The 124,432-nt window shown below is 37.3% G+C and overlaps 1 protein-coding gene across 3 annotated transcripts; it reads right to left on the bottom strand.

Annotated features, from left to right (window-relative positions):
- Positions 1-30,054: 30,054 nt before the first annotated feature.
- On the bottom strand, positions 30,055-95,176 carry LOC149842524 (C-terminal binding protein AN-like). 3 transcript variants are annotated; one of them, XM_089999255.1, is made up of 8 exons: positions 94,355-95,176; positions 77,313-77,481; positions 77,035-77,165; positions 74,489-74,861; positions 74,061-74,254; positions 73,857-73,904; positions 36,724-36,840; positions 30,055-30,444 (listed from the first exon to the last, which is right to left on the bottom strand). In XM_089999255.1, the coding sequence occupies exons 1-8, from the start codon at positions 94,946-94,948 to the stop codon at positions 30,370-30,372; spliced, it is 1,701 nt and encodes a 566-aa protein (XP_089855381.1). In that variant the 5' UTR covers positions 94,949-95,176; the 3' UTR covers positions 30,055-30,369. The 3 variants fall into 3 exon arrangements, with proteins under 3 accessions (XP_089855381.1, XP_089855378.1, XP_089855379.1); XM_089999252.1 differs by having other exon boundaries at positions 74,061-74,861; XM_089999253.1 differs by lacking the exon at positions 36,724-36,840 and having other exon boundaries at positions 74,061-74,861.
- Between the last annotated feature and the right edge of the window lie 29,256 nt (positions 95,177-124,432).

Genomic DNA, 124,432 nt, shown 5'->3' with positions numbered 1-124,432 from the left:
TGGGTATCTTGCAAAATGTAACACTCATTCTCACCCCAAAAAAATAATGCAATTGAGGTAGTTGAGGTATAAATGCAACTAATGATACTTACATGTACGCGTTGATATTCAATTTCAATTGATGATGAAAATAAAGCAGGTATGCAACAACCAAAATACAATGAAGTGCTTTTGTTTTGATATAAAATGTTGTTGGTCACTGAATTGAGTATATCACCTATTGTTTGGTTGTTTGTTTGTTATATTTGTATATGATTTTATTTAAATCTAACATATATGTATTACTTATTTTGATGACACAACACCTAGGTGTGTCAATGGGTCGGGTTTACTCAGACCCGAACCAAACCAAATACTATAAGGTTGTGGTACGTTGATAAATAATAAGACTAGGGTTCAGACCCCAAGGTCCGATTAATATATGGACCCAAGTATAGTTTTTGAAATTTTATACCCAACCCAATTTTTGATTGACTTGCAAAATTTCAATGTAAAAATGATAAAAAAATATGGTTTTACTTGGTGTGGTTTGGGTTTGGTTCATGTAGTTCTTATTGGGTTTGGGTATGATTTTTCTTATAGTGGACTTGATTAGACTTTAGTTCAGAGCTGATACCATACTTGAAAATCCGGTCTAAGTTTGGTTCTACTTAAGTCCAAACTAAACCCGACCCTTTGACACCCCTACAACACCTAAAAAGATTCATAGAGAGACTTCAAAAGTATTACTTGTAGGAAATGCAAGTAAGATGCAGACGGCCAAAGACCATTTATTGTACTTTGTATTTCTTTATGACTCGAAATTGACATTTTTGTTGTTTTTCTATCATCTAATAAAAACTAATAAGTAAACATTGACATTCATAATAAATGCTCTAAATGCCAAAACATTGAGAAATGACTCAAATTTGCTTGAACATCGACTTGTATCCATTCTATGAATATGACAAGGTATTTTAACGTTTATGTTTACATAACATAAAATTTCAACTGCACAATGACCTTAAACTTGATTTATATTGCAGATCTTGATTCTTGTCAACTGGGTCTATTATCATTGGGTTATTTTAGAAATGAATATGAAGGAATTTAGGTTGTACAATTGCACGGGGTCTACATATATTATTAATCAGAACATTGAAGATATGGTACGATAACATTACTTATTCAATAATTGTTGCTTTTTATCAATTAATCGTTAGGTTAAATATTGTATTACATGTGCATTTTTTTGCAAAGTGGTTTGGTTACGATGATTACACCGACTGGATGGCCACTGTTGTGCAAGATATTCCTAAGCAAACGAACTTGTGATTACTTTGCACATATTTGTTAACTTAATTCATATAAATACTTGTTCTTGACTTGAATATCATTATTACATGTGTAATTGTGAATATACATAGGATATTTGGGCTTATACGAAGAATTAAATTTCACGCAAGTATGTTGTATGTTATGTTTATTTTTTTATGTAAGTTATTGTTAGTTGTTTACTAATAACCCTTACAAGAAGTGTTTAATGAAATTATAATGAAGAATATCTGTTTGTAGTGTGCCAAAGAGATGGTTGAAGGGGAGGAAGAGAGGGCTAACTGGAAGAAAAAGAGGGTTGAGGCGTCGGATGTTGACAAAAAGTTAGTTGAGCTCTTGACTATTTTGGAGAGTATACATTGATGGTATGTATATTCTATTTTGACAATAGCAAACGTGAATGTAATTTTAAAAGAATGAACAAAAACTTCGATGTTATTTGGATGTAAAGTTCATTCATGTCTAAATTTAAAAATTTGGTTGTAAGTTTGCATGTTAGGTTGACAAAACTTATAGTTATGTTTGTATATGAATTTTAGTTCTAAATTTCAGTTGTGTTTGTATGTATTATTAAATTGTTAAACCGGTGAATATTTTATGTAATAGTGATTTAAAATAAAAATGTCAAATATTTGATGAAATTTTGCACATAAGTAGGAAATTCACATATATATGCCAATTTGCATAAAAAATTTGCATATTTAGTTAGAAATTCACAAATTTAGAAAAAAATTACATGTTTTCTATACGCGTGATCTGTTATGTATGCGTGAGAATAATCTATCCTATTATGAAATTTTGCACATGAGTAAATTCGCTTAGTGTGAATTTGCGTAATAAATTCACAAATTTAGGATAAATTCCCAAGTTTTGTATACATGCAAAATTTTCAATTTTTTTTTGTAAAATTTTGCACATAAGGACACTTGCTTATTTTAAAGAAAACTTGCATGTATACGTGAGAATTTGCTTAGAAAATTCATATATTTAGAGAAAATTCACATAATTCAATATCCAATTCAAACACATTTTAAAGTAAAATTTCTCTATTATTACACAATTCAATCTTTAATTTAAGCACACTTCAAACTTTATTTCAAACTGAGATTTTTTTTGGTATATACAATACAATGACCCTTTATATATATGATTCAATCTTCATTTCAAACTTCTACATAACACAACCACATGCGATGTATACAATTTAATCTTCAATCTAAACACATTTCAAATTGCAATTCAACAAAGTGTCACCTATTATATACACAATTCAATCTTTAATTCAAACTTCATTTTAATAAAGTATCACTTGTTGTATACAATATTCAAACTTCAATTCAAACACATTTCAAACTTATATATACAAATTTAGTCTTTATTTCAAACTTCAATTCAACAAAGTGCCACATGTTAAACACACAAACATATACAATTTAAACTAGTTAAACAATAATTAAATTGTAACTTCATTTACATTAATATACATAACAAAGTTTGATGTTATTTCTATTTTACAAAATAATCTAAAAATATGCAACCACTGCTCATATTGCTTAATGCGTTATAGTATCTTCTTGTTGACCTTATCCATGTTTTTGATAAGGCCAACTTGACTTTGTAGCATGGCGTCCTTTTCTTTAAGCAACTCTCTTATAATGCCAACTTCTTTCCTTAAAAGTGCCACCTCTACATCTGCTTGAGTGACTCTTTTCCTTGTGTGCTTTGGACTCCTTACTCCAACTTTCTCCTCCATAGATGGGCTGCTGAAGTCTTAGCTCCGTCGTACCAATCTTCAAGTTTGAATTCAAACAACACAGGGTAATCCATCATTCGATCCTTAAATGCGTCATAGACAATTTTGCTTATTACAATAGGGTGACGAGGTGGTTGTTGAACAAAACCAAATTGTCGAACCACTCTTCTAGCTAAATGGTGCTCAAATCTATTTATGTTGTGCAACTAAATATCTCTTCTTGTGAGGCCCTTCATTGCCACAACCATATCATATTTTTTCTCATCCATCGCATCTATATAGGATCACCATGTTACCTACGATAACATTTTATTCATGGTTGGTCTTATATCACATATAACAAAAAATGTAAGAAATTATTTCATGAATACTTACATGTATCGTAGTTATCTTGTGCAATTTTGCAACACAAGCTTCCTTGTTGATATAAGGACCCAACCCTCTTCGATCATTCCTACCCTCATCGTTGTTTGATTGTCTCCATATTGTAATATGAGAAAATTGTTGCACCTTAGGGCCTCTCACATATCCATACCTGCAATGATCAGTACAATAATTAATACACAATATAGTACATCAATAATTTTTACATAATTTGAGTATAAATCAAAAGTTAAGGAAAAAATAAAAGAATACCTCCAACAACACCAACATTCTTGTGATATTTTTTCTGTCATTCCTGCACTCATTCAAACTTGCATATGGATGTGCAAGTGCGACAACTCCCCATGCATATGCATTGACACGATCAAATGAGTACAACTTTTCAAGTATGATCAATAGATCGTCTTTGTAATACATGTGAATTTGATCAGGTTAATTTTTAAATAATTATGAAAATACATTAGTTTATGTTAAAGTAAATTAACTGAGATTGATTTAATATGAAATTCAGTTAATTTTGCATTTAGATTTTATATTAATTTCAGTGGAATTAAAGTGACATTTGGATTTAAATTGAAATTCAAATATCATGAGAATTTGGATTTTGATCCAATTAAAGAAATTTTAACCTGGTATTTGGTTTTGGGTCTCAAAAGACTCCACTAGCTCAGGGGCGAGCGATCGTCACCCTTGCATGCACCAACCGAGTAGACTGGTGCGACAAACGTCCTAACTTTGGGTTTTCTACCTAACTAACGCACTAAGTGGCCAAACCACGCAAACCACAAAGCGAGTAAAAAAAAAAAGCTAAAAGGCGAGAAATAAACAAACACCACGCAGTTGCACACAACAGGGATTATGCAAAAAATGAAATCTATGTGCACGGTACCAATCCTACACAGTCATCTCTAAGGGGATCCTAGTGGGTAGGTTCTGCAGAAAAGTAAGCTCGTCTCTACGATATGCACATATGTGATTCTAAGCCTAAATGTGAAAAGCCAACTAAACAATCCTAATTAAAGAACTGAATTAAACTAACAACTTAAAATACGAGAACAAACACAAGGCAATAAAGTGAATACTTGTATTTCGCCGTTCTCCGGCAACGACGCCAAAAATTTGATGTCCTTTTTTGAAGATCGTTATAGTTTTGAAAAGATTTTTATTTGAAAAGTATGTGAAAACCAGACATCAAATAATAAAAACCGGTTCTCACTAGTGGTAGAGACCGAGTCGAACTCAGGGAACGAGAAATACTTGTATTCAAACACACAAGCTAAACTACTCTTTATTGCCAAAATAAAAAGAGTTAATTAAATAATTAACTAACTAAGGAAGTACGGCCCTACGCAGAGGGCTTAAACAAAATAAATAAATGTTTTATTACAGACCCAATAAAATAAAAGAACTAAAAATCCTAAGCTAAAACGAAAAGAAAAGACTTCAGTGCTTCGAGGCTTTTTGTCCCCTCTTGAGGTAATGCATGTTTTCTTGAACTTTTTCTTTTCTGAGGACTCCCTGAGGACACTTTTGAGGGCTTGAGGGGACCTCAAAGGGTACTTCTAGAGCACAAAAAGGGGCTCACCGCACGTTCCAACGCTTTCCTGCAAAACACAAAAACACAAAACAAGCAGTACACAAACAACTAACACAAATTTATGAACTAATGATAAAAAAAATTAAGCAAAAACAAGATTTGAATTGACTAAACTAAACTAAACTAAACATGAACTAAACTATTTCAAGAAATCAACTTGTAACAACCTACTCAATTGCAACAAACTAACTAATGATTGACACAATGAAAGATGCTATACGGCTTTTTGCACTGAATAAAAAAGACTAGAAATAAAAGTTTAACCTAAGCTATAACAAATGCAATAAGGTGAAGATCGGCTATCCTAGTATTCATGCTACATAAAAATTAACTCTAAAACACATACTGTGAATTCAATACGATTTAGACTAGCTAATGTAATCAAGACTAGGCTAGCTACAGCCACACGATGCCTACTAAAGTGAAACAGCTAAAACTGAAACTAATATGATAATTAACCTAAGTTATTTAGTACTCAAATAAACTAATAGAAGCAAACTATGCACTCAATATAATCTAAACTAACTAAATAACAACTATCTAAGCTACAACTATATGCAATACGTAACAATAAAGTGGACTTCTAACAACCAACAATTAGGAAAAGCTGAAAATCAGCTAATGTTTAACACAATATGAAAATAATCAAACCAAGCAAATGACGCCTAATGCTATCAGACCTAGTGCAACACCCAACACATCTACCTGCTACACAATTCTAATAAAAACTAATGACTAAAAACGATTTCAAACAAGAACCGTGTGATGAGAAAATCCGCTATTAATGATTTAATAAATCTAACGATGCATGAAAGTAATAAAAAATCTGAACTGCTATTAACTCTAACACTCATCTAACATATATTAACCTGATTTGAACTAGCTAATGCAACAAATTAATCTTGAACTAATCTACAGCAACATGCAATCACACGGACAATAAATTATCAAAGAACACGATAATTGATAATATAAGGGAAATCAACTACTAACCATTACAAACTATATTAATTGAATTCAATCAAATTTACCTAACTAATCCTAACTACAGAATTAACCCTACTCTAAGTGCTGGAAAACAACTTTTGATGTAATCTAAAACAGAAAAGATGCCCTATTCAAAATCGACTACACTAATACACGATAATCCAAAGAACAATAAAAAAACGATAATAACAAAATCTGACTATTTCTAATGTAATCTCATGAAACTCCTACTACCCTAGGCTAACTAATAAAGAACGGACGTAACTTATGGGTATGCTAACAAACCATAACAAATTTGGAAATAGAAACTATGTTGTATAAAAGACAACGCTATTCAAGATGCACGAGTTCAGCTACCCTAGCAAGAAAGATACACCCTTTTTTTTATTTTATTTTCAGTATTTTTTTTGGAAGTTTTCAGATAATGAATGAAATATGTTATGCAGATCTACATGCACGATGCAGCGATGAAAAATAAAATAAAATATTTCTAAAATGCAATGCTATGCACTACATGAAGCGAAACAAGACAAGAGGAAAGAAACAAACCGTGGGTTGCTTTCGATGGATGGATTGGGAAGAAGAGGGTGGAGATCCCAGCTATGCACACGCTTTCCCAACGAAGAAGAAGAGTCTGCCGATGAAGAAGGGGTTTGAGGCTTGATGAAACGGAGGGGGAAAAAGAAGAAGGGGAGAAGAAGAGAGGAGGAGAAATCGGCAATAGAGGGAGAGAGAGAAGAGAGAGGCAAGATGGAGGGGGCATGTTCTCCAATGCTGGAAAAACAACCTCCATGGCTGGAAAAGATGTATTTATAAAGATCTAATTAGGTTAAAACAGGTTTTTTCAAAAAGAGTCTGAAGATTTTTGCTAATTTCCAAAACAAGGTCTCTTATGAAAAACATGTTTTTCTAAAAATTGAAATTTACTAAACTAATTAAAATTTAGTTAATATAAGCCTAAACTAATTGAACTACAATTAAGAAAAACTAAATCTAATAAAAACACTAAAACTGCAGGGAAAGCTTTGAAAAACCCATTTTTCTGATAAAATTCAATTCAATGCGGCTTCTCAAAACTAACAATAAAAATGGGTTTTTAGAGTGATTTTAACATGAATCATGCATATATAATGATTAATAAAATGCAAATATTATGCATGATCACCTGTGAAGGTGCATAATTATCATTATGTGAATTACATGCGCCACTGCGCGTTCGATGCAACCACACAACTCTCATCCTACTCACCACAGTACGCAACATACCTGTTCAAAAGTAAAACCACGATGAGAGGGGTAAGGATCTCTCACAGAAAATCCCCCAACACATCTGCTTTACAGAAGTCTACAGTGAACTCATTCAAGTTTCAACTTATCGTGCTCGGATCCTTTAGACAATCGCAAGCATTCTGCCTATTAGGCGAACATCAACATAACAGGATTTAGCTTAAAGTGTCAATACACGCTTTGAGGTTACTATAGATCTCTCATCCTGCTCTTCGTAGTTTAAACATATCGTACGTGACTAAGAGTACAACTACAAAAGGAGCATGGATTCCTTATAAGAAATCCATCAACAATAATCTCGTGAAAGAAGGAAGTGCGCCAACTATCTTGGTTTGACCAGAAAGCCTAGAAATTAGGTCTCACATCAGAGGTGATGTAACGCCAATCTAGTGATGGCACAAGTACCTCGATAGGATTCTCGCTCTACTCGTGCACAGGCTCCTAAATAGGGTTATTCGAGTCGTATCGAATAGGCGAATTGCAGTTGTAACACACCTCTCCCAAATACATCGATTTGGGAGATCCATCCACAATCTCGTAAAAGGCTTTCGAAATCTGCTTTACAAAGCTATACATCTTTGAAAATAGGTTTGCACCTAAGACCATCATTTTTGGAGAACCGAAGTGCATAAGTGTGTGTTGTGGCTTTTAAGACAAGTGAAACGGTATACACTATACACTCGAAACTACACTTAGGGAGTGCATGCAGACAAGGGGCAAACCTGTGCACATGATAGTGTCATGGCAAATCGAGGAGCAAGACTCGATGTGCGAAACTACACCTCAAACGTAAAATGCACAAGCCACACACGAGGTATGGAATCATACCTCGACCATCGAAACACACAAGCAAACAACTATGTAAGCAACTCACGGGGTATGGAATCCTATCCTGACTAAGTAAGTGCAAAAGATGACTCGCGAGGCATGGAGTTGTACCTCGATAGATCGATAAGCGTAAGCAAGTAAATGAGCATACGACAGAGATCGGAATACATGCATGAGCAAAGCATATGCACGAAGTGAGGCAACAAAGTAAGGACGAACAACACATACAAGAAGTAAGTGTAAGAGCAAGCACGACAACAACAGAAAAGTAAGGTACGAAGAGCAAAAGTAAGTAGTAAGGCCATGGTGCATAAAGCGCAGGGCAACAAGTAAATGCAGAAAGTAAAGTGCAAGAACGTAAAGGAGGACCAGGATTGCATCCTGGAGTAAAAAGGCATACATATATAAGTAAATGTCATGGCGCAAAGCGCGGGGCAGCAGGAAAGTAAAGTACGAAAAAGTAAAGAGGACAAGGATCGCGAAACCGCGTTCTTGAGTTAAAAATGACATGAACGGTAAAGACATGAATTAAAAGCCTAGGCACATATAGCATGACGACAACAGAAAAGGAAAGTGCAAGAAAGTAAAAAGGACAAGGATCGCGAAACTGCGTCCTTGAATTAAAAGACATACGTATATATTTTATACGTATACATATATCATCATCCTCTTTTAGTTATCTTTCCTTATTTAGCATTTATCCGTTCATTGTCCTTTTACACAAGAATCATCTACCTTGAGGGGTTGCGAGTCCTCGTACGTCTGCGGTGTATGTAAGCACGAGCTTGAGCCACTAAGGTGAGCTGGATCCACGGTTCAACCTGCGATGCTTAGAACATTAGTAATATGCCATAATATAAACGAGAAGCGGGTCCGGTAAGACCTGCAGTGGTACCAGACCCTAAATACAAGGGTAGGCAGGGAGCTAAGCTCCCTGCAGAAAAACAACAGAGGCAACAAGGCAGGGAGTCCTGGGTTCCCTACTTGCTGGAGCAACAATGGCCCCCTGACAGAGCCTTGCTGACCACCAACAGTAAACAGTGGCAGAGGCAGGGAGCCTTGCTCCCTGCATGCCCGAACAACAGAGAGGGCTAAGAGCTTAGCCCCCAGCCACACAAGCGGGACAGGGAGGCCTGCTCCCAAACTGCCAGAAATGTAGAGGCAGGGGAGGGAGTAGAGGCTCCTTGCCACACCTGCTACAACAAGACAGGGGAGGGGACACCCTCTGTCAGAACACGAATTAAGACAAGGGGAGCAACCCCTTGCGGGAAATGAGACAGGCAGAGGCTCTGCCCTTGTCGGCAGCAAGAACATGGCGAAGGCAAAGCCTCCTGCCAGAAAACAAATGAGATGCAGGGGGGAAATCCCCCTGCTAAAAAATAGGAAGAAGGCAAGGGAGGCTTCGCCCCCTTGTTAGAAACCAAAGGAGGCAGAGGATTTTGCCCTCTGTCGAGAAAAACAAAAGAAATAGGGGGGAAGCGCTCCCCCTGCCAGTGAAACACAAGAGGCAGGGAGGTGCAACCCTCTGTCGGGAAGCAACAGGAGGCAGGGGGTCTCAGCTCCTGTCGGGGAGCAACAGAGGGCAGGGGTAACTTCTCCCCCTACCAGGAAACAACAAGAGAGCAGGGGGGCTCGCCCCCTACCGGGAAACAAATGTCGGGGAAGCTTCACCCCTGACAGGAAAACATAAGAAGGCAGGGGGGCGAAGCCCCCTGCCGAAGGCAAAACAAAGGCAGGGGAGCCTTGCCCCCTACCGGGAAACACAAGAAAGGGGGGGGGGGGGGGGGGACAGGGCTCCATCTGACCCTGCTGACACACCCCGAAATCCCAAGGTGGTGGCAGGGACTCGGTCCCTGTCAACCCACCAGAACACAAGGTGGAAAGAAGGGGAGGTGCTCAACACCTTCCTCCCTGGTAGACACAGAGCCACCACGATGGTGGCTCTGGTCCACTGACTCGAGAACAGGAGGGTCGAGGGCGACGAAGAATGGAGGAGACATCAAGGAGGGGTGCTCGGCACCACCCTCCTTGTGGACCCAGAGCCACCCACGATGGCAGCTCTGGTCCACCACCACCAAACGAGAAAAAGGGGTGGGGAAAAAATGAGGCAGGAGGTCAGCGACCTCCTGCCAATGTCTTCAACGAGAAAAAATGAGAGGGGAGAGAGAGAGTTACCAGAAGGGAGTCGCCAGCGTCGGGGTTCCAACAAGGCGTAGCTAACGTCGAGGTTGCTCTGACGCAGCCAACGATCGAACAGGCGGTCGACAGCGATGTCGCAGGTGCCACCGAGGAAACAAGGTCAGCTGGTTGTCTGCTGAGGCCACCATCATGAGAGAAGAGGCTGTGACAGGGGAGGAGATTGGAGGCTGAGAGAGAAGGGGAATCGAGGATAGGGTTCTGGCAAGGCGTAGCCGGCGTCAAGGCTGCTCCGATGTTGGGTGGTGCTGGCCCAACATGAGAGAAAAAAGGGGAGGACCGACGAGGTTGTTGCCGACGACAGGTTGTCGGAGGTGGCAGTGCTCGCCAACGATGGCGAGTCGGGAAAGGTGAAGAGAAGGAGACTCCGACATCGAGGGCTCTGACACAACCGACGGTCTGACGGGAAGAGGCAGTGGGTTGCCAGAGCTCGAAGGCCACCGACGGCTGCAGAAGAAGGCAGAGAAAGTGGTGGTCGGCAGCTTTGATCGTCGGCGCTCGCTCGGAAGGTGGGAGGCGGTGAGGACAAGGGGATCGCCAACACTCGTAGGTCACCGTCTGCAAGGAAGGGCCAAAGACAGGAGGCAGAGCGAAGGAGAGAGAAGGGGCAAGGGCTTTTGCCCCTCGCCCGAGGCACCTGTGTCTTTTAAAAGACATAGGCTTCTCGATCGTTCAAGAAGTCAGGTCAGGCTCGGGTCCGGGTCCAGCTCGGGTCTGGGTCTAGCTCGGATCTGACACGATGGGCAGACCGCGACACATGCCTAGCACGTGTCCAATTTTTTTTAACAGGCTTTACAACTATAGTGGGTGTTTGCAGATTCTTTTAAGTCCTTGGAGTTAATAAAACACATGGCGTAATGAATACCCCATTAGATTGGTTGAATCAAAGTTGAAGTCCCTGGGAATACCCTTATAGGGCGAGAAAAGAGAAATAATGCATTAGAAAATGAGGTTCTCATGTTCTGTGATGATATGGATATATGTATTATGCAATTGAGTATGATCTTCATTACTGGTGAGTTTGGATGCATGTACCATGCTAAAGAATAAGTTCGGTGTTTGAATGTTTACTTGTTCTTATTTAAAATATAATTGGGATCCATGTTATATATTTTATTAGCTATATCAATTGCATGCTTTGTGTATTTGAGTTTTTTTTTCATGTCTATATGGTAAAGTGTTACCTACAGAGGCTTGGGTTGACCCTTACTTTTAACAATTGTAGGTAATAAATAAGTTGGGTGATCCAATATGCTTAGTGTGGTGCCAGGACAAACATCATAGCTCTCTTCCCGAATATTTGACTCAAGTTTTGGATATTATTTATTTTGAGACATTTTGATTATGTTAAAACTATGAGTTATTAAATGATTGATTGTTTTTCATTTAAGTGAATGGATGAGATTAAATCTCTTATTTGAATTGTGTGTGTGTTTATAGTTTCATTGTAACCCACACAAGTTGAATCAAGTTTTTTCATGGTTTGGCTATTATTTTTGCTATGATTTGAAAAAGGGTTAATGCTTTAAAAAAAAATTGCTAAAAATTTGGCGGTGTTACAACTTTGGTATTAGAGCTAAATTGAGCCCAAGGAAAGATTATGACAATTCTAGCATACCCAATGATCTAACATCACAGTAAGTGTGTCATAGCTTAATTATTATAGTGTAATATGCCTTGTTTAAATTGATTGAGAAAACCTAATGTGCAATCGACAACCTAATCATAAAACATGGGAGAACCTAAAACATGCCTAAGAACTCAGTGTGATTTGTCTTTTTCAATAGATGGTGTGGTAGAACAGGTGTAATAACATCATAGACACATTGAACAACCTCGCAGGCGTTGTTGAATAGCAGGCAGTTGTGATGCATGCCATGGGGCGAACTTACAACAGATGGCCCAAGATAGGCATGTTGTAGGGGCAATATATCTTACAAAAAATTTATGGAGATGTCACCATCGACCTTCACAGGAAATGCAGATTCTGAGGTCGCAGAAAATTGGGTTTGAAAGATTGAACAAATCTTTTAGGTATTGGAGGTTCTAGAAACTTGGAAGGTTGGTTACGAGATGTACCGTCTGAAGGATCAGGCGAAGAAGTGGTGGGAGAACACCCATATTGTGAGGTTCCATAACAGACCGATGACTTGGGTCCAGTTTCTGAAAGTGTTTAATGATGCACACTTTTTGAAGTATGTCCATGATAAGAAGATGCAAGAATTCTTAGACCTACAACAGAAGGGGACCTTGGCGGACAAAATACATCACCTGCTATTATAGCTTGGAGCGATATTGCCCCAAACTTTACACGACGTACTAGGAACGGGCCATGAAGTACACTCATGGTTTGAAGTCGACTTTATGCATGAAGGTTTACACACATGGATTGAGGACCTTGGATGAGGCCATTGAGGTGGCTTCCCTACTGGAGGATGACTGGTCTTAGAGTCAGAGGACTCTGTAGAAGAAGTCAGGACATTAAAGTCTGGCAACCAAAAGAATGGCTATAAGAAGAGACCCAACAAAAAGAAATTCATGACAACATCCAAGAGGCACCAACAACAAAAGGATACTCGGTGCGTGAAGTGCCACCAAGCTCATGAAGGACAGTCATGTCCACGAACATAGGAGCTTGCTTGTAGTGCGATGAGATGAGTTACTTCATTAGGAGTGCCCTCAGAAGAAGAAGAATCGGGAAAAGCATATAACTGGGAAGCAACCTTAACAACAATAGCAACAACAACATCAGCCTCAGGATTAGAGAGAGACTATAAGTCACATCTATGCTACTATCGCAGCTGAGCTTAAGCAGGATGCATATATTAATAAAGGTACTATCCCTATCTCAAGCTATTGTGCTAGAGTGTTGTTTGATACTGGAGTAACACATTCTTTTATTGCTACTTATTTTGCTATCATATTGAACTTGCCTACTATCACATTGGATTATCTATTAGAAATTGTTATACCCTTGAGCGATAGGACCATCGTTCATAGTTATTTGTCAGATGTAGAAGTATTGATATCAGGACAAAATTTGTCAACCAACCTGATTATTTTAGAGATAATCGGGTATAACATAATCTTGGGAATTGATTGACTATAGGAACATTATGCTTGTATGGCATGCCATGAGAGGCAGATTCAATTTGTCTGCCCAAATCAGTTTGTCCTAGAGTATCAGACAAGTAAACCCATAGAGAAAGTTAAATTGATCTCAACTCTGAAGGCTCAGAGAAAGGTTGAGAGTGGTTGTGAGGCCTTTATGACAAATGTCTGTTTGGTTGAGTCTAAAATGACCACATTGGAGGAGTTAGATATGATTAAAGAATTTAGGGATGTATTTCTTAATGAGCAACCTGAACCACTCGTGTGAAAAGTTGATTTTACTATCGAGTTGGTGCCTAGGATAACTCCAATCTTGAAATCTCTATATTGGATGGCACCAGTTGAGCTCCAGAAGCTCAAGAAACAATTGCAAGAATTGACAAACAAGGAATTTATAAGACCGAACATGTTACCATGGAGAACACCAGTTTTGTTTGTCAAAAAGGATAGTTTTATACAACTTTACATTGATTACAAAATGTTAAACCAAGCCACAATCAACAATAAATAACCTTTGTTATGGATCGAGGATTTATTTGATCAACTACAAAAGGCTAAGGTAAATTCTGATTTAAAATTTCTAAATTTGTTCTTTTGAGATATACTTTAAGGAAAAGAAGAATCATTAAGATAGTTGTTGATTGTTTTAAAGCTATTTTTCAAGATTGACCTGAGATAGTTCTATCACCAGCTCAGGATTAGGGATGGGAATATCTGTAAGATGACATACAAAATATGATACGACCATTATGAGTTTGTGGTCATGCCATTCAGACTCACAAATGCTCGAACAACATTCATGTCTCTTATGAACAAGATTTTTAGATTGTATTTGGACCAATTCATGATTGTCTTTATAGATGATATCCTGATTTATTCTAAGAGTGTGGAAGAGCACGAAGAATTCTTGATGATCATTCTAAAGATCCTAAGAGAACATCACTATTATGCGAAGTTCTATAAGTGTGAGTTCTAGCTCAAGAAGATTCAATTATTGGGCCATGTGATCTCGAAGGACGGAGTATTCATAGATCTAAGGTAAGAAATTCTTTTTATAAATTGATAGATGATTGTATGGCATTTTGAGATCCTTAAAAATGAATCTTGGTTTTTCTATTAGGTGGAGGCTATGTTAGATTGGTGTCAGCGCAAAAATGTCAGTGGTATTCATAGTTTTCTTGGATAGGCATTTTATTCAGAATTTTTCATGGATTGCTCTACCAATGACCAAGCTCCTTCGAAAGGGAGTGAAATTCGTATGGGATGTCAAGTGTGAGGAGAGCTTTCAGTTGTTGAAGCGGAATCTCACATCTATGCCAGTATTGACCTTGCCATCAGAGCAAGGTGAGTTTATTGTGTATATAGATGCCTCAGGTATAGGTCAAGGGTGTGTATTGATGCAGAATGAAAGTTATACTTTATGCATCTCATCAGTTGAAGGTGCATAAGAATAACTATCTTATGCATGACTTAGAGTTGGTGGCGGTGTTGTTCACTTTAAAGATTTGGAGGCACTACTTGTATGATGCATAATTTGAAGTGTTCATCGACTACAAGAGCCTCAAGTTTTTGTTTACACACAAGGAGTTGAACATGCATAAGAGGAGATGACTCAAATTTGTAAAGGATTATAAGTTCACTATTGTATACCACCCAGAAAAGGAAAATGCAATGGAAGACGTCTTAAGCAGGTAAGCAAGCAGTATGTTGGCTAGTCTTTGGAGTCTGACTGAGGATCTTATTGAGTGTAATCCTTTTGGATCAGATAAGGGAATGATTAACATATTCAGTATGGGCATGAGGATCAAATTGATGGATCAAATCATTGAGAAATAGAAAGAGGATCCACAATTCACACAGATGTTGGATGTATATAAGCAAGACGAGTCAACCCTGTATTTGGAAGAAGATGAGAGCATATGATTTAGCCGCAGGCTATGGGTGCCTAGTGACCCACAGATTCAAGGGTAGCTTCTGAATAAGTCCCATATGAGTAGATACGTCATCCACCCTGGTAGCACCAAGATGTGAAAGGATCTACAAAGGAGGTAAATATTTTGGACAACTTTAATTAAATTTATACCTCTGTAGTGAAAGCTGAGTCTTTATTTGTAACTGTTTAACTTTTCAGTTATTGTTGGATGAGTATGAAGAGGGAAGTAGCTGAGTAGGTGTCTAGATGTTTGATCTGCCAACAGATCAAGATAGAGCACTAGAGACTTGGCTGGTTAATGTGGTAGATTGAGATCCCTTAATGGAAGTAGAAACGAATCACGATGAACTTTATGGTGGGCTTACCTATGACCCATAGGGATAAGGACACTATTTGGGTGATAGTGGATCGACTCACCAAGTCAACCCGTTTCCTCCCTATCAGTTTCAGTCAGTCCTTAGAGAGCCTGACAGATTTATATATGAAAGAGACAATGCAGCTACATGGTGTGCCACTATCAATCATATCAGACATGGATTTGAGGTTCACATCTATGTTCTAGGGTCAGTTATAAAATGCTTTGGGTATGCAGTTAAAGTTCAACACGACCTTTCACCCTCATACAAATGGACAGTCAGAGCGAACAATCCAGACATTAGAAGATATGCTGAGAACACGTGTCCTGAACTGGAGAGGCGAGTGGGACTGACAAGTTGTTTTGGCGGATTCGCCTACAACAATAGTTACAACTCCAATATAGGGATGACACCTTATGAAGCATTATACAGACGATTGTTGATCACTAGTCTACTGGAATGAGGTCAGTGCAAGAAAAATTAAGGCGCCAATGATGATTGAGCACTACATTGAGCAGGTACGAAAGATTCGAGAAGAATTACTAACACTTTAAAGTAGGTAGAAGAGCTATGCAGGCTGATGGCATCAAAAGCTCATATTCGAGGTAGGAGATTTCATCTTTGTTCAGGTCTCTCCTACCAAGAGTGTATTAAAATTTGGTAAGAAAGGAAAACTCAATCCCAGATATGCTGGATTATTCAAGGTTCTAGAGAGGATAGGTGCAACAACTTATTCAGTAGCATTGCCACCCCAGTATGCATTGATTCATAATATGTTCCATGTGTCTATGCTGAGAAAGTATGTACTTGTCCCATCTCATATGATCCAGTACGAGGATGTTGAGGTACGGTTAGACTTAGACCATGGAGGAACACCCAGTTGAGATCATGGACTGTAAGAAGCATGTGTTGAGGATGAAGACTATTCTCCTAGTCAAGGTGCACTGGCAACACTATGATCAAGGAGTGTACATGGGAGCCAGAGGCAAGCATGAAAGATAAGTATCCATAATCTATTTGTGTAAGTATTTAAATTCACAAACAAAACTTTCTTTAAAGGGGTAGGATGTAATACTTGCAAATTTTATCGGGTTAATTTTTTAATAATTATGAAAACAAATTAGTTTATATTAAAGTAAATTAACCAGGATTGATTTAATATAAAATTTAGTTAAATTTGCATTTAGATTTCATATTAATTTCAATGAAATTAAATTAGCATTTGGATTTAAATTGAAATTCAAATTTCATGAGAATTTAGATTTGGATCCAATTAAATTAATTTGGAACTAGTATTTGGTTTTTGGTCTTAGATGGATTTGAGATCCACTTTGGACGTGGACATGGATTTATTTGGTTTAAATATTCATTTGAGTTAGAATTAAATGTGTATGTTAATTTAAAATTGAATCTCAAGTGAATTTGAATTTTAATTGAAGTTACTTTTAAAGTTTTAATTTAATTTAATTTTAATTTCATGCAAATTAGAATTTAAATTTAATTAAACATGAATTTGAATTTGGATCTAAGTATAGGTGAATTTGGATTCGGCATTTAGATTTGGATCTAAACTTGGTTTGGAAATAATTGGATTTGGATTGGATATGAAATCCCAAACTTAAAAGTGGATGTAAAATCCAAATTAGAAATTTAGGAAAATTAGATAAATCATTTAGTTAATTTAATTAATTAAATTAGAAAGACATCCCAAGAGGGTGGGAGCATCCTACTTGGTTGGACCTCTACTTTTCTTATTTATGAATTACTGTGGATTCCATATAAAAAGTTAACGTCAATGGTTTTCTAATTAGAGCTTAAGCAAAGTAATTAGGTGGTTTAGGATAATTAGGCTAGTTTTAAAAGAAACTTATGTATGTAATGAACTCTCATATGGGAATTAACTCTAAGGGGGTGGGACATCCCCACCCACCTTGCCAATATAAGAAGAAAATAAAAAAAACTAAATAAAGAAAAGAAATATAGAAAAGAAAATGGAATAAGAAGGAAACAAATGTAAGGAAAAATGGAAAAATTAGAAACCATTATAGATATTGTTGAATCATTGTTTCTTTTGGATGCAGATTTCTGCCTCTGTGTTGGTTGGCAGAAAAACCGGTTTTGGTCTAGAATTTTTTGTGGAAAAAATATAATAGATTTTTCAGATTTGTCACTTGAACATGGTAGGGGACACATGGAGGTGTCACCTGAATTTTTTGGCGGTCCTAGGGAGCTATGTGTGAAACATGACAGAGCCTAGGACAACATCATAATTTATGCTATAGGCTATTTTAAGAAATGCAATGTGATCCTATGTGATTTCACAATAATCATGCTTATATGTGTATTGTGAATTGATGAATCAGTGTGCAACATGAGAATTGTGTGCATATGTTGTATCTAGGCATAATTATTGACCATGAATGTTGATATAAGGAATGTCAAGCTTAAATTTTGTATTGTAACATTATTGGATGAATCATATGAGATGGTTAGTTTGCTATTAAGGTTTTATGCTATGGGTAATGGCATTATGCATTGTATTGAGTGGTATATGTGTAGCATGTTGGATGTGTTGTAGGTCATGAGAGGTTCTTCGTGCACATGGCACAAGAGTGAGCTTGAGTGTCATGGAACTACTACGGTATCGATATGCACCACATGAATGAATAATTGTAACACATGCTCAAACACACTTAAACCTTAGGGGAGGTGTGGCTCAAGGGTACTCTTGAGAGAAGTATGTTGCCATGAGTTGGGAGCTCAAGGGTATCTCAGAGCGGCGATATGTTCCCGAGAACTTAGTTTTGAATAGGTTGAGGTCTATCTTATATTATTGTAAGCATACTGAGAGAAAGTTCAGCTTGAGGAGCCACTGGTAATGAGGCACTTGAGTTAACTTGTGCGTCTAATTAATCAACACTAAGTAACCCATTCAAATTGTTGTCTACCTTAAAAAGGGTAGGCAATATACACGATCGATGATAGAGATGAGTGTTTTGGAGAGCGAGGCATCTCTCTGATTCTCCATCCTCAATGTAGGGAACCTGAACTACCATATGAGGCCTAGGTAGGTTGCTCCACAACTCTATAAAATATGAATCAATTTTCTAGACTATTGTGAGTGTCTCTTGGTTATAGACAATTACAGTGGGTGTTTGCAGATTCTTCTAAGTCTTTGGGGATAATAAAACACATGGCATAATGAACACCCCATTAGATTGGTTGAATCAAAGTTGAAGTCCCTGGGAGTATACCTTATAAGAAAAGAAAAAATAAATAATGCATTAGAAAATGAGGTTCACATGTTTCATGATGAAATGAATATATGTATTATGCAATTGGATATGATCTTGATTACTGGTGAGTTTGAATGTAGGTACCATGCTAAAGAGTATGTTTGGTGTTTGAATGTTTACCTAAATGTGTGTTATTATTTAAATATAATTGGGATCCATGTTATATATTTTGTTTGCTATATCAATTGCGTGCTTTATGTATTTGAGAATTCTTTCCATGTTTGTATGGTAGAGAGTTACCTACGGAGGCTTGGGTTGACCTCTTACTTTTAACAATTGTAGGTAATGAGTAAGCTAGGTGATGCAGTATGCTTGGGGTGGTGTCAGACGGACGTTATAACTCTCTTCTCGAATATTTGGCTCAATTTTGAATATTATTTATTTTGAGACATTTTGACTATGTTAAAACTCTGAGTTATTAAATGATTGACTATTTTTTATTTAAGTGAATGGATGAGATTAAATCTCTTATTGTGTGTGTGTGTGTGTTTATGGTTTGATTGTAACTCACCCAAGTTGAATCGGGTTTGTTTATGGCTTGGCTATTACTTTCATTGTGATTTAGAAAAGGGTTAAGACTTTAAAAAAATCCTTGAAATTTTTTGATAAAAATTTAGAGGCGTTATAGCCTTTCCACTAGTATCGATGAATAAACATATGTTAAAAAAGTAGAGCAAGAATGTTGTCACCTCCATGTGCAGACTATAAATGCTCTTCACACTCAAACTCTATGAGACGGTAGGGTCATAGTGGCTCCTCGACCATCCTAACTTGGGTCTATCACCTTCGAACATATCCTCCCCAGTTTCTAAGAGCACTTGTCCCAAGTGCTTTAAATCTTTCTACCAACGTTCAGTCATTGTATCCCAATAACACTTAAATCTGGTGATTTGTGCCATGCCCTCTAATGTAATTGTTATCTCAATGCTTTCGAACTGAAATATGTTGGTTAATGAATTTCATAACTAGACAACAGACTCTAGGAGACTGTGATTTGTGTTCCATGGTGTGATCTCCAAGCATTTTTGAAAATGCATTTGATCCATCCCATCCTCCGCCAATGCACGTGGGATGTTGGACCCTTTGAATCTTCAACATGTGGATCTTGCATACACAAACCAATATAACATTTTAAATATTGAAATGAAAGATTCGATATACTTGTCTGTAACAGAAAAGCATGCACACGCAAATGGTGAAAAGTACCTCTAGACGAGCATCAAACCTTGTTGGCTGCTGCGACCTCTTCCTCAGAGCATGCACTATATCTGATCCCTGGGAAGGAGGACCCTCCCGTGCACTCTCCAACCCAACCTCACTCTCCTCCACTTCCTGCAGACCCTCCATAATTGCCTTAACTTTTGAGCTCTCACTCTCTTCCACTTCTGGGCGTCTTACTCTCCAACCCACCCTTGTATCCTCCCCTTGCTAAGGTTGTTCCTCTACTTTTGTACATGATGTTTTTTCTCTATTCTCTATCCTCTATCTTTCCTCTGCTACTATAGGTAGCCACGTCTCCAGCTTGATATAGTTGAGGATTAAGGTTAGAAATAACCTCAAGGTATCCAATGACTCAAAATTCTTTATCAATGGGTCCCCCTTCCCCTCCTTTAATGCTTTTGGGATGAAAGACAATATTTTGGCCGCAATCTTGTCAGCCTTCTTTTATAGCTTTAGTCTTATCTTTGGGTCATTCTAAAATTGTTAGTTGTTTTGTTGAAAGTGCTAGCAATTACTGGGTTTCGTAAAGATTTCTACAGTGCAGCTTGACAAGGGTGTCTTTTTTATACATGCAAAGAAAACTTGGAACCATGTAAAGTAATTTACTCATGCCAATGTTTCATCATCTTTTTATATGCTCTTTCTCTCTCTCACACACACACATCTCATACACAAATACAATTCTAGTGATTGTAAATGAAACACTAAGTGGCACAATAATTCTTTAATAAAAAATTGAACAATCATAAAAAAAAATTAGCCATTATTTAACCAATATGTGGAAAACATGCTCACCAAAAAAACTCAAAGGATTGGCTAAAATAATTGTCGATGAAATGCCATCGATATGTGTTTCACCAAAAATAGTCACCAAAGATTTTGTCAGGGAAGAAGAGATTTGGAGACCACAAGAACCCTTGGTTATGCGAAAATAGCCTTGAGTTGCACATAAAAGGCTTTAAGAAACAAAATATTGCTTTTAATACTTATGAAATTCTCACACTGAAAATTTTGTTTACATCACCTCATGTGAAACTTCACGATTTCTACAAATATTTTAGGAGTTTTGCAACCACCAACATGAAACTCTTGATGAAATCCACACTCTAAATGCTTATATATAAAGGTAAATTCACACAATAAAACATATTCTCGCATTGCTTAAAGTCAACAACATGCAAAAGTCTGTGAATACTGCAAATTTTTTATGAATTCTGCATTGAAAGTAGATTTTTATAACAATCAACATGAAACTCTTGATGAAATTCACACTCTAATTATATATATATATATATTCGCATACAAAAATGAAATTTCACATCTCTATAAGTCGACAACATGCAAAAGTTCATGAATTTTGCAAACTTTTTATTAATTCTACATCGAAAGACAGACTTTCGCAACCACCAACATAAAACTCTTGATGAAATTCGCAAGCAGTGTCATGATATTCATACTATTTGTGTGAAATTAATGATTTTTGTAGAAACATCATGCAAATTTTATTTTTTAGTGAGATTTAGCGAGATTGGGAGAGCATTGCGATGTAGCACAAAAATTGGGAGATTCACTCATTTTTTGTGTCACTAAAAAGTCAAAAACTTGCAAAATTGAATATCGGGCGAATTTCAAAATTTATGGGGCATTTGAGAAAACATGTCAAATTTGTCGTATAGTACGATCATTTTTTGTTCTATATATTGATCTTATTTATCACTGTGATTTCCGCTCTGAGTTTTTGTGTCGCCCATTTAGATTTGTATACTATGTAGTCAAAAGCACTAGGTGGTGTCTAGTCTCAAGACCCCTAAAAAGACTAGTCGAAGACTAAGTAAGACTGGTGAGACTAGTTGGTACTCTACAACAACAACTACGCCTTCATCTCAAAACAATTGGGGTCGACGATATGAACCAAAAAAGAAAATCATTCTGAGTCTTCCACATGAATCCTTCTCCTCCAATCATTTCTATCCAATGCCATGTCCTCGGTGATGTTCAAAGCATTCATATCCTTTCCTATCATCTTCATCCAAGTCTTCTTAAGCCTACCCCGACCTCTTTTAACTAATATATTTTCCCATTTCTCCATCCTTCTAACTGGAGCATCATTAGGCCTTCGCCGAATATGTCCAAACCACTGTAAACGATTCTCTCTCATCTTATTTTCAATGGATGCAACGCCTACCTTCTTACGTATCTCCCCGTTTTGAATCTTATCTTTTATTGTATTTCCACACATCCATCTAAGCATACGCATCTCAGCTACACTCATTTCTTGAATATGATGTCTCTTGGCAGCCCAACATTCTGTGCCATATAGTAAAGCGGGCCTAATTGTCATCCTATAAAACTTTCCCTTCAACCGCAATGGCATTCTACGATCGCACAACACTCCAGTTGCACTATTCCATTTCATCCACCCAACCTTTATCCTATGATTTATATCTCCATCAATTTCTCCATACTTTTGAATGATAGATCCCAAATATTTGAAACAGTCATCCACCAGTATTTTTTGCTCACCAAGCTTCACTACACTCCTATCACTACTTCGTTGCTTACTAAACCGACATTCCATATATTTTGTCTTACTCTTACTCAACTTAAAACCTCTTGCTTCCAATGTTTGTCTTCATAATTCTAACTTAGCATTAACCCCAGCTCTAGACTCATCAATCAAAACAATATCATCAGCAAACAACATACACTACGGCACATTTTCTTGAATTGATCTCGTAAGCTCATCCATCACTATAGCAAATAGGAAAGGGCTTAATGCAGATCTTTGATGTAACCCAACCGTTATAGGAAAATTGGTTGTCACCCCTCCACAAGTGCGGACATTGGTTACTACTCCTTCGTACATATCTTTAATTATACTAATGTACTTGAGAGAAACACCTTTCTTCATCATTGTCCACCAGAGAACATCCCTAGGTACTCTATCGTATGCCTTCTCCAAATCAATAAAAACCATATGCAAATCTTTGTTCCTCTCTCTATATCTCTCAATAAGTTGTCTAAGAAGATGTATAGCTTTCATAGTTGATCTTCCAGGCATAAATTGATTCTCCGATATCATGACAACCTTCATCAACCTATACTCAATCACCCTCTCCCAAAGTTTCATAGTATGACTCGTGAGTTTTATACCACGATAGTTTGTGCAATCTTGTATATCACCCTTATTCTTATATAGAGGCACCAAAGTACTCTTTCTCCACTCATTAGGCATCTTATTTGTCCGCCAAGTCTTGTTAAAAAGATTTGTCAATCATTCCAAACCTTTCTCACCCAAGCTTTTCCAAGCCTCGATAGGTATACCATATGGGCCAACTGCCCTTCTTGATTTCATTTTCTTCAAAGCTTCTGCAATTTCTTTATTTTGAATCTTGCGCATGAAGTCACAATTCATTTCATGAAAAGGAATGAAGAAGTCTCCAAGATCCTAAGCATGACTTCTATTAAATAGCTTATCAAAATAATCTTTCCATCCCTCTTTAATCTCCTCATCTTTGACTAAAACCCTTTGTGTTTCATCTTTGATACATCTAACCATACCCAGATCCCTCAATTTCCTATCTCTCATCTTTGCAAGCCTATAAATATCCTTCTCACCCTCTTCGGTATCCAACTTGTCATAAACCTTCTTATATACCTTATCCCTCGCGTTTCAAACTACTTTTTTAGCTTCCTTCTTTACTATCATATACTTCTCTAAATTCTCATTATCACGACTCTTAGATTTCTATAACACTCTCTTTTAACCTTAATAGCTAATTTGACATTCTCGTTCCACTATGATGTATCCTTACCTAGCGATGCACTGCCTTTAGACTCACCCAATACCTCCTTAGCCACATTTCTCATGCCACCCGCTATCTTATTCCACATTGATTCTGAATCCTCCTCGAGACACCAATCAACTTCCTTAACTACCTGCTCTACAAACATTTCTTGTTTAGCTCCTTTCAGTGCCCACCACTTAATTCTAGGATCTATCCTATGTCTATCCCTTTTACGACATTTTCTAATTCTAAGATCTAAAATTAAGACTCTATGTTGTGTAGCTACACTTTCTCCCGGTATAACCTTACAATCGATGCAACAACCCCTATCTCTCTTTCTAAGTAGGAAAAAAATCTATCTGACTCGTATTAACCCCACTTTTAAATGTTACTAGGTGAGACTCCATCTTCCTAAACCAAGTGTTTGCTAAGATCATATCATAGGACAAACCAAAATCTAAAATCCTTTCTCCTATATCATAGCCTTCATGGATACTCTCAAATCTATCCCTATTAATGCCTACATGTCCATTAAGGTCACCGCCGATGAAAAGCTTTTCTCCATAAGATATCCCTTGTACTACTTCATCTAAATCTTCCCAAAATTGATGCTTAATGGAATCATCTAAACCTACTTGAGGTGCATAAACACTAATAATATTAATAATATATGTACCTAATACTAATTTAATAAGTAAAATCCTATCACCCTTCCTACGGACCTCAACTACATTATCTATAAACTCACGACTAATAACAATCCCTACTCCATTCCTATTTATTCCTGTATACCAAATCTTATATCCCCAAGGTTCTATCATTTTTGCTTTCTCACCTACCCAATTGGTCTCTTGTAGATAAAATATTCATCTTTCTCCTACACATAACATCTACTAACTCTACCAACTTACCAGTTAAAGACCCTGTGTTCCAAGTGGCTAACCTAATTTTATGGTCTTAAAGTATCTTCTTTACCCCCCACCCGTCCAACAAAGTGAGGGAACCCTTACTTATTTGACACCACACCCGAGCGTCGGTGTGACGCGTCACTTCTGGACGACGACCTAGCAACCCTTGCTCATTTATCCCTGCCTCCGGGCCTATAGAGTACAACACGTCGCTTAGTAGGGAACGCCCCAACGAAATTCTCATATGGGTTCATATTCATAGGGTGTGACTAAGTTTTTATGTTGGCTGTCACTAACCTACCGCAACCTTCCTCCTTTATTCGGGCTTGGGACCGACAGTGTATAACTAAACAATTATAAACAGGCGGAGTTACTAGTTGGTACTCTAATTAAAAAATATAAAATTATACAAAATATACATAAAAATATGTTTGATTATTTTTGTAATAAGATATTTTCATCTCGTAAATACAAAATTGCACATGCTTTCATGAATTTCTACATAAGCAGAATATATATATATAACATATTTAGTATAATCAAGAAAATATGCTTTCAGCCTTTCATAGAAAATTTGTTTGTAACATGCATGCACATATATATATATATATATATATATATATATATATATATATATATATATATATATATATATATATATATATATATATATATATATATATATATATATATATAACATAATCAATTAAAATTAATTGTGCATGGTTTCAATGTTTTACAAAAAAATCCCAAAAGCAAAGTAACACAAACACACATATATATAAAACATAATCAATATATATATAATTAACTAAGCATGTTTTTATCATTTTACAGAAAAAATACACACACACATATATAAACAGAATGCTTGTAATAATAATAAAAAGTATCTAAATTGCTCTTGCGCCTGGCCGAGGGCAGCTTAGTTGTTGACTAGGCTCCCTACTCGGCAAAAATAGTACCTTATAAGGTACCCACCTAGGAATTGCAAATCCTAAGCGTTTTTTACTTATGCCTAGGCGGGCTAGTCAGTGCCCAGCGCTTTTGACTATATAGTTCGTATAAGCTGCAAAAGTCCTGCTTTTAGAGTTGTGAAAGCCAAAAATGCAAGCATTTAGCCTGCTGCTTTGTTTCTGGCATTGTAATCAAGTTCACCATTTTAATAACATCTGAAACTTGGTTGTTCCACCTCCGTAATCCATAAACTGAATTGTAGGCGCCTGGAGCAAGTTGGTTTTCTTGACCAATTTAGAAGATGCATGAATTCTGTTAGTATGTTGGTATGATGATTTTCCAAGTATTTACTAGACAGATTTGGAATAACATGGTTTTTCCTTGTATTTGAGCGAACAATTAATGCTTATAAACGAGGGTACTATGTCTGGCCATCCTATTATAATGGCATTTATATTTACCTAGATTATTGGCAGAAAATTGTCCTAGTTATTGATGCCAATGTTATTCACATAAAGGAGCTTGCTGCTGTTCCCGTGGGCAGATATTTGATAAGGGGGTAACGCTTTGAGGATGGTGCTGTTCCCAACAATTTTTGTCATCAGCATACCATTCAACATATAGGCATTTCTTATACACTCAAGTGCATTTAATGACTTCCCTGCATGGAAAATTATATATGCTTAAGCCGGTGTTTGGATGCAACCAAACGGGAGAAGGTGGCATCTTCTATGATAGATGATAATGCGATTTCCCAGCTTATCCCGTTTATCTGGATAATGGGTTGCACTTGCACCCAAGGGTATGACATCATGAAATACTTTAGTTTCTTCGTGTACCATCCCGCATCGCATAGGTTGGAAACCAGCAGGGAGGCACTGGCTGTGGTACGAGCCGCCCGGTCAGTTGTTTGCCATTTCTTTTTTGAATGAATAAGCTTTCTGCCAATCCAATTTTCATAATGATGTTGGTCAAAAGAATATATATATATATATATATATATATATATATATATATATATATATATATATATATATATATATATATATATATATATATATATATATATATATATATATATATATATATATATATATATATATATATTGGAATATAAACTGAGATTTTTGTGGGTTTTTTTGTTTTTTTCTTAAACCTCGCTCTACATACAGTGATCTACATGCTTAGTTTTATGGGGACCAGCTCTTAGATCAGTTGATTACAATGCATAAGCAGGATCTTTTAAGGCTTGAAAATTGACAACTCAAAATTCTTGTAGATATTCAAGCGTTCAAAAATTATATTTTTTCATCAAAATTAAAGGATCTAACGATTATTTTTTAGCAAACAGACCATGTCAAATGCATCAGCAGTATTAGATTTACAAAAGAAGTGTCAGAAATACTTGGTTTACATTTTGATAAACATAGTTCCAGCAAACATATTCTAAGAAAGGGGGACTGTCCAACCAAAGGAAGGTCTAAAATCTATAATCGATAATAATCGACCATGTTCCTTCTCTAATGAACACGGATTGAACTTTACATATTGAATTTTTATCATTCATTTAGTAAGTAATATATTTTAGATTATGATTTGTTTATTTAGATGCATTTTTGAAAGTGCTAAAATAACAGCCCACAATACTTTGTATTGAAAATCTCTAAATGCATGTGAGCTATAGATTTTTCATGTTTTAAAAAACATATCTAAATGTCGTAAAGTCTTTGTGTAAAGCATATTTTTTAATAAATTATAAACAAATATATAAGGTCCTATCGATGCAATGCTCAAGCATTAGAGAAGGGGAGTTGTACGATCATCATCAGTTGTAGATTTTATGTCTTCCTTGGGTTGGATGCTCTCTCTCTCTCTCTCTCTCTCTCTCTATATATATATATATATATATATATATATAGGTGCTAAATGATATGTGCTAAATAAGTTTTTCAAGGTTTTTTCGTTTTATTTTTAAATTCTGTCCGTATGGATGTAATCCATGTACTTGATTTTATAGGGATCAACTCTTAAAGTGTTCAGTTTTGACACATGGGTGGATTTTTATAAGGTTTAAAAAAATCAACGATCCAAAGTCTTTGTAAAATTTTGAGGCTCCAAATATCATTTTTTTCATCAAAAACACATGAACCAGGTATGGATTCCTCGTAAATTGACCATGTCCAACACAGTTATGGGGTCTAAACTGCCAAAAAAAATACTGAAGGGCAGAAAAACCCATTTAGCACTATTAATTTTGTACCCCTACCCTATATATATATATATATATATATATATATATATATATATATCAACCAGCTAATACCAAAGTGCATTATCGTAAATAGCATGCAACTGCCAATTTTCAACCGAGTCAAGATCAGACATTGATGAAAGGCGACCCTTTAAGTATATCGTGCAGAATGCAGAAAGCTTGCTGCTTCCTTCAAGAATTCCCAAATCCTATTTTTACAAGTGCAGTTGTGTGATGGATAAGTTTGATGAAGTTTATTGTGCAACCCCATTGCTTATGAAAATGCGAAGATACTTATATTTTCCTCGAATCTCCTTAACAAAAATGGAAAAAGAAAATTGGTTAAAGGTTCTTTTATATTTTTTCATAATCTTGAAGAAAAAAATAAAAAATTACACCTTTTTCAAAATGCCCTATAATTTTTTAAATTTGCCTCGTGTCCAACTTTTTTAGAACTATTTTGCCTTTCGCACGGACGAACATCCTGAAGTTCAAACCATATACCATTACACTTCCAGTATCACAAAGTCTCACTTCACACTTTTTTTTAACCTCACAAAATTTGCATAATTATATCCGCAAACTTTCTGTAATTGAAACATATCGTACTAAATTCGCATATATAGTACGAAGTTCACAAATCTGCGAACTTACACATGAAATATTTCAAAACTTTGCAAATATTACACTAAATTTGTATATATAGTACAAAGTTCACATAACTATATTTGCAAAATTTTTGTAACTGATTAGAGTTATAGCTCTGTAAATATTCCACTGACTCAGGTAGAACTTTGTGCCATTAGCATCAAGAGGTTTCATTTGAAACATGTTACGCACATAAAAACAAAAAGATATTTCTTATCTAAAAAATTAAATGGCTTCATATGAAAATTCCCCATTAACAGATGGGTAAACAATCTTATCATAAAAATTATCATAAGCCCCAAGCAGGGTTGGCATTAGGGGAGGGGGGCGCTCTTGGTTATCATATAGGTGGTCAAGGTTCAATTCATGTGAGCATCATCTTCCAGAATAAGCCAACGCCCAGCACAGGCCCTGGGGGTGAGAGTGGGGGGATCTATGATCTACCTGCTACCAGCCTTTGTGTTTCTCAGTATAACTAAATATATAAAAAAATAAGTAAAAAGTGTTATCCTTTGAACCGCTTGCCACCTGTGATCTTTGCCTCATTTCACATGCCAAATTTCATGGGAAAAACGTTCCCATGGGTTGTAAAGGCCACATTTTCCAATGGTTGAATACGTGCCATGAATGGTGTGATTTTGCTGATAACCAACCAAAAAGGGACAGTAAAAATTTAAGGAAAAACTTGCAAGCTTAAACACAAGTCGGACAATTTTATAGGAAAACTAGATGAAGATTTACTGCAAAGAAAGCAGTACATGATCTGGACGAATGCCACAATATTGATACACAAAAACCAAACGTTCCCATGGGTTGTAAATGCCACATTTTCCAATGGTTGAATACGTGCCATGAATGGTGTGATTTTGCTGATAACCAACCAAAAAGGGACAGTAAAAATTTAAGGAAAAACTTGCAAGCTTAAACACAAGTCGAACAATTTTATAGGAAAACTAGATGAAGATTAACTGCAAAGAAAGCAGTACATGATCTGGACGAATGCCACAATATTGATACACAAAAACCAAACTTGTACACATGGCTGTAAAAAGCACATACTAACCGTGATGAATAAATTAATGTGAAGATCCAGTAAATACCATAAATCCAAATAGTGAAGATTTGTCTCAACCAAAAGCCCCAAAAACAGCCATTATGAAGGGCTCAATCATGCTTGGGTGATTATCCATCTGTTTCATGGGGAACATGCCTAAGAAACGCAGAGACCCCACATGCTAATTCCAGATAAAAAAGGTCTGCTATGCAATGTCTGTAGGTCCAGATGCATGTTCATGTTCGCGCATTGGAAAGAAAATTAAGAAAACCATAAGCCTACAAGGATGAGCTCAACGCTGTGAGCCACATTGGACATCAGAAATTACAAATAGCTGAGGCGTGGTGCATAACCGTATACAATTCATACCACTCCCAACAACTACCAAAGAAATACATAAGACCACAATCTAAACATAGCAAAATCGAATTCTGTACAAAATGGATGAGAGAGTAGACGAAGAATAAGTTGTATGCAAGCCTCAATGCTACACCTATCACTTAATTGAGCCAGCGAGCAACACCATCTTCTTCATCAACAGCAGCGAGAATCTCAACACATACATCCAACACAGCCTGTTTCCATAACCAAATCAAAATTACAACCAGTGTTTGTGAAAAGCGTTGAGGCGTAGCGAAGGGCTCCACCAAAATCTGAGGCGAGGCGTAAGCCCCGAGGCGTAAAGCGTAAGCGTCAATTTTTTCTTTTTTTGAAAACTTAAAAAAAACTCTAAAAAATATCTAAAATTATAAATAAATAAATAATGCTTTATTGATGAAGCAACAACCAACAAGAAATAAAAAATCTCAAATAAATATTGACAGAATATGAGATTAACATGTAAAAGTAACATTAATGCAACAAGTTGATTTCCGTAAGTATCTAAGAAATAAAATATGAGCATTCATTCAATAAAAAATTAACAACAAAATGCATATTAGCATTAACATCATGTCATAATTAGAAAATGCATGTTAGCATTAACAACCAAACGTTAATATATTTGTCCAAAACTCTTCAAAATGAGAGTAAAGCACAGATATATGCTAACATATAAGAATATTCAATAAAAAAACTTAATATCAAACAATTAAAAAATTGGGTAACTTTATTATTCAAATGTAGTGTGTTAACTTTTTGCCACTAGCATTCACTAAAAGTAGCTTGTCAACATAAGGGCCAGAATTCATCTATTAATATGAAATAATAGATAAAGGTTGATTCAAGCTGCAAAGAGCTTCTTGTTCACTTTTTTCTAATGAAATCTCGCTGAATATATAAACTGTCACATAGGTGCAGCTATGGGTATAGATGCAGATGTGGGCACATAAGGTACAACATCAGAATTTACAAAAGTATGGGGTATAGGGGTACGACACAGCTATGTGTGTATGTGCGCATGTGTGTATTTTTTTTGTTTGAGAAAAAATAGGTATACATGCATGTGTGTTTGTGTGTATCAAGCACCATACAATAATGAATAAAAACAACCCTTTATGCACCTTAAAATGGATCAAAATAGGTAATGGATTGGGTTTGATTGGTCAAATCCAAAACTGGTCAAACCCATACCCATTGAAGTACCAGTCCCAGGTATACCTGTGTTGACACAGGTAGGCATTTTCATGAAGTAGCCATATTACATAGCTCATGACAAGCCAAACTAAGCCGAGTCAAAAATTTACCTTCTTCTTTTTAGGTTGACAGAAGAGAGAGGTGGGAGAGACCGAGACAAGCAAGTGCGTGAGAGACGAGCGACTGAGTCAGTAAGAGATGAGTAGAGATGTGGGAGACGAGCGAGAGGTGGGAGAGAGTGAGTGAGAGATGAGACTGACAGAATGAGGGGCCCCGACCCTAATTAGGGTCCGGGGGCCCTAATATTTAACCCTAATTTTTGGTCAAATGGGGGCTTTGACCCCCATTTGACTAAAAATTTGAGTGTACACCTCACCTTGAGGCGCGCTTCGCCTTGAGGCGCGCTTCGCCTCGAGGCGTATGCCTCAGCGTATGAGGCGTACGCCTCAGGGCATTTGCGCTTTTATGTTGCGCCTGAAGGCACAAAGGTCCTCACCTTGAGGCGAGGCACGCTTTTTGCGCCTTGAGGCGCGTTTTTAATAACACTGATTACAACCCAAGTACAAAAGCCAGGAATAAATGCTCAGGATTACTAGGATAAAGGGTAGGGATGCACAAGTTGCGAGGTTGGTTCTACTTTGAAGAATACAATGCATATATGATAGCCAATCACTTTCAAGATTTTGAAGAATACAATGCATATGACAGCCCAACACTTTTAAGATACATAGACAAGGCACTACAGTTTATGTCACAAAGACAGGTGGACACAAGGATGCATGCCACCGGTTCAACTCACAAGTTCGAATTTTTTTCGGAAAATAAGACAAGGACATTTTTTTAATTTTTTAATCAATAAAAACTAATTTGTTGATATTTTAATGTGAAAATACATTTTTATTAAAATAATACCTAAAACATTAAAAATATTAAAATAATATCAAAATATTATTCGTACATGTCGTGTATGTGTCCACATATCTGAACATGTCTGTTCGTGTTACCAGGGACAGGCCACACAACAATCATCATCAAGATAACCTGCTTAGTGTTCAGCAAGCACGAGCTGACACCACTTAGTCCAACAACGTAAAAAGATGGTTTCAGTTACCAGAAGGTAGATTTCATGTCAGTCATAATGCTTATGACATGGGCCAAGTTATGTGGGAATCAGGTTGCCAAATGGGCTCCATCGTCCATCAGTGGTACTTTTCTCATATTGAAATGTACAAAAGTTGGCAAGCCAACCGGCCATGGGAGGTCTAACACTGAAGCAGGAGCAGACTTAAAAGTTTCATATTGCTGTGTTAGTCCCATCAGGTATACTATATTTAGGCACTCTCCTAAGTGCAAAAATTGAGCCTTCTATTCACACATCTTCTGAATAATGATCTATCAACAAGGATGACCATTACACAATGCCTTGCAAGTAGTTATATATTTCAAGTACAAGAAAAGCAGCACTTGCCAAAAAAATTGAGCAGAAAAGTAAGCTATGATATTAAAGCTTTTTACAAGATTGTGGAGGTTTAAAAAATGCCTTCAGCTTGATTAATTCAAGAACCATACTGTATTTGACCCATTAATTCATCTCAGGATCCAATTTTTGGGTCCTTTTGCTTAAAGTGCTTCTCTAGTATTGAAGATTACAGTTGATTGTATATCTAGGAAGAATTGGAATCCATCAACCGATCCTCAAATCTATGAATGAACCTTGAATCCCCGATTGGACCACTGTGGGGAACAGTCTAGTCATTGCACACGTCATTGATGTGTGTGTTTCTAAATATAATTCACCTGAAAGAATACCCAGAAGTTGCAAACATTTATCCACATGTAACTCTCAAGGACCTCTGGATAAATTTGCTAACTGCATTGCTACATGATTGATGTAGTGAAGGTGTGATTACTAGTTTGGCGGTGTGTTTGGGTAGCAGTGCCAACTCATCTAGCCTAAAAAGTGTCATAGATTTAACCACAGGGTCAACCTTGTTTAGTAGAGTGAAGCCTACACCTCTTCATATGTTCCCTCATACTATCCCAAGAGAAGTGAATCTTCCATTAGAAAAGGTAGCAACCTTAAGCATATGCATATTGAAGCTGAAATTACAAACACAGTAAAACTCATCAAACGTACAGCAATGAAATATAACATAATCATATCAAGAGAATAAAAATCCTCAAGAAGTCTGATGAGTGATGAACCAATCCAATTTCAATCTTTCTCCTCCCATGTCTCTTTCACAAGCAGCCTAGTGAAGTACCAAGTCAGGGATTATCAGCCTTCCCAGATTTTGCACCTTTTCTTCCCCTTTGATCTGACCCAGGTTGCCAATAAAAGTTGTCCCAACAAATCGACTATGTTGGTTTCCCATTCCTTCCATGCCATCCAAAATATACTCCTAAAGAATGGGTACTTTCAAAACAATGGAAACTCAGAATCTTCAGCATTAAGAGAGAGAGACAGAGAGAGGATATATCTACCAAAGAAAATTGCCTCTTTTTGTATTGGATTGTGTTGAATACTCCCTCCCTCAACTGCTATTAACCAAGAGGATCTGCCAACATGTGATTTGGACTGCTGCACCATAAAGCATTCTTCGGGAATGGGGCAGTAAGCACAAGTAGAAGTGAACTCGAGAACAAGATTTAACCAAGAAGTTCCCTGATGAAGTGCACAAGCACCAAATCATATTATCAGATTGTGAAATTTGCACATGCCCGAATTTTAAACCAATGGTTATTGATGGTTTAAACAGTTTAGTAACCAAAATAGCTAGAGTTGTTAATAAGCCATTGATTTGGATTCCTTCACTCCTTACCAATGAATCCGGGGCAATATATCAACTAGCAACAGTATCTGGAAACTCTTTAATGAACTAGGCCCAAACTAACATCCTCCTGTAGTACGAGCCATCAGTACCCTTAAGATCCAAGATTAAAATGAATTTTCAGTAAAATATAAACCAATTACTTTCAAGAATATTTATAGACAAATTTAACTTTAATGAGCAGTCATGATTTTTTACTTTTTTTTTTTGACAGGCAAGCTGAAGGATAACCACCCCTTGGGATTCAAAACCCAAAACCCCTCGGACCTAACCATCCAGCTATCTAATTCGTCCCAGCAGCGGTGATCTTCAACTACTATGAAGATAAACGAATCTATCAGTCAAAAGCAGCAGCAGTCACAAGATAATATGTACCAAGAATATACATATACTCCAATTATTTGACCTCAAAAATTTGACATGCATTGCAGGTTCCTGATAATCAATTGTTGAATAACTTTATATTTTGTGTATGACCAATAATTGCAACAATATGGTTCAGACATGCTTTGCACGCAAGTTATTCATATTCAACAGCTTGTTCTCATCCAGCAGAAAAAATACAGTAAAATCACTTTCAGCTAGGGGTTGGGTGAGAAACTCGCCTTTTAGAAGTAAAAGGATCACAATGTTATAAACAAGAACAACTGAAAACTATTTAAGCATAACAACTTCTTGCAAGTACAATAAGATGCCAAGATATGAAGTGGCAAGATTTTCCTTTCAATTGACAAATTTTGGTGGCTCTAACATGTGGTAGCAAGACAAAAAGGAAAAGACCTATGGTGATTCAAGTTCTCTAACTCTAGGATCAAGAAAACCAAGTTGGTTTCTAACTTCGAATTAATGAAATAGAAACAAGTGAGTGACGATGCACAGATAGATCCTGATCTCAACAACTTTGCATGGAACTACATCACAGAATACAACTGATTTACTGAACAACTTGAAAATGAAATCATATTCTGCATAAAACAGATTCCATGAGGAACAACAACACTAAATCTAGCAAAAGAGAAGCACAATTAGCTATTCATCCAAGAATACAAAATGACAAATCAACTATGAGTATGACCAACCATCACAGACAAAAGACTGTGAAGAGAAACACAACCACAACAGCTCCAAATTCAACAACCTCCAATAAAAAAACATTCGATGTTTGGGTTTTGAACATCATTATAATCTAAACAGGAATAAAAGTTGAATAGGTCATAGTTGGCAAACCTGGCGATCTGACTCGAGAATCGTCCGAGTCAGATCAGACCGCCCAGTAACTGGGCCACCGATCCAGCCCAAACCTCTTTTAGCCATGTTCGGCCATGAATCGGCTAGGAATTCGCCGAATCGACATGGACTCAGCAACTCACCGAATCAGTCTTGAATCAGACGATTCAGGACTGTTACATGACCAACCAGTTCTGACCCGATTCACCGAGTCGAACTGTCGTACCCGGTCATTCAGAGACAAACCGGTTTTCATTTATAAAAGAGGGTCGACTGAGTCGACTCTTCCCCTCCTTTCCTATTTTCCGGAGACACCCTTCTTCCCCTCCCCTCCATTTTCCTGCGACCACCAACAACCAAGCTCTCTCTCTCTCTCTCTCTCTCTCTCTCTCTCTCTCTCTCGTACCGACAACGAAGAAAAAGGAGGCCACCCGAGGTAACACCCAGCCCCGCCCCCCCCCCTCTCTCTCTCCCCTTCTTCCAACCCCTCTTCTTCTTCTTCTCCCCTGTCTCGTCTTCATGCTCTTTTCTTTCTTTGTCTCTCGCCTTATTCTTCCTCTTCTTTTCCAGTTTTTCTCTGTCTCCCCTCTTCTTCTTCTTCTTCTTCTTCTTCTTCTTCTTCTTCTTCTTCTTCTTCTTCTTCTTCATCTGCCGCTTACTCTGTCTCCCTTCTTAGAAAGGTAGTGATTATTAGTCTACTTGTTCATTTTTTAGTTGTTTTATTTCTACCTGTGTAGCTTAATTATTAATATTCATTTCACAATTTTCATTATTGTTCTTATGTATGTGGCTATGTGCAGTTATGAAGCTTATTTATTTTTTATGTAGATATTTTGTAGTTTTTGTTATTTGATGCTTTGATTTAGTGAATTTGCTACTTGGAGTTTGATTATTTGCATTCACATTGTAGAAAACATAGTGTTATATTCAATATTTAAAGTATTATTTAAAAAAATATAGGTCGTAACCGGTCTGAGTTACCGAGTTGACCTGCTGACCTGCGAGTCAAGGGTTGGGTGATCCGAGCCCAAGTCACGTGTTTGCCAACTATGGAACGGTTATAAGACAGCAAAGAAGATAATTTGACAAAATGAAAAGCTAGTAAGTGAAGGTTTCGTGTCAATGCCCCCCTTTTACATATATAAATAGGACTTGCAAATATATTTCACAATCCCATAAGATCAAAACCAGCCAACAGTGTAAAATTAGAGATTCACTTACTGATGGATTTCTGCAGTTGATAAGCCGACATTCGTCCAGCGATGATCCTTCCAGTGTCCAACTTTCCCAAACATCAAAGCTATAACTTGCAAATACAAATTCCACTTTCCTGTTTATCTGAAATATCAAGCAATTCCACTAATAAAATTTAAATCGATTTTCACCAAGGATAAAAAGAATATAGTAGAAACAACTAGCTTTGAAATATTCCCTCAACACTAAATATATGTGTTAACAATGAGGGTCTGAAGAGCCTGAAAGTCATAATTGTCAATTTTATAAGCATAAGATGATTTCCTATAATAAGTAATACCCGCCTCCTTCCACTTATAGCACTTTCATCTTCACTCCTAACTAGTATTTTCATCTTTTTTCTTCTCCTCTTCTCTTCTTTGCTTATGTTACCTAATCCTAGCACTACTGAATCAACACAATGTCACGGAAAATATTCACCTTCTACTCATAAATTTAAAAGACTAAACTCTCCTTCCTTTTTCTACCACCAAGAACCCTCTACTGAAGGACAAATTGCCTTTGGAAAAATAATAGCAAAGCCCTAGGATTGATAAACATGATTCTCAACTACTTCAATAGAAAAAAAATATCTAATTCAGAGATGACCTTTAGAAATCAACTGAAATCAGTGGTGATGATTACATCACTACCAACAGACACGCAGTAACACAGACATATGAAGACTAAATTACATATAGATATATAAAAACATCAAATCCAATACAACAAAAGTACACAGCTGAATCTAGACTTGAATATTAGCTTAAAAAGCATGCTATCAGAACTTAGAGCAATCAGCCAGCTAAGATCAGATTTGAATATGGAAGCAGAGACACAGTGACTCTCTCTCTCTCTCTCTCTCTCTCTCTCTCTCTCTCTCTCTCTCTCTCTCTCAACAACAACTACGCCTTCATCCCAAAACAATTGGGGTCGGCGATATGAACCAAAAAAGAAAATCATTCCGGGTCTTCCACATGAATCCTTCTCCTCCAATCATTTCTATCCAATGACATGTCCTCGGTGAGGTTCAAAGCATTCATATCCTTTCCTATCATCTCCATCCAAGTCTTCTTAGGCCTACCCCGACCTCTTTTAACTAATATATTTTCTCATTTCTCCATCCTTCTAACTGGAGCATCATTAGGCCTTCGCCGAATATGTCCAAACCATCGTAAACGATTCTCTCTCATCTTATTTTCAATGGATGCAACACCTATTTTCTTACGTATCTCCTCGTTTCGAATCTTATCTTTTATTGTATTTCCACACATCCATCTAAGCATACGCATCTCAGCTACACTCATTTCTTGAATATGATGTCTCTTGGCAGCCCAACATTCTGTACCATATAGTAAAGCGGGCCTAATTGTCATCCTATAAAACTTTCCCTTCAACCGCAATGGCATTCTACGATCGCACAACACTCCAGTTGCACTATTCCATTTCATCCACCCAACCTTTATCCTATGATTTATATCTCTATCAATTTCTCCATACTTTTGAATGATAGATCCCAAATATTTGAAACAGTCATCCACCAGTATTTTTTGCTCACCAAGCTTCACTACACTCTCATCACTACTTCGTTGCTTACTAAACCGACATTCCATATATTTTGTCTTACTCTTACTCAACTTAAAACCTCTTGCTTCCAATGTTTGTCTTCATAATTCTAACTTAGCATTAACCTCAGCTCTAGACTCATCAATCAAAACAATATCATCAGCAAACAACATACACTACGGCACATTTTCTTGAATTGATCTCGTAAGCTCATCCATCACTATAGCAAATAGGAAAGGGCTTAATGCAGATCTTTGATGTAACCCAACCGTTATAGGAAAATTGGTTGTCACCCCTCCACAAGTGTGGACATTGGTTATTGCTCCTTCGTACATATCTTTAATTATACTAATGTACTTGAGAGAAACACCTTTCTACATTATTGTCCACCAAAGAACATCCCTAGGCACTCTATCGTATGCCTTCTCCAAATCAATAAAAAACATATGTAAATCTTTGTTTCTCTCTCTATATCTCTCAACAAGTTGTCTAAAAAGATGTATAGCTTTCATAGTTGATCTTCCAGGCATAAAACCAAATTGATTCTCCAATATCATGACAACCTTCCTCAACCTATACTCAATCATCTCTCTCTCTCTCTCTCTCTCTCTCTCTCTCTCTCTCTCTCTCTCTCTCTCTCTCTCTATATATATATATATATATATATATATATATATATATATATATATGTATGTATATATATGTATGTAGATGGTACTAATGAAGGTATGGAACTATTGAGTAGAAATCACACTTTTATATATTTTTTCCTTTTTCTTGTAGATCAGACCCAACAGATGTGTGATCATTTAGTAGGAAACAGGTTTTGAATCATGTGATTTGGACATGTAAACAGGTTTTTCAAGAGCTAACTTCATGACTCAAAAAAATGTGTTTTATGTCAGGAAAGCATGATCCAAGTTCTGATTTTAGCAAAAAAATGCTGGACACATCTATGTAGTCAGATCAAGTCAATACAATCATTCTGTACCTTCCACCAAATATTTACCAGGGAGAGAGAGAGAGGAGTTGGTAGGTCCTATCAATTTTATCCTCCTAACCATCCTAACCTTTTTCCAAAGAACACACCAACAGACAAGTGTGCACAGGCGGACACACATGACAGCCAAGTTCTAGGGATCAATAAACCTTGAAAGCAGACTAGGCAATACATGGTAGTACTGAATTTTGGTCATATTTCCCCATTCCCCACTTGTCCCTACAATGGAAAAGAACAAATACTCGTTTCCCAAAAAGGGCCTTAAAAATACAAAACAAAACAAAACAGGAGAACATGACTATCCCATCAGCCTACTTCAAGATGCCAGCCTACTGATGTCGATGCTGGTGATGGGTGCTTATGGATTTTCACATATACGAATACTATATGTGTAATAACCTCAAATTTTGTAATTTATTTATTTAAATTTATTTGAAAATAACGAGTACTTTTCTAATTTTGGGCCTCGGATCCATTACCGGATCCATAAAAAGAACATGTAAATAACCCACAATGGGGTATTAAAAATATACTTATAATAGTTATAAATAATTAATAGTATAAAAGAAAAGAAACGAAAAGAAAAACCGAGTATTTAAAGTTGGATCCGTGTTTGGATCCAAATGGATCCAACATAGGGATCTAAGATTCATAAAAAAATGGTCTTTATATCCATATTCATAATAAAACTAATAATATAATATATGAATAAAATTTAAATTTTTTTATTATCCGAGGATCCGCAGTTGGATCCATTCGGATCCAACTGATGGATCCACATGGTTGGGGGTCGGGTTACGGGCCTCGGGTCCGGACCCGAGCCGCACCCCCTGTGTAACCCTTTTTAAAGAAAGGGGCAACCCGATAAGGGTTGCCCGTTAGGTCTTCAGCAAAACAGGAAAGGGGGGAAGGGGGGGTTACGCAGGGCGTAACCGACCTCCCCCCATCTCGGCGTGAAGGGGGGAGGGGTCTTGCCCGATAAGAGGGAGTGGAAAGGGGACTCTCTTCACTCGCCTCTCTCTCTTTCCCTCATCTCCCTCGTGTCTCTCTCCCTCTACTCTGTCCCCATCTCTCTCCCTCGGTCTGTGTGGGTGCGCCGGAGGCAGGGAGGTCGCCGGCGAGTTTCTTTTGGCCACCAGCCACCCCAGGCCACGGCAAGCAACCTCGGTCACGGCAGCCGCGTGGAGCGACACCAGCAACTCGATCTTCGCGTTTCCAGCCTCCGATCGCCGGAAAAGCTCCAAACAGGTACGGTTCTCCTCTGGATCTGGGTGAGGAATCGAACGTGGGTTCGATTCCGTACTTTGATTTGAGATGGGTTCTTGGGAACCCCTTCTTAGGGTTTCTTTTCTCAAGAATCATGGGGGTGAACCGTGTATCACTCCCCTTAGTTTGATTTTCCCGTTTTTTTTAAAGATGAAAAAAAAAAATTGGGTATGCCAACGAATCCCACTGATTCTTCTTGGTTTAAATCTTGGTTTCTATTTAGAAATTTAATCTGCTGTCTTAATTTGTGTTGGGAATTATGTTCTTGGATTTGATCTACACTCAGTTACTGAAAGGGGGGGTTTTCGGTTGCTATGGACAAGAAAAAAAAAATGAAATGAAACCTATGCTATTTTTGGTCACAGACAGACCTGGTATGTGAGTGAATATACATATTATTTAGGACTTAGTCTCTTGCGCAAGTTACTTCAGTAAAGATAGTCATCCAACTGAATATTTACATTGGTTAGTCATCACACCGGTTGTGTGATAAATCCAGGCACATTGAAGTGGGATAAGAGGTTAATGTGTGTTGAATTCAGGCATACAGGGGCTTGTGAAAACTTGCATGCTTTTACCTTCCTAGAGCATGAAATTTCTGAGATAGTTAAATGAGATAGCCAAACATTGAAGGGTACCATTATATTGGTTAAAACTCAAAAACCACTTGATTTTCTAAGCATAAGATAGATCATTCATAATGATGTACATTGTTTGGTTGATTTTTTTTGTTGTCCTAACCGGATATGAAACCATACATACTATACATTGAAGATGTTCAGAATTTTTAAGTATTTAGTTTGGCCGAATATAAAGCTTTATTATTCAATTGTAACCTGTTTCAACTGCAACCGTTTACTGTCGATATTTCTAAACATGTTACATAAAGTGTATTTCCAATGTAACCTATATCTATGGTAGGTTGTACTGTATTCTTTTGATTATTCTGATATTCCTGTACTTGGTTGCTGAACATGTGAAGACTTATCTCATGCACGTGGGGTTCGAGATTAGCAGGCTCTAGTAGGGCTGTAGAGTTCGTTTTCTGTAATACGTCACTAACCGTTTGGGTGGATATGTTCACTGCTCAATCATGTTAACTGAATCCTGCATATTATACTGAAACAGAACCCAGAATGGGGTGAATGAACTGGGCATCAGTGTTGTGTTGTAGAATTAGTAACATGTGAAATATTTGATGTCTATACTAGGATGTTGCTTGTATTTGGGGCCACATTCAGTTACATGTAGTAGCAAGGAGCAACACATATTTGGAAGAGTCAACATTTGGACCGAGAATAGGCCTATGGCCTTTGTAATTACAGTGATGTCCTGTTAAGTATATAACAGAAAATGAAATTCTGTTTTGAATAGTCTGGGTTTATTTATCAAAGGAAACTGTTTAGCTAAGTCTTGGTGAAGGTAGTTGCTTTGGATTCCTGTAATTTGAAATAAATTCCTATATTACCTTTGTTTCAGATTTAATATGTGAGGCTTACTTGTTCCCGTGTATGAATTAGCAACAAAATTGATTTCAGTGTTAAGTTCTGTGTTAGTTTTAATTAGTTGTATTGACAGCAACTTATTGGTGTCAAGTTCAAGCACATTTGTTGAGTTTAAGTTACTTATGACTTTAGCAAAATAAATTCTTATTCGAGCTTGCGGTTCAGGAGAACCATGGTGGTGCCATATGAATACGAGTTGTATTCTTATTAGAGAAAATGTGTTGTAATAGAGCAATATATATATATAAATATATATATATATATATATATATATATATAAGTACATTTCCTTTCCATTTGTACAAGATATGTACATATGCGTTTTAAAATTTTTGTCACAGGTTCTCTTAACTTATATACGTAACACTTCCTTTTGGGTAGGCAAGTATTAGCACTCATAATGGTTGGTTCTTTGTTAATCATACTCATCATGATAGGTTGATAGAAATGCTCATGCATGAAAATTTTTGCATGATATTGAAATTGGGTGGTACCCTGCCCAGCCCAGCCGAATGGTGCTGGACTATATTTTTACAAAGGAAAGGATGATAAATGTCATTTCCTTAACTGTCCATGCTTGTGGACAAATGACAGGTCGAGGGAATCCTTGTTCATGTATAGTATAGCTCATATGGAAGCTTAGCTTAGCACTTTAGTTTTTGGACCTGGCTATTTGCATACAGGTGAATGGAAATGCTAATATGCTTAGACTTGATTTGTTGTGCTTGATTTTGGATATCATTGTCTAGTTGTTTTCATGGGCATGAGCAATCATGAAACAAATGCTTTATTACTTGAATTTACATGCATGGGTGTTCACATGATATAATAAAATTTATCAAGGAATGACAACGTACATTTGGTTTAAATATGTGAATCCTTGCGCATGAATCTTTGAAATCGTGCTTGTGAATGTTGTTGTTTTATGTCCATGGTTATATTGGCATATATGGATGTGCATTTGGAAACACTTGTCGTGGAGATTTATGCTTTCACTTGACTATTATGACTATGGTACGCGTGAGTGTGAGCATGATTCAATTATTAGTAAGTCTTGTTGAGCATGTACACTTGATTTATATGTGAAATGGTACATGTACACTCACACACTTAAAGAAACCATGGATTGGTTAAGACCCATATGTGATGTGGGTAACACACACATATTGAAAATGCATATGAATGAATTATGACATGCATATGTTTGGGTTTATATTTGCATGAATATATATGTTGTTTGGCATTTTAGCCTAGTGTTATGAATGAAACACTACTTGGTTTTATTATGTGATGCACCGATGGCCTAATTGGACCATCACCGGCCTGGAGAGCCGTGGGTTTGGTTTTATTTTACATATGTTTTTAAAAGCATCACTTAAACCACATAAGATGGTTTGGCACATTACAACACTGTTCTAATGGTTTATACAGGTTGGAGTCCCGAATGGGTCCTGCAAGGGAGGATGCGGGGTTTTCACTTTACTTTTGCATATTGTGTTGCAAACTTAAAGAATGGAATTAAATAAAAATATAATGAATAAGAACAGTGTAATATACATTCTGGGATATCTCATCTGGAGTATGAGAATCTTGGATATCCGGTCTTGGGGAGACTGTGAGGATACAAAAACTCTGTGTGCGTTGTTGCCCCTGAACCCGATATTGAGATTCTTCTCCTGGCCACGGTTTTAGAGAGAGCCCACCACTTTACCCGGGAGTGGTGTGTTAGTCACAGCTGTGAGTTTATGGTACCAAGGAAGTGGCACTTGTGGGCGTGGGGTGTCCCTTGTGTCCCCGACATTAGATGTGGAGGTCTAATGTTCCGATGGATAGTGTTGTTTCCTGATATCGGTCGAGGGCTAAGTTGGAACCCAGTAATAAAATATAAATTGTGTGTTAAGCTACCCTGGGAACCTACTTGACCTCGGGGTTTGAACCCGTTTGGTGTATCCGCGGGCCACGGTAATTAAAAAGAGGAACTTAAAGATGTGTGCATCTAATAGGGCATGCATATGGAAAGATGGAACTTAAATGAAAGATAACAGAAGAAATCATGCATTGCACATAATCATGCATTTTTCTGTTATGCATTAGATCATGCATGTTTGAATCATTCTTGATATCATGACATCATTTGGTGGTTGCATACGTTTTACTTTGTGAGATCATGCTGAAAGGTTGGTTATTTAGTTATTGATATGAGACATTGCTGTACTGTTCCTGACTGGTGAGGAAATGCAATTATTGGTAGTTATAGATATTTAAATGTTGCAAATTTTATATCTGCATTCACTCAAATCACTGCATGAAATCTTATTCATGTTCTTTCTCTCACCTGTTTCTTTAGAAGTAGCTGTGCTCAGAATTTCGGTTCTGACACCCTACTTTGTTGGTTTTTCACAGGTAAGGGTGAACAGTGAAGTTGGACATGCATTTGGGGATGGATGAGTTACACTTGGGCTTATCAGCTTCAGTAGAGGATAGATTGGCTCTTTCTTTTGTCTTTCAGTTCTTTTAAATTCTGCAATTGTTATTTTACTTTCAGTTGAAGAAAACTTTGTCTTTGAAATTTTATTACTCATTAATAAAAGAGTTTTAGTTGGTTGATATGGATGATAATTGCAACTTCGTTTGTGGTGTGTGGTTATCCAACTGAAATTGGAACTGTAGGGACCCCAGGTCTCTGGGAAGTTTTCCGCAACTCTTAGAAAAAAAAATATATTCCGCATCTTTTAAAAGGGTATGGATTGGGGTCGTTACAATATGCCGTATATTCTTTTATATTTTTTATCCATTTTCAATGAGCTCTCTCTCTCTCTCTCTCTCTCTCTCTATCTATCTATATATATATATATATATAAAGAGAGAGAGAGAGAGAAGGGTGTAAAAAGAAATGAGAGCCCTCAAACACAAACAAGAATATCCACCAATAGATACAAAATGAACAATCACAAAAGAGAGCCACAAAAGTACACTCACAAAACCCAAAAAGGGAACACACAAAGAAGGCTCTCACAATATAAAAAATAATATTTTGTTAATGCCCAAGTATGCAATAAGCATACTTTACAAAGAGGGGTTTAACCCTTTTACATAGAAGAGAAGGGAACCCAATACAGCCATTGGAGCTAGTCCAACTGCTAGATTTCTAACTGTTGGACTAGCTCCATCGGGTAGTCAACATTTGTGTTGACCAAAAAAATAAATAAAATACAAAATAAAAAAGAACAAAAAGTACAAAAAAATAAAATATACAATACAAATATATATATATATAAATTTTAACACTCCCCCAAAAGTTATGGTATAATGACCAAAAGTTTACCTAAAAATAAGTGAAACCTAGGAATAAAGAGAGGTTTGGTGAAGAAGTCTGTCAATTGGTACTCTGATGTAACATAGGACATATCAATATTGTTAGATACTCCTCTCGTATATAGTGACAATCCATCTCGATATGTTTGACACACTCATGAAACATACGGTTTTTGTCAATGTAAATCACACCAACACATTTTTGAAGCTCCTGCTACTTGAATTCTCATATCTGTCGGCAATCTCTATAGCCAAACCACCTCCATCGTGGTAGTAGTCATTGCCTATTATTCAGTTTCCGTGTACGACAGAGAAACCTTTTGTTACTTCTTGCACTTCCATAAAATTAGGGATTCACCAAAAAATACACAAAAAGCTATGGTTGAGTGTTTGTTATTGGGATCATCTCCCCAGCTAGCATCAGTATAAGCAATTAAATCTAAAATAGATGAAGGCAAAAAAAAAACCTACAGAAATAGAAGTTTTAATATATCTAATAATTTGTAGAACGGCTCCCATGTGAATAGAAGTAGGAGCATGTTGAAACTGACTAGCTGTGTGTACAACGTGATATATCAAGTCTACTAATGGAAAGGTAAGAGAGTACTTTGATAAGCTGCCTACAAGAAGTTAGATCTTCAATAGGTTCTCCATCATTGATTTTTATCTTGATATTGACAACCTCGAAAGTATCTACTATCTTATCATCTGTAATTCTAGACCTAAAAATAATATCATAAGCAAATTTAGACTGAGACAATAAATACCTTCAAGAAAAATAAGCAACTTCAATGCCTAGAAAGTATATTAAGAAACCCCAAATCAGTCATTTTAAAATTGTTTTTGAGCAATTTTTTAATATTTTCAACTCCTTGTTTGTCTCCTCGGGTGATAATCATATTGTCCACATATAAGAGGAGAACAACAATACCTGCATCAGTTTTATTAACAAATAAAGTTGTGTTAGTCAAACAAGATTTAAAACCAATAGCAAGCATGACCTTACTAAACCTATCATACCATGTTTTTAGTACTTGTTTTAGACCATACAATGCTTTGTTCAAACGAAAAGTTTTTCTCTTAGGAATGTTCACACCAGGAGGTGAGTCCACGTAAACTTTCTCAACTAAATTCCCATTAAGGAAGGCATTCTTGACATCCATTTGGTATATAGGCTAATTTCTAATAGAGACTACAACTACTAAGATCTCAGCAACGAGGGCAAAAGTTTTCTCAATTTCTGTACCATGTTCCTAAAAATATATCTTGGCAACTAATCCGGCTTTGACCTCTCTAGGGTTCCATCACTCTTGGTTTTTACCTTGTATGCCCACCTACAACCTATAGTTTTTTTGTCCTGTGGAATGTCTTGAAGTGTCCAAGTGTTGGCTTTCTCTAAGGCTTCTAACTCTACCCCATGGCTTCTACCCACTCGGAATGTCCCTCGACTTGGGCATAGGTTCAAGATTGTACATATGAATGAATTAAAACAATATAGGCCTTGTACTTGGATGAAAAAGATTCATAATGTAGAAGAAGATGCGATGCACAACCACCTGTGTGTGTGTAGAGAGAGAGAGAGAGAGACGGCTGCACAATAGAAAACACGTTAATCCTTAGATTAGGGCTTTTCTCTATATTAAATAGAGAGAGGCTAAAAAGAGAAATTACATCTAAGTCCTTATGAGAACAAAATTTCAAAAGACCTCTAATATAAAAGAACTTAAACTAAAAACCACCTATTCTCAACACTCTCACTCAAGCTGGAGCATAGATATCAATCATGCTCAGCTTGTCACAACATTTTGAGAAATTTGGCCTAGCAAGAGGCTTTGTAAACATATCTGCAACTTGGTCTTCCGACTTTAGGTATTTGGTAGTGATATGACCAGCTTGAATCATATCTCTTACATAGTGGCAATCAACCTCAATGTACTTTGTTCTCTCATGAAAGACAGGATTGTTTGCTATATATGTTGTCGCTTTGTTATCGCACATCATGGTCATTGGAGAGGAAACCTTCACCTGGAGATCATGAAGAACAGTGCGAACCCACATCAATTCAGCAGCTGTTTGGGTCATAGCCCGATATTCTGATTCTGCACTCGACCTGGAAACCACATTTTGTTTCTTACTTCTCCATGAAATCAATTTGTCTCCCAAAAACACACAGAATCCTGTGGTAGATTTTCTATCTACTACAGATCCAGCATAGTCAGCATCAGAATAGGCTACTATCTCCAGAGTTCCACCTTTCCTGAACACTAACCCTTTTCCAGGAGAGGATTTTAGATATTTGAGAATCATTATGGCTGCATTCCAGTGTACCTCAGTTGGTTTGTCCATAAACTGGCTAACTTTGCTTACTGCTAAAGCAATATCCGGCCTGGTCACAGTTACATATAATAACTTCCCTACTAGGGAGCGATAGCTTTTGCTATCAACTGGTTTTGACCCTTCTTCAAACAACTGAACTTTATGGTCCATGGGAATATTTGCTGGTTTAGCTCCCAACATGCCCGTTTCCTTTAATAAGTCAAGAACATACTTCCGTTGAGACAAAACCATTCATTCACGGCTCCTAGCAACTTCTATACCCAGAAAATACCTGAGTGAACCAAGGTCTTTTGTAACAAAGTGTTTTTGAAGATGAGCCTTTGTGGCTTCAATAGCTTTCACATCATCTCCTGTAAGAATGATGTCATCCACATATACCACCATAACAACTATGCCAGACCTAGTTTTCTTTATAAAAAGTGTATGATCTGCTGCTGATCTATTAAAGCCAAAGCTTGACATCACTTCAAACAACTTTTGAAACCATGCACGAGGACTTTGTTTCAAGCCATAAATCACCTTTCTCAATCTACACACCTTCTGACACTCCCCCTCAACCTCGAATCCTGGAGGTTGTTGCATGTAAACGGTCTCAGATAAATCCCCATATAGAAATGCATTTTTCACATCTAATTGGCACAAGCTCCAACCATGATGAACAGCTACTGAGAGAACAAGACGGATGGTACCCATCCGTGCAACAAGAGAAAAAGTTTCAAAGAAGTCAATACCATATGTCTGAGTATACCCTTTCGCTACTAATTTGGCCTTGTACCTTTCAATAGAACCATCAGATTTGTACTTTATTGTATATACCCATTTACATCCAACAATGTCAGCATCTGTTGGGGAATCAACTAGATCCCAGGTATGCTCAGATACTAAAGCATTCATTTCTTCTTGCATAGCCAGCTTCCAGCGATTATCAAGTTCTGCCTGGTGATAGTTCACAGGAATAGTTTCAGCAGATAAGGCTGAAATAAAAGACTTCATCTGATGTCCAATTCTAGCATGGGAGACAAAATGAGATATGAGATATAAGGTACATTGTCGTGACCCCTTTCGTAGAGCAATAGGCCTGTTATCATCATCCTGAAGATCACTATTGTCAGTAGAACTTACCTCAAGAGAAGAAGATGAAGGCTCTTGCGGAAGTGGAGCTCTACGCACATATACCAATGGAGCAATAGGCCTGTTATCATCATCCTGAAGATCACTATTGTCAGTAGAACTTACCTCAAGAGAAGAAGAAGATGAAGGCTCTTGCGGAAGTGGAGCTCTACGCACATATACCAATGGAGGATTATTAAATCTGAAAGAGGATGAAGTTTGGTTCGGTAATGAGGGCACAGATTCCAAAGGAAAATGAGGTATAGGTAATGGAAAAGACTCGGTTGGATCAACCTGCAGCGGGGAACCGGAAATAGAGTAATATGGAGAGGATTCCAAGAAAGATACATCCGCACTGACATACTCTCGGCGAGAAATAGGATCATAACATCGATAGCCCTTTTGATTTTTTGGATAACCGATAAATATGCATTTTGTAGCTTGAGCGGCTAATTTATCACGGTCAGGGCCAAGTTTGTGTACAAAACAAACACATCCAAATATTTTTGGTGAGAAAGAAAAAAAGTGGGGCATTAGGTTTTAGGATATGTAATGGAATTTGATCACCCACAGAAGACGAATGCATGCGGTTGATCAGATAGCAAGCAGTGGTAATCGCATCACCCCAGTATAACGCAGGAACATTGGATTGAATCATAATGGTCCCGGCAACATCAAGGAGGTGCCGATGTTTTCGCTCAGCCACCCCATTTTGTTGAGATGAATAGGCACAGGAAGTTTGGGGTTGGATGCCATGATCTTGATAAAATTGTAACAGACCTTTTGATTTAAACTCGAGAGCATTATCAGTGCAAACAATCTTGACAATAGATTCAAACTGAGTTTTTATTTCAAGAATTAGGGATTTGATAATACTTGGAACTTCATATCGTTCTTTTATTAAAAATACCCATGACAACTTAAAGAAATCATCAACAATAACAAGATAATAACGACATTGAGTCCTAGTAGGAATCTTACTAGGACCCCATACATCTGCATGAAGAAGTTCAAAAACTTTATTACTAGACTGACTCTGACTCGAAGGGAATGAACTTCGATGATGCTTGCCCAACTGACATGCTTCACACTGAAATGATGTGGTGGAAGGAATCTGAGGAAAGACCGACCGAAGCTTTGACAATGAAGGATGACCAAGACGACGATGCCACTGAACAGGACTGAATGAATGTTCCACTGCAGCATGAACAGTACCCATTGGATGATGTAGGTAGTAAATTCCATTTTCTTCATAGCCTCCACCAATCTTCCCCGTCAGCAAATCTTGAAAATGACAACCCATTGGATCAAATATTACTCTACAGTTTTGTTCTTTTATAAAGCAACTAACAGAGAGTAAACTTTGAGGAAAGTTTGGAGCATGAAGAGCATTTTTCAACTGTAATGAGGAGGATATAGAAATATTTCTCTGACCAACAACCGGGGAGGAGCTCCCATCGGCTAATGAGACTCCAAGCTGAGCCTTAATATCCTTTAGATCTGAAAAAACACATGAATTTCCACACAAATGTCTGGATGCACCAAATGTGAGAAATCAGATGTGGAAGTCACCTTACTATCGTAGCAAGAGATAGAGAGAGAGGTAAGAGGGAAGAGAGAAAAAAAATGTTGGGCGGCAATGATATCTTCTCCCCTTTCCATTGATATTTATATGTTGTACGAGTGGTACAATACAATACAATAGTACAATACAGTACAGTATGTTGTACAATACAGTACAATACAGTACAGTATGCTGTACAATACAGTACAGTAGTACAATACAGTACAGTATGCTGTACAAGTGGTACAATACAGTACAGAAATATATTCATTTACATATACATATTTAACAGCCTCCCTCAAGTTGAGGATGATCTTCAATCATGCTCAACTTGCCCTTAAGTAACCAAAATTGATGACTAACCAATCCTTTGGTGAAGATGTCTGCTACTTGGTCTTCTGATCTGATGATCTGACATACGAAGCCTCAATTTCTTCTGTTTCAATCTTTTGTCTAACAAAATGCTGATCAATCTCAATGTGCTTCGTGCGACAATGATGAATAGGGTTAAAAGAAATATTAATGGCACTTTGATTATCACATAAAAGCAGAGAGGAAGAGATAGGTCCATTCAACTCTTGAAGAAGATGCCGTACCCAAGTGACATCAGCTGTCCCTGCTGCCATTGCCCTATACTCTGCCTCAGTGCTGGATTTAGCAATGGCCTTTTGTTTCTTACTACTCCAAGTGACAATATTTGGGCCAATAAAAACACAATATCCTGAAACCGACCTACGCTCATCAGGGTCCCCACCCCAATCTGCATCACAATATGTAAGTAAACGGTGTCCTGTAGTGAAGCTTTCATCTTTGTGATAGAGCAATCCATCTCCAATAGTCCCTTTCAGATATCTGAGAATACGCTTAATACATTCCATATGACAATCAGTGGGAGCATGCATAAACTGAGATGCTTGATTTACAGCATAAGCAATGTCAGGTCTTGTAAATGTAAGATATTGCAACATACCAACAATGCGGCGATATAAAGTGGAATCATGATATAATTGGCCTTCTTTTGCACTAAACTTATGATTTAAGACAGATGGGGTGCTGAGAGGTTTACAATTAATCATACCAGTGGTGTGAAGAATGTCAAGAGTATACTTGTGTTGACTTAGAGTGAGTCGATCATCTTGTCTATCGACTTCAACTCCCAAGAAGTATCGCAATGGGCCTAAGTCCTTCATCTTGAATTTGGCCATGAGTAAAGACTTGACCAAGGCAATATGTGCATCATCACTCCCAGTGATAATGATGTCATCAACATATATAAGAACCCAAGTAGTAACATGATCATTCTTATACATAAATAAAGAATGATCAAGTATACTCTTAGAAAAGCCATGCTGCTGAATTTCCATGGAGAAACTCTCAAACCAAGACCGAGATGCCTGTTTTAAACCATAAAGAGACCTTCTCAATTTACAAACCCATGTAGCCACATCATGTTCACTATATCCAGGAGGTTGCTCCATATACACCTCTTCCTTCAAGTCCCCATGTAGGAACGCATTCTTGACATCCAACTGGCTAAGAGACCAACCATGCTGAAGTGCCAAAGTGAGGATCACACGAATGGTGCCAATTTTGACAACAGGGCTAAAAGTTTCCTCATAATCTTGCCCATATTGTTGTGTGAATCCGCGTGCAACAAGGCGAGCTTTATATCTTTCAATGCTACCATCTGGTTTACGCTTGATCTTGTAAACCCATTTGGAACCAACAACATTTCTATCAACAGGTCGAGGAACAATATCCCATGTATGACATTCATGAAGTGCTGCCATTTCTTCGTTCATAGCTTCAACCCAAGCTCGAGAATGGGCTGCCTGATGGAAATTAGACGGCTCTTTCTCTTTGGCCACATTGGTTAGAAACAACTGAAAGTCAAGAGAAAAATTGTTGTAACTAACCCAACGATGGATAGGATGCCTTTCACGTGTGGATCGTCGAAGAGGGGGAGCCTCGTGAGATGGAGTTGGAGGGGCTCCTCGACGGGCATAAACCAAACCTGAAAACCGTGAAGGTGCATCCTGGATGATGGAGTTGTCTGCTTCAAACTGAATTGGTTCATCAACAACAGGATCTCTGATAGAGTCATATAGCAAAGTATCACAAAGCCATGGATCATAAGTAGTTTGCTCATATACCTGAGAAGTATCACAAGTGCTGAAATGGTCATCATCAAAAACAACATTTCTAGACACCTTAATCTTACCCAAAATAGGATCATAACATCTATATCCTTTATACCCATCGGCATATCCCAGAAATCTGCACTGAACTGCTCTGTCCTGAAACTTGTTACGTAAAGAATGATCCACATGGACATAACAAATGCATCCGAAAGCATGCAAATCATCATAAGAAGGGTGAGAACCGTGAAGCAAATAATAAGGAGACTGATCTCCTAATAATTCCATAGGCAACCTGTTAATGATATGCACTGCAGTGTGAAAGGCCTCAGTCCAAAGAGAGAAAGAAATATCAATATTGTGCATCATACTTAACGCGGTTTCAACAATATGCCGATGCTTACGTTCTGCTACTCCATTCTGTTGTGGAGTGTAAGGACAAGAGGAGTTACGTGTGATGCCATGGTCCTTTAAATACTCACTAAAATCATGAGATATGTATTCTCCACCACCATCACACTGGAAATAAGTGATATTTGAATTGAAAAGGTTCTGAACAAGAGCATGGAATTGTTTGAAAAGTTTGAACACTTCAGATTTAGATTTCATAAAGTAAATCCAAGTGTAACGAGTGAAAGAGTCAAGAAATAACACATAATAACGAGAGCCAGAGATGAAACAGGAGCTGGGCCCCAAACATCAGAGTGAATAATTTCAAATGGCTTGGAAGCTCTTTTATTGATACTTTGAAAGGGAAGTACATGACTCTTGCAGACATTACAACTAGGACACTTATGATCTAATTTGACTTTGGGAATAAAACCCTGAGAAGACAATTTGTCAAGGAACCCTTGACTACAATGACCTAACCGACGATGCCAAGAAACTGGCTTATTACATTGCATAACAGAAGAAGACTGACTCAAATAAGCAGGAAAAGATGGAGACACGGTAGATGACGTCTTCAAAGTCCCGGGGGCTGCTTCGAAGACGTACATGTTTCCGCGTCGTTCACCCTTAGCGAGCATCTTCTTGGTTCGAAGGTCCTTAAGACAAACAGAAGACGGAGTAAATTCCATGGATGAATTTGTTTCATCAACCAATTTAGAAACAGATAAAATGTTTTTCTCAATGGCAGGAGTGAGTAAGACATTTTTCAATGGTAGTGTAGATTGTGACAAAGAGAGAGATGCATTTCCAGTATGAGAAATAGGGTGGTGGGAACCATCTCCCGTGACAATAGTCCCAGTGCCAATATAAGGAACCATGTTGGAAAGTTTACCTGCATCAGAAGTAACATGTGCGGCTGCTCCAGAATCAATATACCAAACTCCATCATCATTCTGACGCAAATTCATGTTGTTAAATGCAGTCATCAGAATTTGTTGCACATCATGTGGCAACCCTGCACTCTGTCCCTGATCAGTACCCTGATGTGCTCGAAAATTTCCCTGCGGCTGCCCCTGAAACTGTCTAACATTCATCTGTCCAGCTCTTGGTCCTGGCCTCCCTGCCTTGTTGCGATTCTGTGGGTTGTGCCAACAATCTGCTTTCACATGGCCACGCTTGTTGCAATGGAAGCAAGTAGGGACACGGGTACCTCTAGTGGCAGGTGGAGCAGTAGGAGTAGGAAGGAGTCCTCCACGGCCCATATGAGCAGCAGGTGGACGAAATGAGGTAGACCCAGATGTAAACATGACAGGGTGAGGATCATCAATAAGATGATCTTGAGTCAAACTAACTTCATACTGTAGGAGTTTGGCCTGTAAATCCTCAAAGCATGGAAGTGTAGAGGCAACCTGTAATGCAGTGCAAAACATACGATATTGGGGCCCAAGGCTTCCCAATACCTGCTGAACAACATCTCTGTCAGAAACAGGATATCCAATAGCGGCCAACTGATCAATGATAATTTTGATATCCCCTAGAAATTCAGTAATGGTCTTAGTTCCCTTTCGCATAGATTGGAACTGCCATTTCAGTTGAAGTGCACGTGATTCAGAAACCTGTGAATAAGAGTGAGCAAGATGTCTCCATAGTTCTGCAGCAGTAAAATGGTCAGAGATAGTTTGTAATATACGATCAGATAACGTGGCAGTCAAATAGGCAACCACAGATTGGTCCTTCTGAAACCAAACATCATACGCAGGATTTGGAATAACAATGCAACTCACCTTCCCATCATTACCAGTTACCTCTTGCGTAATAGTCATAGGTGGGGCGGGTGATCCCCCATCCAGATGCCCGGAAAGACCATGACTTCGGATAAACGGCAGAATTTGGCGTTTCCAAAGTAAGTAGTTATCATGAGTTAATTTGTGAGAAACAAGTTGAGAAAGAAATCCGGGGCTGATTTTAGAATCCATAAGGAAGAAGATCAAGGATGAATCAAACAGCACGACAGAAATTCGTAGGTTGTACGGACAGAACCGTACGGACAGAAATTTTTGAGTTTTGGAAATCACGATTTTTCAGTTAATCGTGCAGAATGTACGATTTATCAACTATATTGCAAGAAATAGATAAGAAATCACAAGAAGTTTGAGAAAAGAGGCACTTTTGAGAAATGAGGGTTCCCAAATTTGGGGAAAACAGAAATTAGGGTTGATAAAATTGGGGATAACAGAATATGTAAGAAGGAAAAGATGCACGATATGAGGAAATGAAGAAACGACGTCGAAATAAAAAAAAAAAAAAAAACACTTTCCTTGAAAACGCCCAAAAACGCACGTCAAGGTCCTTAGGGGCCTTCCAGATGATCGTGATTACCACGCCCTTTGCTCTGATACCATGTGAGAAATCAGATGTGGGAGTCACCTTACTATCGTAGCAAGAGATAGAGAGAGAGGTAAGAGGGAAGAGAGAAAAAAAATGTTGGGCGGCAATGATATCTTCTCCCCTTTCCATTGATATTTATATGTTGTACGAGTGGTACAATACAGTACAATAGTACAATACAGTACAGTATGCTGTACAATACAGTACAATACAGTACAATAGTACAATACAGTATGTTGTACAATACAGTACAATACAGTATAGTAGTACAATACAGTACAGTATGTTGTACAAGTGGTACAATACAGTACAGAAATATATTCATTTACATATACATATTTAACACCAAAGTCAATAACCCACTTACTATCAGTCGGATGAAGATTTCCGGTTGAATAGGCAACACCAGCTACAGGAGGGGTGGAACTCAAAGGTCGAAGAGCTATCAGCTCATCATATTCTGCACGACTAAGGGTGATACTATATTCATTTGCAGAGATATTCTCTTGTACATTTGTTGCCTCGATAGTAGTAACATTTGTTTTAGGAGTATATGACTTTGATGAAGAAGAGGTTGGCCGACCATGCTTATCCCAGCAACGATCTTCTAAATGTCCAGATTTTCCACAGAATGTACATTGAAGCTTTCCTCTGCCTCCCATACCACGTCCTCGTCCTCTGATATTCTGAATATTTCCACGTCCATAACCAAATGAGACAACAAGAGCAGATGACTGAGTCACAGACTGAGATTGTGGCAGAGAGATCGCAAGTCTACTCAGACGATTGTAAGCATCAGCAAGAGTGGGAACATCTGATCCAGTCAACATTTGAACTTTTGCAACAGAAAAATCTGAAGAAAGACCTGTAAGAAAACGAGCAACCATGGTTCGTTCTTGATGATCCTTTTGCTTCGAGCAACAAAGAGGCCTGTGAGCATTAAGTCTTTCAAACATAGCTTTGACAAAGGCATAGTACTGGGCCAAGGTCTGATCTCCCTGTTGCAAATTATATATTTCTTGTATGTATCACGAAGATTGTCCCACATCAGTTTGGTTGTATTATAGTAGATCAATCCATCTGCAATATGGGGTTCGACACTATTCATGATCCATGACATAACTATGTCATTATCTTCATCCCAAGTAACATATTTTCCCAATTTCTCAGTGGGTTCGCCTTCCAACAAAATATGTTTTCGATGATGTCCAGATACCGACATCATAAAAGTTCTGGACCACCTGGCATAGTTGGTTTCATTCAACCTTACGGAATAGCCATACGAGAAGGGGTTGGCAAAAGCCTTATACTCCCCAACATGTTCCATTTTGGAATCACATTTCGAAGTTTCAGCCATACTGAAGATGTGATTCAAATAAAAAAAATCAGATTACCTCACTTGAACAGCAAGTGTTCAAGAGGAATTTTCAACTCAGCAGGAAATCACACCTGCTGTTTCCACAAAAAACAGCAGCCCACAAACAATAAAAATTCAACACAACAGGAAATCACACATGTTGTTTTCCATGACAGAAGGATAACTTAAACTACCATGCTTCTTTCCAAAAAAAAACTCGACACAGCAGGGAATCACGACTGTTGAAATCCACATTCTGAAATAAACCAACTAAAGTTCAAGAATCACGAACATTGTTGCGCCCAAACACATCACGACCAATGATAGTATGTAGTCGCAAAACAAATATTCACTACACCTGTTGTTCTCCAAACATATAAGGCACGACATCCAATAAGTCTTCAGGGCACAGTTAGACAGATCAATTATATTTCGATCACAAGCACTCAGCACAGAAAAGAAATCTGTAATCACGGCAGAATTCTGATCACACGCAATCAGCACAAAAAAGAACTCAGCAAAATTCTGATCACACGCAATCAGCACAGGAAAGAACTCAGCAATCACGGCAACACAGGAAATGAAGATTTTTGTTGCTCCCAAACAGCAGGAACACAACTCGACAACTCACGAATACAGGAAAGATCTCACGTCATGGCAGGAACAGGACTCGGCAACAAAAGGTCACGGCAGGAGATCCAGATGAGGAGCTCAAGGGTTACGGCTCCACATCTTCTCCTTAGATCTGACGACAGATCTGGGTAACATCCCAGATCTGTTATCAGATCTTCCACAATCAAACAACACCAAACCTGATTTTAAGAAGTCGTAGGGTTATTGTTCTTCGTTGATGAAGATCAGTCCCTGTTGATCACGCTCCCGAGATCGAGGGCTCTGATACCATGTAGAAGAAGATGCGATGCACAACCACCTGTGTGTGTAGAGAGAGGGAGAGAGAGAGAGAGAGTTGCACAATAGAAAACACGTTAACCCTTAGATTAGGGCTTCTCTCTATATTAAATAGAGAGAGGCTAAAAAGAGAAATTACATCTAAGTCCTTATGAGAACAAAATTTCAAAAGACCTCTAATATAAAAGAACTTAAACTAAAAACCACATATTCTCAACACATAAGACGCAAACTTTTCAGGTGGCTTAGAGGTTTTAGATGACCTTCTTGATTTCACTTCATGTTGATTTTCAATATTATAATATTTTTCTAGTGCACATGGAGGTTTAGGAACACTACTACGCCTAGAATATTGCAAGTAATTTTTTTCACTATGGGATTGGTCTTCACAACCTCAACATTTTTTTAATTCATTATCAATATCAAGGTCAAATTCACAATCACAAGCATTAGTATCATGCTTTGAAACAAAATCTAACAAAAAAGAATACCCATTTACTTCCTTAGACTGTTAATTTCGCGATATTTTTTTATTTGCTGATATTTTGAAAATAGCACGATATATTCCCGAAATTATCGACAAGCTTGAAATTGCCGAAATATTCAAAATATTGGTGATATCGGTGACAATGCCTGAAACATATATTTTTTTATTTTTAAAATCAAAATATCTATATAACCTTTTTTATTATCTGCATAACCAAAAAAGGCACAAGGAATGACATGGGGAGAAAGTTTGCCAATTTTTTTAGTAAAAACCAAGCATTTGCATCAAAAAACTTAGTCTGAAATAATCAGGGACTAGTTTGAAGAGTTTTTTAATGAGTGACACATTTTGTAAGGAAAAAGATGACATTTTGTTGATGAGGTACAAAGCAGTCAAAGAAGCTTCAACCCAAAAAAAAATTGGTACTTGGTTTGTTATAACTAAGGTTTTTGTGGTTTTCATAAAGTGTTTGTGTTTTCTTTCAGCCAAACAATTTTGTTGTGGTGTGTGTGGGCAAGATCTTTGGTGTGTAATGTCATGCAAATCAAGGTATTTTGTAAATTCTTTCATACAAACTCTCCCCCCTAAATCAATACAAAAGATAAAAATATCATTTTGAAACTTATTTTTTACCAAGCCGCGAAAGATTTGAAAATGTAAGAAAACCTTAGATTTATGTCTAAGAAAATAAATCCAAGAATACCTAAAAAAATCATTCACAAAGATTACATAATATATATATACACCTTTTGATATAACTGGTATTGAACCCTAAACATCCGAATATACTAACTCAAGCGGTCTAATAGAAACAAAAGTTCTTTCTTGAAATGGTAAATTCTTCATTTTACCAAGAATGCAATCTTTACAAGTAAAATTTGCAATATTACAAAATTTCTTCAAATTTGGAAAGTATTGAATTTTGAATACATTAGGATGACCAAGTCTTTTGTGCCACAAGTCCAAATTCAATTTTTGAACATTGCAACAAAATGTATTCTTGGGTATTTCTAAAAAATCCATGTCGTAAAGGCCTCCTTCACTATGGCCTTACCTAATCAGCTTCCCTAAGTGGTGATTCTGCACCCAACAACTATTAGATGAGAATGAGATATTACATCCATAGTCTGATATTTGAGAAATAAACAAAGGGTTTAAATTTAATTTAGCGATATATCTAATTTTAAAATTAATTTTTTTTTAGAGTTTTGAAGATTACTTTCAAAATTCCCTATTCCTTTCATCTCAAGTTGTCATAGGAATTTGGTCAACCAAGTGTCGCACTTGTGTCGACGCGACGCAACACGACGCGGGTATGTATGCGGGTGCGGCACCCAATGCGGTCAACCTGGCCCTGGGTGCGGTCAATGCACTCAAGGTCATAAATGTCCAAATTTTGGACTTAAAAAAAATCCTGATGAAATGGGCAGAGAGGAGGATTAGAGCAAAAAAATAAATTTGGCCCTAATCCTCCCGACCCCAATGTTGCGACCCATCTCCCGACCTCGAGCTACCACCGAAGTCTGGTACTCTCTCTCTCTCTCTCTCTCTCTCTCTCTCTCTCTCTCTCTCTCTCTCTCTCTCACTCACTCACTCACTCACTCACTTACTTCTTGTAATACACTGGTTCTGCCCACTTTCTTGTTCTCAGCTCAAAATCACAGTTTTTTGGTGTTTTTTCTTACATTCAACACCATAGATGTGATATATAAGTTTTGTTTAGTGGGAACCGGCTTTTGGATCACCGGAATCTGACATGTATTCAGGTTTTTCCGGTGATTCAAGAATCAAAATCAATGGCTATGAAGTATGAAGGTATCAGTTTTTCTTTCTAATAAAAATATATTTTTTCATCAAAAAATCATGATCCAAGAGTCGATTCTCACTAAATCGAGCATGCTAAACACATCTAATGGTTCAGATCTACCATAAGACACTTCAAAACTATGGGGCAAAATGAGAAATGAGGCCTAATATGTTCAATTCTCATATATATATATATATATATATATATATATATATATATATATATATATATATATATATATATATATATATATATATATATATATATATATATATATATATATATATTGGATTCCTTTAAAACTCTTATTTAGATGTGTTTAATGCTTAATCCAAACTTGTAGATATGTTTATAATTGCTCACTCATTAAGCAAGATGCTTTGGACTGAATTAATTTAACAAAAAATAGATAATATTTTAAAAATAATAAATAGTATTTTTTGTTATAATATTGTCATTTGAAAATATCACTAATTTATCACAATATTTTCAAAATGTGGGTGATATTTGTGACACACACACACACCAATTAAAAAAGAAAACATAGTTGTTGGTGTTTTTCCTAAATCCGAACATGAATGTATTGTAGATGCATTTATCATGGCTTGTTACTAGAAAATATGCTTTGATATCGAATTAATTCAACCAAAACATTTGATTTTTTATCACAAAGTTTTGTTGCAGTATAGACTGTTGATTTTAATTGGATCTCTTTAGAAACCCATTTAAACATAAAAGATGCCTAATTTAATGCATGTTTTCCACTAAATAGACTATGAAGAATATATTTGCAGTTCAAGTTAAGTGAAAAAATATGCCTACAGAGTGCTCTGCACTTATATATATTTTTTATAATCCCATGCTTAGGAGTGTATATATTTTTCTCGTACCTTTTGGTATTTATTTATATGTACTACTACTATATTTTTTAAAACTTATTGTATATGTTATGGACCTTGCACTCAATATTATCAATCTTGATTGTGTGCATAATTGATTTTAATATAAATTTTTTTTTGTTTTCAAGACAAAATGACAGATAAAGGGAAAGGACTTGCGTCATCCTCATCCCCACATGTGAGTTCTGCTGCTAGTGTTGCTGGTAGTTGTAGTAGAAGTGTTGATTCAAGTTCTTTAGCAACATGTGATGATGGGGGGCCACTATGAGCATATGTAGATAAGCTTGCAAAAACTGAAAGAGGTGGTGGAAACAAGAGATTTCGTTGCAAGCTCTGTGAAAAATATTTTGTTAGGTCTTACACAGGAGTTAAGGCTCATTTGTTGAAGATAATAGGACATGGCATTTAGTTGATGAGGCAATGCGAAGACAATACAATATGAATATGAGAAGAGAAAGACAATGAGTGATTCTTGTTAAATTATGTAAATCCAATTTGTATTTTCGTATATATATTTTATATATATAAGGTAATACATATACATATATTATATATATGTATATGTATCTACCTATTATATATATAATATATATATTCCTATCTTCAGTCTTAGGGGTAGTTTAGACATTTTACATATATTTTTTTTCGTGAATATGTTTATATTTTTATTTTCCTTTTCTTAATTTCTTTTTTTCTTTTAATAAAGTGTTGTACTTGCCTTGGGAGGGGCCCAACCCACTAGTCGTTGGACCCCTCCAACGGTCACATTTGTGACCGTTGGAGGGGCTCCAACGACTATGTAGAGCCCCTTCCAAGGCCTCCCAATGCCCTATAAATATGAGCACTATTTCTTGTATTCTTTTAAGGGTTTTGGGACTATTGCTCAGCCTTTTGTTGTTTATGAATCTTATGAGTGCATTTGCACATTTGTGAGTTTGTGTTTTGTGCACAAGTGTTTCAAGTGTTCTTGTTGTGCATATGTGCACGTATTTATTTTCAAGAATATTGTTCTATTGGTTGTAGTATCTTGTTAAAGATACTTTCACATGGTATCAAAGCCTCGTTGAAGAAGAAGAATTGCAAGACTCCTCCGTTTGAGTGCCTTGAAAAACGTGCCTTCAAATTTTTGAAATTTGAAGTGGATCACCTTCTTCAAACAATATTTTAGAAGTCTCTTTTATCAAGAAAGACGTGAAAAATATTTGAGGTACGTATTATTTTTTGCCTTCTTTCCTCTCTAATAGGCGAAAAAGACTCCCACTTCTCTCTTGGGTATAAACTTAATGGCTCAAACTATCATGTTTGGGTCGGTAATATGAAAGCCTATATTAAAGGAAATGGGCTTTGGGGTTACGTTCATAGCTCAATACCGAAACCGGAACCCAAAATCACCATCATTGAAAAAGGGGATATTAAGATCCTTGAAGGGAAAGACAAAGGGCTCTTGAAGAATATTCTAAAAAGCATGATGAATGGGAAATGAAGAACTTCAAGATCTTATCTTGGATTTTTTCATCTGTTGAGACCAAGATAAACGCCAATATCATCAAGTTTAAAAAAGCTTCTGAAGCTTGGTTGTATCTTGAGAAAATGTACACTTCAAGAGACTTATCTCACAAGTACTATCTCCAAAAGAGGGCTTTAACCCTCCAACAAAATGAGATGTTCATTTGGGAGTACTTTGCCGAATTATCCTCTATTTGGGACGAGCTTGCCATCCTTGAACCAAAATAGAGTGGAGAAGCTATCGAATTAAGGCACAAACAACTTGAGGAAGACCGGTTCTTCAACTTTCTAAATGGTCTTAGACCCGAATTTGAACAAGTTTGGTCTTCTCTTCTCTCCGCCTTCACATCTCCCTCACTTGAAGATGTAATTACTAAGTTAAGTGGTGAAGAAACCCGTATGGAGATTAGCAAGAATAATCCTAGCATTCTTGTTACCTCTTCTACTCAAGAAGATTGTGAAGTGGTTAATGTCGTGTCAAGACCGGGGGAATAATGTGAAGACCTATAGACCTCCTCATTTCAAGAATCAAGGTCAAGGAGGAAATGATCGGTACGGCAAAAGAGACTATAGCAAATTGAATTGTCATTTTTGTAAACAACAAGGGCATATCAAACCCATGTGCCCTAAATAGAAGAAATTAATTGCAACGGCTATGGCATCCCAATTGGAAAAACGACCTTCATCATCAAGTGGGTCTCTTTCTCTTCAACAAATCGTAGAAGCATTACAACCTCTTCTCAAGGGAGGCATTTCCGGAGCCGCTATGTCATCTCCCCCCCCCCATCTTGGCTTTTAGATTTCGTGGCATCTTTTCACATGACCCCAAGTACTTGCTCTCTTTCAAATTTTTCTAAAAAAAAAAATTCATCCTTTGTCTCAACCGCGGATGGAACACCTCTTGAAATCAAAGGAATAGGCAATTTTGAAAAACAAGATTTCTTTGTTCCAAAAATTTGTCTTATCCCAAAACTAAATTTAAATCTTCTTTTCGTCTCCCAACTCTCAGACCATGGTTGCGATATAAAATTCTCTTCTAATAAATGTTGGATAGAGGATCGCCAGTCCGGGAGATTGATTGGAGAAGGCTCTAGTAGAGGAGACCTCTACTACGTTGATTTTCTTCAAGTTCCCAAGAGTCAATTTTGTAATGTTGTTCAAAACAAAGACATTCATGTATGGCATAAGAGATTGTTTCATCCCAATATTGTTAAAATCTCCTATTTGCCTTTTATTAAAAATCTTTGTAAAAGTGATTTTTTATGTAATGAATGTATTCTTGGGAAGATGAAGTGTTTGCCTTTTCCTCAAAGATCCATGTTTACGACAAAACCTTTTGAACTTGTCCATTCTGATGTATGGGGTTCGGCTCCTGTGATATCTAAGGGAGGATTTTTCATGCTATGTGATTTTTGTGGATGACTACACTAGGTTTTGTTGGATTTATTTCCTTAAACATAAACATGAAGTTTTTTCAACTTTTAAAAATTTTCATATGATGATTTTGAATTAATTCAATGGAAGCCTAAAAATCCTTAGGGCTGACTCTGAAGAAGAATACCTCTCAAATGAATTCAAGAGTTATCTTGAAAGTTTTGGTATTCTTCACCAAAAATCTTGTCCGAAAACCCCTCAACAAAATGAGTTAGCCGAACGAAAGCATAGGCATATCATTGAAACAACTAGGACTTTGCTCATTTCACAAAGCATTCCAAAGAATCTCTGGGCTGAGGCAGTCTTCACCTCTGTCTATCTCATAAACAGACTTCCATCAAAAAATTTAAGCAAAATTTCCCCCTTTGAAAAATTATACGAAAAGGAACCTGATTATAGCAGGTTAAGGGTCTTTCGGTGTAAATGTTTTGTTCTTACTGATAAAAATGACAAACTTTCCCCAAAGGCCATTCCTTGTGCTTTTTTTGGCTATTCTAAAACCCAAAAGGGTTTTCGTTGTTATGATGTCAAAAGTGATAAACTGTATGTTTCCAGAAATGTGAGTTTTTTGGAAAATCTTAGTGGCTTCGAAAATTGTGAATCTCATGAAGAGAATATAGATTATTTTTTTCTATTTGATCTACTAGATAAAAACGATGATACTAGTGATAATGAGTCAGATCAAAATGACTTGAGTGATGTTGAAACAGAGGAAAACATTCTCTTGCTCTCTTCATCTCATCAACCTATTGATGAAAGATTATCTAGAGATCCTATCACCTATAGTCATAGAGACTGAAACACCTTTAGAAGTGCTCTTGAAAGATATGATAATGCTAGTCCAGGGGCTCCTCCGAGTGAAGTGATCCCCCTTAGAACTGAAAGAAGTAAAAAAGCTCCTTCTAGGTTCATTTCCTATGACTCTTTTTCACCTAAATATAGAGTCTTTCTTAGTGCCATTCATTCTTATATAGAACTTAGAAACTTTGAAGAAGCACGAAAGTGCCCTGAATGGATTACTGCAATGGATAATAAACTTGAAGCTCTAAGAAAAACCAAAACTTGGGAGTTTCAAAATCTTCCTAAAGGTAAGAAAACAATAGGGTGTAGATGGGTTTTTAAAGTAAAGACTAAAAGTGATGGATCTCTTGAGAGATATAAAGCTCGATTGGTTGCAAAAGGATATAGTCAAGAGTATGGTATTGACTATGAGGAAACTTTAGCTCTTGTAGCTCGTATGGTCACTGTCCGATGTCTTATAATTGTTGCCTCTATTAACAAGTGGAACATCTATCAAATGGATGTTAAAAATGTCTTTTTAAATGACGATTTAAATGAAGAAGTTTATATGAATGCTCCACCTAGAATGGAGTTTCCCAAGAGAAAATGCTTTGTCTTCAAAAAGCACTTTATGGTCTAAAACAAGCCCCCAAGGCTTGGTATGATAGGTTTAATTCTGTAATGATTGAAAATGGTTTTTCTTCTTGTTTTACTGACACCGCTCTATTTGTTAGAAAATCCAATGCAGGAATTGTGATCTTATTATTATATGTGGATGACATGCTCATCACTGGAAGTGATTCTAACGGGATTAAGAGTGTAAAATCTATTTTGAAAGATAAATTTGAAATGTTGATTTGGGTTTTCTAACTTATTTTTTGGGGATTGAAGTAGCATACTCTCTTAGAGGGTATTTTTTATCTCAAACTAAGCTTGCTTCTGAGATCATTGACAGATCAGGTATTACAGATGAGAAGGTTTATGAAACTCCTGTTGTGGTAGGGGAAAAGATGAAAATTGATGATGGTGTTTCCCTTTCGGATCCTATACCCTACAGACAGCTTGTAGGATCATTGATGTATTTGAGTATTACCAGACTTGATATATCTCATACAGTCCATACTGCAAGCCAGTTTCAGCATACGCCTACATCAGTTTACATGAGTGTCATTTTGCGAGTCGTAAGATACATAAAGGGTACTCTAAATAAGGGAGTTTTTCTGTCTCCTTCTGATTTAAAATTAATTGCTTATACTGACTCTGATTGGGGAGGTGACCCAAATAACCGTCACTCCACCGCTGGTTTTTGTGTATTCTTAGGAGACTCACTAATCTCGTGGAGATGCAAGAAGCAACAAAAGGTGTCGCTCTCCTCAATTGAAGTTAAATATTGTGCTATGACGACTACTACCATGGAGATTGTATGAATTCATCAGTTGCTAGAAGACATGGGGATCACAATAGAAGGGCCCACCAAGCTATGTTGCGACAACAAAAGTGCAATCTACATTGCGAAAAATCACACTTTTCATGAACGAACTAAACACATCAAGATGGATTGTCACTATGTTCGTGAGGCGTATCTCAAAGGAGTCATTGACCTTCCTTATGTCACGTCGGAATATCAGTTGGCAGATTTCTTTACTCAAGCTATGTGTGCTCTGCGGTTCAACTTCCTCCTTGGCAAACTCTCGGTCATCTTACCCTAAGTTTGAGGGGGGGGTGTTAAATTATGTAAATCCAATTTGTATTTTCATATATATATTTTATATATATAAGGTAGTACATATACATATATATGTATATGCATCTACCTATTATATATAAAATATATATATATATATATATTCCTATCTTTAGTCTTAGGGGTAGTTTAGGCATTTTACACATTCTTTTTCGTGAATATGTTTGTATTTTTATTTTCCTTTTCTTAATTTCTTTTTTTCTTTTAATAAAGTGTTGTACTTGCCTTGGGAGGGTGGGGCCCAACCCATTAGTCGTTGGACCCCTCCAACAGTCACATTTGTGACCGTTGGAGGGGCTCCAATGACTATGTGGAGCCCCTTCCAAGGCCTCCCAATGCCCTATAAATATGGGCACTATTTCTTGTATTCTTTTAAGGGTTTTGGGACTATTGCCCAGCCTTTTGTTGTTTATAAGTCTTATGAGTGCATTTGCACATTTGTGAGTTCGTGTTTTGTGCTTTTTGTGCACAAGTGTTTCAAGTGTTCTTGTTGTGCGTACGTGCACGTATTTATTTTCAAGAATATTGTTCTATTGGTTGTAGTATCTTGTTAAAGATACTTTCACAATTCTTGTGCAATTAGTGTATTATTTTTAAGCCACCAAGAGGTAGAGGAAGACGAACGATACAAGCATCATTCAATACATATAGGAGGGAGGCGATGAATAGAAAAGTAGAAATATATTTTTATTCTAGTTCACTATCATTTAATGCAACTAAAAATCCTTATTAAAAGGATTTAGTTACTTCTTTGGCAAATTGTAATTTGAGTTGATATATACCTCCAAGCTTAGAAAACTACGAACCACACTTCTTGTAAAAGAGAGAGGACAAATGTTGAGAGATTGCTAGAGATTAAAAAATATTCATAGAAACAAAATGGAGTTTCTATTGTTTCTGATGGGTGGACAGATATTTAAAAGCATCCACTAATTAATTTCATTGTTTCTTCACTTAGTGGCCTAGTATTCTTGAAAGCAGTTGATGCATCTAGGGAATATAAAAATGTTGAGTATTTGAAAGGGTTGTTTATAAAAGTAATAAAAAAAATGGATGATTAGAAAGCAGTACAAATCATCACAGGCAATGCTCCAGTTTGTAAAAGTGAAGCATTGAGTTTGAAGAGTAAATATCCTCATATTTTTTGGACTCTCTATGTAACACACAACTTGAATCTAGCCCTCAAGAGCATCTGCAACCCCAAAAAAAAAGAAAATTCACTAGCATATGCTTTATGTTCATGAATTAAGGAATTAGAAAAAATGTCAAAAGCAATAGAAATTTTGTTGTCAACCACCATCATGTTAATGTTATATTTAATAGGCATTCTGACCTGAAATTGTTGAAGGTCGCTAAAACATATTTTGCGTCCATCATTGTGATGGTGAAGAGGATTAAGTGAAAAATGTTTTGGTTAACATGGTGACTGATGAGAATTGAACATTTTATTGTGTTGATGATGTTGTCAAGTCTTAAGAAATTAAGAAATTCATTGTTGATGATGAGTTGTGGGACAGAGTCGTATACTTCCTTCAATTTACGCAACCTATTTAGGAAACATTGAGAGAAGTTGATAAGGATGAGCCTATGCTTCACAAAGTTTATGAAATGTGAGATAATATGATTGAAAAAATACAAGTTATAATTTTCAAGTATGAAGAAAAAAATCCTGCATTGGATGATTTAGAATTTTTTAACCATATTTATTCAATTTTAGTCAGAAGATGGCATAAGATCAACATTTTTTTGCATTGCATGACACATTCTCTTAATCCAAAATATTATGCAAAAAAGTTGTAGGAATGTGGTATTGGTCGTGTACCTCCAAATTTAGACCCAGAGCTATCAAGGCATAGAAATATGTGTATGACAAGACTTTATCTAGAATCACATATTATAAATCAAGTCACACAAGAGTTTGAAAAATTTGCATCTTCGAGATTATATGAACAGACATTACTAGCGACAGAGGAGGAGAATATAGATCCTATCACATGGTGGCCAACATTTGGATCAGAAATGCCTCTTCTCCAATATCTTGCATTGAGATTGTTATCTCAGCCTTCTAGTACAACCTATTATGAAAGAAATTGAATCACATATTCTCAAATCTACAACATGAGAAACAAACTCACCAGCAAGCGTGCAGAGGATTTAGTATATGTTCATTCTAATTTTCGACTACTTTCGCGAACCAATAATGAATACAGGTACTAATAGCTCTCTTAGTTATTTGATTATTTCTTGATTTTTTTATTTAAATATACTTGTATTTAACATTTTCAAATTGGATTTGTAATGTAGACAAGGATCATCCAAATTTTGAGATATAAACCCAAAAAAAGTGTGACTTAGAGGGACAACATGATTTCAACATTACAAACATAAATTTATGTAAGCCTAGTTGATTTGATGATATTATGATAATTGTTTTTTATTTCATTAGCGTTACTGTTGTTAACTGTTAAAACTTAAAAATTATATATATTTTTGCCCTCCCGCACCCCCCACACCCAAGTTTTTTTAAAGTGTTGCATCGCCGCACCCGCATCTATGTGACATAGATCTCAAGAAATGTATTATCGACAGTAAAAACACTTAACATATTTGAGTTACATTCGAAAAAAATATCAACATTGAGGGTCATATGAAATGATGTGCCGGAATAAAAAAGCTAGGAAAACTTATCGGGATCAAAGAAGGATGAGACTGCAGCTCCAGTTGAGGATGATGTTCCTTTGAGAAGAAGTTGAAGTGTCTTAACCAATTGAGACAAGGACATGCTTCCAATAGATGTATCTTGTGGGTTGCTTATGTCAGTCTCTTGAGGTGGTCCAACCAACGCCACCTTTTTCTCTTCCTTTTTAATTTGGGACGTAAATGCTTGATATGTTTCGGCTCATGGTAATAGTGACAAGTGATTTTTCTCTTGTTGTCATACTCGTTGCCTTGTTTCCCGAAGTGAAGCGGCTTGTATGTGTGGGTGTAATTTTCTGGCCTAAAAATGACTAGGATTGAATCATCTTCATTCTTAAAAGTACATCTTTTCAACCTATTCTCCTCAATACTTAGTTCCTCAATAGTATCAATAATAGAGGGATTTTTTTCTCTATGAAGAAGAGCTGATTTGGTGGTCTCAAATTCGGGTCACAAACCATTTATGAATTAATAGAAATGCTTCACATCAACTTGTTTTTATCAAAGCTCAATGTCTTGGGGGCATTGTGGTATTCTCTTATGCTCATATCCCCTTGTATTATAATTCTTACTTTATCTTGAAGGTTGCACACGTGCAATATCTTTTAGAGAATATATATTTTTGAGATATTCTCATGCATCATTGGCATGCTCAAATTTTGCTACACTAGAGCACTTCTTTATGTTCACGTTATTAATGAGTCATGAGATAATATTTGCATGACCCATTCTTCATTCCTTCCATTTTCTCCCGTACTTGGTGATAGCTTTAGATCTGTCATCATCTTGTAGAGCTATGTCCTCATTCTCTACTTTGGTGAGAAGAAGCTTAGGTTTCAAATCGGTCCCATCCACTAATCCCCATAAACTAATGCCCCATATGTAGTGCTTCATATTAAAAGACAACATTATATAATTAGTATCATTTAGCTTAATGGGGACAACAGTAATACTCTCCTTGTCTTCTATTTTTTACAAAAGAAAAGAGGAAAAGAGAAAAAAGAGAGAAGAGGGTAAAAGGGAGAGAGGTAGGTGCAGATGAACATGCCCACTTGAGTCACCACAAATACACAACCACTTGGGAAGCTTTTAAGAACATGCATACGTGATGAATCAGTGTTATTAAAAATGTGCCTCAAGGCACAAAAAGCGTGCCTCGCCTCAAGGTGAGGGCCTTTGTGCCTTGAGGCACAGCATAAAAGCGCAAATGCCCTAAGGCGTACGCCTCAAGGTGAGGCGTACACGCCTCAAATTTTTAGTCAAATGGGAGACAAAGTCCCCATTTGACCAAAAATTATGGTTAAGTATTAGGGCCTCATTCTGTCAACCTCGCCTCTCACTCACTCTCTCCCACCTCTCGCTAGTCTTGGTCTCTCACTCACTCTCTCCAACTTCTCGCTCGTCTCCCACATCTCTACAAAGCCCCCATTTATTGCTCTTTCTCGACAAATACAAGAGAGAAAGAAAAGAAATAATTTATACAAGGCAAGGGCGACAACCCTAAACCTAAACAAATTGGGTCTGATCCATAAGAAACCAAGTCTCAAACATAAGCCCAAAAAAATTCTTCTAGGGGGGGAGGAGCCCCCAGACCCCCCTTACTGCAAGGAAAAAAACTCTGAATCAGGCTCCATAACTCATTAGGTACTGGTACTTCAATGGGCATGGGTCAGACCAGTTTTGGATTTGACCAATCAAACCCAATCCATTACTTATTTTGATCCATTTTAAGGTGCATAAAGGGTTGTTTTTATTCATTATTGTATGGTGCTTGATACACACAAACACACATGCATGTATACCTATTTTTTCTCCAACAAAAAAAAAACACACATGTGCACATATACACACACGTAGCTGTGTCGTACCCCTATACCCCATACTTTTGTAAATTCTGATGTTGTACCCTATGTGCCCACACCTACATCCATACCCATAGTTGTACTTATGTGACAGTTTATAGATTCAACGAGATTTCATTAGAAAAAAGTGAACAAGAAGCTCTTTGCAGCTTGAATCAACCTTTATCTATTATTTCATATTAATAGATGAATTCTGGCCCTTATGTTGACAAGCTACTTTTAGTGAATGCTAGTGGCAAAAAGTTAACATACTACATTTGAATAATAAAGTTACCCAATTTTTTAATTGTTTGATATTAAGTTTTTTTATTGAATATTCTTATATGTTAGCGTATATCTGTGCTTTACTCTCATTTTGAAGAGTTTTGGACAAATATATTAACGTTTGGTTGTTAATGCTAACATGCATTTTCTAATTATGACATGATGTTGTTAATGCTAATATACATTTCATTGTTAATTTTTTATTGAATGAATGCTCATATTTTATTTCTTAGATACTTACTTAGATCAACTTGTTGCATTAATGTTACTTTTACATGTTAATCTCATATTTTGTCGATATTTATTTGAGATTTTTTATTTCTTGTTGGTTGTTGCTTCATCAATAAAGCATTATTTATTTATTTATAATTTTAGATATTTTTTAGAGTTTTTTTTAAGTTTTCAAAAAAAAATTGAGGCTTACGATTTACGCCTCACCTCAGATTTTGGTGGAGCGCCTCGCTACGCCTCAACGCTTTTCACAACACTAATGATGATAGATCTCCAAAGGCCAAAAACATTGTGGCTTTGATACCATGTAAGGAAATGAGGACCCTCAAACACAAACAAGAATGTGCACCAATAGATGAAGTGTATGGAAAGCATAGGAGAACCGTGGAAGAATCGAGATTCCCAGCAAGTTTCAGAAGTGAGGAGTATCGCGCTTCCTAAGCGAGTTTCTGGGAAGCGGGCTTCCCACCTATCTAAGAAGCTTTCGATAACTCTGGGTTTAACATAAGGTTGTCAAACTAGGAAGCAGAAGCGGGAAAACGATACATGAAGCGAGAAGCGAGACATTTTAAAATTTATAGGAAGCGAGAAGTGAAGTATCAATTTAAAAGTGAAATATGAATAAAAAATGAAGCAATATGGTGAGTAGGAATCGAACAAGAAACAAATAAAAACTAAAATAAATTTGATTGTTCTTATATTTCATGATTTTTCAGTAAAAGAGTTGAATTTTTGTTAAAATCTAACAATGATGGATACCAATTTAAAGAAAGTACATCGGAAGTGAGTGAAAGCGCAAGAGAAAATACATAAAAAATATGAAAAGCAACGTGAGAAAAGCATATAGGAAGCTTAGACCATGTATGTGGGAAGCATAAAAAAAGCGTGGGAGAATCAAGATTCCCATGAAGTTTCGGAAGCGAGTAGTATCGCGCTTCCAAAGAGAGTTTCTGGGAAGTGAGCTTTCCACCTACCTACGAAGCTTCCAGCAACTCTGGTTTAACCCCCTTACATACAAGAGAAGGGAACCCAATATAGCTGTTGGAGCTAGTCCAATGGCTAGATTTCTAGCCGTTGGAGCTGTCGTTGGACTAGCTCCAACGACTAATCAACATTTGTGTTGACCAAAAAAATAAAAAGAACAAAAATTACAACAAAAAATAAAATATACAAACAACATATATATATACACATTTTAATATGGGGATGGTCCATCCACCTGCCCTCCCTACGAAATTTATACGTAGCTATGCTTTTTGGCAAATCTGATCTTGCAGGTGCAATCTCTATGGTTGAAAACCTATAAATAGACTCTTAGATTAAATGTTTTGGATGTGTAGGTAGGATTTTATAACATAGAAATTTTCAAAACCATTGTTTTTTAGATCCTTGCCCTACCTACACAAAAAAAGTTTGATCCAAGATACTATTTGTAGGTTTTTGACCATGGAGATCACATCTGTATGGTCAGATTTGCCAAAAATCATATCTACATGCAGATTTTGAAAATCTCGCGATATTATCACGATATAATCACAAGCCATGATTATTCAGATTATTTTGCAAGATTTTCACGATCCCACTTATCCTGAACACCACATGCATTTTTCGCGAAAATTATCGCAACCACAAAACAGCCAATCAAGGCGAAGGCATTCGTAATGCCCAGTTTTCAAAGATTTCATTAACGGCAAGGGCGGTTATAATGCCTAGTTTCCAAAAATAAATTAACAAACTGCTGCTTCACGTGACTAGCTCCACGTCAGCAGATATTTGAAAATTGAGTGGTTTCCAAAAGGAAAAGGTTGTCTTAAATGGAGGTGAGAGAGGCGTATTTCGTTGTCGAGAAATTGCAGAGAACGATATATTTGCGACTATGATATATATATATATATGGGGTTAGATTTGGTACCCTTGTGGGTAAGGAACCCCCTAGTTAGAACTCATAGTGAGAAGATATTTTGACCAAATCTAACCCCATATATGTGTTCAGCATGGTCAAAATAGTAGAAATCGACTCTTGGAGCATACTTTTTCGACGAAAAAATACAATTTTATAAAAAAATTGGTACATTGTAGACCATTGATTTTTCAACCCCTGCAAATCTTACATACATGTTGGAATAACATGACCCAAGCACTGATTTCTACTAACCCAAACAGGTGCAAAAGACATTAAAATTTAGGATACACACACAGACAGTCGATTGTAGGTTCTCATGATGCATGTTGTTTTGACTCAATCTAACCTCATAGATGTGTTTAGCTACCACCATGCCATGAATTATGCACAAAGACAAGTCATCTACAACAAAGACCAGTAGCCATATTGACTGGTTCGCCTACTAATTCACAGCATCTTAAAAAGACAGATTAACTGCTTCCAATGAATTGTCACATTATTTTAGTATATACCATTATGATACAAATGAGCATTTAAATGCATAGCCCAGGGCTAACATCATTAAAAGCAGGTTCCATAATTTTGAGAGCCAATAAAAGGTTAGTAATGAGAAAACCTGAAATCGAGAATTAGTGCATAAAATTTCATGGATGGAAACAAACCTGCAGCAGTTTTCCGCCAGCAGCAAAGGATCGTAATCCAATTGTATCCTGCATATGAAGCACAAAGAATATCAGCCACATTTTCAAAGAAAAGGAATAAAGAAACAAGCAGAGAAGGAAAAGGAAGGAGGGGACTTGCACAGCATTTGCCAGAAAGCAAAACATAACAAACAAAGCAGCCAGAGCAAAGACTAAAATTAATACCTTCCCCCTCAACACCACTAAAAACTGGGCAGCAGGGTCCCTTTTTGTCACATTGGACATGGTATCCAGAAACCACCCACCACCTGATACTCTCTGCCGAGATACATGAAGCCCAGTTCGATCTCTTGTGTGCAATGCAATAACATAATCATCCTTCAGCAGCTCAGTAGATTGCCTAACATCCATGGGAATAACTGTATGCTTGTCAGGAGTTGCATCCATGGTTGATTCAACAGGACCAGCATGCTTACTCCTAGACTCATCAGGAGAAGCAAAACGGGAACTAGAATTGAGAACTTGCTCCCTCCCACTTATAACGGTATCATCCTCCCTCTGTGATGTACAATTATAATCCCTCTCTATCGCAGAAGGCTCACCCTGCTTTTGCTGGGATTTCCGGCGAGCAGGCCTTTTCTTACCTTTCTTACCTGATCTTCCATGTGTTCCATCAGATCGGGTAATGGCAACCTGAGATGAGGCAGAATCTAGGCATTCAACATGAGAATCCTCCATTGTATATTCCAGTCTCTGAATATTTTCTGGATTTGCTTTGCTTTCTCTAGTCAAAAGCTCACTGCCACAATTCAATACAGCAGTTTCTTTCGTTAGATTCTCAGAGTGATCATCTGCAACCACAAATTTTGCATCTTCATCCTCATCAGACACAGCATCCTTTGGAACAACTCCATCAAGAAAGAATGATTGCAATATTGATATAGCTTTTTCCCTTATTTCGATCCATACTTCTTCACTATAATCTGCACTTCGGGGGAGTATCAACACATTTGGCACTTCCCTTACCTGGGTGAAGACAGAAAGTAAGGCAAACCTCCAAAATACCGGAAAGAACATATCAGTAAACATAACACAAAAAATATAGAAAAACACATGGTCATTATAAGTATCCCAATATATTAATGTCCAGAAATGCTGATTATACAACCCAAACAGCAGGTTACCTTGCCATGCAACCATTCAATCAGTGAATGGTTATAAAAAAGATCCATTTCTATTAAAAGATTAACTTTCAAATGCAAGGGCCCATGGTTAGTCTCAAGAAACCTGTCTTTTGTGTGGGGTTGAAGAATGTCACATGGGCACTCCATTATCACTTTATTGCCTGTCCCTTCATCCACTAATCTATTCCTCTTCCTCTGCCACTCAATATGGCAAAATCCCTCTTATCCTCATGCTTAAACCATGTGTTTCATTATTTGAAAGCTGTAGTTCCTCTTCTTTAACATGGTGGCATGAGAGCACCTTTAGGCATTCCTAAACGCTCAGTGTCCAATCACTATCAGCAGTCCGGCGATAATCCACTAGCAACTTCTGTGGTGTGGCATCTAATCACAAAGTACAACAGTAATTTAAAATAGCACTCTACTCTTCTGATTTACAGTCACTACAGAAAATGGATTACTGCCACAAAAACTGATGATGTGTTCAAGTTCACTAGACAGAGTGATTTAAGGTCACAACCAGCTTCTTCAATTCTACAGTCCATAGTGATTAGACTTAAATTCAAGCTGTGATATAATGAAGTGAAAATCCCTGCTGGAAAACTGGAAAACGTATATATTGTTCTAGGTCAGAGGCCGAAGCAGAGTAAGTCTAGTCTGGTTCACAGTAATGTCACCTATACTGCCGATATTTTGAAAATATCAAGTCAGTCGATATTTGTCGGCAATTTATCACGATATTTTCAAAATATCGCAATATTTTTGGGAAAACTCATTTTTTAATTTTTAAAGCATACAATTTAATTTTTTGTTTCTTTTATATTTTAAAACCTTAGAAAACTTATTTCTTTATATTTTTGCAAGAAAAATCATGCAATACTATTATTTTCTTATTATTTATATTTTTTCAATATTTTTAAACTCCCGAGATTTTCCAACTTTTGAAAATCTCTCCAAGAAATACCCTTGCCGAGAAAATACCTTGAAGGATATAGGTGACTATGGTTCAGAGTTATTTGTGATAAAGAAGTTTTGTGGTATCCATCTTGCGTTGGAGAAAACAGCTACATGATATTTCAGTTACCTAAATACCAGTGTGAAGAATGGGGAAGTAGCAACTATGATGCTCCCAGTGTGTGCAAATGGCTCAATATCTGTGTTGCAAGTTAAACAGGTGACTGAATGCATGGAAGCAACCAGTGCATCACAGACTTGACGTTCTTACCCAAGAATATAGAACACTATAAAGGAAGCAGAAGAGGAATTTAAGGAGCTGTCCAACTAGGTGATAGACCATCTCAAAGGTATATCTCTTCCTGCCAGTGATCCTTTTGGTAATTAGATAAATAAGCAAATTGAAAATCATTTGAGCAAGGGGATTTAATCTCAGCATACAGCTTTTCCTTGAATAAGCATGTATTTTTTTTAGGGGAAATTAAGAGGAAAAATTATGAATAAGCATGTCTGAAGATAAGATAACCAATTGGAGTTCAAATGCCAGACTAGGAAGCGGAAGCGGGAAACGATACGGGAGGCGGAAGCAAGAAGCGATGCATTTTAAAATGTATAGGAAGCGGAAAGCGAGGAATAAAAAAAGCAATATAAGAATTGAATGGGAATCAAAATGGAATGCAAATAAAAATTAAAATAAATGTGACTAAAATTTTATGATTTTTTTAGTGTAAGAATTAAATTTTTAACAAAATCTAAAAATGGTGATTGCCAATTTAGAGAAAGCACATGGAAGTGAGTGAGAGGCGTGAGAGAAAACACATAAAAAACATGAAAAGTACAGTGAGAAAACATATAAGAATAATAGATGAAGCATGTGGAAAGCATAGGAGAAGCGCGGGAGAATCAAGATTCCTATCAAATTTTGGAAGCGAATATCATGCTTCCGAAGCGAGTTTCGGGGAAGCGAGCTTCCCACCTATCTAAGAAGCTTCCGGTAGCTCTGGTTCAAACTCTTATGAAACTACCAAGAAAGCAATGCATACCCTAAAATTAACTCATACCCATGCTTCCATCCATTGTGGCCCCTCAGCACCATCTAATGCACAGCCAGCAATTGTTCCATCAATTAAAAGTTGCTTCAGCGCGCAATCATCAATTAATTGACTGCTTCCTGTATTAACAATGTATGCCCCTGAAAGGAAGAAGGCTTATCAACCAATCTAAACTGCAGAAACAACCTTTATATTTTTTAAATGAATCACTAAACAAACAAAGGAGCTTGCACATATAAGCACAAAGGACAACCAAAAAGAATAAAGGAAATTTAGCCCCAAAATACCAGGTTTCACATGCTGCAAGCATTCTGCACTGATGATCTGGACAGTTTCATTAGACAGTGCACAGTGAAGGGAGATAAGGTCACTAGCCGCCAATAAATCATTAAGAGTATCCATTCTTCGAGCAGCAGAAGGAAAGCATAAAGAAGAGCGGAATGATTTCCCTTTGTCCTAGACAATAGCCAGCATGCAGGAAAAATAGGGTTAATACATTCAAACAAGTTATTCTTCAAAATGAAACAAACTGCTAAATGATATTCCAATATAAATACAAATTTGAATCGAATAACATCACATGATCTCTTTTGCATGTATTAGTTGAGACTTTTTACAATTTACTCTCTTTATAATATGATGAAGAATGGACTAATAAAGGGAATATATGCAGGGCCATCACAAAATGACATGCTATCCAAACAGACCAAACCAATGACCATTGAAGAGGAAAACCAATTAGTGAAATTGATCAAATTTTTTCATGGTTCTCAAAGCAAACAATCCACTCCCACATAAGTACATATTAGCAGTTAGCACCATACTTTTCCATCCACTTGGATTTTTTGCAAGTGGATAGTGAGGATATACAAATTAGTTGTCATGAACTTCCTTTTGTGCACTCAAATAAACGGTCTTCTTTTCCTCTTGAGTCTATTCATTTTGATGTTTGGGGCCCTGCCCCAGTTATGTCCTTATCCAAGTCCAAGTATTATGCCACTTTTTTTACAATTTCAATGGTTCCACTTGGATATTTTTCTTGAAGAGCAAAGGTCAAGTTTTCCACATCTTCGAGAGATTCAAGTCTTATGTTGAAACTCAGTTTGGTGGTAAGATACTAACTTTTTGTAGCGATGGTGGGGAGTACCTATCAAGTGACTTTACCAAATATTTGCATGATAATGGTATACTTCGTGAGCTATGTCACATAGGTGTGGTGTGGGTGTGGATACAGGTGCGAGTGCGCGATGCGGCACTTTAAAAAAACTTGGGTGCAGGAGTGCGGGGAGGGTATATATAAGGTTTAATCTGATGCTACTAACCTAGTTGCAGTTTGGATTCAATCAGCTGCCCAGATTTGAATTCTCAATTCTATTAGGTATGCAGCCATAGATCTGGACCATATCTGATTTAGTCTAATCAGACCTATGTCCAGAGACTCCAGACCCAGGTTTGATTTAATCAAATCAGCCCAGATATGGACCCATGTGTGATTTAATCTAATCAGACCATTGCCCAGACCCAGGTCTGATTTAATAAAATCAGAGCAGATATGGGCCCATGTCCGATTTAGTCTAATCAGACCTGTGCCCACACCTAAGTCTGATTTAATCGAATCATACTTAGGCTTAAACCCAGATATGCTAAGATTCTGGACCCAAGACTGATATACTCTGAATCAGACATGGGTCGGTCCAAACCTATGTCACCTGGGTACGGGTATGAGTACGTGTATGGAGGGCACGACACAGTAATTTAAAAAAATGAGGGTACGGGGACATGGATATATATATATAGAGAGAGAGAGAGAGAGAGATTGGGTCTGAATCATGAGAACATGGGATCTGAGTTGGGTCTAGTTTTGAAAAAAGGTTGATTTTTAGCTTTGTTGAACAGGTTTGGACTTGCCCAAACCTGGTCAATGAAACCAAGTTATAAAAGGGGAAGGGCATAGCTTTTCTCTCTCTCTCTCTCTCTCTCTCTCTCTCTCTCTCTCTCTCTCTCTCTCTCTCTCTCTCTCTCTCTCTCTCTCTCTCTGTTTGTTGCAGCTAGACCAAGAAGAAGAAGAGAGGAGGTACTCTCTCTCCCTCTCCCCTTGCTTCTTCTGCCGAGGAGGAGGATGAGGGTTTCAGGAGAGCACATAGAGAGAGGGAGGGCGTCTCTCTCTCTCTCTCTCTCTCTCTCTCTCTCTCTCTCTCTCTCTCTCTCTCTCTCTCTCTCTCTCTCTTGCCGAGGAGGATGAGGGTTTCAGGAGAGCAAAGAAAAAAGAGGGGCAGCGGGACCAAAATGGCCACACCCTGATGACCTTATGTAAAAAAACTCGGGTCTGAGTTGGACCCAACCGATGCAGTGCGGGATTTGACCCGTGACGTACCCGCACTGCGTCCAGTACCTAGCCCCATGTTGACGCATGTCGACACAGGTACGCCGACCATTTTGGCATGTCCCGGTTACATAGGTCCAGACCCATGTTTTATTTAATCAAATGAGACTTGGGTGTGGACCCAAGTCTTGATTGAGATTCAATGAGACATGGGTCCAAACAATTTTTAATTAGTTTAATCAGACCTGGGTCAATGCCCAGGTCTGATTCAAGTCAAACAAACCCAAGAGTTGAGATAACTCATAAAATGAGAGAGAGAGAGAGCACCAACATCACAGCGGAAAGAGAAGCACCAACATGAAGAGGCAATGGGGCAAGAGGGATGAGCGGCACAGGGCAAGGAGAGAGAGAGAGGACTTACTTAGAGGCGGGGCAGCACGATGGCATCGGTGGTGGAGCGGCGAGGCCTGAGTGGTAGTGAGAAGGGGAGGGGGGGGGGGGGGTTGGTCTTTCTTTTTTTATTTTTTAACCCAAAAATTAGGACAAACATGGACTCATTCAGTGTTGATCGAGTCTATTTTCGAACCAACTTAAGCTCGAGTGTGGTTGACCGTGCCCGAGATAACATTGGTCACACCCGCACCCACATTGCGTCACTGAATGGACATAGTTCATGAGTTATCTTGCCCACAAACTTTAGCTTAGAATGGAGACTGACATGTTGAGACAACCATGACCTTATTGACTGACTCCAATATGAGAAAAGCATCTATGGATTGAAGCTATGTCCCAGGGATTCGCCCAACAGGATGTCACACCTGTGTCAACGCGATACAACACGACGCAACTCGATTTGAGGTCGATTCATGTGCAAGGGCGATGGCTCTTGCAATTTTCTCAAGTAAGAGTGCATTTCTACCCATTTTTTACCAAAGGCAATGGGTTAAGGTAAAAAATTCTTATTTTTTGCTTGTTATTGAGTGTCTTTGGGGAAAGATGGCATCGAAAGATTTGGCATGACAATGCTGCACTCAAATAATGAGTGGAAACTGATTGAGAATCAAATGCAACTATTGCAAAAATAGTTTTTCAGGTGGCATCTCTCAGTTGAAGCATCATTTAGTCAGGACACATCATAATGTGCAAGCATGCACGTCAAGCAAATTGTTGGATGTCATAAAATGGCAATGTCAATAATTACTTGATAATTTGAGAGAGAAAAGACAAGAAAGAGAGATGAATGAGGCAGAAATGGAGTATGGGGAGCCTTGGGAGGATGTGTATTACGAAGATGAGCTCTCTACTGATCCTACAACCCATAGCATAGGATCAGAACTAGAAAGTTCGGAAGCGAAGGGGAAAGGTGTTATTGGTTCCAATAGTAGCGTTGTGGTTACCACCGTAGGCACAAAAAGAAGAGGAGCAAGAGGGAATTCTTCGAGAAGAGGAGCAGCAGGGAGTTATTCAAGAGGAGGACCAGGAAGTAGAGCTAGAGGCTCTATTAAGAGCTTTTCTCCCACTAGGACTGTCCCTAGGGCGCAGCCCAACATTTGTACTGTTATGACGCCTCAGCATTTAGTCGAGCAAGCAGATGTCAAGGTCAGAAGATAGTTCTATGATGCATGTGTTCCATTCAATGCAGCAAATTTCTTTCATTTTCAGGCCAATACAGATGCCATAACCAGTATCGGGCTTGCATACAAGATGCCTTCGTATCATTCTTTAATAGGAAAGATTTTATATGCTAATATGAAAGAAGTAAAGGCATATTGTGATGAGATGAGGCAGTCATGGAGAGAGACCGGTGTAGCATCATGGCAGATGGGTGGACATATAAAAAGTCTAGGACATTAATAAATTTTCTTGTTTATTGCCCCCAAAAGAACCATGTTTTTTAAATCAATTGATGTCTGATACACCCAAGAAGAAACATATTGGAATACAAAAGGCTCAATGACCACATTTACGTTCACAACAACTTACGATCGAAGCAGATGTATATAAAATTTGAAAGTTTATTTATCATTTTCGTTCAAAACTCAATTAATTTTAATTTTTTCATGTCAACTTTTTAGGCAAATCGAAAAGTTATCAACAATGAAGCATAAAGAGCAATTTGATCCCATTAATTTTGAACATTTTGATGAATTGGATGCATGGGTTGAAGAAGAAGCATAGGCTCTTTTGAATGAAGAAGACATTGAATGGATTAACATGGAAGGAGCACAAGAGGTAGATGATGAAGACCTCACGTATCTTGGGAATGATGTGGATGTCGAAGAAGGAGAAGAAGATAATGAAAATGATTATGATTATTGATGTATCATGTATTCAGCTTTTATTAAAAAACTTGTTCTTGTGAGATGATTTTGTTTATGTAATATGAAAGTATGACGCTTGTGGTATGTAATAGAGGCATACATGCTTTATAATATGATTTTATGTATGTAGTTTGTGCAATTCATCATTATTTTATGTCATGATTTTCTTATAATTTTTTTGATTTTTTTGGATTTTTTTTGGATTTTTTTTGGATTTTTTTGAATTTTTATTAAAAAAATATGATACATTTGTGATACGATACGATATGATGTTACTATTGGGTCGACCGATATGAGTAATGATACATTACAACCTTGGCTTGACTTATTTATTCATTTGTATATCATTCAACCCTTATATTGAGAAAAATATTGAGTTCCATTTTCTTTTTCCTCTCTTGTTATGTAAAATTCTAAAAATCATCACTTCATTTTTAATATTTGGATCAGATGATACATTGTTACAACGCTTTATGTACCAAAAAAAACATACATTAGTGCCTTTTAGCATAACCTCCATGCCAGTAAAAAGTATTAACGATGACGATGGGAAAGTTCTAGTTAAGGATAATCAAATCAAAGAAAGATGGGAAAAGTATTTTTACCATCTATTAAATGAAAAATGGAAGAATGAGGTAGAGCAAGACAGGAGGTTTTAACCAAGGAAATGGGTTTATATCAAATAATATACCGTTACAATGCTTTTTGTACCTGAAAATACATACATTAGTGCCTTTAGCATAACCTCCATGCCAGTAAAAAGTATTAATGATGACGATGGGAAAGTTCTAGTTAAAGATAATCAAATCAAAGAACAATGGGAAAAGTATTTTTGTCATCTATTAAATGAAGAATGGAAGAATAGGGTAGAGCAAGATGGGAGGTTTTAAACAGGGATCGGTATATAGAATTGATGAGGAGGAAGTAATAATGGCTATAAAGAAGACAAAGAAGAACAAAGCACTTGGGTCAGACCATATACCTATTGAATTTTGGATGTCAATGGGTAATATTGGAATAATATGGTTAACTAAATTGTTTAATAATATTTTGTCTACAGGAAAAATGTCGGAAGAGTTCCTATATATAAGAATAAAGGTAATATTCAAAATTGCTTTCACTATAGGGATATTAAACTTATGAGACACCGTGAAACCGTAGAAGAAGACAATAGAACAATATTTGAGAAGAGAATCAAGTGTATCAGAGAGTTAATTAAGCTTTATGTCAGGTAGATCAACAACATAAGCTATAACCTTATTAAGACAATAGAAAGATTTAGAGAAAAAGGAAGAAATTTGCATATGGTTTTCATAGATTTGGAGAAAGCTTACGATAAAATCCTTAGGAATTTAATTTAGTCAATGTTAAGGAAGAAACAAAACTCTTATAGATATATTAAAATAATTCAAGATATGTATGCGAACCACGTGACGAGAGAAGGTTGTTTTCAATTAGGGTTGGATTACATCAAGGGTATGCTTTAAACCCATACCATTTTGCTCTACTTATGGATGAAATAGCATCTTGTATCCCGGTAGAAGTCCCTTGGTGTATGCTCTTTGCAGATGGTATAGAACCGGTTAGTCAACATAGAGATGATATACAAATGTAATATCATGCATTTTTATACTTAGTCAAATTTAGAGGTTTCTGAAAATTTGTCTAAGTGTTGAAGAAAAGCCTATATATGCTCGATATTAGGTGACGTTAATTGAGTCTAGGCTTGGCACATGTCTCATCGACAAGGTCTAAACGAGCCAACTGAAATGTGATAAAAAGTTTTATTTTTAACCTTTAAATTCAAGTGAAATTCAAGCAAAATTCGGGTTAAATTCATGTGACTTTCAAAAGCGAAATTTGAAGTACATATCGTTGGATGCGTCTTAAAATTTTGAGCTCAACGGCATTTTACTTTTCTGAATTCGGGATACAGTTGACCAGAAAATCACAATTTTTCAAAAAAGGCCTACCTCGACGGGCCGAGTCCGGATTTGGATTGGAATAGATCCAATCCATATGATCCAAATTAATATGGATCTGGACTCAGTACAAGACCCATATTAATTAGAAATTGATCCAGCTTAGGATCCAAATTGATTTTGGACATGGATTTGGATCTTGAATCTAGATCCAGATCCAAAATTCTGATCCAACGAAAATACAACTTTAAATTTAAAATTTCAGGTCTAATTTAAAGAAATTTAATGTTAAAAAAACTCCCAGAGGGATAAGGTACCCTCTGAAAATTTTTGGGTAATTATTAATTAATTATTTTTTTATAAAAAATAATAAATTCCAAAAATTATTAAGATAAGGGTAGCTAGGGTTTCTAGAGGAATCCATAGCTACTATGAGATAAAAAGAAAGAAAGCAGTGTAAACAAAAAGTAAGGAAATAAAAAAGAAGTAAGAAAAAGGAAAGTCAACAAAGGAGAGTTTTAAAAAAAAAATGGAAAGAAGGGTGGAGAAGGACTCCCTATGGGAAGTCTTCTCCCCAGCCTTCTTTAGAAGATGTTGGAAAAAGAGGGGGGTGTCACCCCCTATACTCATTATTTAAACCTCAAAAAAAAAAAAAGAGGAAAAGAGAGAAGGAGAGAAACCGAGAAAGGAAGAAGGAGGAGAAGGAAAAGAGAAGGAGAAGAAGAAGGGGGATTCATCCTCTTTTCCGGTCTTCCGAAGCTTTTTTCGGTCTTTTTCGAACTTTAAAACAAGGTACGGGTTCGTTCTTTTGATTCAAATAGGGAAAAAGAGCCTAAATTTGGTTCGGGCGATATTTTTGAACGAAACCATGAATCTGGTTCGTTTTTTCATGCTCCAATCAGGGAAAAACAATATATGCTCATGGTATGGATGTATATTTTCAGATTTAGGATTTTGTTTCGTAATGAATGCATGCTTTACTAAGGATTCATACCTATTTGTTTGGGTTGTACCTCAGGTCAGATCTGGACAGATCTGCCCATGAGATGTACGGTCAGATCTGGTGCTGGGCAGATCTGTCCCAACACCTTTGAGTGGACAGATCTGATGAGACAGCAAACGCAGAAAAAAAATGATTATAAGTATAGTCCTTCTCAATAAGCCAATATATATAAAGCGTTGTAACTAAGCATTGTTGTTTAGCCTAGATCCCCTGAAAAAAATTCTGTTTTGAATCTATGCTCTATTCACTATCCGAGCATGTTTTGAAAATTTAGTTTGCATTGAATAAAGAAAAATATATATATATGTTGGGCCCAGCCGACTGTTGGCTGGGCAGGCATCGTGTCAAAAGCCCAGCCGACCGTTGGCTGAGCAGTTCTCTAAAACTGTCAAAAAAAATAAGATCTTTTTTATTTCTGATTTTCTGAGATCGAACAGGGCACTGTTCAGTCCCAGCTGACCCAGTTAGCTGGGCAAACAGTGTACTGTTCAGTCCCAGCCGACTGGTTCAGCTGGGGCTGAACCTCGGTTAAAAAAAACAAAAAAATACATAATGAATAAAATATTTTTTTGGGACAGGACAGTGTTGTTTGGTCCCAGCTGACACAGTCAACTGGGACAGAACAGCATGTTGTCCAGTCCCAGCCGACTGGTTGAGCTGGGGCTAGGTCCCTGTCAAAAAAAAAAAACAGCCACTGTTGGCTGGATCGTAGCATTCAGAAAAAAAAAATCAACTAGCTAGGTGGCTGACTCAGCATAGGCATATAGTTCAGAACACCACCTAAAAATACCTAGGAATCACACAGTGATGTGGTTCTAAATTATTTGTATCCACATTCTGTAAACACAGTACCTAGGCAGGTCTCATCACAGCACATAAATGTGCGTGGAAACAGCACCCTTACGTGGTGCCACACTGCATATGACAGCTCATAAAACAGTACCTGAAGTGCTTCAAAATAGCACATAAATGAATTGTGAACAACACATTTATGTGGCTTCAATTCAACATATATAGAGTTATGTACATAAATATATAAGTAGACAAACTGGGCAGATTTCTGGACTGTCAGCTGGGCAGCACCAAGCATAAATCTGAATAGGTTTGGAGATCAGAAAATCTCTGAGCAGTCACTCGGATGGACAGATTAAAATATATATTATGTATAATGAATGTGTCGTATATATTCAGGTCCGCATGTAATACCTGTCCAGATTTACATGAAATGGATGTTCAAAATTTTATGAATGTGCCAACTCTACCTGTTACATATGCCGATTCTTACATGCTTGGTATATGATCAGAATTAAATGTACACTTGGAGTTATACGTGTGACCAGATTTACAGGTGTTGTTAAAAGATCATGACTGGGCTTAGAATTAATGTGTCAAATGCTCCTGTCATGTACAGATTCTACATGTGCAAAATGCTTATGTTACTCCCAGGTTTACATGTGTTAAAGATTTATTTTTTACGCATGTGAATGTATAGACATGTGCATATACTGAAAACATGAATCATGCAATCTTTATTGTTGTTGTACTCGCATGATTACATGCATGTTTGCATATTGTGCATGAGAGGAATCGTGAAAAGAATGATGTATTCGCAAGCATGTGATATTATGCATATGACAATTAGTTATACATGTGCATTCTCATTTTGGTTGCATGTATGTGCATGGGTGAGCATGATGAATGATTTCGTGTGGGCATGCTCATTGTAGTTTTCGCATTAGATGCATCAGTAGTCAAAAGTGGACCACTCTAGGTAGTGTGGGCCTTGAGCAGGTGTTGCTCCATGTTTAGTTTTCATGCATCGCAAAAATCAATTTGATATTCTTTGAATTAAATTGCATTATTTTATGATGTTTCGCATGTTGATTTGTGAAACGAATGTTGTTGTATTTTGCATGTTGATTTGCAAAATGAATATTGTGAAATAAATCATATTCTTTTATAAAAAGATAAAAAGAGAAAACAGTGTAATTAATGTTTTTTCTGAATAGCCCTTCTTTAGTGTGGGTCCTGGACTGTGGTTTTAGAAAAACATAAGGATACTAAAACTCCACGTGCATTTGTGCCCCTTAACCCAACTAGGTGGTTCACCTCCCGGCCACGGTTTTAAAGAGATTCCGTCACTTTGCCTGGAGGTGGTGTGTAGACACATCTGTTGTTATTGGTATACCAAGAAAATAGCATTAGTAGATGTTGTTTTTCCTAATGTTTCGACATTAGATATTGATTTCTAATGTTTCGATGGATGATGTTGATTCATGATATCGGTCGAGGGCCAAGTGTAGAACTCAGTAATAAAATACAAATTGTGTGTTAAGCTACATCTGGTAACCTAACTTGAACTCGAAAATTTGTTGTTCCCGTTTTGAGTATATGTGGGTTTTAATGACTACCAAAGCATCTCAAAATTGATTTATGCATCTTTTACAAAATTTCAGTAAACATGCAACACACTTTGTTCAGAACATGTTCAAAATGCACATTCAAACACATAACATGAATGCACATAAAGCCAATTGCATACGCATGCGAACAGATACTTGCAATACGCATTATCATGATCAATTTCATGCATAAACACCCAAATATGCACATGATCATATTTATGCAAACATCAAAATAAATTTCAGAATGCCATACATATGAGATACACCTTTGCAACATGGCATTCGGATGCATAAGCATACATAACCAATCAAAATATATAATCAGATACATAATCCTGCAGTCAACACTAATGCGGGTCTGAATATAGCAAAATTGTTCAGATCAACATCTAACATACTGCCAACCTGATTATATTGCAAACACCCAAACATGTCGGCAGTCTGATCAGATTGTACATGGCCCTTCCATCGGCAGTCTGATCAGATTGCTCATGCTCAAACCATGGCCAATCTAATCAGATTGTGTATGCCCAAATAGTGGCAAACCTGATCAGTTTGCACATGCACAGAAGCTACCAAAACTGAACAAATTGCACCAATACAAGACCCTAGAAAATCTGATCAGGATGCAAAAACACACACTGTCAAATCTTATCAGATTGCACACAGTGCACCACTCGACAGTCTGATCAGATTACACATGTGCAAACATTGTCAAATCTGATCAGATTGCATGGCACAAACAGTGTCAAATCTGATCAAATTACACACAGCACACTACTCGGCAGTCTGATCAAATTGTATATGTATACACATCAACAGTCTGATCAGATTGCCCATGTGCAAATCGTGGCAAAAAACTGATCAGATTGCACATGCGTAAACGTTGGTCAATCAGATAACAATCAACAAAACAACATACAAATTAGATTTGATATCAGTCATCAAAATACATATCTTCAAATCCGATAATAATCAACAAAGCATCACATAATCAGATTGGATAATAGCCATCAAACTAACATGGAATCAGATTTGATAACAGTCATCAAGAACAAAACATAGTCAAATCTGATGACAGTTATCAAATACGGCATAATCAGATATGATGACAGTCATCAAGAATGACATAGCTGAATCTGATGACAGCCATCAAATACAACAAACTCAGATCTAATGTCAGAGTGATCATCCTTGGACTTTATGCCATTACCATCAGAAGATGTTGCATTAACTCCACCTTTTTTTTTCTTGAGAATTGAACAAAATTTTTTCATATGACTAAAATTTTTACAATAGTGACATTGAATAGAGCTCATGTCACCTCTCCCTTCAAAACTCAAATCACCTCTTCTCCCCGGTCTTCCAACACCTCTGACACCAAATCTACCATCCAGTTGCCAAGAAACTACCATGACATTGTCACCGGATGAATAGGTTCCAAGAAACTTCATCTTAGACTATTCTGCAATCAACTCTGCTAAGACCCTGATGAGATAGGGTAAGTGAGAACGATACAGAATGACACTCCTTGTTCCATCAAACTCTAGTTTGAGCACCATAAGAAACTCAAACTTGCATTATTCACAACCCATTTGTCTATTGCTTTGTCAAAATCAGCACCAATGAGCTTGGGTTTCACCTTTGAGCATCCAAGTACCCTCCAAACCCTTTCCCTACTATTATAGTTATCATAAAATCAGCCCAATACGCATAATTTGTCTCATCAAGCCTTATTGGGACAATCTGAATTGATTCACCTTTCTCTGTTCTCAACACTATAATATCGTGTATTTTTCCATGATTTTTAAATTCGAAAATTTTGATTTTTAAACTAAGTGTTTGATGAAAATGATAAAATCATGGGAAAATATCTTTAAATATACGTGACGTCAGTTGGGTCTGGGTGTGGCCAGAGCCCACTGACAAGACCAAAATGAGCCAATTAAAGTTTGAGAAATTTTTTGCTTTTTAACTTTTAATTCGAGTGAAATTCAAAGGCAAAAATAATGTATGTATACCGTTAGATGTGTCTCATAATCCTAAGCATGTTGGTGCCCTGTTTTGCTGAAATCGAGTTATGGTTGACCCGAAAATCGCATTTTTCAAAAATGACTCGCCTCTATTTTTGTCGTTTTCTGGTTTGGATCGGACTGGATCCGATCTGTTTGATCAAGTTAATATGGATCTGGACCTAGTTCAGAACCCATATTAACTGAGATCTAGTCCAAGTAGGGTCTATATGGATTTTGGATATGGATTTGGATATTGAATCCGGATATGGATCCAAAATCCATATATGACCAATTTAAAACTTTAAAATCAATTTAAAAGTTAAATTGGGTAGGTACTCCAGGGAGACTTCTAGAGGGGGGCGACACCCTCTGGAACATTCTATAAAATATTATATTTAATAATATAATAAAATAAAATAGTTAATAAAAAAGAGGATTATCTAAAAGAGGTAGAGTTCCACCTTTGGTAGAACTCTACTCTCTAATAAAGTTCTCTAGAGGGGACGTCACCCTCTAGAGAGACCTTCTAAATAAGAATCAAACTAAAAAAAAGGGATAATAAGAAGATAACAAAATTCTAGAAAGTATATTAAAAAAGGGGTAGTCTCCCCCTATTTCTAGAATCGTGATTCTAGAGAGAGAGGGAGAGAGTTAGAGAGAGAGTTGAGAGCCCAAACTCGTTGGGGAGAGAGAGAAGGAAAAAGGGAAAAGAAAGAAAAGAAGAAAAAGAGGAAGGAGAGAAAAAAAAAATGTGTTCTCACCATACATCCGTTATTTTTCGATCTTTTCTACATTTCGATTTAAGGTACGGGTTTCTCTCTAGGTTCTTACGGGAAGAAATAGTTTTAAATCTTGTTCATGTGTAATTTTAAGTGAGAAAGGGAAATTTGATTCAAAAATATGTATAAGAATATGTATTAAGTCACGATTTCATATATTTTTTATTTGATGTGAGCATGCCATCGATTTTTCCCTGTATAAGCATGTGTTAACCTATGTTTAAGCTGTCGATTTTCTTCTTTTAGCCTAGCATGTTGAGTATATATATATATATATATATGGGGGGGGGGGGGGGACCTTGATATTTGATTAATCTTGTTCATGTTAAAAAAAATCTGATTTACGTGTTTTCAAGTTTGAAATAGCATATTAGAACTGCGTGATATGTTTAAACATCAAATTACGATTTGTTCAGTTTATTGGTCTATCAGCTGCAAGAACTTCAAAAATGTCAGGCGATGGTCAACTTCAGTTGTTAGAAAAGGTGCAGCAACAAATGCAACAGCAGAATTAGCAATTGCAGCTTCTTGCCCAATCAGTTGTAGCCCCTCTCTCTACTACTCGTGTTTCTTCCTCTGGTATTGTTTTCTCAAGTATCTTAGGTTATTCCTCTGGTTGGTTAATAGACTCAGGGGCTTCATATCATATGACATCCTATGAGCCTATTCTAACCAACTTTCAGCTTTGCAATGGCATTTTTCGCACTGCAGATGGTTTTTCTATGTTTGTCTCAAAAGTAGGTTTCATTACTTTTGATTCTTATCTCGATAATAAAATTAATCTTTCTCAAGTTTATCATGTTTTATCCCTTGCTATGAATCTTATTTCTGTTGGTCAAATTACCAAGCTTAATTGTAATGTTACATTCTCTCCTTTTGGTTGTGTGATGCAGAATCCGTTGTCAAGAAAGAAAATTGGGATTGACCATAGAAGAGGAGACTTATACTACCTGGACTGGATTGATATCAGTGAGTATAAGAAGCCTAAGAACAGATTAGGAGCTTCTATCATAAATGAGTCTGTTTTGCAACACTAAAAATTGGGTCATATTTTCAGCTCTAGGTTACAAAAGTTTGTGTCTTCATGAAGTTTTGGTGAGCCTAAATTAGTTGTGTCAAATTATGTTAAAAACTATGAGAGTTGTAGGTTGGCTAAGGGTCATGCCTTGCCATTTGGGTCTAGTGATAGGGAATCAGAAAGTCCTTTTGATCTTGTGCATTCTGATATATGGGGTCCTTCGTCTATTTTGTCAAAAAGAGGATCATCATATTTTGTTACCTTTATAGATAATTATACAAGATTTACTTGGTTATATTTTATGAAAAATAGAAGTGAACTTTTTGAAATCTTTAAGAGATTTTGTGTTATGAATAAGAATCAATTTGCAGCTAAGATTAAGACACTTTGAACTGACTCTGGTGGTGATTATGTCAGTTGTGTATTTCAAAAGTTCCTAAATAAAAAAGGTGTAGTTTATCAAAGATTTTGTCACTACACTCCTGAGCAAAATGGAGTGGCTAAAAGAAAGAATAAACAAATCATGAAAACAGCAAGAGCTCTTCTTTTTTAGGGTGAAGTGCCCAAAGTGTTTTGGGCAGATGCAGTTCAATTGAGTATCTATCAGATAAATCGTATGCCCTCAAGTGTGCTTAAGGGTATATATGCCTTTCAAAAATTATATAGACAAACTCCAAATTATGATGTGATGAGAGTATTTGGATGTATATATTTTGTTTTGTTACCTAATAGATATAGAGATAAGTTGTCTTCCAAAACTGTTAAGTATTGCTTTTTTGGTTTTGCTAATGGTCAAAAGGGCTACAAGTGTTATGATCCTGTTGGAAAAAGGGTGTAGGTATCCCGATATTTTGTCTTTCGTGAGAATATGTTATATTTCAGCTAGTATGGAGAAAAGACAATAAATGGGTCTGACTTTTTTTTTCATTTTGGTGAAAAGTAAGGTGTGCACGAAAGGATGGAGATTCAAGCGGAGCAGGCTCAACCTAGAGATAGCCAGTTTGGGCAAACCTACTCAAGAAGACATGAAAATGTAGTCGAAATCCCCTTCTTAGATCAAGTGGAGGTAGAGCCAAAGAGAAGAGGTCAATTCTGATCATATTCCTTCGTCAGCTAAATTTGGCCACCAAAATTTAGAGTCCTTATATGAGTTATCATCTTCCTTCCCTAATCCTCCTCAGGTATGTAGAAGCTCTAGAACTTTGATTCTTCCTTCTCGTTTTGGAAATCAGGCCGTAACAAAAGCCAAGATTTTTTACTGCGGTACTAAATTTCTCAAACCACGACCAAGGATTGTACTATGACAATCAAAGTGTTATTCACATAGCTAAGAATCCTAAATTTCATGAGCGGACAAAGCATATTGAGATTGATTGTCACTTCACTAAAAGAGCATATTTGAATGGCATTATTTCCTTGTCCTATGTTGGTTTGGCACAACATATAGCAAATTTCTTCACCAAGAACTTGCCTACTTCTCTCTTTCTAACTTTTCTCACCAAACTTGGGATGATTGTTTTCACATCTTCCCAAGTTTGAGGAGGATTCTTGAAGTTAATATGTACTTATAGTGTTGTATTAGTAGAGTCAAAGTAGTCTATGTTTTGATGGCCAAATTAGTCCAGATTTTCATGATTATGTTCAAGGTGTAATTTTTTTTGCTGATAAGGGTATTTCTATCATGTAGAGTTGTAATAAGGGTGGTCGACTCTTATTTGTTGTACTCTCTCTCTCTCTATCGAGTTAATAAAAAAAAGTTCTTTTCCATACCCATCATGTGTATTCTCTCTTTGTGCTTCCATTTCATGCCTTGATATAATATAAGTGTTTTATTATTTTTTTCTTAGTTAGAAGTAGCTAGCAACCTTGCCTAGTGTACTGTCTCTTGGTGATAGATCTCTTGTGATGTGTCGTATTGTGTATGTGCAGAAAATAGTCCCATATCAATGGAAAGGGTGGAAGGCCCATCTAACATGTATTATAAATAGGCATTTCACTCACCCAAATCCACATGTCCTACTCGTGGTAAGGGTAAATGTAGCATTAAAGGCTATACCTTCAATTTACTTTTTTGCCCATTTAAAAGCAAATGTTTCTCTGTTTTCTTATTTGAGTGTTTTTCTTTTGTTTTTTATTGAATTTAGCTTATGACCTGACTAACTCAGTTGAGTCAATGGTAAAGCTCATTGACTCGGCTGAGTCAATGGAAAGACTTAATTGATTTTGGTCTAAACCGAGTTAACCTAGTTTCTTAACTCTGTTTGGTGCCGATATGAGTCAACTAGGCCGAGTCACGAGTCGACTTGTCGAGTTTTTCAACTATGATTTATGGTCATATTACAACAGAATGGGGGACAGATATCAATACTGGTAAGGTTAAGTGGAGATAGGTTAGTGGTGTGTTATGTGATAAAAGAGTACCTCTACAACTGAAATAACATTTTTATAAGACTGCTATAAGACCAGAACTATTATATGGAGTTGAATGTTGGATGATTAAAAACGACAAGATAGAGTGCATGTTGCATAGATGCTTAAGTAAAGATGGATGTTTGGGGTTACAAGAAAGGATAAAAATAGAAATGAATATATTAGAATGCACCTAGGAGTCGAACCAATAAAGGATAAAATAAGTGAATGTTGTTTAAGATGGTTTTGACATGTTACACAAAGACCTCTCACAGCGTTCACAGCAACGCCTGTGAGAAAGATTGTCATGGTACAAGTAGAAGGAGCTAGGAAAAGAGGAAAACCGATGAAGACTTGGAAGGAGGCAGTTAGAAACTTAGAATTGACATGAATGATTGTAAAGTGACCTAAGTTTTAGCTCTAGATAGATAGGAATGGAGAAACAGGGCTCATAAAGCCAACCCTATGTAGTTGGGATAAGGCTTGATGATTATGTGATTGTTCAAACAACCAATTTCTGAGACCAGATTTCTTTGTATAGGAGCAGAAGGTAGTGAGTGGTATGGAGACAACATCCTTTCAACTTCTACAACTAAAAAATACTATTAAAAAACAGAGAAATAAATGAAGAACTTTACCACTTATCGTAACCACAAGTTTAAACACCAAGAAAGTGCCAGAACAAGAAAACCTACGTAGTATATCATTTAAAAGTTGAAAACCATTTGTCATAAAAGAAAAGGCGGATCTTTTCTTCTTAAGTTTTTCCCCGACATTTTGCTCTATGTTCTCCTATAATCTATTGTGGTACATCTGATTTGTGTTTGTAAATCATATTTCCATCTGATAACATACAGAACCACGTAGTAGGTGTGGTCTATTTGAATGCAATATACCTGCTCTTTTACGTGCTGATACAGAAAGCAAAAGAACAAATCTTGCAATTTTTCAACAACCACGAGTTCACACGCTCACCCTAAACGAGCACAAGCAATCAATGCAGAAATCGAAGAAAAACTCCAGAACTCAATCAGTTCAAGACCAGCTGCATTTTGTTGTGCATAAAAACACACGCATTTCTCTGGATCAATGGAAAACCCGAAAGATCTTCAAAAGAACAAGGTCAAAATGTACCTCTTTCAGGTCAAAATAGAGGACGCTGATCTTGAAAGCCAAGCTCCTGGTAGCCAGGCAGCACGCAGACGCCGTCCGCCCGACGATCCCGAGCACAAGGCCTCGGCACCGCCGCATTCCCCGGCACAGCGGCTGGATCGAGCCGAGCCAGCCGGACGACGAGAACCCGTGCTTGACCAGGACGTGTGTCCGACGGAGGAGGCCTAGGAAGAGGGCCATGATGGTGTCGGCGACTTCCTCGGCGCGGCTGGTATCGACGTGGACGAGGTGGAGACCGAGATCGGCGGCGAGGGCAGAGTCGACGGAGCGATCGGAGGAGCCGAGGCAGAGGATGAGCTGCCAGGGCTGGAGGCGGCGCTGGGCGGCGCGGGGGAGGAAGGCGAGGGAGTGAAGGAGGACGGCGGCGGCGGACTCGATGCGGCCGTCGCCGAGGCGGTTGAGGCCGACGTGCTCGACGAGGGCGATGCCGGACAGCCCGTCCTGCTCCAGCTCCACGTCCTCCGGGCAGTTGAGGGCGACCACCAGCGGCGGCTCCCGCCCGTTGCTGGCGTTGCTGCTGCCAGCGCCGCCCTCTGCACCGCGCTGCGCTTGCATCGCCCCCCCAAACAAACAAACAAACACGCGGAGAGAGAAGAAAGAGAAGGGTGGTGCGAGGTCGCTCACCTCGCTCTGGGCAGCCGTAGCTGAGCAAGGAGCTGCTACAGTGGTCTTCTTCTCCTCTTGAAATGAGGTATATAATAATAATAATAATATGCCGATGTGAGCGTCACAACTCTTCTTTCCCTCGCTCGCTCGCTAGGTGAGGGTGCACGTGCTGGGACTGCTGTCTCTGACGCGACCAGGAGGTTGCTGCCCCTGTCTAAGGGCGAGGTAGAAGGTGCCCTGCGAACGGAACTCCCTTCTAGTTCTAGCTTCTTCACCATGTGTTTATTTTTAGGATAATTTCCCGATAAACTCTTTTAAGAATGATGAATTTATGCTTGTTCGATTTTAAGTTTCAAAATTTTACGATAAAACACTTCACTTTTTAAGAAATAATTCAGGCGACCTCTTGAGTTGTCTTATTCACCCAACCGAACCTAACATTTCTTTCTTTTGAGCAGGTGGTATTTTTGTGGGTTTTATGATAATTTGGCGTCTGGTTGTGTACGGGATAACCATATTCCCCTACCCATCTCTCCAGATCATATACAAAGAGAAAGTAAGGAAAGAGCGTCAAATTTATAGACAATTATGTAATTTCAAAAGATGGGATAATATTTGTGCTCTTTTATTTATTTTTTTGTTTTTTTATATCTGACCCTCCACATGTGATCTGAGTATTATTAAGTTTAATAGAAAGTGGCCTTTGAATCATGTTTTCCCAACATGTATATCAGATTTTACAAGAGTTTGGAAACTCAAACGCCTACAATTAATGCACCCAATTTTCAAACCTCCACAAGAGTATTGAAAAAATATCTTCCAGTTATTTTGATCATTCTGAATACATCCATTAAGTCAGATTTGGTTAAAACAACCTCCTTCTATGAGTTCCAAGCCGGCGTTTGGTTCCTTACCCACGAGGGTAGCAAATGCTCTCTACTCAAAAGACGCAAGTAACCCATGGGATTGAACAAGAGGAATTTTTTAAAGATAAAATGTTTTTCTTTTAATTGAAAACTTAAGATGGCTATAAACATAAATTTGCCTTTTAGTAGTAGATGTTTATGTGTAAACTACCCTTACTTTCATGTGGGTTGGTGTGGTTACCTCTTTTGTTTCTTGTTTTCTATGGCCATGATTTTGGTGGCCTTTTGCTTCATCGTGATGTGTATTCTTCATGCGGGTGGTGACCATCATAATTGCTACTTGATAGTTTGTGTAGTAGCACACATGGTTTGGATTTGCTTGGAAAGGCTAGACCAACTATTTTGCATCAAGAATGATGCTTTGCAGTAGCCAAAGATGACATGAAACAGGCACAATCGTCCTGGACGAGAGTGGCCAAGACAAGGTCTGACGTTTTTGTCCTTCCAAAATGGGACATAGGTGTAATGCACCCTGAATCCCATTTTACCGGGTTAGTTGTGTCCTGTGTTTGATGGCCACTGTGGAACCCACATAACTGTCGTGTCCCACCAATCAAACGCCCCCCTCTAGGTACAGTTGGAATGTACTTCTTTGGTTATGAGAGTTTGAAGTATTGCAGTCCACCGTTCTTGGGGAGGCCAGATCAGGTGCAATCACATTGCACAAAAAAGATATATGCTGCTGCACTTGAGCACCCTCTATCTGCTATTGCGCCCACATCTCATAGGCTGTATCAAAAAGATGAAGGACGCTCAGGTGCAGTGGCACAAAGATTTTGTACTATGTGATTGCACCTGATCGGGCCTCGATCTTCAGAACTTGCATGGGAAGCAAGGTGAATTCCCAATATGAGTACCTTTTTCTCCATCCTTTGCCTTAAGGGCAAGTTTGGAAGCAAGAAAAGGTGCAGAAAAAGTTATGCAAAATGAAAAATCAGTAGGGATTTTTCAATCCTTCCAAGTGAGAGACTTTTTCGCAGAGAAAACATTCCTCTATGGGGGTGGAGGAATGCTTCCTACCAAGCAAAAAAATATTTTTATACTCCATCTCACCACCACCCATTACCATCACCAGCACCCTCCTCCTCCTCTCTTTCTCTCTCTCATTTTTTCACATTTTTCCACTCTGTTTTTCTCATGCTACACAAGCAAGCAAGTGACTTTCTTTTGAAAAACTTTTCATATAAAAACCTCTCATAGGCAAAACTTTCTTTTCGTATGAAAGTTTTTCTCTCTTGCTCTAAGTAAACAAACCTCAATAATAATGCAGTGTACTTTCTTAATATAATCAAAACAGAAATATATCGCTATATCAACTCCTAAAATAAGATTCAAAAGATTAGAGTGGATACACATATATACATCCAAAAATTCGGACAAACTGCACTAACTCTAACCAGGGGAGAAACTGGGTCAGCTCGGGCCAAGTTTTCTCGACCTAATCCTGAGACGGTTTTAAACTTTAGGCTCGGACCCAATTCAATCTGAACTTGATTTGGGTTTGCGACTGAAAATGATTAAATTTGCAGACTTGGTTATAAAACCAGTCAGGTTTTACTCAGACTGGTTTGTTTCTGGACATGAACTAGATTGGGTCTTTATATGCTCGAGCGCAAAGCAGGTCGGGTCCATAATGGATCGGGCATAAATTGGTTTTGGATCATAAAGATCTTGTAAAGATCGAGCTTAATTAAGGGTATGAAATGCATTAGGTTCAAACTTGGCACCATATATTAAAAAACTAAAATCAAGAAATGGTGAATTAAAAAAATTGCCATTTCACAAGTTTTCATATTTAAATACCCATCCAATAGTACATATCAAAGCATATATCAGTTTGAAACAGGCCAAATTCAAATTATACTCAATCCAAAACAGATCCATGTTTTCATCAAAATGCTGTATTTGTTTTGTTTTTTTATAGGCAAGCTGGGATTGTTACAAGAAGCATGCATATATTCATAAGGAAACCAATCTGGCGGTTTATCCACTACCCAGTACCCCTATTTTTTGACAGGCACATAGATACATTCTTTAGGGGACCAAATACATTGAACTTCAACAAACTTCATGAAGAAATTAACTATTTCTTGATGGCAGTCACCACATCACAATCACGTCTCAAACTTTCCACTATGACATCTTTCACATCGACATCAGATAGAATTTCCTTCAACCACACCCCACCTCTCGGGGGCGTTTGCATGTCACCGAATGGGATGCCGCGGCACCCCTTTCCGTGGATTCATCTGCCGCAGAAATGGAATCTGACCCCCCCCCCCCCCCCCCCCCCCGCACAGAAACTGTTTTCGCGAAAAATCCATGTTCAGCACGTAAAATGGCACGTCTCTCGAGGGTTTTCCGCGGAAACAACACTTTCCACCGTTTGTGTTGTCACTGTGGGCCCCACAAAAAATACAAGCGTTGGCCTGCACCGGACGTACCAACCATCCCATCTTTCACCGAGTACCCAACACTCCAATCCTGAGATCAAACCTACTGAAGACCGGTATCTTCACCCATCCCCTTGGATCTGTTAAGCAAACAACCAGTTTAAGAATATAGGATGATTCGAGTACCTCACAATGTAAAGAATGTTTTAGAATGAGGATCTCAACTGAGAAAACAAATCCAAGTAGGCTTGGATCCTGACACCACTCCCAGCCATCGACAGCCATAAATCAGTTTTGGGTTTAGGTCGGTTCGGGCTTATATTTTAAATAACCAACTGACTCCAACCAAAAATGGTTTTGGGTAGAAGAAAGTTTTGGTTTGAGTCAGTTCAGGTACATATTGCACAGAACAAATTGGCTGTGGTATAAAAATGGGTAAGTTACAAAACAAGTTTGGCTCCACAATATCCAAGAATCAATCCAATTATTCAATATTTAATGGACCCAAATTTTAGAGCTGGCCTGGACCACGGATCTATCAAAATCAGGTCAGGTCAGTAAGGCCAGGCCTAAACAGTTTGCGACATTGCTTCAGATCAGGTGTACCAGACCCACCTAATTCTAACATAGACTATTGGTTGCACACTTGCACTTCATAACAAGTGTACTACGATTCAAGAAGACACATTTCTTTATAATCATTTTATTAAGTGCATGATTTAAGTACAAAAAATGACTGTACTATACGACTAATTTGACACGTTTTCAAAATGTCTTATAATTTTTTATATTTTTTTCATGTCCAAAATCATAAATATCTGAATTTCAAAAGACTTTTTTTTTACCTATCGCACGTGCAATTTCCTAAATATATGTGGATTTTCTCACAAATATGTGATTGTTTTTTACAAAATAGTTTCTATTCTCAGATCTGTATTTCTCTAATCCAACGTTTAAAAACTTACGTTTTTATAATCGTTGGAAAGCTAAGATGTAACTTGCATGTTTTGAGTTAGAGCTAAAAACTCCTCTAGAGTTTCTGTTTCTGCATTCCAAAACTGGAATACAAACATGCTTTGCATACTAGAATAAGCATGGTTACACCTTTTATGTCGGTTCTATACTATTTTTCAGCTACATGAACTAAAAATAAAGAAAAATAGAAAAAATAACAGAGATAGTTCGGAACGTTAGCTTTTCAACGTCACTAAGATCATTTTGATCTAATGAGCGATTGGAGAGAAATGTCATTTGTAAGATAGACTATTCGGTTGTTTTAGTCTGCAGAGCATGCTTTTATTTCAGTATTTGAGCTAAAAACGGGAACCCTAGAGAGATTTTCAGCTCTAACTCAAAACATAAAAGTTGTAGCCCTATATCTTAGCTTTCCAACGACTATAAAAATGTATGTTTTCGACATCAGAGAAGAGAGAGATAAAGACCTAAAAAAAAACTAGTCTGCAAAAAATATATATGCAATTTTCGCATATATTTTCTGCGATTGTCCTCCTATATGTGTGATTTCATCATATATATGTGATTTTTCTCCTAAACATGTGTTTTTTCTTAACTATATGTGATTTTTAATTTTCTTCTAAATATATGCAATTTTCCTCCTATATATGTAATTTTTCTCCTAAACATGCAATTTTCACATATATTTTTTGTGATTTTCTGTTAAATATATACAGAGTTTCTCCTATATATATGATTTTTGTTCAAGAAAATTATATATATATATTTAGGAGAAAAATCACACATTTGAGAGAAAATTGCATATATTTAAGAGTAAAAATTGCATATATAGGAGAGAAATCATATATATTTAGAAGAAAATTGCATGCTTAGGAGAAAAATGCATATATAGAAAGAAATCACATATATTTAGAAGAAATTGCATAAATAGGAGGAATATCACAGAAAATATATGTGAAAATCACATATATATTTTTTGTACAACAGTCTCTGTTCTCAGGTCTATATCTCTCTGCTACGACATCAAAAACCCACATTTTTATAATCGTTGGAAAGCTCAGATATAGACTTACAACTTTTTTGTTTTAAGTCAGAACCAAAAACTCTTCTTGGGTTCTTGTTTTTTAGCTCAAAGACCGGAATAGAAACATGCTCTGTGGATTGAAATAACCGAACAATCTATCTTTCAGATGATGTTTCTCTCCAACTGCTCATCAGATCAAGGCGATCTTGGTGGCATTGAAAAGATATCATCTTAATCTATCTTTGTACTTTTTACTATTTTCTCGATTTCAATGCATGTGGCTGAAAAATAGCATAGAATAGACAAAAAAGATACAGTTGCACCAGTTTGAGTTTACAACATGTTTCTATTCTGGTTTTGAAATGCATAAATGAGAACCCTAGAAGGGTTTTTGATTCTTACTCAAAACATGAAAGTTATAGGCTTATATCCTAGCTTTCTAACGATTATAAAAACATAAGTTTTTGAAGTCGGATTAAAGAGATACAAATCTAAGAATAAAGATTGTTTTGCAGAAAACAACACATTTGAGAGAAATTTCTCATACATCTAGGAAATCATATGTGCAAAGGGTAAAAAGGTCTTTTTAAAACTAAATACTTGTGATTTTAGACATACAAAGAATTGCAAAAATTATGGAGCATTTCGGGAAATGCATCATATTTGTTGTATAGTACAATCATTTTTCGATTATGTAAATTAAAATATAACGCAAATACCATATGTATAAAAGTGTTTGTTAAGTACCTTAGCATGAATCATCAAATGTAGGAAATGCAGCAAAGACTAAAGGCACATTTGCAAGCACTCTACACTACACATGAGAGAATGATTCAAAAATCTCAATGTGTGCTCATAAAGGCTTTGCACACCTGGCAAGGTGGGTTGGCTTAAGGATTTCAAGTTGAAAATGGTCTAGAGTTTGATATTTTGGGTGTGTCCACTGCATGGGCTATGTGTTGGAAATTTTATATAGCCTTGCATAACTTTTGATGAAATCCATGGATATTCAAATATAGACGTGATTATGTTCATGAATTATTGTTTTGGTATTGCATGCAACTATACTATGCTTATGCAATATTTTATCATAGTTTTACCAGTTTTGGTTATAGAATGAGCTCATCTAGAAACTTATATAAGTCGTGTTAATTTGGACATGAAAAAAAAACAGTGACATGACTTTGAATAGACTATGTTTAGTGTCTCACAAATCAGGTTAGAAGTATAAGCCTGAGTGAGTATGGGTGATGCAGTGTATCTTATTCTTTTTCTACAGTAGAGTCTCTTAAAGATGATGCCTTCAAGAAGTAGACCTACTCACAATGCTAGTATGGGAAAATCACCCAAGGACCCGGTGGAGACTGTGGAGCATGTGGCACACATGCTTGTAGTAGACCCGATATTGTCACTTTGTCATTTAGGCGATTTGATATGTGGATGGGTAGGTAGCCCTATTGAGAGGCAATGGTTAATAACCACACGTGTTAGTAGCATTCGAGATAGGATTGGCTACATGAATGTTGCTCTTAGATAATCAATGTTTCTTATATTGGTATTGTATGTCTATGTACTGGGTGAGCAAAGCTTTTTTTATGCTCCTAATGGTAATTAGCATGAGTGCATTATATTAAGGTCATACCTATAATACATCTTTTAATGTGGTACGAGTTAATATACTAGTAAATATGCATATAATGAGTCAAAGTCATGATTTATGAAACAATTTTTTTTGGTAAATCTTGTTTTGGGGACATACTTATAATTATTGTGTTTGTCAAATTTAGGTTTGGTATCCTTAAAATATCTACAACTTTTAGAATCTTATTTTGATTAGAAATATTACCTAACAAGGGATGCCTTATCAATTAAAAAAGTATGGTTGGAGGTTGGCATCAACTAAGACTTATTGTTTTAATGAAAGATTGGAGTCTCCATACTCTATAAATAGAGAGTCTCACCCTAGAGATGAGCAATGGAGAAATCTTTCTGGGTAGTTTTATGTCATATAGCCAAGAAGCATGCTTAGGTCTGCCCCATTTAGTGCACTCCTAAACCTATTTTCATGGTGGTCAAGTTAAAATAAGTTGATCTAGTTTTGTACTTTTTTTTTAATCAACATGGATTTGAGAGCTTTGGCTGGTAAAATGTACGCATTTTCTTTCTCTTTATTGATGTCATTATTGATTTATGTATATTATTTATTTAAATTCGTGTTTGGATCCTATACATATAATTGAGTCAGATCATAACCCGAAATCGGACAGCACTAGACATAGTCAAGTTGAGAAAGTCACAACTTTGCAACCGTATATCAGAATTAAGTGATTTTTGATGTGTTGGAAAGTTTATTCAATTACATAAATTCTATTTTTTTAAGAAAAAAGTAAATTTCTATTATTTTATATCAAAAATTACCTAAAAATCAAATGGTTTCTGTTTTGGCAGATTTTGTTGCTTATTAATAAGCTTGATCTTAGCTAAAATCTTATTTATTATAATTACATGTTTGTTTATAATTGCAAGTGTTTATTATTTAAAATTTGATTCATCTAGATAATCTTAGATATTTTAATTGATTATTTATTATTATATATACTAATTAAGAATATTGATTTAGTCATGGAGATCTCATTTGCATATTTAAATGGATATGTCATATGAATCATGTATAGAACTATACTGTTAATCTTATTACTATGATTATTTCAAATATAAAAAGATAAAAAGGAGATGTGATTGTTCCTCACAAAATAAAGTAATAAAATTCTATACTTAATTGCAATCATATTGCATATGACGTACTTGATAGATAATATTCCTTAAAGTATTTAAATTTTATATATTTATAGGTTATTTTTTAAATGCTACCCAAATAAGTTTTTCAACATATGACTATGAGAAACTATTCTTGGTCAACACAGGGAAGTACTCGTGGGGTTTCACACTATGGGCACTGACTCAAGTCCATGGTCATCATGACACTTTTCACACGTAATCGGACGTCACAAAAAAATGCCTCAATAACCAAGTACCACAAAATTCCTTCTTCTTTTTCTAATAATGATTTTCTGGGTCCTGACTCTTGAGCATCATTCTCTTCCATTTGTACAAGACTGATTCTCACAAGGGACCAAGCAAACGTTCCCTTGATGCTTCTAGTAATCATGCTTCCCAATCACGACATCCAAGTACCATAATTCTTTTTTTTTAATTAAGCAATAATGGCATATCCTTACTTTCATATTAAATGAATGAAACAAACTAATACAAGAAATTACATCAAGACCCAACATTTATTACTCTGGAGATCAACTTTGTAACCTGGCAAAAAAAAGAGGATTCTCGAAGTTGATCACATGCACAATTGCCAGCACGAGCGAGCAAGGGTATACAAACCGTAGCATAGACACAAGGGATGGCCAACACCAATTTCTGAACTTAATTTTCTAGGGGAGGGTCTCCCACGACACGTTTAATGACCCAAACGTAGGTCGTCTAGACAATCACGTATGGGGGTGTCCAACTCTAGTATCCTTGAGGGCTTGTTTGAGATTAGACAAAACGAATAAACAAAATAGACAAAACATAGGTTCTGTCTGTTACGTAATAATGTAGTCCGTCAAACATTTGTTTTGGTCATACACAGAAGTTGTGTTCCTTATGTCTATTGTTTGATTTATGTTGTGCGGACTACTTGGATACACATGGATAATGGGTTGGATAACTTTGTTATGAATCATACGGCCTTATACGCCCCACCATTATCCATGTTTTGACATATTGATTATGAATTTTAGCCTTGGGTATGGATCTCAAATTGGATCCAAATACAAAAAAAGTATAAAACTTATGTAAAACAAATACACAAACCATATTTTCGAAATACAAATATTATAATTGATATCATATTGAATCCAATTATGAACGTATGTCAAAAATCATAGATTTTTGCCTCAAATACGGATATCAAATTGGATCCAAATACCAAAATAATATAAAACTTATGTAAAACAAATATGCAATCATATTTTTGATATACAAATGTTATAATTGGTATCATATTAGATCCAATTATGAACGTATGTAAAAAATCATGAATTTTTTCCCAAATATGGATCTCGAATTGGATCCATATACATATTAAAAAATGAACCTGCTTATACATATATTCATTTCATTCATTACAAAATGAGCATCTCTTATAATCATTCATTTCATTTCATTTAAAAATGAGCATGCTCGTACAATCATTAATTTCATTTATTAAAAAATGAACTTACACACACAACCATTCATTTTAATCATTAAAAAATGAACTTACTTGTACATACATTCATTAAAAAATATACCTGCTCATACAAAAATTTATTTTGTTCATTAAAAAATAAACTTGCTCATACAATCATTCATTTCATCTATTAAAAAATAAACTTGTCATTCATTCCATTCATTAAAAAATGAACCTTCTTATACATATATTCATTTCATTCATTATAAAATGAACATGCTCATACATAAATTCATTTCATCCATTGAAAAATAAACTTGCTCATTCAATCATTCATTTCATTCATTAAAAAATGAACCTTCTTACACAATCATTAATTTCATTCATTCAAAAATATATATTCTTCTACATAAATTCATTTCATTCATTAAAAAATGAATTTGTTTATACATAAATTTATTTCATTCATTAAAAAATGAACCTACTCATACAAGCATTCATTCCATCCATTAAAAAAAGAACTTGCTCACATAATCATTCATTAAAAAATAAACATGCTTATTGATGTATTCTAGGTAGTAGGTAGGCTTAGGTTAGGTTTGAAGGCTTAGGTGAGCTTGGTTAGGTCTAAGGGTAAGTGAAAGTAAAAATCAGGTAAAGAGGGTTAGAGAAATTAACACGTTTCGGTAGAAAAATTGGTACGCCAAAACTGCGTAGAGGAAAATCTCAAATTTGGATGGATGATTCCAGACACCTTCAGGAAGGCACAAACCAATTTTCAGGGTCAAGCAATATCGAGACATGTCAATACGGTTTTAAGAATGTGATGGACAAACAAGACAAGGTCAGACTGGGTTTGGAGATAAACACACCTAGTTTGTAAAATCTATATCTCAGAACTGAGATATGATAAATTCAGGATTTTCAGGGGGTTCAAACTAGATATCCTATGGAAGCTTGGGTCCAAATTTCAAAGCCAAGGGGTTTTAATGACTTACAAGACTTAGTCCAGGTATGCTAAGGCTTGTTCAAGGTATGAGTAGTCCGAGGTTGGCCAGGGTTCACAGAATTGGCTGGGCATGATTGAATCCTCCAAGTAGTGGATGTAGTTTGCACGTATTGAATGGAGTTTGTTGCTTGTTCCTTGTTCTTAGTTCAATTCAGACCCAATGAGGATCTAAACACCTTTGGTTGGCAAGGGAGAGCCCCTAGAAAGAGTGAGTCGAGTCAGGGGGCAGAGACTCGCAAGAGAGAGAGAGAGAGACATGAACTAGAGAAAAGGAAGAGAGAGATGATTTTGTGAAAGAGAGACTTCTATTTCAGTTTTCATTTCTTGATTCATCACACTATAAAATGAGCCCTTTATATAGGTTGAGGAGACTACACAATATATAAAGCATTTTAATTTAGAAAAAGCCTAAATATAGATAAAACTTATTCACCCTAGATTGAACCTTTACTAGTCCAAGGATAGAACCTACTTGGACTCATTATTGGGGGAGTCTTCTTTCATAATTAGGTTCAATCCCTTGGTCTCCTTTGTCCACGTTAAGAGAGCCCCTTTAAGAGGGTCACATGACTCTCATAGAGCCTTAAAAGGCTAGTGGGGTGCCAAGGAGGTGGGGCCCACAAGAGTCCTTGGATGCTTCTAGAGAGTAAGTCCCTAGGTAGGTCCCACTTCCAATAAATGTGAGCCGAGGTGGCACCCTTGGGACGGGTTCCACTAGTCCTATTTGGCTGCTCAGATGATGTGGTGCCCCATGGGTCCCATGAATTGTAGAAGCATGGAGCTTAGACCCTGATCAACATCAATTGGATCAACTTCAAGTATTGGTGCAACGAGTTTGGATTTGCGCTTACAATACTCAGATCCATTTTGAGATCTTGGAAAAATGGATGCGGATCAGGGTTTTCCACATTTGAGTTTGCATCATCCCCTCTCCTTTAAAAATTGCCTAGTCCACTAGGCAAGGTTCCACTTGAAGATCACAGTCGAACATGAAGGTTGTCGCACCCCTTCGTATTCTTTGGCAGATTGTCTTTCAACCGTGAATACCATGTGGCACCTATGTGTCCTTCCAACATATGAGTTGTCTGCGCATGTGAGCCTCGAGAGGAGAGAGTTCACTTCATCGATGGTGAACCCATTTGTGGTTTTCACTAAAATAAAAAATAATTAATGGGTTTACTCCAAACACCATGATCTTCCTAGACTCATCATGGTTCCACAGCGCAACTCTGATCCCAACAACCACCTTGCTAGAGTACCCAACCATGGTAAGGGTAGCCTTGGATGGGTAGCAGCTGGCCACACTATGCAACTCCCTCGTGGCATCAACAACAACTCCAGCCAACTGGACAAGGTCTGCATACGAGGGAATTTATTGTCTCGCTGGTTCAAAAAGCATCACAGCAAAGATGAGCCCACCGTCAGCCTCATGGGCAGGTCCAGTGCAAATCTTGATGGTCCCAAACAAACCACTAGGCATAGGCTTAGTGCAGTCTAAGAGCCAAGCCAAACAAAGGATAATTATAACGCCCCAAAATCTAAAACCCAAAAATTTAGCAAAAATTTGAAAATTTTCTTTTAAACTTTAATTAGCAAAAAATGATATTTCTCATGCTAGGGTTTAAATGATTTTGGAGCGGGTTACAAGTGTGAATCAACATAAGATTAAAGTATCCATTTAGAAAACTCAAAACTATTCATATTACTTACAAAATTCTTTTAATAAAATAACAGATGTAAAGTTTAACAAATGCTTAGGATCAAAATATACAAAATCCTAAGTCTGATCCTAGATCCTCAGAAGTGTTGGTCCCCAATGTTGTCATTATATCTCGCCATTCATTGTTCACCGTTTTAGTTACGTGAAATCCCTTTAGAGGGTCATACTCATGAAAGCCTGATAGGTATATATCATTTTACGAGAATAGTAATATTAAAACTATCGTGATAGCATACAGTTATTTGAAAATAGTAAAACATGTTATACAACTCATGCAACATATAGATATTCAGAAGTAATATTTAAATCATGCTCATTAATTATGTTGAATTAACAAGGCATATCTTTATTACCAAAATTGTGAGTGTAAAAAGGTCTTTTTTTTTACTTATTACCACTCACCCTGGGCACGTGGGGGACAATCTTCATAAACAATCGCAACATCTCGGGAGTATATTTTTCTCATGAGTTGTATATTAATCGAGTGTCTGACTGAAGCGGACCCCAAAGTGAGCAGTTGATGACTGAGAGATAAACCCAACTAAGGCATACAATAAAATATATGATGTATCGAGGACTAGCTACAGTAATTGGGGATCTATTACCTAGAAAATATTTGATAGCCCTGGTCTCCTAACCTATAAGTGACTCCACCAATGAGACGTCATTGCCTTCAAAAAAATTACAATAGGTGGTCACTCGAAGTTGTACCCCTTACCCTCTCAAAGGTAAGTAAAACACTGAATGGGTTATCGAGTTTTGTTAAATTAAGGTTCGTTCATTCATATATCGATGCTTGGCATACCTAGGTACCCTAGGGCTCATTAGCCCAAGTACCTCTCTAAGTGTTTAAACCGAATGAGCATCATGCCTATGAAGGCGATCTTAGTATTAATTGCATGTGTGTATATTTTCATTCCATAAATGAGAGTGCATTGCATCTCCAACTGGGTTCATAGCAACCCCTTGTTCCTTAGGAGCGATGCTTGTACATGCATGCCAGTGCAAAAACACATACATCTCAATAAATAATTCATAGCTGGTTCCTTGAGCTATAGGCTCCAACACGAGCCATAGATATTTCATGCATGTAAATTCCACAAGTAAACACATGTTTATAATAATGTTGGTACATTTCTTAAGTAAATTTTCTTGAACTATTATGCATGTGAACCATCTCACGTAAAACTTTATCAAAAAGTGTACATGTGAGATATCACTACAAAATTTTGTACTATTAACTATGTTTGTTGGTCATAGTTAATGCTAAAAAAGTCATAGTAAATAAGCTTTAACTATGGCCAACAGTCGTAGTGGATAGTACCGTACCTAACAACATTAACTACAACTCAACCATAGTAATTGGTGACTATTAATTACGGTCAGTGGTCATATTATCCACAAATAAACACACATTTACGATTATGTTGTTACATTTCTCAAGTAAAGTTCCTTGAACTAATAAGCATGTAGATCATCTCACATAAAGCTTTATCGAGAATCATATATGCGAGTTATATATCATACATAAATTATCCTTGAAAAGCATGCATGTGATCTTTTATACGTAAAACGACATTGAAAAGTATGCATGCAGACTATTTTACGTAAAGACATTATAGAAAAAAATGCATGCAAACTATTTTACATAAAAACCTCATGGCCAAGCATGCATGCGAACTATTTACGTAAAAATATCTTTAAAAAGGACGTATGTGAACTATTTTATGTAAGATCATCATGGACAAGCATGAATGTGAATTATTTAGGTAAAATCATCATGGACAAGCATGCATGTGAACAATCATACGTAAAATTTTATGAAGAAGCATGCATGCAAACTATTCTACGTAAAATTTCATGAAAAAGTATGTGTGTGAACTTTTATCTCATGTACTTCGATAAATATATATACTTTTAACATGGTAAATACTTAAAAATAGATATATATATATATATATATATGTATTTTGAACATAAAAAATATACATAAATATTTTAATATTAAAATCCTTCATAGAAAAGTGTAAAAATTCCCTACCTCATAATTCATGAAATTCTATGAGAAGCAAAAAATCTCCAAAAATGCCCCTAAATTTTTTCCTACCAAAATGCACGATGTGATCACGCTCATTGTCACTGATCTAAAAGTAGGCGAGGCCTAGCAAGTGCCTCATGTTCCATGTCGAGGAGGGGTACTTGGCTTGGTCCGAGCGTAGTTCAACAAGGCAAAAAAGAGAAAGAAAATGGTGTTCGAACGACAGCCATTCTTGTCGATGGTGGTGAAACCAAGAGAGCCTGGCGAGTGCTGGCATCACCGGTAGGCAGCATGGCGCAGGAGCTACGTCAACCAAAACTGAAGAAGAGAGAGGTGGCGGTAGTGACACTACCATGTCGCTAGAAAATCAGCAACCGAAGAGGAGGAGCTGACTCAGTCCTCGGGTCGCCAGCTAAAAGGGGGATACAGGTGGGGCGACAACAGAGAGGCCAACAGCTGAGCTGCTGCCGTGTCACTGGCTACCTAAAAAATGGAAAACGCAAAGGAAGGAGGTCTCAGGGGTGGTTGCCGAGAAAAAGCAGAGGCAAGAGGCAGCTCTACCTCCCGTTCGGTCAACACACAGAGGGAGGTGTCAGATTGCCGGGAAAACCGAAGAGGGTGGCGGTGAAGGAGCTTATGGGGTTGCTAGAAAAGGCAAAGCAGACGGTGGAGTCTGTTGCTTCAGGCGGTGGTTGTGGCCGGTTGGGGCCGTTGTCATAGAAAAAGAAAGAAGGGTGACGATGTCTGGGATTGCCGAAAAAGCAGAGCAACAAAGGGGGATGTCAGTAGTGTCTCTCTCGTCCGTCTGGCCAACAATTCGAGAGGCAAGGGATGGTGATAGGTGCGGTTGGGCTGCTGGTGGTGGCACTGATTGTGGCTGGCGGTGCTGCCACCAGTGGTCCACCTACTGAGAGGGAGTGAAGCCGGGTGGTGGAGTGTTGAATGGTCACGGGGTGGCCTCCGCGAACCACCCAGAAGAGAGAGGGAGAGAGATATGGTAAGGGGGTGACTTCGTGAATGAGAGAAGCAAGGGGGGGGGGGTATTTATAATGTTTCTCTTTTGGGGAATAAAAGGGAAAAGAGAGGGAATTCATGGGGAGGGGGGATTTTTTTTGGAATTTTGTGTGTGTGTGTGGTGGTGGTGGGGGGGGGGGCGGGCAGAAATTCAAGTTTTGAATTTCATGAAATTGAGAATTGAGTTTTGGATTTGGTGAGACCCATTTGGGTCTTATTAAATCCAATCCAATATATATATATAATAATTCTAATATATATATTTAATATAACTTATTTGGATCTCGAATAGACCCAAATCCTTTTTATTTTAGTGAGATCCATTTGGGTTTCAAATTGATCCAAATCCTTATATTAGTTTTAGTGAGATCCATTTGGGTCTCAAATAGATCCAAATCCCCATTTAACTTTAGTGAGATCTATTTGGGTCTCAAATGGATCCAAATCTCTATTTAGCTTTAGTGAGATCCATTTGGCTCTCAAATGGATCTAAATCCCTAATTTAGTTTTAGTGAGATCTATTTCAGTCTTAAATGGATCTAGAATCTTATTTACCTTAGAAAGATCTGTTTGGGTCTCTAGTGAATCCAAATCCTTAATGAGACCCATTTGGGTCTCAAATAGATCCAGAACTCTTATATATCCGGTTTAAACCTTAATATAGGTCTAAACCCGATGGAATATACCCGAAGCGTATTTGCTGGGTCATAAATAAGAGTATTGTACTTCATGTTGGCGCCTGCACAAAAGATGAGACAGAATATACCTGAAGCAGCCATGTTAGTTTGATAATGGCCAATGAGTGAATCTGATCTATCATCTCTGAGACGTTCGACTCCTCAGTCGATCATAGCCCTTGATCAGTGCAGGCCCTCCAACGATCCGAATCCCAGAACAATCAACTGTGTTGATTAGCTTCTGCACAGGGGTCTCCAATCAATAGCCCTTTTATAGCATTAACCTTCATTAGGAAACAATTAAGATAATTGTTCCCCCCAGATGGTAAGGTTTATCCGATAGGGACACATCTAGGAGAGTCCTTATACGTGGGTGACTCCAACATTCTCCCACTTATCCCAGCGATAAACCCTTAACCGAATACCTTATGGGAATGACTTGATGAATAGATTAGCCTTTAAAATCTATTCTACGAATCCTTAGTTGAATATCTAATCCTTATGAGATTAACAAAAAAATGACCATAATGAAAATAAAAAACTGTATGTGATCACTTTATTCATATGCATATGTCAAAAAGAGTTTAACAAGCCCATCCTGAATACATGTTCAGAATACAATCCTCGTGCTAGCCCTTTAGTAAGAGGATCAACAATCATCTCTTTGGTACCAATATGCACTAGATGATTCTCTATCCTTTCTTTAACAATAAAGTACTTTAATTTCATATGCTTACATGATATAGTACTTTTATTGTTATTCAAAAAAGACATCGAAACTTTATTATCACAGTAGACCATCAGCAACCACCTTTAACTGTGATATGAAGTTCTTCAACCATATGACCTGCGAAGTAGTCTCGTACAATGCTATAAACTCTGCCTCCATGGTGTGAGTAAGAGTGGTCGTCTGCTTCTCACTCCTCTAAGAGATCGCGCCTCTAGCAAGTAGGAAGACATACCCACTAGTAGACTTTCTACTATCAAGGCACCTTCTTAAGTCTGCATCTGAGTAGCGAATGACCTCTAGTGATCAACCTTATGATACGTCAACATATAATCTTTTGTCTCTTACAAATATCGCATGACTTTCTAAGCAGCCTTCTAATGGGATATGACTGGGTTAGACTGAAATCTACCGAGCATCCCTACTGCAAAAGAAATATCTAGACGTGAATAAGTTTGCGCGTATTGCAAGCTGCCAACAACTGATGCATATGGATAAGCACTCATATGTGCTTTGTCAATATCGTTCTGTGGACAATCCTTTAGGCTCAGTTTATCACCTTTTGATATGGGTGATGCACCAGGAGAACAATTTTCCATCCCATATCGCTTTAATATCTTATTTATGTAGGATCTTTGAGAGAGACCTAGAAAACCTTTTTCTCTGTTTCGGTAGATATCTATGTCAAGTACATAAGCAGCCTCACCCATATCTTTTATATCAAAATGTGATATAAGAAATTGTTTTGTCTCTGCAAGTAATTTTATATCGTTGGTTACAAGTAGTATATCATCTACATACAACATCAATATAATGAACTTACTCCCACTTTTCTTAAGGTATATACATTGATCAATGATGTTTTTTGTAAACCTAAAAGTCACGATGACATGGAAAAATTTAATATATCACTATCGGGAGGCTTGTTTAAGTTCATATATTAATTTGTTAACCTTGCAAACAAAAACGATCATCTTCAGAGAAACCAAGAGGTTGATCCATGTATACCTCTTCATTCATATCCCCATTGAGGAACGTTGTTTTCACATCCATCTGATGTAGCTCTAAGTCATAATGAGCTACGAGGGCCAAAATTATTCTCATTAACTCCTTAGTTGAGACAGAAGAGAATGTCTCATTATAGTCAATGCCCTCCATCTGGGTGAATCCTTTAGCAACCAATCTTACCTTATGTCTCTCTATGTCACCTTTGGAGTCCCTTTTGGTCTTAAAGATACATTTACACCCTATGGGTTTTACTCATTTAGGTAACTCGACAAGATCTCACACTTGATTCTTAGCCATAGAGTTTAATTATTCTTTCATGGCTTTTATCCAGTGTGAAGATTGTTTGCTTTCAACAGCTTTCATAAAAGTCAACGAGTCATCATCTATATCTATGAAATCATCAGGCTCTTGAAGGTACACCACATAATCAGGATATATGGCAGATTTCCTAACCCTTGTGGATCTCCAAACAGGTCATTCTACATGTTCAGATTGAATCTGTTCATCATGTATGTGCTCTTCTGCATTATCCATAATGAGTTCATTTTGGATTTGTGCATTAACAACAGGGTGATCAAACACATCATTATTAGGAATAATAATATGGTATCTCTCAGTGTTTTTCTCAATAGGTAGTGAAATTGGATCATGTATTTCCTCAAAACCAAGGTTTTGAAGTGCACTTAATCCGACAGAACCATATTCAAAAAAATTTGCCTTATTCGTTTCAACAATCTGTGGAGAATGAGATGGACAATAAAACATGTATCCTTTTGATCCTTCTGGATAACTAATGAAATATATGTTGGTTGTTCTTAGATCAAAGGTTTTAATGTAGGGGTTATACAACTTAGCCTCTGCAGGCATCCCCATATGTGCATATATGATAGTGAAGGTTTCCTACCTGTCCACAACTCGTAGAAAATTTTAAGCACATATTTCGTAGGAACCTTATTCAAAATATGCACAGCAGTCCTTAAGGCTTCACCCCACAACTTGATGCGAAATGTTGAATAATTCAACATGACCCTGACCATTTCTTTAAGCGTACGATTTCTTCTCTGAGCTACACAATTTTGGTAGGCACTACCAAGCATGGTATACTGAGGCACAATGCCTTCTTCTTTGAGAAATCACGCTAATGGTCATTCCCTTTGCCCCATCTCAATAAACCTACCATAATATTTGCCACCTCTATCAGACATGACTATCTTAATAACTTTATTGGTTTGTTTCTCTACTTCTTTCTTAAATTTTTTAAACATTTGAAAAATATCAAATTTTTCATAAATCAATTAGAGATACATATACCCAAAATAGTCATCAATAAATGTGATAAAATATCTTTCGTTTGTGTAACAGGGGGTAAATGTTCCACATACATCCATATTGACTATTTTCAATATCTCACTACTATGTTTGACACCCTCTTTATATGTGTTTGTTTGCTTACCTTTTATGCAATCAACACACGGGTCATTGTCAGTAAAATCTAGAAATTTCAAAATTTCTTCATTTATGAGTCTCTTTATTCTCTTTTCAGAGATATGACCCAACCTTCGATGCCAAAATATGTAAGACTTATCATTAATTATGCTATATTTATTTCCAACCAATGCGTATTCAGAAGTCAAAGACTTCTGAGTTTGGATCTTCATGTTTAATTTGTACAAACCATCATGAACAAAAGCAGAACCAATTTCAATTGAATTTATGTATATGAATAACTTGGAGTTTTTAAATTTAAAACAATATCCAAATTTATCCAACTTTGAAATTGAAATCAAATTTTTACTATATGATGGAACATAAAAAACATTATGAAGATCCAAATCTACGCAGGTATCTAAAGTGATCCTGCAAGTCCCAACACCCTTCACATGCGAACGCATTTTGTTCTCCGAATAGATACTCTTCTCATGTATTGTTGATTTTCTTCTGTTCAGGAAAGACTTGAAACAGTTGGCAATATGAACAGTACCACCAGAATCAATCTACCAACTATTTTCAGAAATATGTAATAAATTACATTCATGAGAAACAAATGACAAATTACCTTTCTTTTCTAACTATTTCTTGTACTTTATGCAATTTGTCTTCCTGTTTCCCTTCTTCTTGCAAAAGAAGCACTTCATGGGAGCAGAATCGGGTTGCTTGCTCTGAGATGACTTTTCTCCTGCTGACTTCTTCCTAGCATTTTTCTTAAATGTATTTTTCTTTGGTCCTACCTTGGATTTATAAAAAGTCATATGTGCACTTTGCACCTTCTCTTCTTTCAATCTCTCTTCTTCTTCAACACACTTGGACATAAGTTCATTGAACGTCCATTCATCATTATGTGTGTTGTAAGAGATCTTAAAATGATCATATTTCATAGGTAGGGATGCCAAAATTAAATGCACTAGGAATGAGTCAGAAATAGTCAACTTCATGTCATTCAGCTGGGATGCTATGTTCCTCATTTTCAAAATGTGTTGGTGAATATTATCTCCTCAAGAATACTTCATAGATATGAGTTTTGACATTAGGGTATTGGCCATGGCCTTATTCGAACTGACAAATTGTGCTTCAATGGCACTAAAAAAAAAATTCACTTCTTGTATTGTGGGATAGCACTGCAAATATTTTTAACCACCTTAGATTGGAAAAACAACAGGCTAAGTCTATTCGAGTGCTCCCACTTTTCAAAAGCATTTTTTTGTTCAACAGTGTTTTGATCTGTCAGGGCAGCAAGCTCATCCTTTCTTACGGCCAAATCTAAATTCATATACCCTAAAGTGAAAAGGATAATTTATTTTCAATCACTAAAATTAGATCCATCAAGAAAATGAATAGTACTCGAGCCATCTAAAATCACAGAACCAGAAACAGCATGGAAAAAGACATGTAAAAGAAGCATATACAAGACAAACTTAATGAAAAAAGCAATAAATAAAAGGCCCTTGATATGCTTATTTTTTAGCGAGTGTAGGGGGTCATCGAAGTTCTACTTTAGTAAGAATTTTGACACGCGTAATCACTACGCCTACCGACCATAGTTGGTAAAACTTAAGGCTCATGAAAAGCTAGACCATCAATCTCAACACACTTGCCTTATTTTACCCTACATAAATTCCAAACACGATGAAACACCCTTTGGGTCGCTTCATCGTTTCATGAATTTAAGTACAACATTAATATTTGATAAAACTGTATGATACAATAAAAATTGACAAAATATATGCATCCAGTTACTTTGGTAACATGAATTTACTAAGTTATCTAACTATCCATGATTCCAATATCAGTCATACATAATGCATGCATAATCATAAATAAAATGCATGAAAAATGACAAAAACAATCTCAAATGGGTAAAACCTGGGGTCCTCAAGCAGAAACTGGTCTAAAAACACCCCAAACCGGTCTGAAACAATTTTGAACTGGTCATCTAAGGGTTCGAACTTGTTCTGAATCTTATGAACTGGTGTCAAGTATGAACAAAAGTTCATAAACCCTATAACTGTATGCCAAAATCCCTGTATCCTCATATATTTATGAAAACAGGGTCTTAGCTTCTCGAAACCGGTGAAAAACTAAAAAGAACCCATCAAAAATGGCTTTAAACCGGTCCCGAAAAGGGCGGTATCAGTTCATGATCCGGTTCAGACCAAATAGTGTATGGACCCTGCCGAAGCATGGGTTCGACCCAATTCAAACAGGATCCGGGTCTGACCCAGTCCAAAATGTACTCGGGTCAGATTTGATCCGAACTGAACCCGAGTCTGACCCGGTCTGAAATGGACCCGGGTTTGACACGGTCTGAACTGGATCTGGGTCTGACCCGGTCCTATCTTTACCCAGGTCTAACTCGATCCAAAATGGACCCGGATCTTTTCGAATTAGACCCAAATCTAAAATCATTATAAGTCCAGGTCTGATCCAAGGGAAACGGCAGACCCGATCTACCCAAAATGGGTTTGGAAAGAACCTGTCACCGGGTCATAAAGCCAGACCCGATCCAGCTATTCGGTTAAAACAGAAACACGAGGGTTTTTGTTTACAATTTTTGAGAGACCGAAACAGTTTCTCTCTGTCTTCGTCGCCCCACAGTGACCCACGTCGCCTGCTGACGACCCATGTCGCCTGCCGACGATAGACGCTGACGGCAGGCCAAAAAGCTACCAGCAACAGCAGCCCCCAACGGACTCCATCGACTATTCCCACCCCACCTGACGGTAGAGGGGAACAAGAAGGGGGCTCGCGTGACGCCGGACAGATCATGACACCGGTGAAACAGCCGCCAAAGACCACCTCTTTGCAGCGACACACCCACAGTATCCGTTAGTCGACGGCGATGATCGATCCATCGACAGACCTTGGCACTAGCAAACCCCTGCAATCCGACTGTCACGGGACAGAGAAAGGTTTTTTTTTAATGCCGCATGTCGTCGGACGACGACATCCCACGGCAACCCCGGCGCCAGCAGACCATCCTGCAATTCGACGGTGCAGGTAAAATCGACCCTCTATTTTTTTTTTAAACAAAGGGTCGTCGGGACAGTCGTCGCCACTAGCGGTCAGCCGGCGATGCCCCCCCCCCCGCGCGGTTTCTGAAGGCGAAGACATCAACACGACAGTTGCAGGCACCTTCTAGACAGAAAAACCACCGGCAATGGTGACCTACATCCGCGCTCCCGGATCACCGACGACAACCCATGTTGTCGAGGGACTTCACCAGTGAGGATGTCGGTGAAGCGGTGACCCAATGGTTGCCTTCTTCCTGGCGAAACACAACGGCGATGCCTTCCCTCGATGGCCACTGCTACAACCCCGACAAACAGAGGGAAAAAAGATTTTTTTTTGTCGCCCCACGGCAACAGTTTGCCAGGAATTCAGCATCGCCATCATCTGTCGCTATTTGTGATAGACTGCCAGAATGACCGATGACCCATGTCACCCGACGGTGACTTGCGGTCAGCGGTACCGATGCATGGCCTGAATCCAAAAAATGTCGAAAGCGCCAACTCGCACCCACGTGCAGCGAAAGCGTGGCATGGGCCCATAACCCAATGTTGACGCATGCACAAAAGATAAGATAGAAAATACCTGAAGCGGCCATGTTCGTTTGATAATGGCCGATGAGTGAACCTGATCTACCGTCTCTGAGACGTTCGACTCCTCAGACGATCGCAGCCCTTGATGAGCGCAGGCCCTCCAGCAACGGTGAGCAGGATCTGAATCCCAGAACAATCAACTATGTTGATTAGCTTCTGGACAGGGGTCTCTCATCAATACCCCCTTTATAGCATTAACCTTCATTAGGAAACAATTAAGATAATTGTTCCTTCCAAATGGTAAGGTTAGGACACCTCTAGGAGAGTCCTTATACGTGGGTAACTCCAACACTTCATCCTTAAGGGTTACCGCAAGAGTGTGTTGTTGCTGGAGAAGTCAATTTTGGGGGTGAAGGTATTAGGTGAGCTATTGAGGTTGATTGTGACAAGAGAAGGGAAATGTGAAGCCACTTTATTATGATCCTTTAAGACTGAAAATTCATCGGTCTTAATGGTCTTCTCCCACAACTTGACAAGCATTTCAACAGACCTTAAGGATGGTGCCATCGTGCTCATTAGGGAGCCCCCCCAGTTGTAGAGATTGATCCGAGCTTTCTTGGTGACATTGGGAAGGTTGGTCGATCCAATGGCGGAGTTGACGACTTGGCCACTTGTGCAACTTGATTTTGCTGCAAAGTGCATATCAATAGCCTTGGACGTGCAGCAGTTGGTTAGGTCGGAAGAGAATGACCACAATGATGTTTGGTTCATGTCCAACTTGGGGTCACTGGAGGAGAGTGGGGCGGCCATTATTGGTAGCCTCAACAGCCCGACTCATATGTTAAGCTTCTTCCTCGTGATGCTCAATGGAAGAGCTCTCCCTTGCATATGAGAGAGTTGGTGCTCCTGCCTCCTATATTCCGATCATCGCACGGGCCACCATCCACTATAAGCATGAGCTTCAGGTCCAGCACATAACGAGCAAGGGAAAGCTCGCTCTAGGGGCCATGCGCATAGTCCTATATAGACGGGGACTTCAGTTTTCCCGTAATACACAAGGGCATGCTCTTGAGCATGGCAGAGTTGTTGCCATTGGGGTTGCAACAATATGCCATGTGCTGGTTGAGATGTCGACCAGACCGGATGTGTTCACATCCTGATGTGTCATGTTGTAGCATCGATAACAATGGCGGCATAGGTGGTGGTATTGGAGTCACCTTGTTGCACAACTCAGCCTCATTCTCAAGTGCGAGCAGTAGTGATGTCGAGGAAGGAATCACCTTCAGTGGCGAAGGTGCTGGCTGGATTTTTGCCTCATGTGAGCCACCGAGAAAGGTTTGGAGCCTCCAAAGGCCACTATCGTAGGTGGCTTGCAGGTTCGCCATGTGTGTATGGGACTCACAAATGCTACGAAATTGCACTTGAGACACTTCTAAGCTCTTTTTGCCAGTTTTCTCTTCACATTATGACATTGGAGTTGAATCACATGTCAAATTTTTTACATGCTTCTCAAGGACAACTCTTTCATGGGCAATAGGGCATAGTCACTATCGTGAGACTTGGAGTTCCGCTTGCATTTGCTGTTGCATGTTTGACATCTATTGAAAGCTCACCGCAAGTCCGGACAAGCAGTTTCCCATACAAACCAGATTGGGGTTGCTCATCTTCTTGACAGATTTAATGAATGTGAAATTCATATGGAAAAAAATTAAGGAACGCATGATCCTTCACTCTGATACCACTTAATGTGTTTTAGTTGGGCCTATGTTAGTTTTGGTGGCTTAAGTGGGCTTTGTTAGGTCTAAGGGTATGTCAAAATCAAAATTGGGTAAACAGGGATCGAAAAACTGACAGGTTTCAGTAAAAAAATTGATACGCTCAAATGGTATGGTGAAATTTTTTCAAATTTGGAAGGATAACTTCAGACATCTTTAAGGAAGACAAACCATTTTTCAGGGTCAGGCAATACTGAGACAAGTACGGTTTTAGGAATGGGATGGGTAGACATGACAAAACATGGTTAAAGTAGGTTTGGGGACAGACACACCCGGTTTGTAAAATTGATATCTCAGAAATGAGATATGAAAAATTGGTATGCCCAAACAGAATTTTTGAAAGGACAGACACACCTGACTTGGGTCCAAATTTCAGACCCATTGGGTTTTAATGACTTACAAGACTTGGTCCAAGTATGCTAAGGCTTGTTGTCGTCTGAGGTTGGCCAGGGTTCCGTGGAATTGGCTAGGCACAATTGAATCCTCCAAGTAGTTGATACAGTGCACATATACCGAATGAAGTTGGTAGCTTGTTCTAGGTCCTTAGGCAATTTAGAGCCAATGGGAATCTAAACACCTTTGGTTGGCAAGAGAGAGCCCTTAGAAAATGTGAGGATCTAAACACTTATACATACATTCATTTCATTTGTTTAAAAATGAACCTGCTCATAAATAAATTTATTTCATTCATTAAAAAATAAATTTGCTCATACAATCACTCATCTCGTTCATTAAAAAAAGTGCTCATAGAATTATTCATTTTGTTCATTCATCCAAAATAAATATGCTCATACATTCATTTATTCCAAAATAAACTACTCATACATATATTCATATCATTATATGTAATGTCAAAATATTATTAATGAAGCAATATAACAATAGTATGTGAGAGAGTATCTATGTCAACAGTCTATATCACTCCAGCATAAAAATAGATCAAAATATTAAAAAAAACAGACAACCACGAAGAGTAATACAGTAAAAAAAATGCAACATCCCCTCGAATATCGTGTAGTTGCTCCTTGGTGCACCTCTCACTACACCTATTGCACCCACCTTCTCTTTGCCATGTACTCCTACAATCATAAAACACTTTTGCTATAAATCTTTACAGCATATAATGTTATAAATCTAATAAATCTTCACATTATGTTCATAATATCTCTATTTTTTGGGCTTTTGATCATTCTTTCAAGTTAATTTTTTTATCACACGTTCAATCCATATTTCAGTATCGACCATATGCATCTTCATTTGTAAGTCCCATCAAAACCTAGAAATGTCAATATTTGGTTTATTATTGTTAAGTTGGGCTTCATATGCTTCACTTTGTTCTTGATTTTTTTTGCAATATGAATTCAACCTCAAACTTCTTCATTTGCTTTTCCACCACCCTCATTGCCTTGTTTTTCAAACTATTGAAACATTTTATTGCAACTATTCTAGATTTCTCTAACATGCAGTCAAATAAATAGTTCACCTGAAGTGTACTCCATTGTATTTTATGAGCCTGACTAGTATGCACTTCTTCTACTTTACTCATTGTGAAATGTACTCCATTGTATTTTATCAGCCTGGCTAGCATGGGCTTCTTCTATTTCACTCATTACATGATATCTTATACTGAACAACTTGCATTTACAAGTATAATTCTGTCATACCACTAATAAAGACAACATGTGCAAAATGAAGTGATTGAATATACAAAACAAGGAATGGTGGTGTTGATTGCTTCACTTGGAGCTTCTAACCTACCATTACTATGTGAAAGAATTGCAGTCATGCTTCAAGAAATTAGCAGTATATGGTACATAAACGCGTAATGAGTTTCAAATCTGATTACAGTGTATGACCCATGAACAAAATGTGTATGGCACATAAACACGTAAGCAACTATCCTCTATCTTATGGCAAGAAGATTATACATAATAAAAGGGCAACAGTAATAATCAGTTTGCTACTCACTACAGCTCCAGTTCTAACTCTTCCAATCTAACCTCTATCTAGACGGCTCAATTCAAACTTACCCACTACACAAAATCTACTAAAGACTTGCCTGCAATAACAATAAAAAAGACCATAGATCCCATCGCCAATGAGGCAACTTTTGTTGCCATTTTATTCAATTACACAATGCCTTCAAACTCAGCAAAAATGAAGCTGCCCTTAATGTCAAATCATCATAAACAATAAACCTTAGGCCCTTCTTGATTCTTTACTTGGGAAGGTGATTAACCTTAGGTCCTTCATTCAAGCGCGGCCATATCATGCACATACCCATACTTGATTAATAGAACAAAACTATTAGCCAAACAAAAAAAGAAAGAGAAAAAAATAGCACATACTTTATTATTTTAATAATAAAGAGTAAATTAATCATCACCCATCCTTTTCACAACAGGTCCCAGATTCTCTAAAAAAAAAATCATATAAATACATGCAATGGAATTTAATATAACCCTAAGAAGAGACAGTATATTGGAATATACGGGTCCATCGAGCATCATGAAGGAAACTTAACATATTTAAACAACCATCAGATACCTGGCATTACCATTCTCACTGAAAACATTAATCATCAAGAAGGGCTTGATGTCCCACTCCTCCTTGTCCGACTCTGCCTGAGAGAGATAGAGAGAGGTCAACCCTTCTCTGAACAAAAAAGGCCTCTCTTAGGCATTTTTCGGCCTGAGCCACAGAGAGAGAAAGGTTGGCCCTTCTCTGGCTCTGAGGCCTTTTTCGGGCTGAGCCACAAAGACATAGAGAGAAGGGCCAGCTTCCGGCTTGAGAGAGAGACATCCATTTTCGACAGAGGGACGCTCACAGAGGTGCCTGAGAGGGACGCTCGGAGAGGACGCCAGAGGGACCCTCACATAGACACCAGAGAGAGGCTCGCTTGTCAAGGGGCTGAGAGGGGAGGAAAGGGGTTAAGGCAAGGAATGGAGGGCGCGGGGAATTACCCCCAGCCTGATTTTTTTCTTTGAACGTTCCACCTATCATATACTACTCAACGTAACAGGCAGGCTGAAATGCTTGGATCAACAAAATACAGATGCGACGTCCGCCACATCCATCATTTGATCCATCCCTTGTTCCCAACGGCGCGCCGTCGAAAAACATGAGTGTGACGTGGGATCAAACACCGCCTGATTTCTCAGACAAAATAGCTTTAGCTGGGCCAGTTTTTTCCCAGGGGCAGGGTGTTGCAAACATGAGCCAACCCACCTGCAGGGACAGCGATGTCCCAATGTGGGTTTTGTCCGGCATTTAACATGCCCTCGCAAGGAGCATCCTGAACAGTGCAAGAAACTCTTTGCTAGAGCTTTCAACTATTAAGGCAGAAGGGTACATCAAACCCTGCTGCAAATAGACTCCGGTAGTAAATTTGGAGTCAAGGTACCGCCGACCATAATTAAGTACCATTTAACATTAAGCACATATGGGCGTGCGTGCGTAGAGATGACATAAACTGGCCCTTATTGTTGCACAGTCGGGAACCAGCTTATAGTGGCATGCTAGTTGTGGTCTTGGCCATGAAGTTAGATAAGCACCTAAGCAAATCCAAAACTACCAATTGCTCTAGACTCATGGAGAAGCATTAGGGATGGCAGTGGACCGGGGCAGGGTGGGGGACAAAGTCTCCACCCCCGCCCCATCTCAAAAAGTTAACCTCTATCCCCGGGGGGGAGGACTTTGGACTTCCACCCCCGCCCCCGTCTCAAACTAATTATCCTCATCCCCGCCCCGCCCCGCCCCGCCCCTCTCGTGGCGCTGCCCAGTGATTTTTTTTGTACAATTTTAGCGCTGCCAGTGATTTTTTTGTACAATTTTAGTGCATCCTGGACCATTAAGTTTTTGTACAATTTTAGTGCATTTTTAGAAAAAAAAACATTTATTTACAACATGAAGAAACTGAAATCTAATTAAATGAAAAATAAAATCAAAGACTTGCATTTGCTGGACCTTGAAGATGGGACCAAAAAAAATGAATAAAAACTTAGTTTCTTAGGTTTCTTTAATAAACAGGCTTCAAGACAAGATTAAAGCCATTGTAAATTCATCATCAGGCTTCTTTAACAAATCACGTAGAACTCCAACATAAACGTTACCATCCAATAATATCATATTTTGTAAACTTGCACAGTTGCTCATAGTCTTCGTACAGTAACCTAATACATTGTCCACGTTTTTGAATGGTACAATAACAAAGGAAAAACATCTTTTTCTTATTGTATTTCCTAGCCAAAAGCCATCAAAGAAGGCTCTATAATCCCACTGCAAAGCCTCATAACAAGATACAATGTTGATTCTGGAAGTACACAAGTCAACAAAGGCAACCAGAAAAACAAGAACAATAACAAATACTTTAGATACAAAACCAACTGTGCTTACCTTTCTGAATATTGTAGTCAGCTAGGGTGCGACCATCTTCAAGTTGCTTCCTAGCAAAAATAAGACGTTGCTGGTTTGGATGAATGCCTGCCAAAAAACAGGAGAAATTTTCATGAACTATGGATCAAAAATTCATTTGAAACTAGTGGCTACCATGGGAAACATAATATACGCACATTCTTCAATCTTCTAAAACAGATGGCTAGCAAACTATTCATAGTGAAAAAATCAGAGGCTTTAGGCAATAATCGATAAGAGATGCACATGGATTTCAAACAAACTATGCATATCTAAAGGACAAAACTCATTATTCAAGCAATTTTCAAAAGAGAGGTATAGATTTTAAAAAAATTACATGTCTTTAAAAGATAAAACCGAAAATGGCTACGGATTTCAAAGGAACAACACATTCCTAAAAGACAAAAGTAATGATTCAACAAATAAAATAAGACCTGACCAAGTAACCATCAAAACAGAGAATAAAG

The sequence above is a fragment of the Nuphar pumila genome, chromosome 3, assembly GCF_984573655.1.
Source record: "Nuphar pumila chromosome 3, dmNupPumi1.hap1.1, whole genome shotgun sequence".
In the NCBI taxonomy this organism is placed as follows: domain Eukaryota; kingdom Viridiplantae; phylum Streptophyta; class Magnoliopsida; order Nymphaeales; family Nymphaeaceae; genus Nuphar; species Nuphar pumila.
Note: the sequence above shows the minus strand (reverse complement) of the source record. Positions and strands in the feature narration are given on the sequence as shown.

Coding starts and splice junctions, on each gene's coding strand:
- LOC149842524 (XM_089999252.1), bottom strand. CDS start 94,948: ATGCAAGCGCAGCGCGGTGCAGAGGGCGGCGCTGGCAGCAGCAACGCC. Junction 77,482..94,354: donor TCTATTTTGACCTGAAAGAG/GTACATTTTGAC, acceptor GCTATTGTCTAG/GACAAAGGGAAATCATTCCG. Junction 77,166..77,312: donor CTTGCAGCATGTGAAACCTG/GTATTTTGGGGC, acceptor TCTTCCTTTCAG/GGGCATACATTGTTAATACA.